The following is a 144,179-nucleotide window of genomic DNA, read 5'->3' as shown; positions in this document are numbered from 1 at the left end:
CACTAGCAGAAATAAAACCTGTAGATACTGAAATAGGGGGAAATATTTTTCATTATTTTAAGAAGAAGCTAAAAGTATTGAGGGAAGTGATTAGGCAAAAAGCAAAAATAAAGGGAACAAACGAGGGAGAAAAACAGGAAAGACGTGTCACTGAAGAAGCTCTACGAATGGCAAATAAGTTCATGAAAAGTTGTTCAACATCATTGGCCATGGGGGAAATGGAAATTGAGACCAATATAAGATATCATTACACACCTACTAGAAGAGCTAAAACTTAAAAATGGTGATAAATACCATATGCGGGCAAAGATGTGGAGAAACTGGGTCTTTCATGTATTGCTGGTAGGAATGTAAAATGGCAGAGCCACTGTGGAAAACAGTTCTTAACAAAAACCAAAAATGCTAAACATATATGTGCCATACAACCCAGCAATTGCATTCCTCAGAATTTATCCCAAAGAAATGAAAATTTATGTTTACACAAAAACCTACAGGCGATTGTTCATAGTAGCTTTATTTGTCATATCCCCAAACCAGAAACAACCAAAATTTCCCTCAATAAGTAGATGGTTAAACAAACTGTGGTACATCATACTGTGGAATACTTTTTATGATAAAAAAAGAGTAAACTATTGATAGATGCAACAACTTGGATGGATCTCTTATGTTAAGTAAAAAAAAAAAAAAAAAGCCAATCTGAAAGGGTCCCATACTGTATGATTCCATTTATAACGTTCAAAAAGGTAAATTGATAAAAATGGAAAACAGATCGGGGGTTACCAGGGTTAGGTGTGATGCAGAGGAGAGGGTTGTGTATGGCTAAGACTGGATAGCATGAGAGATCTTTGTGGTAGTAGAATGATTCTGTCTCTGTGTGATGGTCATTACAGGAATCCACACATTAGATTAAAACGAAGTAGGGGCGCCTGGGTGGCTCAGTCGTTAAGCTTCTGCCTTCGGCTCAGGTCATGATCCCAGTGTCCTGGGATCAAACCCTGCATCGGGCTCCCCGCTCCGCGGGAAGCCTGCTTCTCCCTCTCCCTCTCCCACTCCCCGTGCTTGTGTTATCTCCCTAGCTGTGTCTCTCTCTGTCAAATAAATAAATAAAATCTTAAAAACAAAAAACAAAAACTTCATCTTTAAAAAAAAACGAAGTAGAATTATACATACACGTGTACTCAGGTCCATTTCCTGGTTTTGGTATTATAACATAGTTATATAAAATATAACCACACAGGGAAACTGGGTGAAGTTTACATGGAACCTCTCTGGACTATCTTTTGTAACTTCCTGTGAATTTAAAATTATCTCAAAATAAACGGTTTTAAAAAAGATAATACCAAGAGTCATCAGCCACTTCATACAAGAGGATCTAAAAATGAACAGCATTGTTTAAACATGCCTGTAAATTCTCTAGTCTTGTTATGGAATAGTTTCCAAAAGTGTACAAGACCTGTAGGGCTTGTTAAATCTTCACAAAGCACACCCCTGTAAAGAGCACTCAGGTCAAGAAACAGAATGTTATTTCTTCCCTCCTGCCACTATCCCCCATCCCCACAAGGGACACCACTGTCCTTACTTTTAACAGCATAATTAAGTTTTGACAATTTTTGCATTTTGCATAAATGGACCAATTTATTTTGTTTTTGAGGATCCCAGTTCTTTTCAATGTACTGATTCCATTTTTGCATACCACAGTAAATCTTCCTCCTTGCCCTAAACACATATTTTAAGAAAAGAAGCAAGATGCCTACTCCAGGATTAGGTATTAAGTGATTCAATTGCACTTAATGATGTAAAAGTGATTTTCACCCCTGAATGCATGTCAAATGCATCCTATATATTTCCCTGTGGGCAGTGAGGGGAAGATGGATAGAGGATCAGTCCATGGTGAGATGAAGGAGAGGGAGAATTCTATGAAGCTGGGTTCTAGAAATGACTTTCAACTCAGTGAAATGCTGCTTTTCAAGATAATTAAGTGTGAAGTGTGATTATGTGTGCCTTCACTTTTTCAGTTCAGTGACAGGAAGTGAATCACCAAAGATGTTTTGATTGCCTAAACAAGATTCAATTTCAAGCTCATCTTGGTAATACGTATATGCTAGACGAAGACAGAATTCCTTTTTGAGAATTGACAGCTAATGGAAGTTCTCCAACCTGACAGGAGGGAACGTATCTGTCAAAGGGAAATGGAGGCTAATGGTATAGTCCCTTGTCTAACCTAGAGCCCTGGTCTTGTAAACCCCCTCCCCCACTGAGTTCAGGGACAGCTCATTTTGAAATGAAGGACCCTGTAAGGGTCCTTTTTGTCCTAAAGGCTGCTGCTATTTAACAAAAAAGATCCTTTCCCATGAAGCTAATATTAAATCAGGAAAGGTGTGACTTCATGACCATAAAACATTTCCAAGCAGATGAGAGGTTTTTGTTGATGTCTGCAAATAGCTATTAGTGAAACAGGATGAAGGTTTTGAGAGCTTTTTCTGTCATAGCCTGTAAAAGAGTTATATTTTACACCTACTGTAACTCTCTTCCACATTTGGGCTGCATTTGTTTTACAGGAATAAGGAATAACAGGAAATTGTAATTCGAGGTATACACCCATATGGTATAGTAAAATGCATCAGGGAGATAAGTTTCCAATTGAATCTTAGTCATGAAATCAAAACATCTTTGATGATTCACTTCCTCTCCCTGCCTCCACTGTACTCATGTTATAAATAGACACGTTTGTATATAATAGTGTTGGAAAGGAGTACTCCAATGTCAAATTTATACTCTGATTTTATTTTTAGGTTATCATTTTGGTGTGATATACTCACATAAAATAGTAATTACCGTTTGTAATCTACAGCCTCTTTTAAGATCTTTAACAGCTTAGTATATTTCATTTATTGTACTGAATATAATTTTGCACACTCCTACCCCCCACCCCTCCCAACCTTCCATGTGAAAAATTGTTGTGGCCTTTGAGTGACATACTCTATGCAACTGACAAGCCTAGGTTCCTGTCTTTGCTTTTTCCTTATTTTTCCTCCTTGATGTTTTGAAAGAAGTTGAATGAAAACAGGCAAAAGGAAATCCCACAGCAATGGATTAATTGGTACTAAACTTTCCTCATTATCAGGTAGATAACCAAGAGCACATTAGGAACAACCCTATATAGCACAAAGAAAAATGGTCCTGTAGAATACATTTTTTTCACTGCTTATCAGGGAAAAAATCTATTTTCAAAAAAAGAAAATCAATGTCAGTTCTGCTTTTTTACTGCTGCACTTTAATTGGAGCAATGGCAAATACAAGTTGGCCTTTTAAGACCATTGATTTCATTCCGAAGCATTACTATGTATAATATTAGCCACCTTCCAAATTCCAATAAAAGATGATAGTCAGTGGGATGAGATTTGTGATTCAAAAGGTTTTCCAATCGAGGAAACAGAGTAATAATTGAGAAAACACTAGTAGTCATTATCTTTTTATGATTACTATATGTTTAATCATTGCTTTGTGGGGAAAAAAAACTCCCACACCTTCTCCCGGTTCCTCACAGGGGCTTTCCTATAACAGAGCTCTATGGAAAACTGGGGCCCCTATAAGGAGTAAGCAACCCAGTCAAACAGCCACACAAAATCCAAGACATTTTCAGGATAAATTTTCAATTGAATGCAGCAATAGAAATTCCAAATGCATGACTGATTTGGACCAATAAAGATGTTGATGTTTCAGTTTTGTTTCTGTTCAACAGATTTTGGAGAATATATACTTTGTTCCAATATTTTCAGCCCTGTTAAATAAGTTTGAGTTTCATTTCAGATTCAATTAGTGCACTTTACAACACATTTGGCTGATTTTTTGTTTCATTAAGTATCTGCTTAAAAGTTAAGTTCAATGACCTTTCTAAAAGTTTGCATTTTTATAAACATCCGGAGGAAGAGTTTTATTTTAACCTAGCCATTGCTGAAATGTGTGTGTGTGGGAGAGAAACAAAGAGAGACAGAGACAAACAGAGACAGAGAGTGGCAGAGAGAGACAGAGAGGCAGAGAGAGACAGAGAGAGGCAGAGAGTAAGAAAGAATTTATGTGTATGAAAATTTTTTATCAGTGAGAACTGGGGTATTTTTAGATAATGTCGGAGTTAGGCTTCAGGGCTCCATCTCAAACAAAGTATCATGGTTTCAAATGCTTTATTTTAATCCATTAGATCTCACAGTTTATTTACACTCCTTAAGAACATTTTCTCTTCCTTATGCAAAGCTATGAGAACAAAAGAACCACAATAAAAATAGCTGGATCCAGTGTTGGCTCTTCTTGTGTACAAAGAAGAGAGCCACAACCCTCCCACACAGCCCTGAAAGACTGCTGGGCTTTATACAAAACTGCTGCATTTAGAGGTTTCTCGAAAGCGTTATTCATGTTTCAGTGACTTTTCAACTTTCCTTTCCCTTTTCCCTGCATTTCACTCTTTCTTATTAGGCTTTTCCATTTAGTGACATGAAAAGAAATTGAAGTTGTGAGCTTTGCGATACACAGCTTAGCTTAAAATAGCTCTTCCACTTTTAAACTGTATATAGAGGTTTATCTTATTTTTGACAAGATTTCACAAACATTCTTGCTCCTCTTTGTTTGACATTGGATTTTCAGTCTTTCTTCTGGAGGTTATGTTAGGATAGTACACAATATGTGAAACTGAGCTGAAATTAAGATTTTATGCCCCAGTCTTTTATTATACTATACTAGTGTTCTTAACATTTAAAAGCATTACATAATCTATACTTATTTTGGGGGGCATGCACTATATTTCATCACTAAGTTTATCACCAAAGCTTATGTCAAAATTTTATTATTATTATTTCTTTCTATAGAACTAAAATGTTTCAACTCAAGACATATTCTGCAGATTATGCTAAGTAAGTCAAGCAGGGAGAGACAATTATCATATGGTTTCACTCATATGTGGAACATAAGCAATAGCACAGAGGAAAATAGGGGAAGAGAGGGAAAACTGAAGAGGGGGAAATCAAAGAGGGAGACAAACCATGAGAGACTATGGACTCCAGGAAACAAATTGAGGGTTTCAGAGGGGAGATGGTTGGGGGGAGGGGGTAACAGGGTGATGGGTATTAAAGAGGGCACATGTTGTGATGAGCACTGGGTGTTATACACAACTGTTAAATCATTGAACACTACATCAAAAACTAATGATGTACTATATGGTGCTTAAATGAACAAAAAAAAATATTCTGCTTTTAGATGAAGCAGTTGGGAAGTGGAATATTGACTGTGACTCATTTAATGGAGACAGTTCATTAACTACTTAATAATGCCAATAATTCCTTGTTCATAAGGACCTCCTTTTAAAGAAAAATCAATGGAATGTCTTGTACATAAAAGTGTTATCGTTTAACATTTATTGATTGATAAAACTGAGGATGACTAAGAGATATCATTCAATAAATTCAACAAAAATAATTTGGGTTTACTGATCACAGAAGCATAATTTTGAAGCCTAACTTGCAAGTAGTATTACTTATTCATTTCACAAATGTTTGTGGTACTCAAGTACTCAACTTCTGCAAACACATTCAAATTTTTCTTTTCCCATTTGTCTAGATTCATCCCAGGGTATGACTCTGATATGTTACTCTAGACAGAGACACATTAAAAATGTAATGAGCTACTAAGTGAAGAAGAAACAAGTGATTAAAAATAGAACAACCATATGATCCAGCAATTCTACTTCTGGGTATATATCTGAAGGAACTGGAATCAGTATCTTGAAGGGATACCTGCACTGCTATGTTCAGTCCAACATTGTTCAGAGTAGTCAAGTTATAGAGACAACCTAAATGCCCTTTGACAAATGAAGGGATAAAAAAATGTGATACACACACACACACACACACACACACACACACACACACAATGAAATATTAATTAACCTTAAGGAAGAAGGAAATCCCGGGCGCCTGGGTGGCTCAGATGGTTAAGCGTCTGCCTTCGGCTCAGGTCATGATCCCAGGGTCATGGCATTGAGCCCCACATCGGGCTCCTGGCTCAACGAAGAGCCTGCTTCTCCCTCTGCCTCTCTCCCTGCTCAAGCTTTCTCTCTCTGTATCTCTGTGTCTCAAATGAATAAGTAAAATCTTTAAAAAAAAAAAAAAGGAAGAAGGAAATCCTGCCATTTGTGACAACATGGATGAACTTAGAGGGCACCATGCTAAGTGAAGTAAGCCAGACAGAAAAAGAAACATACTGTTTGGCATCAGTTATATGTGGAATCTTTAAAAAAAAAAGCTCATGTTTATAGAAACATAGAATAGAATGGTGGTTGCCAGGGGCTGGGGAAAAAGGGGAAATGGGGTCATGTAAGTCAAAGGGTACAAATTTTCAGTTATAAGAGGAATAAGTTCTGAGGATCTGATGCACAGCATGGTCACTATAGTTAATCATAGAGTATTATACACTTGAAACTTGCTGAGAGTAAATTGGAAGTATTCTAATCACACACACAAAGAGTTAAGTATGTGAGGTAATGGATGTGATAATTATCTTGATGTTCCACAATGTATATGTTTATTAAACTATCATGTTGTACACTTCAATATATATAATTATATGTGTTAATTATTCTTCAATAAAATTTTTTAAAAAGTGACCTTACCCCACTCTCAGTTCACAAGTCAGAAAAAAAAAAAAAAACAGAAAAACATGCTGGGACCTCAGTCACATGGATAGAGAAAGGGGTGAATCCATTACTTCTTTGTTCCCAAACCCCAGCAAGTTACACAGCTCTCTCAGAGCCTCATAGCACAAATATTTTTGATTTCTAAGGAGCAGTAGTAATAACTAATTACTTATTCATAAGAAATGCAAATCATTAGCTACTGGTTCATTCTTTAGATTTTTAAATGTCAAGTCAGAGGACAAACTGTGTTTACCTGGGTAAATGCTAACCCTGCAGCAGCTATATCTAGACCTTCCCCCACTGAACAAAGCCTTTTATACACACTAACTTTTTAAAGCCAGAGATATAAACAGTATTGGAAGGCAGTCTCCCGAACAGTCTTACAAAAGCATAAGAAGGTCAGATTATCTCTGGTATCTCTTTAGTAGTAAAGACAAAGAAAGTGATTTTTCTAGAAAGCTGAAAAAAAGAATAACTTCTCTTTGGAGAAAGAAGAGACACAAAAACTAAATGCAATCTGTGAACCAGGATTGGATCTTGGCCAGGAAAAATAACTGTATAAAGGACATTATTAATATGATTGAAGATATTTGGATAAAATCTGCTGATTGGATATTAGTAGTCTATCAATATTAAATTTACTGAATTTGATAATGTACTGTCATTAGTGAAGTGAGTGTCCTCATTCTTAGGAAACATACCCTTAAGATTCAGAGGCAAGTGGGCATAACTTCTGTAATTTATCCTTGGCAGTTCAGAAAAAAGCATGTGTGTGTGTTTGTGCTCATGCTGGGGGAGAGAATGAGAGAGAGAAAGATAAAGCAAATGTGGCAAAATATTAATAACTGGTAAATCTGAATGAAGGATACATGGCATTTCTTATACAATTCTTGCAACTTTCTGTAAGTTTGTAATTCTATAAAAATGGTAACATTAAAAAAAGAATACCTCCACTTTTAAAAAACGGCTACAACTCAAAACACCTTCCACATTATATGCTCCTCTACTATTAGTTGTTCCAGTTGTCAAGAGCAGCAATTATTATCTCCAAACTAAAAAAAATAAATAAATAATCCACATATGCATAGTAATTAACTGCTCCCCAGCTGAGGTGCAAGCCTGACCTTTATTCTCACAGTAGGAGATAAAACAGACTATCCACCAAAGCAAAAGGAGGTATGTGAATTGAACAACTCTTGTTCTAGTTACTACTGTTCATGACAAATCACTTTAAAATTTAGTGTTTTAAAACAAGACCAATAAATTTATCATCTCTCATGGTTTCTGTGGACAGGAATTGAGGAAGTACTTATCTGGGTGTTTTTGATTTGGGATCTCTGGGACAGCAAGAGATTGGAGCAGCTGGGGACTACATGGGCTTCTCTCCCTCTCTTAATGTTTCAGGGGCTCTCCATGTGATCTCTCCACAGGGGCTAGACTGGGCTTCCTCACAAGGTAGCCTCGAGGCAGCTGGACAGCTTATATAGTGGTTCAGAATTCTAGAAAACTGTCTAAGAGAACCAAGTGGAAGCTGCAACACTTTTTATTAAACAGCCTGAGCAATCCATGAGCATTCATTCCTTCTGACATAATCACAAGCTTGCCCAGATCAAGGAGAGGAAACACAGACCTCCCTTTTTGATGTTAGGAGTGTCAAGCTCACATTGTAAGAAGAGCATGTGGGATGATTTTATTACGGCCATCTTGAAAACTATACTCCATCATATCTTTTTAACACACACTTGTAAGATCACATGAGTACAGATGAGTTCATAACACTGCTTCTCATAGAAGAGGCCCAGAAAATTATGACCTATTCCTGGATCTGAAGTCCCAGGGCCCACAGACAGACAGATATCTGTCTTTGTATCAGATTGTCAATACCACTGCTTTTCGGTGTGTTTTGTTTCTACAATTTCTAAATTTCTAGTCCAAATATCATAGTCATTCTATTTAAAAGTGAAAATGATACCCTTGAATCACATAAGCTCTTTTAGTAGAACAATACAAGAAAGTAAGAATGGTCAATGACTTAATCAAGAGTTCTCCTGAAAACAGACTGAGGTAGGAGCTTAGGAATAGGTAGTTTACTGGGAGGTTTTCTCAGGTATCAGGAGTGAGGGGAACAGAGAACTTAATATGGATAGGGGGATATTCAATCCAACTGTCCATTATGGAATTGGTCACAGTTGTGGGAAATTGGAGCTTTTTGTAAATGAATACAAATAGAGAGAAATAATGATTCATCACTTTCAGTGGGTATCGATTACCCCCACACTTCTGATTAGGCCAAAAATGGTGCTGAGCATAAATCTAAAGACAAAACAAGTGTCACGAATATAAGTTCTTTATATATTTTGGATATTAATCCCTTATCAGATATATCATTTGTAAATATCTTCTCCCATTCAGTAGGTTGCCTTTTGGTTTTATTGATGGTTTCCTTCACTGTGCAAAACACTAGAAACACAAACAATCTGATTAAAAAATGGGCAGAGGACCTAAACAGACATTTTTCCAAAAACAACATACAGATGGCCAACAAACACATGAAAAGATCCTCAATATCATGCATCATCAGGGAAATGCAAATCAAAACCACAATGAGATTCACCTTATACCTGTCAAAATGATCAAAAATACAAGAAATAACAAGTGTTGGTGAGGATGTGGAGAAAAAGGAATGCTTGTGTACTGCCGGTAGGATTGTAAACCGGTACAGCCACTGTGGACAACAGTGTGGAGGAGGTTCCTCAAAAAATTAAAATAGGGGCATCTGGGTGGCTCAATCGTTAAGCATCTGCCTTCGGCTCAGGTAATGCTCCCAGGGTTCTGGGATTGAGCCCCTCATAGGGCTCCCTGCTCAGCAGGAAGCTGCTTCTCCCTCTCCCACTCCCCCTGCTTGTGTTCCCTCTCTCGCTGTGTCTCTCTGTCAAATAAATAAAATCTTTAAAAAAATAAATAAAATCAGGAACAAGGCAAGAATTCCCACTCCTGCTACTTCTATAAAAAAATTAAAAATAGAAATACCATATGATCCAATAATTCCACTACTGGGAATTATTTTGGGTATTTACCCAAAGATAATGAAAACACTAATTATGCGCCCTTATGTTTACTGTAGCATTATTTATAATAGCCAAGATTTGGAAGCAACCCAAATATCCATTGATTGATGAATGGATAAATAAGATGTGAGATATATATAGAGAGAGATATAGATGGATAAAGATGAGATCTTGTCATTTGTGACAATGTGGATGGACCTAGAGATTATGTTAGTGAAATAAGTCAGACAGAGAAAAACAAATAACATGATTTCACTTATATGTGGAATCTTAAAAACAAAACAAATAAACAGACACACAAAAAGCAGAATCAGACCTATAAATACAGAGAACAAAGTGATGGTTGCCAAACTGAAGAAGGGTAGGGGATGGGCAAAATGAGTGAGGGGGAGTGGGAGATACAGGCTTCCAGTTATGGAATGAATAAGTCATGGGAATAAAAGTTACAACATAGGGAATATAGTCAATGATACTATAACAGCACTGTATGGTGACAGATGGTAGATACACTTGTGGTGAGCATTGCATAATATATAGACACATGGAATCACTATGTTGTACACCTGTAATTAATGTAACATTTTGTGTCAACTACACTCAATTTAAACACACACACACACACACACACACACACACAAAACAAGTGTCCTTAGCTTGATAGCAACAGCTGCATCACAAGTGATTCTAAAGGACGTGAGGTGGCCCAGAGGCATCTAAAACACTTAAAAATGCTAAACAACTCATTCAACACTCTGAGCAACAAAAGGCTGCTTTTTTTTGCGTCAGGAAAATAGTTATAAAATATTAACAATTGTATTAAAAGTATTAACAAGTGTGGGGCACCTGGCTGGCTCAGTGGGTAGAGCATGTGACTCTTGATCCTGGAGTTTTAAGTTCCAGCCCCACACTGGGTGTGGAGATTACCTAAAAATAAAATCTTAAAAAAATATGTTAATCAGTGTGGTGTGCTGGGAGGCTTATTGCTAAATGTTCAGGAATTTTGTGAGACAGTTAAAACCATTATTAAACTTTAATTATATAAACTTATAATTAAATAAGTTATTTCAAAAACAAAGGTTAATAAGCACTCATAATTCATCACTTTCCAATTAGTTTACTACATTTGCTCTTACATATACTCTTGAGATTGTCTTTTGTGTCTATATGATGAAAATACTACCTAATGGTGAACTATTGCCCATCTCTGCCCAAAGTTATGTTCAGTGATGTCACACTGGCAACTTGAAATCAGCCATGGTATGACTACTTACAGGACAACCAGCAAACACTACAAATCAAGGCTTTGTCTTTAAAAACAAACAAACAAACAAAAAAACAGACTGTTAAACATTTACCAGTACCCCAACAATCAAACAATCATTTTTTGCTTGTTTTCATTCCTGCTACTTCCTGTTAACTCCTATCTCCTCCACCTCCATTCCAGCCACATCATATTTATGTTTATTGCCTCAAGGAATGAAAGATACAATAAAAGGAAAGAAACAACAAGTGTTTTCCAGACTTTTGAGTTTTAAAAGATTAGATCCTGTAAGGGAAAAAAAGAGCTTATATGCACAGATAATAAAATAGATTCAGGAGAAGGTAAGATGTACAAAAGCAAAGCTTACAGCTTACCCACTCTTCAAACCAAACAAGGGATTTGAGGGAAAGAAGGAGGAGGGGAAGGTGGTTATCTAAGAAAGGAAAACCATGAGATCTTAGGCTCAACTCTTTGGGACAGGATTAATAAAAACAAAAACAAACAAATAGGATAGATTTGGAGGAGGGAAGTAAGGAAGCAGGTAAACCTCCTTTGGTGAAATCCCAGGTAGTCAGCAAGACCCCAAGATAGAAATAAAAGCAGATTATGTCTAGACAATTGGGTGTCAGCTGAGACCATCCTAGACCAGCCTACTACAAGTCAACCACAACACATGTGAGTGAGCCTTCCTGAGATGAAGTGAGCCTAACCCAGATCCACAGAATTGTTTAGCAGGCATGGAGACTCAGCAGAAAATGTAAATGTTTATTTCTTAATACTGCTTAAGTTTTCGTGGTGGTTTGAAATTGTAGCATTAATGTGTCAAGGGATAACTAGTACACAGATTGAGGATGCTTAGTCAGTCTGCACCTCAAGATGTAGAAGATGAGAAACAAAGCTACAGCCAACATACAAAGGACATCAAGTCTTAACAAGTAAGAAACTATTTTTTATTAGAAGCCACTGATGTTGGGGTCCATTTGGTCCTCAGAACATCCTAGCCCATGCTGACTGATAACACATTCCTAACTGTGCTTGGTTCCTTGACTTCTGATTTATTTTTTCCCACAGGTTTATTTCTCTGCTTTCCATTCCATAGAAATTGGGTTTTTACATATCCACATATCCCCTATGGATATGAACATCCAGGTGTTTCTTTCTTGGGTATTCATCCTGAATTTTTCCTGACTTGGGGTCTTTAGATTCATCCCTTGCCCTTGTATTCCAAGATCTCTGGGCCACAAGACTGGGTTTTACCAAATTGAAAATTTGTGCGCTTTGTTTAGTGATAAGTGTTCACAAGACAAAGGCCAAGGTCATGCTCTCTGAAGTCATCTGTAAATTAACTTTACTATTCATTTACTTTCATTTTATTCACAAGAACATTTAAGGTATAGCACCAACCAACCAACAAAGCATGACTTTTCTTCTACTTTTTAAGTTGCTGGAAAATTGCTAAATCCTACTATGATATTTCAAATAGCTACTGAGCTAAATTCAAAAGAGCCCATTCATCTTCTCTAGAAAAATATAGGTACCATCAGAGCACTGTATAATGCTTATATTTATACGCTTACATTCAACCTATAAAGAGTAGTAGAAAGTTTTGAAAAGAATTGTCACGCTACTATATTTATTAACATGAAGTATCATTATTGCTTTAGAAAATATGCTTTGGCATTAACATTTTCCTCACTAACTGCAGAAATTAGTCTGTCCTCTCCTGAGTTCTCCTACCTCAAATTTCCAAGCTCAGGAGGGAGATAAGATACAAGGTTACCAGGTAACCCCTACTGCTGAGGAGAAAGCCAAGGACAAACACAGGGATGCACCTGGTTAGAAACCATTGCTGACTAAAGCTCCCATGCTGGTGGGAATGGAAATTGGTACAACCACTGTGGAAAACCTGCACTATCAATGGAGGTTCAACCTTTGCACCCCTGTGACTCAGCAACCTTATTCCTAGGTATATACTCAATAGAAAATATACATCTCCTTACCGAAGGACATGTAATGGAAAATTTATATCAGCATTATTCCTAACCATTCCAAGTTGGAAACTATCCAAATTCCCAACAGATGTAAATTGGAAAAAGATAAACTACGGTATATTCATACAACAGACTACTATCCTGCTGTGGGCACCAACATCCTACAACTACAACATCCTGAACTAACGAATTAACAAATACTAGGGGCGCCTGGGTGGCTCAGTTGGTTAAGCGACTGCATTCAGCTCAGGTCATGATCCTGGAGTCCCGGGATGGAGTCCCGCATCGGGCTCCCTGCTCAGTGGGGAGTCTGCTTCTCCCTCTGACCCTCCCCCTCTCATGTGCTCTCTCTCTCTCTCTCTCATTCTCACTCTCTCAAATAAATAAATAAATACAATATTTAAAAAAAATACTAATACCAAGGGGAAAAAACCCTCAAATGCAAAGGAGTATATACCATTATGAGTCCATTTTTTTGAAGTTTAAACAGAAGCAAAACCAATCTATGGGGTTAGAAGCCAGACTTTGTCATTTGTAGAGGATGGTGATTTGGAGGGGGCGTGTGGGGGGCTTCTGTGGTGCTGATAATGTTCTGTTTTCTGATCTGGGTGTTGATAACATGTGTGTTCACTTGTGAAAATTCTTTAAGTTGTACTCTTATGTTTTGTGCATTCCTCTATATGTGTGCCATCTTTCACTAGAAGGTTAAGGGGGAAAAAAAGACAAGAAAGAAAACAAAAATTACTGCAAATTATTTTTGTTCCTCTTGGTGATATTCCATGATCTTCCCACATATCTTTATTATAAAGCCTCCTAATATTGTTGACCTCTCTTTGTTGTATTTGTTCCAGCTGAAGTTTTATATTCATTTATGTGTTAACCTTGTACATGCCAAGGACAGTGCCTGGAACATAGTGGATGTTCAATAAATATTTTTAACTGAATGAATGGATGAATGAATGAATGAATGAATGTCTATGTTCTCATAACAATATTAGTCAAGGATTGTGTCCAGTTTTGCTCACCAATAAAACATGCCTGGAACAATTCCGGGAACATAGTGTGTTCTCAGAATTTTTTTTTTTTATTTTTAAAGGAAGGAGGAGAGGGAGGGAGGAAAAGAGGGAGAGAGAAAAAGTCCAGTTTCCCCAGGGGAGAGGAGACAGTTTGCACCATCTATTTCCACCATCCTGCCCATGAATTTTTCATGGAGAATTTATGATTTTTTTCAATGGTCTGATATTTTAGTCATTACCTCTCAAGTGAAGAAACATGGACTGACCAGATTATTATCAGATTTCTGAATGAGGGGCTCAAGCCAAATGAATTGGATACCTCCCCACACTGCTGCTTGTCCCCCAAAAGATAAGTATGGCCCTTGGGTCTCTGCATAGAGCTCTATAGCATTGACTGTATTGAGTGAGAATAATTATAAATAGCATCAGTATAATGGTAATATTCTGGAGCACCTGTGCCCCAGGCACCATGTTAAACCCTTCACATCTTCATAAAAGCCCCGGCAGATAGTTGCTAGTATCATTCCCATTTCAGAGATAATTTGCCTCTGACCTGAGAGCTAACATGGATTGGAATCTGCCTTTGAATCCAAAGGTCTCAACATACAGAGCATCCCCACCCATTAGAAAATAGCCAGTATTTACCAAGCTAAGTATTTTAATAATGATGGCAGGCAATATTTCTTGAGCATGTACAAGGTGCCAGATCCTGTTCTAAGTGCTTACATATCTTCTATGTCACTATTCACCATTGTACAGATGAGGAAACAGAGACACTTAGTCTCAGGAAATAACCCAAGATGGCCCAAATTGCAGATGGAGAGGCAGCCTGGCTCCAGCACCTACATTCCTAATCACCACACTCTGCCACCTCTGAAATGTTGTAACATTTAATCTGCTGCTTCTCTAACATGAGCCTGCATGGGAATCATGTGGAGGGCTTGGTAAACAGATTCGAGGACCCCATCCATAGAGCTTCTGCTTCAGCAGGTCTGGAATAGAGTCAAGGCTCTAAATTCCTAGCAATTACCCAGGCTTTGCAGATGTTGCTTGTCCAGGGACCACACTTTGAAGGGCAGTCATTTTATCCTTAAAGGACTCCCCCTGAAAGAGATGCTATCACCTCCCTGTTTTCAAGAGAGGCTGAAAGTTACATTATCTATGGCGTTTGACATATGGTAGGTGTCAATCCATGGGTTTTGAATACAGCAATGAAATGACCTGCCCAAGATCACATAGCTTAATGGCACTGTGAGGATTTACCTTTACTCTGTCTTATTTCAGAGACAGAGATTTTAAGGACATTCCAGTTTGCTTTTTAAGAATGTACCTTTTATATACTAAACAAGCAGGCCATCCAGGGAACCAAGGCTCACATATTCTCCATCTCCCAAAACATCTAGCATAGCTTCCTACCTATAAAAAGCACCCAGAAATCATTTGCTAAATTGCACTGTAGTTAGAACATGGTACTCTCCTCCACATTTCTCCCTGGAGTTAAGATTCCAGTAATTATGTTAGATTAGGAAATACTCGTTTGTTGTTTTCTTCAAGAGCCTTAAGTTTCCCTCATCTATCACAATTTAGTTTGCTTGCTACAGTTTCCTCTCATGTATATTTTAATCGTCAACAGTTATTTTTTTCATGTAGACTAATCCTGGAGGCCGGAGAAAATGTGTAATGGCTTCTCATTCATTCCTGTTTAACTTGAACAATATACTAATGTGATCAATATCTAGTTTGATTTTCACTGTTAGTAGAAAAAAAATTGGCATCTGATTATACATTTCCTGCGAGTAAGTGTAAGCTTTAATAATGCTTTGTTTTGATCACCCTCATGTGTGAAAATTAAGGAGACATTTTTTGAAAATGAAATCAATGCATCGAGGTAGGAAACCATTACAGGAGCCTTGAGTTCATACAGTTTACAAAGTTTTTGCACTGTGGCATAACTTGGAAACTGAGCTGAGCCTCTGGGGTTCTAAATAATGGCTTTATGGAAAATATAGTTTTGTACATTCTATGTCCAAAACTGATCCCACCACCTTCTGTTTTTCTCACTTGACCTAATTTTCCTTCCAGATATTTCCATTCTTATTCCTGGTACCAAGGCAAAGAGCTGAGGGTGCCACCCTCACTCCCTTTCCATCTTGCTCACCAGCACATCTCCTCAACCGCCCTGCCTCAAGCTGCACTGTCTCCATAGCTGATGCTGTTGGTGAGTTCCCAGATCCACTGGCTGTCTTTCACCATTTCTCTGTGCCCATTTTATCAGTTCTCAGTACCAGTTTGTGTTGCTTTGCTCCCAATGGTTTATACCTGAGGCCTTCTTTGGAGAGCTGTCCTGTCCTGGAATTCAGTACTCTTGATGCCTGGGAATTTATGTCACCCTAGGGTGGTCTATAGCCAGTGAGCGACTAGTACAGAAATATGAAAGGCTGATCCCCTTGCCTTCAAACAAAACAAACTCTAAGATGGAGTTTATGATCCAGAGTTCCTTGTGGAATAAGGTTGAGTCTAGGACTCACCCTGAAAGCTTACTCTTGCTTAGTCTCTTCTTCCCTGTCCTGCTTCCCTCACCCACTAAATGGTTTCTCCTAAGAGCAATGCCTTGGGAAATCACTTTCCATGGACCCCTTTGCCTCCAAGTCTGCTGCTAAACAACCTGATCAAGAGAGTCTCACTTGGATGACCACCTTTCCATTCTCAAAGCGATTGCTTTAGTTCACTGTTGATAGTAAGCACTTTCAATCACCATCTTAGCTTGTGACTCTTCCCATTTAGCCTACTGTCAGATGACCTCCCAATGTACATCCCTGCTCACGTCATTTCTCTGATCAAAATCCAGCAGTCATTTACTGTAGAATTAAGGATAAACTCCATGCTATACTCCTTGGCATGAAATTTAAAGTCCTCCACATTGTGACTCCAATCTACCAGTCATTGAACCCTGAAGTCATACAGAACTCCCCTCTGACAAACCCCTACCCACTTTCCCTGCTTCCTCCTTTGCTGAGAGCTGTTCCTTCCATCTCTTCCATCTTAAATGTCCTCCCATTTAATCCAAGTAACAAAATCCTGCCTACCAATTAAGTCCATGTCAAGTGTCTTTTCTGTTATGAATACTTTATTGATCCTCTTTTTATTAGTTTCCTATTGCTACCATAACAAACTACCACCACAAACTAATGGCTTTAAACAACAGACAGTTTATCTCACAGTCCTATAAGTTAGAAATCCAGGCAGCCTCGCTTGGGTCTTCTGCTGAGTATTCACAAGGAAAAATTCAAGGTGTTGACCAGCTGGACTCTTGCCAGAAAGCTTGGGAAAAATCTACTTTAAAGCTCCTTTGGGTTTGTTGGCAGAATTCAATTCTTCATGGTTGGAGTACTGAGGTCCCTGGTCCCCTCTATTGTCAAAGGCAGTTCTTCTAGAGCTTTGCTTCTCTTGGATGTCCCCTTCTGTCACATCTCTGCTATCTCTGGAGGAAGTTCTACACTCCTAAGGAATCATATGATTAGACTGAGCCCACCCAGATAATCCAGTTTAACTCCCCATCTCAAGGTCCATAACCTTAATTATGTTTGCAGTCTGTTTTGCCATGTAACATAACGTATTCATAGGTTACATGGTTTAAAGTAGGGACATCTTTTCTGCTAACCACAGTCCCCCCCCCCCCAATAAAAACAGTTTCTTCCTACTCTGAACTCCTATAGCCCTTTATATCTCCCTTACAGTAATTTTCCTCACATATAAAGTTGGAGTAGCTAACTTACTTCAGCTGTGCTTGCTACGTGCCAGGCACTCTCCTAAGCACTTTACATATATTGACTCATTAATCTTCATAACAAGCCTTTGAGGTCAGTACTATTACTATCTCCATTTCACAAATGAGTAAACTGAGATAAATTATAGACTAATAAATTATAAACTAATATATATGTGTGTATATATATATATATATATATATGAACTAATAAATTATGAAGTCAGGTAAAGAAAAGATGATGCTGTGTGTTTGTTAAACTGTTTAATTTTCCTTCCAGTGCCACAGGAAGACTGCCCTGCACCAAGGGCCATGTGACTGATCCGAGCCTGTGGAAAGTGATCAAAAGGGATAACAGTCACATTTCCTGCCTGGCCCCCTGCAATGTATAGCATGGTTTTCCATGCTCACTCTCTCTCTTTGGCTAGAAGCAAATGATATCAAAATGGCAGAACCATACCGTAAAAAGAACCTGGACCTCTGAGTCACCTCTTGCAGAAGAGAAGCCCAGTAGGTCCTCCTGACTCACACTGGACAGGGGCATGTGAGTTAAGTGACATTGTGTTAAATCACTGGGATTTCAGGGATCTTTGTTACAGCGGCTAGTATCACTTACTTTGATGAATACCCTAAATTTCAAACCTAGGAAATCTGGCTCCGGAGTTTGTGCCCTTAACTGCACTGTTATCCCTTCTTCCTTTCTTTTCTGAATAATAATGCTTATAAGATTGTTGGGTGAATCTAACATTCATGGAGATAACATAAGTGTGGTTTAATGAATTCATAGCATATCTTATATTGTGGTGATTTGAACACTTGTATTCTGTCTGGGAGTCTGCAGTCTGATGTCACTTCCCTTTCTACCCCCTGCCATACTTATGCACTGTTTAACATACAGATGATAGATTTGCTGAATTAAATTTAGAAAATGAGATTTTCTAAGTAAATTATTTCTATAAAATATATTTCAAAGAAAATATTCAGTGTACTTGAAAAAGTCACTGTCAAACATTAAGAAAGCATCCTGCTGACACAGAATCTGTACAAGTTAAAGGGCTCTTACCGTTTGTTTATACCTGCCAGGTGACACCTTCTCCTAATAAGTTTATCAGGAAGAAACTTACATTACATTGGAAATATCCAAATACAGTAAAGACTGTGATAAAATGTTTTACTTAATGATAGATGTGGTTATGTATTACAAATTCAGTGTCTTCCCCAAGCAGTGAAATAAAGAAGGTCTCTTTCCCTAATACTCAAGGGCATAAGATAGAACCCTTTTCTCTCCACCAGGAGAGCATTCAAATAAAACATTTATACACATTTCACTTTGGACTTTCTGTCATTTTACATATAATCTGGTGAGATTCATTTGGCAGGAAAACTAGCACAAAAGAAGGAGATGACTGAACTAATCCCACTATAATCCCCCTGCTTAACACAACAGACTCGAAGGAGGACCACGAAGTGGACTTCAAACCAAAGAAACAAAAATACAAACTGCTTGTTGCAATACCAAATGTTGGAAGTCTGCATAAATATATCCTGGAAGTGGCCTCAAAGTAATATGCTTCTAAAAAGCTTCTAAATGATTCTAAGGCCTCTAAATTTCATAAATCCCATCTTTTGTTCCATCTATCTGGCCTTCACCCATTTGCTGCCATCTTAGAATGTAAAGCCCTTTTCCATTTATATTCATGAAATATAGGTTTGCATATAAACACATACTTATATCTAGAAATACATTTATATTTTATTTTATTTTTTAAGAGATTTTTTTAATCTTTGTTTTTAGATTATTTATTTATTTGACAGAGAGAGAGAGAGAGATAGCGAGAGCAGGAACACAAGCAGGGGGAGTGGGAGAGGGAGAAGCAGGCTTCCTGCTGAGCAGGGAGCCTGATGTGGGACTCGATCCCAGGACCCTGTGATCATGACCTGAGCCGAAGGCAGACGCTTAATGACTGAGCCACCCAGGCGCCCAATACATTTATATTTTAAACGTTTGCAAACGTATACGTTATCACGGGTTGCCAAATTATAAATGTTTGCACAAATGTTTGTTTATCTGTAATGATGATGATGAATGCTCTGCCTCTAGGCCTCCCCTCTTCTCTGAGTTTCAGAACCAAATTTTGACTGCGCAGTAGGCCTCTCCCCAAGTATCCTATAGTATATGACTCTAATAGCCTAAAACCAACTTCATCATTTTCTCCCCAAAGTGCACTCTTCTGAAGACAATCCTAATCTAGCTGATACTCCTGTCATCCACCTCATAGCATGCTTTTATTTTTTTATTTTTATTTTTTTAAAGACTGTATTTATTTGACAGAGAGAGACGCAGTGAGAGAAGGAACACAAGCAGTGGGAATGGGAGAGGGAGAAGCAGGCTTCCCATGGAGCAGGGAGCCCGATGCGGGGCTGGATCCCAGGACTCTGGGTTCATGACCTGAGCTGAAGGCAGACGCTTAATGACTGAGCCACTCATAGCCTGCTTTTAAAAAGAAATCTAGGGAGTTAGCCTCCATCCCTCCACTTATCCATTCTCTCACACTTAAAAAGTTGCCACAGCCTTTAGAATCAACCTCAGAAATGTCCCTCTAAACTTTTCATTCATCCCTGCAAAAACTGCTCATTGAGTGTCAACTAGGTCCCTGCTCTTGTCTTACATGCAGATTACATTGTAGTGAGAGAAGTCAGAAAGTAAGCTAGAGTAGAGGAGAGAGAGAGAAAGACAGAAAAAGAGAAGGGAGGAAAGGAAATAAATGCTATGAAGGAAATGAAACAGTCATGTGATGGAACGTGGTGAGTAAGGTAGGTGCTACCTTGGGAAGGAGAGAAGAAAGACCTCTCCGAACACATGCGTGTCTGAACTGAGACCAGAGGATGGAAGAGAGACAGCCCTGGGACAGCCAGTAGAAGAGCTCTGGGCTAGGGGAACAGTCAGCACAAAGCTCAGAGGAGGACACTGCTTGGTGAGTTCAGGAAACAGGAAAACCAGAGTGGATGAAGGATGATGACTAAGGGGGACAGGAGTGTAGAATGACATCAGGGAGGTAGGCAGAGTCAGCTCATGGACAGCCTTCCATTTTATGTCTATCACCAGGGGAATCTATTAGAGAACTTTAAGCAGGGTGCCATATGGTCTAAATTATGTTTTTTCAAGAATGACTTGGGCTGCTCTCTGGATAAAACCACCTCTAATCTACCCTTTATTTCTATTGATTTGCCTTACTTGGGAAATAAATGTGAGAACAGGAGAAAGTTAGAGCCTATTACCATCATTAAGGCTAGGAATGGTATTGGCTTAGCCTAGGGTTTCTGCAGCAGATGTAGTGAAACACTGCTTGATTTGGAACATTTCTGCATAGAGAACTCAGAGTACTTGCTAATGGAATTGCTTTCTGTGTGTGTGCTTGGTTAGGTAGGTGAGGGGACAGAGAGAGAAAAGGGAGAATTGGGGATGATGCCTTCATTTGGGGCCTGAGTAAATAAATGCCCTCCCCCCACCCCACCCTGCCATGACCCCTGCTTAAGTTCAGATTCTCTATAACTCAAGCCTGGACAAAATTGCAGTAATGTCTCCATTTTTTTTCCAGTGGCCCATTCTCCCCACCCAATCCTCTTCAAAACATCCTCTATGTTATCCTGTAAATCTCAGAATCATTTCCCTTAAAATTTGGATCAGTCAAGATATGGTTAGGAAAAAAGAATCCACACTAAGTATTGTCCGAGAGGATTTAATAAAGACAACTTTTTACTCAGATCACAAAGGGGACATTGTCATTTCTAGGGTTGGGGCAATCTAGATCATTCATATCTGAAAAATGCAGTTGCTACCCTGAAGGCTGGGATACATAGAAGGAAAAGAGAGTACCCCACAACCTAGTAGTTTGGAGAGGCTCCTAATATTCTAGGTTCCAGCCCTAATATTCCCTAAAGCCATCAGGTTTTTTAGAACCTAGTCACCTTTGCATGTGTCACTAACTCTATTTGGAATTTCATTCCCCCTACACAGGAACAGCAGAAAGTCACCCTCAATTTCTCCAACCTGAGTGCATCATTGTCTTCTTTGACAGCCTTGTGATTCCATAGCTCAGTATCAACATGGATCATACTGGATTACCATGCATCTATGTACAGCTATCTCACCCACAGGACTACAGATTTCTTGCAGATAAGAATTATGTCTTGAAGATGGGGTGTCTGGGTGGCTCAGCCATTTAAGTGTCTGCCTTCAGCTCAGGTCATGATCCCAGGGTCCTGGGATCAAGCCCTGCATTGGGCTCAGCAGGAAGCCTGCTTCTCCCTTTCCCACTCCCCTTGTGTTCCCTCTCTCACTGTCTCTCTCTCTCTCTGTCAAATAAATAAATAAAATCTTTAAAAAAAAGAATTATGTCTTGAAGAGTTCTTAGCACCCCTCCAGAGATGTTTGTTAAATTGATAGTAGCACAGACAAGCTCGAGGATCCACACTGATTTAGACAGCTTTTTGAAGTTCCAATTGGAACTTCAAATTCTATGCACCTCACCACAAAAGGATACAGAATAAATGGGGGGTCATTTTACATGTATGACGTCTATATCAGTTCATTTTACGCCATTACCTCCTAAACTTTGTGGTTAGCTCAGCATTCTGTGGGTTGACAGTTTTGGCTGAGCTCAGCTGGGTGGTTCTTCTGGTCTCACTAGGCTCACCCACACATCTCTGGTCAGCTCTGGGTGGGCGAGGGGCTAGCTAGTCTAGGATAGCTTGTGTCTGCTCTGTATGGCACCTTCCTCCAGCAGGCTAGACCAGGCATGGTTACTAGACCAGTTCACTCTCACTTCTGCTGCAATCTCTTATCTCAAGGAAATCACAAGGGTAGACAAAACTCAAGAAGTGAGGAAATTACCCCATCTTTTGGTGGGAGGAGATTCAGTCCTGATTATGGTGAGCCAGTTCTAAGCCTTAGCCTCAAGAAGCCTTGAACACTCCTGCTCACTATCTCTGTTGAGACCCTGCCACCACCATGAGAGAAAGCCTCATGGCTTTCCAGTTGTTCCTACTGAGACCATCCTAGACGAGTCCACATCTGCCCACTCTCAAACTGCAGCAAAGACCAAGGCCAGAAGTGTAATAATAAATTCTTATGATTTTTAGCCACTGAGTTTTGAGGTGGTTTGTTATATATCGATAGCAAACTGATAGAGAACTTACTACCAACCTGCCATGACACTGACCCGTATGCGGCTCCAAAAGTAATCTTTTAGTTGTTGTTTTATTTATTGTCGAAGATCTTTCCTTGAGTTACTCATTTATACACACAGTCTCTCTCTTTCGTTCTCAGCTTTCCAATATCCAATTCCGTTTTTGTTTTCATGCTTTTTGAAAGGGAATATAGCTTAAAGCTAGGGTCAGCTATGTTACCTATTCTCATCACCATCAATGAGCAGAGCACAGCCTCCGCAGCCAGAGGTTGAAGGTTGGTTCTGACACTGACTAGTAGTATATCTTTGGGCGAGTTTATCTGTACAATGAAGATAATGATGCAAACCTAGCATGCCCACATAAAGCTGTCCAGGTTGTGTACTGCACAATTCCAACTGCCACCAACTGTTGTTCTCCAGTACATAAGCTTCATGGCTGGACATGGCAGCCATAGGTTGTTTGGGGTAAATACATACACAGTAGGCATTTATTAAGGGTTAGCTTTCCTTCCTTCTGTCTCCTCACTTCCAGACATAACATTAAAACCTGAAACAACTGGCACTCCATGTTCTAACCCAGGGATTAGCAAACTATGGTCCACGGGCCAAATCTGGCCCATTGTGTCTTTTTGTAAATAAAATTTTACTGGAACACACCCACACTCATGTCAATGGCTGCTTCCATTTTACAGTGGCAGAGATGGGAGGAATTATAACAGCTCATACAACCCATAAAGCCTAAAGTATTTATAATCTGGCCCTTAGAAATAACCTCTTTATACCTCAAATCTTTATTGCACATAAAAAGCAGTTGGAACTCGTGTTTACAACACAGATTTTTTGGTCCCACTTGCCAGAGATTCTGACCCCATAGATCTGACTGAGGCCCGAGTAGCTGCATTTCTAACAAGCACCCAAGTGGGGCTGCTACTGCCAGTTTAGGCACCACACTTTACAGAGCGCTGCCCTAACCATCTGAGCTAATGGAATTGTACTAAATTCTTATTCTTAATATGGCAAGGTACTAATAAATTTAAAACATAGACAAAAACTGAACCCATTTTGTGGGGTGCCTTAGGTATTGACCAATTAATAACCGTAAGCCATTTTAAGTACAAGTTTCCATACAGATAATTCATGTATATTCACAGGAGGAAAAAGTTAATCTGGGCCAAAGACAGTAACCAACCACCAGCCAAAGTCAGAAATTAAAACACACGCACAAAAATAAAGAATACATATTAGGCTGTAATTATTAGCCGTGTACAAAATGAAAAATCCATCTTGAGGTTTTCCTAAATTAGAAGGTTTCCTCCTCCTAATTGTGCCATTTGTCCAATTCTCTCGAAAATATCTAATAATGGTGTGCTAAGTAACAACCACATACTCCACAGCTCAAAATAATTTATATTTTTCCCGACTAATAACAGATTGCTGATGCTCTTCTGGCAGTCCTCAAGCGTTCAGACTGATCACTAACGAAGCAGCTTACTTAAGATATGCCAGGTCAGATCTGTTGTGATCCAATGAATGATATTTGAAAATCATCCTACAATGAGCCTTTATAAATTATTATAATTAAGCTGGTTGTTATTAGCCTGCCCTTCTTTGCTCTCTAATTTAATTTCCTTCAATGATTTCTTTCTTCTACCCATCTTTCTACTTCAGTGCTTAAAATTAAAAGAGCAAATCACTTCCTTTGAAAATTGCATAATGTACCTTCTTCATTTTATCTTGATCATTGAGATCATATTCCTTTTATTGGTAGAAAAGTGATCCAAATATTATTTCGAGTCTATTTTAAATATGGAATCAGCCTCAAAGAGCAAGAGATTCTTAAATGACTGTGGGAGAATTTACAGTCACTTAGGTTTCCAGTTCAAAGGTATAAAGTTAAAAGTAAATGCTAGCTTCCGTAACGTGGGACCTTAGAGGAAAGACTGGAACAAAAATCCCACACACTCCATGTGCAGATTCAAAGATTTATGAGCTCTTACAACTAAACACACACCCACACACTCCAATGGAATTGTCCTTAGATCTCAAAATGTGTTCCTGAAATAAATCCCTTATACCAACTGGAGTATTACAATAAAAAAGTGCTTTGGATGGAGAAAAATCTGGTTTACCTCCTGGTTCTACCTCTGTCCTTTCTTTCTTTCTTCCCTCCTTCCCTTCTTCCTTTTGTTTTGCTGCAGTTCCTTGAGTAGTTTTCCTAATTTACTGGAGTCATAGGTCTTTCAGCTTTAAAACAGAGACTGAAAATTCCTACCTCAATAAATTTCATAAGTTCTGCTGGGATCAGGGGTTTGGACTGAACCAGTTGTCTGCAATTTTACTTTTCCCTTTCTGCTTTTACAGATTTTCCAAATTTTCTACCGTGGACAAACATTTCTAGAATAAATTTGAGAGGCAATATATAGCATAGGATTTAGGAGCATGGACTTCTTCAGAGTGTCTGGGTTCAAATTTTGTTCCACTGTTTACTAGTTGTGTGACATTAGGCAGCTAAGTAATCTATTCATGCCTTGGTTTGTCATTCTGAAAAATGGGACTACAATAAGCATCCCACCTCATTGGATTTTTTGAGAATGAAATTTAGTGAAAAGTGTATGGAAAATGCTCAAGAAGTGTTAATCAACATCATTACCATCATCATTTTGTTACCTTGGTGATTATAAAATAGAGTGTTATTAATTTAATCTTCTGGGTTGTTGGCATATATCTTACTATAATGTAGAACCCAATTCCTATTGACTACGTTCTCTACCTCTGGGACATTCACATTTACATTCTTTTCATAATGCAAAAAGAGTTTGATTGTATGAATGATCCAGCTTTCTGGGGCCACCTCCCAAACAATTGCTTGTTTTTGAATCCTTGTCTCAGGGTCTGTTTCTGGGAGTTCTCAGACTAAGACATATACTTAATGCTGAGAATGCTAAACCTAAAATTCATAGCAGACTACCTAGCAAATAGAGAAGAGTCCAGTGGAATGAAACAAGTATTACTTAACTCTGAAAAGCAGGACTTGAAAGCAAAAATGACTTGTTCAATAAGTCCCTGTGTGCAAAGAAAGGTGGGGGTGGTGTCAATTTTGATTTTACCAGTGGTTCTAAGATGTAAACTAACCACCAGAGATCACAATGAGTGGAAATATCATAAGGACTTTGCTTGGAGCACTTGGTACTACTGTCCAGTTAAAAAAGCAGATGTGAATAGGAAATTCACAAAAGTAGAAAGAGATGGGTTATCTGTGGAAGCCATGAAAAACACATAAATTTATCATGAATTTAAATTCCTCTAAAAACAAATGCCTGATTTTTCTTCTGGCAGTATTGAAATTTATAAAACCAGACTGACCTTCTTTCTGAAAACAATTTAAAATGCTAGCTAAAACATAAATAAAATATTTTTAAATGTAAGCATGAGTGGGAGAGAAAGTGTGGAATTCTCAGGGGCTAAACACTGAGAGCAGAAATCCAGACAGGCCAGCAAAGACTCAAGGCCAGCTTCATGCTAAAGGCATTTGCAAGTCCAATAGAACTTGAGAGTAGGTGGCTTTCACAGCCTGTTTTGGGACAAGGTTGGCTGGGATCAGGAGATGCCAGAGCTCACCCATGTAAAACGGGGTCCACAAAGGACTACTCTCAGAGTAAAGATAAATGAAGAAAAACCTGTCCCTGCTGCCTAACCCCTCCCAACCCTCTCATGCTTCACGCCACATGAATCAGCAAGGAAAGTTGATTATCTTGGACCTTGGCATTGGGTAAGAAAGAGAAAACATCACCTGAGAGATTATAGTCAGAAAACATTCCTCTGAAAGGTTTGCAATCCAACTCACATTAACTGAATAGTCTGAAAAACCTCAAGGCTGAGAATTTAAAAGCTTACAGTTTTACTTTTAGGGTAAGATTAACTGCTTTAATAAATAAACCTTGAAATATGAATGGCTCACCCACTTCATTACTTATTTATATCATGTTCAATTGCCAGAGAATGAGGGCTGGAGACGAGGAGCTCTCCAACAGAGGTGACTCTGTCTTCACTACATGTCTTATAAAGGCTTCCTGAGCATCTGCATCTACCTGTCAGGGAAGAGGGAGATGATTCTGTGTGGGGATGTTCAGAGTAGAATATTAAAAATGGCCTCCAGTGAATCAGGTCTCCCTTTGCCTTTGCCCCTTCACATTGTGACTTTGGAGCTCCTCGCATGTAAAGTTGGAATCTACTTTTTCACCCTTGAATAAGAATTGACTTATTAAGACATGTGTTAACGAACAAAATGTAGTGGAAGCAACATTCTGGGGCTTCTGAGCTCAAGCCTTAAGAGGGCTGGCAGTATCCACATTTTCCTCTTGATAGACCAATTGCCATGTCCAGACAATCCTGCTGTAAAGAAAGGCTGCATAAAGGCCATGAGAAGTGGGACTTCACATGGAGAGACAGGCCACAAAGGGTAGAATCATGGCACCCCAGCTCGTAGTGAGTGACCAGGCCTCTGATGTATGATAGAGACCATCCTGGGCTTTCCAGCCCAAGTAAGTTCACAGCTTAATGTAGCCACATAACTGAACTAGTAAAAAAACTGCCTAGTCAACAGACAAACTCATAAGAAATAATAAAAGTGTTTCTTGTTTTATGGCACTAGTCTTGGGAGTTATTTGTGACATAGCAATAGGTAATTAAAATGGGTGTTCATTCAGTGGCAAGATGTTTATTGGCCAAATTTGGAAAGGGATGCCTCACTCCACCCACATTCCACTGTCAAAAATTCAGGATCAAGGCCTTACCCAACTCCAAGGACAGCTGAGAAATAGAATCTAGGTACATACTTAGGATGAGAAAGAAAATGTTCTGGTGAACAACTAGCTTGTTTCTACCACAGAAATGGTCCCTGTTCCATAGTTCCCAAGCACATAGCATAGGCAGAAATAGTGTCTGAAGGAATTTACCTTTATTTTAGACTTCGAAGAATTAGAACAAAGTTCAAAATAAGCCTAAAGACAAGAAGAAGACACAGCTCTGGCTATTACAGCTTTTTAATAAGAACGTAAGAAAATGTTATGTCCAAAAATCTAAAAATAAAATAATTCCCCAAATAATGATGTAGCAACACTGACTCAAAAGTAATAGGAAATGTGAGTGGCCTATAACCAATAAAGATAAGGAATCAGCACTTAAACGCTTCTCGACAAAGAAATTCCCAAATACTGACAGATTAGTGGGCAAGTTCTAACAAACATTTGAAGAAATGATAATTCAAATATTAGTCATACTCTTCTAGAGAATAGCAAAAGGAAGAATATTCCCTAACATTTCATGAGGTGAGTATAATCATGTTACAGAAACCAAACAAGAAGCTCAGGGAATGGAAATAAAAAAAAAAAAAAAAGATTTTATTTATTTGGCAGAGGGAGAGAGACAGCACAAACAGGGATAGCAGCAGTTAGAGGGAGAGGGAGAAGCAGGCTTTCCACCAAGCAGGGAGTCCAATGTGCTCAATCATGACCAGAGCCAAAGGCAGATGCTTAACCGACTGAGCCACCCAGGTGCCCCAGGGAATGGCAATTTATAAGCACATTTTCACTCATGAACATATGTATAAGAATCGAAAGAAAATTTTAGCAAGCTGTTGAGCAGAGTAAAGAAAAGATAATATATCATGACGAAGTTGGATTTATCCCATAAATTTGGGATTGGTTTAAAAAATAAATGTATTGGGGCACCTGGGTGGCTGAGTTGGTTAGGCATCTGACTCTTGATTTTGGTTCAGATCATGAACTCAGGGTGGTAAGACAGAACCCTCTGTCAGGCTCTGCACTGGGCGTGGAGCCTACTTAAGATTCTCTCTCTCCCTCTTCCTATGCCTGCCCCCCAACAACTCATGCATGAGTGTTCTCTCTCTCTAAAAGAAAAAAAAAATTATTTGTTTACTACATTGACAGACTGAGAGAGTCTAGTTTCCAGGTTGGCATGTAAGGAGCTTGAAAGTCATCACTTTGTCCTAACAATAAGTAAAAAGTTGAACAAACTGAAAATCAACAACTCTTCTTAGATCCATCAGAGAATTGAGGTCACAGGGCAAAGTGCTGCCCTAAATACTGAAGACAGAGACAAGGCAGGTGGAAAGAATCACAACATACAGCAGCAGAAACCTCCTCTAGAACCAGTTCAGGGGTAGGAAAACCTCAACTGCAATTGATGAATTGTTAGAGACTCAGTGTGGATAAAACTGAGAGTTAAGACCTCCAGGGACACAGGTGTTTTTTGGGAGGCAGGGTGGGGTACCACACTTCTGTGAGTTTTACCTCCTAGAGCCCTACCAGGTTCTCATAGTGAAGATAGGAAAAAAATCCCCTGGGGCTTCCAGTAGCGGAAGGGAAAAGTAGCCATTTTGAAATACACCAGATCATCCTGTTCTGGCCCAGGAAAAACTATTCAACCAGAGCCTAATCTTTTGGATTTCATCAGAGCCTAACTGGCCTGGAGGAAGGGAAATACCGATCTCCAATCCACTCTAGCCATTCTGTCCCATGGAAGTGGGGCAAAAAGTACTGAGAGGCACTTGTGAAGTTCACAGCTCAGGGCACAAGCTCATCAAAAGACAGACCTATCATAGAATTACAGAACATTCTCCTCCCCCTCACCTTACCATCAAATCACAAAGGCCAGTTTACTGCAGTTCCTTTACCCAGTACATCATGTCCAGCTTTCACCAAAAAATAACAAGACATAATAATGGGGGGAAAAAGGCACAGTTTGAAGAGACAGAGAAAGTTTCAGAACCAGAGTCAGATGTTGTGGTTAGGATGTTGGAATTACCAGAGTAGCAATTTAAAATAACTATGACTAATATGTAAATGGCTTTAATACAAAAAGTTAGCAACATGTAAGAATGGATGCATAATGTAGGCAGAAAGATGGAAATTGTAAGAATCAAAAAATGTTAGGGATGAAAACACTTCAACAAATGAAGAATGCCTTTGATGGGCTCATTAGCAGAGTGGACATGGCTGAGATAATCTGAGCTTGAGGATATGTGAATAGAAACTGAAAAGCAAAGATTAAAAAAAAAAAAGTCAAAAAGAACAGAATATCCAAGAATGGTGGGACAACCACAAAAGTAATAATATACCCATGATGGAAACACCAGAAGGAGAAGAGAGAAAGGAACAGAAGAAATATGTGAAGCAATAATGACTGAGAATTTCCCCCAAATTCATGTCAGACATCCAACCATAGATTCAGGAAGCTCAGAGAACATCAAACAGGAAAAACACCAAAAACCAAACAAATAACAAAAATGCTACCCTGGGCATATCATATACAAACTGCAAAAAAATCAAAGATAAAGTCATGCTAGAAGCCAGAGGAAAATGCCTGCTCCTTACCTATAAAGGAGCAAAAAAAATAGTAATACCAACTTCTGAGAAACCACGTAAGCAAGTAAAGACTGGAGCAAAAGATTTAAAGTGGTAAAAAAAAGACCACATCAACCTACAATTCTGTATTATGCAAATTTGTCCTTCAGAAATAAAAGAGAAATTCTTTCTCAGGCAAACAAACATTGAGGAAATTGGTTGCCAGCAGAACGGCCTTGCAAGAAAGATAATAAAAAGTTCTTCAGAGAGAAGGAAAATAACATAGATCAGAAACTCAAATTTACATAAAGAAAGAAGAGCATCAGAGAAGAAAGAAGGTCAAAAAAGGAAATAAAGAAAAATATGAAAGTAATCTCAATAGATTTAGAAAGGATGGTGCATGAAATTATGTTTATTATATTTGTTTAAAACATTTCTGGACAGAAGCATCTGGGTGGCTCAGTCGAGTGTCCAACTCTTGATTTTGGCTAAGGTCATGAGACAGAGCCCTGCATTGGGCTCCACGTGGGTGTGGAGCCTGCTTGAGATTCTCTCTCTCCCCTTGCCTCTGCCCCTCCCCTGCTTGCACTCACTCTCTCAAAAAAAAAAAAAAAAAAAAAAAGCCTGCCATCACCACTTCTGTTGAATGTTATCCAGAGAAGAAAATCAAGAACGAACTATAAAGCTAAGAATCGGAAGCAAAGAAATTAAGTTGTCATAATTCAGAGCCGATGTGATTATCTATAGAGACCCCTGCAAATCTACAGGTATATTATCATAATGAATAAGGGACTTCAGCAAGTTTGCTGGAACAAAACCAATATGGAGTATTTAATTGTATTTCTATAAACCATTAAGAATAGTTAGAAATCATGATTAGCCAAAAAAACATTTAAAAAATTTATTACTAGGCCATGACTTTCCACAAAACAGATAACTACAATATTGATTGAATTTATTTTGTTTTTTTTTAATTTTTTTATTATGTTAATCACCATATATTACATAATTTGTTTTGGTGTAGTGTTCCATGATTCATTGTTTGTTCATAACACCCAGTGCTCCATGCAGAATGTGCCCTCCTCAATACCCATCACCAGGCTAACCCATCCCCCCACCCTCCTCCCCTCTAGAAACCTCAGTTTGTTTTTCAGAGTCCATCATCTCTCCTGGTTCGTCCTCCTCTCTGACTTACTCCCCTTCATTCTTCCTCTCCTGCTATCTTCTTCTTCTTTTTTTTTTCTCAAAATATGTTGCGTTGTTTCAGAAGTACAGATCTGTGATTCAACAGTCTTACACAATGATTGAATTTATTTTGAATCTATACATCTATTTAGGAAGAACTGACACCTTACCATTATTGAGTCTTCTGATCCTTAAAAATTGTATATCCCTTCTTTTATTTAGGTCTTTTCTAATTTCCCTCAGCAACGTTTAGAGATCTCATCATAAAGGTCTATTACATGTTATCTTATAAAAGTTACCCTTAAGTTTTTCATATTTTTATGCTATTTTTTATGACACACTTCCATTTAATTTTCCAGTCCATCACTGTAATTCCTAGTCATCACTAAATTAATTCACTTATTTGCAATAGCTTTTGTTCTGTTTATTACAGAGATAACATTATATATCAGCAGAGAAAGGTAAACATGTTAGCAATTATCCTTATGAAAAAATGAAATTAAATCCTTTACCACACACACACAGACACACACACACTCAATTCTCCACGATTAAAAACTTTAGCGTGAGAAGCAAAACTGTAAAATGCTGAAGAAATGTCCAAAAAACCGTATCTGTGATATTGAGATTATAGCGAAACTTCACTGAGGAAGAAATGTAATGAATTTGGATATATTAAAATTAAATTTTCCTGATGATCATAGAGAAGCAGCATATAGAATAGGGGTTGGGATCTCACACTCTAGAGACTAATGCCCAGAGTCTGAATACTGGCTCTGCTATAGACTACCAGTGTGAATAGGGGGAAATTACTTGTACTCACCACCTCTCTTTCCTTAAAAGGTTAGGTTAGTAATAGTACCAATATCAAAGAATTGATAAGATTAAATGACTTACAAGAGAATTGTGTCATATACCTATGTAAATGTTCATAAAATAAATTTTATAAAAAGAAATCAGTGAGAATGAACACTCAGTTTGAAAATTTGGAGAAGATATTTGCAACAAATACAACTGACCCAAAGTGTTAGAATGTCTACTACCCAACCATCCATCCGTATATCCTCTTCACACAAATCCAACTTAAAAAGACAGTAAGCAAGGGACATAACAGGCACTTCACACAAAAGGAAACAAATACTTTAAGGACAATTTGTCATTGTTAAGGCAAGTTGAAGATGCTCATAACTTGTAACCCAGTAAGTTCACTCTTAGGAATACACCCTGGAGGAACCATTATACCTGCACTTCAGGAGAGCTATATAATAATGTTTACAGCACTGCTAAACAACACAAAAGACAAATTTCTACCCATAGTAATTGGATAAAAAGTTGTGTAATTCAATTTTTAGTAAAACTGAACAGTTAAATATTATCTGGATGAATCTCAAAAATAAAATGGTGAGCCAAAAAAAGCAAGTCACAGAAAAATACATTTAGTTTGAATCCACTGATACAAAGTTAAAGACATGCAATATAAAACATGTTGTTTGGGCACACAAACATATGTGGTAAAATAAAGAAAAACAGAAAAATGATACACCATTTCCGCGAATCACCTGTGATAGAAATGGCAGGAATGGGATTAGAATGGTGCAAGAGGCACTTCAATTTTAATAGAAATGTTCTGTCATGTCAGGTGACTGGTACACAAGGCTGTCATTGCATTATTATTCTTTATCTTCTCATGTTTTATACCATTTTCTTTTTGCTTGATTAAAAAAACAAATACTGAAGTCATCACTTGTAGAATTATGATGTACAATTTTTAAGTGACCATAGGAAGAAATAAGGAACAAATAAATTTCAGATCAACATAAAGGGCAAGAAAGAGAAAACAGAGAAATCCAAAAACACCCAAAGTCGTCAAAATAGAAAGTGGTGCAGCAGGGTTGCAGGGTTATCTCATAGTCAAAGAAAGACGAAAAACGAATCTCATAGAAAAAGGATGAAGTGAAGTGAAAGTTTATTAAGATCAGAACATAAAAGAAAAGCTTAGAACCAGAGGAGTCCTGAATAGGTTGCCACTGAGGGCTTTTATAGTCGGTTTTTCATAGAAAACTGATGGGGAAACTTGATAAATTTCTTGTCAATATCATGGTGGATTTGTGAATATCACATCTATATTTAGAACAAACATTGTGGGCTTGTAAGTATCATGAGCGCAAACAAGGTGTTCTTGTAAATATCATGTCTATTTCTCCACAGCTGGTATTTCTGCGAGCCTGGTTATGTAGCTCCCTGCATCAGTCTATAGTCACATCACCCCTATTTGTCTCTCCCTACCTAGCCCTGCCTGTCCCTTACTCAGTGGCACAAATAAAATTAACCAAAATAATCATAATAACTATTTTTAGTTAAATTTGTTTATTTGAAGACAATGATTCTCAGATTGTTTCAAGAAATAAAACAAAATTCAACAATATGGAGAGGTATATTCCACAATATAAAAACAAAAATGAAAAATGTTTTTTTTAATATACAGTAGCCAAAATAAAAATTTGAGACAAAGTTTTAATTTGGACAAAGGGGTTTATTCTATTTTCCAAAATTACAAAAAGCTCATTGAGAATAATATAGTCATGAATCAATAATCTCACAATATACAATTGTTCCCAATTATTCGGATATTTGTGAGTTTGCTTACTTGTTAAATTTTATTTGTAACCCTAAAATCAATACCCATGGCAATTTTGCAGTTATTTACAGACATGTACCAAGTGGCAAAAGATTTGAGTTACTGATGTGCAGTTAGCAGAGATCAATCAAGGCAAAGCTCTGCCTTTGTATTTTAGCTCTCATACTGTAAACAAGTGTCCTTTTCATGGACTATTCAGGGGCATGTTTTTCACATTTTTTATGCTTTTTGTTGGCGATTTCACTGTTTAAAATAGTCCCCAAGCTGAGTGCTGAAGTGCCACTAGAGTTTCTAAGTACAAGAAGGCTGAATGTCCTTTATGGACAAAATATGTGTGTTAGATAAGTTTCATTAAGACCTGAGTTACTGTGCTGTTGCCCATGCACTCGATGTTCATGAATCCACAATATGTATTAAATAAGGTGTCTTTAAACAGAAACACATATAAAACAAGATTATATATTGATTGATGAAAATATTGTGACCAGAAGCTTGAAGGAACCTAACTTAACATGTCCCCTAAGAGCAATGTCTCAGCATTTGCTAATTCAGTCTTCAAGCTGACTTTTAGAATAGAACTACCACAGATAATGAGAATCAACTGTATAGAGCACAAAATCACAATCACATTTGGAGAACGTGTCTCTGAGAATTCAACAGATCATTTAGACTACATTTAATTAAAATACAGAGAATCTGAATAATGCATACAATAAGCGTATTTTGGCTGCTAGCTATCCTCTCTGCCCAAAGTCCTACAGCAATGTCCACAGCAATGAACTTCTCAACACTCCAGACCCCTAGATCCTTACCCCTTTATCGCAATGCCTTCTTCCACCCAATCCAACTTAGTCACCTGCTCCCCTGGCCCCATCTTGGAAATTGTTATCACCAAAAACTGCACTATCTCTAAAATCTTGAGTTTAAACATCCTATGGGATCTACCACCTTTGTTCCATCTCTCTCAGTAACTCACAACTCCCCTCCCCCCCCTGCAATTCTTTAGTTCTTTGGGGACCTCCAAAATACTCCCAAACTATCTCATAGCCTATTTATTCCTCCCTTCCTTGTCCAAACCTATGCCCATGACTTCTCATTATAATCATGCCTTTCCAAGAACCCCTTGTTTCCTTGTTTTTCTCCCATCCCCTCTCCAAAGAATGCTCTCCCTCCAAATCTTTACTTGGCCAGCAGCTTATAATCCTTTAGGATTCTGCCTGAGTATTAGGTCCTCTGGCTGGCCTTTCCTGATCAGCCTATCTGATCTGAGTGCAGCCAGCTAACTCTGTCTCAGTTGAGCTATATAATAATGTTTACAGCACTGCTAAACATCTCTCCATCAGGAAAGAGATCCTATCTTGTTCTCCCTACATTCCCTATAACTAATGTGATTCCTTATACATATTAGAAATTCATTAAGTCCTTGCCATACAAAGGAATGGTTATCAAATTTTCTACCCTATAAACCATACACATTTTCAAAAGTCAGTCTGTGGCATGATTATAAAAATTAACCACATGTAAAGAGGCACTGGGGTGGCACAACTGGTTAAACGTCGAACTCTTGGTTTTGGCTTGGGTCATGATCTCAGGGTCATGAGATCGAGCCCCACCTCAGGCTCTGCATTCAGCATGGAGTCTGCCAAAGTTTCTCTGTCCCTCCTCCTCTGCCCCTCCCCCACTCTCAAATAAAATAAATCTTAAAAAAAATTAATCACATGTAAGGAGATAAATACAATCTTAATTCTATACTGTGGAAATTATACTACCTAAATTCTTTCACAGAGTATAATAAAACCAAAAATTTAATAAGGAAAAAAGTAACCAAATTGTACCTTAACTAGTTGGAAATCTAAAACCTCTATTTTTCAAGACTTGAGGAGAAAAAATTAAAGGTTATAATTACAGCTACATATTTACAGTAACTATGGTGGTCCACAAGGCTCTGGCTTGTTCTACCTTAGACTTAAGCCATACACTCACAGTTTTAATGACTACCTAAAAGCAAAAGCCTTATAGGCAGTTCACTAGCTTGGGTCATCTCTCTGACCCCCAGACCTGAATATGCAAGCAACTTCCTCCCTGTTGTGTCTACTTGGATATCTCCAAATCCCCTCAAACTCTAAAGTCTTTGAGAATATTGTCTTAGTCAAGTCACTTATAAATCAAATTATATATACTAAAAGTAGAAGTGCCTAGCACTTCTTAAAAGTGCGTTAAAATTTGCCTACAAAACATTTCATATGCTGCCAGGCAGATGGCACACCAGCAATCCTACAGAAAAGTAAACTGATATTAGTGGGATTCATAAATTAACATTAGCAGATTATTTGGAAACAAAGCAGATCCCACTGACTTCAAGTTTGGGAAAAAAGCTCTATAAGGAGCAAGGAAAGGACAATGGGAATCTATGCAACCCTCTCACTCCCCATGTTTTATCCATCACCAAGTTCTAGAGCTTGTTCTACTTCCATTGGCTCGTTGCTCCTCAAATCTCCAGCCCATAAACTCACTTCTTTGAGGAACAAAGTGGAAGGACCCTGAAATACTCTTTTGAGTTCCCACCTTATCAACAAATCTAGAAGCAAAGGAGCCCATGTATCTTGCGTTCCTTTCTGTTAATTACGGATGACGTTTCTCCTGCTCCCATCCAAGGTAAACCCTCTGCTTGTTCACTGGGTGCCCATGATTTTCACTCTCTGCCATATATCCTTTCTCCCCTTCTCTCTATTGAATCATTCTCTTCAGCATTCAAACGTGTAATTTCTCCCACTTTAAAAACTTTTTCTCAGCCCTATTTCTCCCTCCAGGTAGCACCTCAGTTTTGTTCCCTTTTACAGTAAAACTTTGTGGAAAAATTGTTTACTCTTTCTTTACACTGTCTCCAACTTCTTTGTCACTTGAACGATCCCTCTAGGGCAAAATCTGGGAAGCAGAACAATACCCAGCAAAGAATGAAAAGGACTTGCCAATGAAGTGGGAGGGGAACCAGGCCTGTGTGCTGTCCTAGAAACTAAGGAAAGTAATTCAAAAGGAAGAAAATAATGGCTTGATCCAAAAGCCACTGAGAGGTAGAAATGACCTTTGGTGCCTGTGCAACCAGTGGATCCCATGGAGATGCTAAGGGAAACCTTAATGGAGGGGGTTCAAAAGAGAATGAGAAGTGAGGACAGTGACAGAGAGTACTCAAGACCACCCAGGGTTTGACAGTTTGCTGGGAGAACTCACAGAATTCACATCTGAGTCGTTGCAGTAAAGATACAAAACAGAATCAGCAAAGGGAAAAGGTGCAAGGGGTAAGTCTGGGAGAAACCAGGCACAAGTTTCCAAGCGTCCTCTCCCAGTGGAGTTACACAGAATACGTTAAATACCCACAACCTGAGTAAAGCTGTGCCAACCAGAGAAGCTCATGAGAGACTCAAAACCCAAGGTTTTTACTGAAGGCTGGTCATGTAGGCAGGCTCTGCCTGCCATATACCAAACTTCCAGACTCCCAGAGTAAAAACAGCTGTTGAGCATAAACCACGTTGTTGATGCCAACGGTTTAGACATAGTCAGCAACTTTTTTACCCCCCAGTAAATTAAATTTAATCATTAATCAACCTGTGTATCACAACCCAGATTTTTAAATTTTAAACGAATATCTCAATTTTTTCTTGTTAACATCTCTCTTAACTTAAAACATGATCTCCAGATCTGATATTACATTTTATCTTTACGGTTCCTGAGTCAGCCACTCTTATAATTAGTGATGGTAGAACCCTCCCAAAATTCAAGTTCCCTTGTAAGCGGGCCTTTTAAAAGCAGACCTGCTACATTGATTCTTCTCTGCACAAGGAGAGAAAGTCAGCAAGTAGAGACTATTCCTTCCATGAACTTTGCTTTAAAGAGGATAAGAGAAATCAGATGGCAATTGAAGGGAACATACAATGGCAAAGGGTTTATTTTATCTTATTTTTAACAGATGAAAACAGGATGTTTGAATGATAAAGGGAATTAATCCAGTGAGGAGAGAAAATGTGATGATGCAGGAGAGAAAGTATACTTAAGTGGAAAAGAATAACAATTGAAATATCAGCCTTATAAATGCAACATGGGAAATTCACCCATCATATGAGAGATCATGACTGTTGATTGACATAATAAATATACGTCTGTCCTACTTCTAAATTTTATTGACAAGAGAGTTCAGTATGATGACAACTTAAATGATTAAATATATAAAATCAATAGCTGTCCTATTTCAAAAATCTAGTGAGGAAGAAAGACTTTCATTCACAGTACTATTTGGAAAAATACATCTAGACAGAAATAGACACAATATATGAAGGACTTTTATGAAAAACACTATAAAATGTTACTAAATGGTATAAAAGTAGACAAGAATAAATGGAGAGACATCAATCCATATTCTTGGAAAGAAACACTAAATATTGTAATAAACTGTTTTCTCCTGAAATTAATAAAATTATTCAAATGAAAACCAAGAGAGAAGAAATATGAAAGAATATTTTTTAAACTTCTTATTAGCTGAACTATCCTCAAGTTACCTGAATCAAATTAATTTTGATTCACATCAAAACCTAACTGGATTTTACAGGAGTAAAAATTATTACGTTTTTTCTCAATAATGTTTACTTTTGTGTTTTATAAATAATATCTATTAATTGCAGGAAAATTTAGAATATACATAAGGACTTTTTTTGAATAAAACAAAACCATCTGCAAATATAATACCCAGAGACCACCATTCATTCTTAACATTTTGTTGCATTGGGGCGCCTGGGTGGCTCAAGTCAGTTAAGCAACTACCTTCGGCTCAGGTCATGATCCCAGGGTCCTGGGATCGAGCCCCGCATCGGGCTCCCTGCTCCGCGGGAAGCCTGCTTCTCCCTCTCCCACTCCCCCTGCTTGTGTTCCCTCTCTCGCTGTCTCTCTCTGTCAAATAAATAAATAAAATCTTTAAAAAAAAAAACAAACATTTTGTTGCATTCTCCTCATGCTTTTTTAATGTAGTCCTTGATTTGCTTCGTGCTGATAGGTAAAACTCTGTTACCATGGTTCAGTTATAACTCAGTGCCCAACAAAATGGTTCAAATGTCAGTCTCTATGCCATACTAACTGTAATTATATAAAGCACAAGCTTTGTTCCTAGCTCTTTAGTCCACCAGTCACTTCACAAATAACAGATACACATCATGATTGGTAACCAATAGCATTACTTCTTTCAAAGTCTGTCTGTGATTGATCATTGCACATAGTTATTCTATTCACACACAGACAACAAAACGTGGAGCTGTGTTACCTCTTTGTTTTCTAGGAATAAACCCGTGTGATATTTTAGAAAAATGAACAATTGAAATTGGCCAACAAAATGAAAGTTCAGCAAAAAAAAAATTCCAAAAAGTGTTAACATTAAAAGTGAAATTCAAACAGAATATAAATGGAGTTATAAAAGAAATTGCTGATATTCAGTACATTGACACTGTCACTATTGGAGAGGAACTTAGTGAAGGCAAACTTACAGACATGAATAAGGAACATAGTTGTGACAAAAGGATGAAGATGTGCCAGGGGCAGTGATGCTGGCAAAAATCTTTCCATTAAAAAATCTCTCAAAGATATTTGAGGACTTAATAGTGCAAAGGAGAAAGTGTTGGAAGAGGACTCAAACTTAAAAAGGAGTATGACAGGGGCGCCTGGGTGGCTCAGTTGGTTAAGCATCTGTCTTCGGCTCAGGTCATGATCTCGAGGTCCTGGGATTGAGCCCCACATCAGGTTCCCTGCTCAGCAGGAAGCCTGATTTCCCCTCTCCTCCCTCTGCCCCACCCATCCATAGGCATGCTTTCTCTCTCAAATAAATAAGAAATAAAATCTTTTTTAAAAATTTAAAAAAGGAGTATGACAATTGACCAAGGCATAGAGATGTCGGCTCCGTAAGTTATAGGACAAGAAGTCAAGGCCTAATATTTAAACTACTCTTGATAATTTTTTATTAAGAAATAAAACTGCTTAAATCCAATACATCTGTTTTATATTAGTGTATTACATATTAATTTTACTATTTTCATTTTTGTAGACACATTAACAGAGAGTAAGAGCTTGCACTGTTGGTTGTAGAGTTCCACACCACCACGTAAGGCAAGGGCCGCCTATATCTCCCTCATTTATTCATTCTTTCTCTTTCTTCTCTGTCTCTGTTTCGTATCAGTACATGTACTGTAACAAAAATGGTACCATAACGGAAATGTTTTGAATCCTAATTTTTGCATCACATATATTATTTCTATGTCAACACATAGAAATATATACCATTTCGCATTTAGTGAACGCAAAATATCCCACTGAGTGGCTGTTTCACCATTCATACAATGATTCTCCTATTAAAAAACATATAAATTGTTGCTTTTGCTTTAGGATTATGAGGAGTGTACAGTGTGCTTTCTGAAAGTAGAATTGCTACATCAAAGTAAGGGTAGTGTTTGTATTTTTTAATTTGGTAACATTACTGAACTGAGTTTCCGAAAGTTACACCAATTTATCCATCCTCTTGGAGTGACAGACAACTCATACTCAGCCTCCACATCAGAAGTGGGTATTTTTAATCTTTCTAATCTTTGCTAATCCAGTAAGTAAAATACTCTTTTGCATTCTTTTTTCTTACTGAATTGTTGAACTACATTAAATTTGTACTGGAGCAAAATAAGAGATCGTGGCAAATTTCTATCTTACATTAGGAAGTACAAGTTTTTATACTTAATTTATGCTAAATAACTTTTTAGGTCAGATAATTTAAAGATAGCCATATTCAAAGAGGCTTTTTTATAGTTCTTTAAAAACTTTAACTGTTGCATAACAATCAATGTTACCTCCGTCTTCAAACACTAGAAAACAGAGATTGCAAGACAGAATACAAGTTTTAGAGTCTGCTTATTGCTCTTTTCACTGGTGTTTGGCTACAGGTGTTTAGATGTTTATAGTGGTCTTTTTATGGACATCTTTGCATGCTAGAGATGCTTCTAACATTGGAACCCCCAGAAAACAGAGCAGGGATTAACAAATATTGGTTAAAGGATAGGTTTTATATCGGGAATATAAACATAACACTGAGAGTGAACAGACGTGAGAAAAAATCAGCATAAGTTAAAACTAAGCAAGAAATCAAACTTCTGCTTTTTTTTTTTTAAGATTTTATTTTTAAGTAATCACACCCAATGTGGGCCTTGAACCCACAACCCCAAGATCAAGAGTCACAGCCTCCACCAACTGAGCCAGCCGGGTGCCCCTCAAACTTATTTCTATATCAAAACATTAAATTATAAACTTTAATATAATAATAACTGCAAAGTTAAGCAGTAAGTTCATAGTTTATTCTGTTGTGAAATGATGTCCCTGCTACCTATGAGGTTTGGTATGAGCATAGTAATTTTTAATAATTGACAAAACTTTAATACTGGAAGTGTTCAAATTTCCGATTTTTTTCTGAAACCTCAGAGAAGGCCTGATAACATGAGACCTCTCATTCCCACACGGCAACTATAGAAAGGGCTGAAAAGTAGCAGGTTCCTTTACAAAGGGGCAAATTTCAGTCACTAGCTCACGTTCTTTATTCATTTATATTGCCTGCCTACCTTTTGCTCAAGAAAGTAAATCAATCTTGAATTTCCTTATAAATTTATATTACTAGAGGAAAGAAATGAAAATTTATTATGGATTCAGATTAGCATATCCATTATACTTGAAAGGGACAGCAAATAATTTTATCATTCTTTTCAGACATTTTATTTCAGGGAATGATTTTTTTCTCTAATATTGTTCTGTTAAGTTCTTTTGGACTACCTGGCCATATACATAACCTAATGCTGAAACACTGTGAGTTAATGCACCATTTAGGGGTTACATAGATTTCCACTGAATTTTCCACGGTCCTAATGGAAGCACTTATCAGACTTGGTGCTGGTGTGATCTGCTTTGTAGTTGAGAAACCTAGTCCTTTCATTTATCATCTCCACTAATTCCAGTCCACTTTTCTCTAAAATAAGTGTATAATCTGTCTGAAGTCACTCTCAATATTTTGTGGGCAAATTTCAATGTCCTCTGAGAAGGGTTATATTCTTCTACTCTAACTATAAATGATTTGCTTCCTAATTGACTTGGCTAACAATAAAATTCTCAAAATATATGTTTTAGATAAGTAAGTACTTACTTACATCTCCTTCAAAACAACCATCACCTAGCAAAGATGGGCACTATGCTGGCTCAGCTGCTTCTGTAAAGATTCTAGAAGAACTGTACTTTTGAGTCTAATTCATTTTCAAACATTAGAAAGAGAGAATGAAAGGCCTTTAGCTGGTTTTCCATTAAAGGAATAGAATCTATTATGGCAAAGAATAGAGACATGAACAATTCAAGCTTAGAATGATACTTACCAGCTCCTTAAAAGAAAAGCTGACTAATCAGGGTCATTCATCCTTATCTTGAGGGTATCACAGTACATTGATCCTTGATAAAAGCTTTTTTTTTTTTTAATTCTGTGACTTACTACAGCTACTTGTTCACTAACTGTCAGATGTCTGTATCTTCCTCATCTTTATAGATGTACCACAGTGACTAGTTCCTTCATCTGTCCAAAGTGCGTGCTCAGTAAATGTCAATCTACTGACTGACTCACACAGAGCCTGACTGAATACTCTTCATGCTCCTACTGTGGGTGGGTATATCCCTTTCATCCATCAAGTCAATCACAAGATCCCATTAGCATTAGTGACCTTCTGTCATAACAATTCTTCTCTCTTTATCCTTCCCTCTATGGCCCAGGATCAGGAAATGGTCTCTCACTTGGACCCCGATAGTCCCCCCTGCCACTGTGGTCTTTCTAATTATTAAATTCTGAACATACTACTCTCCTTTAAATTCTTCAGTGCCCTCCCCTCCCTACAAAATGATAATCCTTGGGATAATATAAAAGGTCCTCTAGGAATGCTCTAACACCTGCCTACCTGTCTAGCTTCATTTCCCATTCCACCTATGATCCGATTATAAAGTCCAGTATTACTGGACAATGTCCAAACATGCTATCTCTTCAGACCCTTTTCTTATATAAGCTGTATCTTTGGCCTGGAATGTGTACTTCTGCCTGTGGGCCTGGGTAACTCCCACTCATTCCTCTCAGCTCCAAAGAGCGTTCTCTGAAACCGACCCTCACTTCTCTAAAAGGACTTCACTTCGTGGCGCATACCTCCAATAGAGTATTCCTCACATTGTAATAAAACTTGTTTGGAAGTGTTTCTCACTCCTAGACTGTGAATTCCTCCAAGGGAGACAGCTGTGTCTATTCTTTGCACCCCTGGCACTTGTTACTGACAAGTTAAGGGAGGTGTGCACAGGGAAGGCATTCAATTCATTTTGACTGAATGGAAGAACAGACAAGGCTGACTAGTCATTTCCTTGAAAACTTCATTCGTTCATTCATATATTTATCCATTCATTGGGTGCTTCCTAAAAATGAGTAGACTATTGTAATGGAAGCCCCTGGGAGACTTAACAAAAATGAGGCCACTTCATTTGTCAGGGCCAGAGGCACCGAAACCCAAGTTAACCCACTTCAGAATTCTGCTTAGGGCCAACATATGACAATTATTAGGGCCACTATGTAAATATAATAAAGAGAATAATGTACACAATAATTATGGTATTTCACACGTATATATCACTGAATAGTTTATGAAGCACTCAGGTGTTTGCAAGCTATTTATCACATCTTAAATCATTAGAAATATTTGAGAGGAGGGTTGGGTTCTGGATTATGATCATCTCCAACTGACAACAGAACTGAGGCTTGGAAAGATTGACTTGTTATAGTATACTTTGTGTGACAGACTGCAAACATAGCTCAGTTCCTTCCTGTACCCAGGTGTTCAGCTACCAAACTTTGCAGTACCTTCCACATGGACTCTGGCTCTAGCCACGTGACTTGCTTTGGCCAATGGGATGTCAGCAAGCATAACGTGGGCTTAAAAAGTCCATGCACAATTGGGCTTTTCTGCTCTTGCTCTCTGCTCCATGGAAAGCACCTGCCCAGGCTAGCCTGTTGGTCCCAGAGGAAGGAGGAAAAACACCTGGAGCAAAGAACAGTCGCTTCAGTCATCTAAAACATGGCTACATATTCAGCTAACAATTTAGGCACATGAGTGAACCCAGTCAAGGCTAAACTGCCCAGTTCAGCCCACACCAATTTACAACCCTCAGACTCATGAATTAACTGTATGCTTATTGTTTTAAGCCACTGGATTTGGAAGTGGTTTTGTATAAAGCATTATTGTGATAATTCACCCAGTTAATAAGATAAAAACTAGCATTAGATAAGATAATAAAAAAAATATTGTTATTGTAGTCACTCTTTACAGATATTGGCAACCCTGTAAGACATTAGGGGCTTAGGTATTGAAGGTTGAACATATCCAACTTAAAGAGTCTAGAATTCTCTTCATTTCCTAGGTGTTATCCACCCTGAGTAGTTCTGTAACTTATCGGTGAGAATTTAGAGATACTTCTTTATGTCATGAATGGCTCATGATTTTCTGACTTCCAAAGTATTCTTCTTAGGAGAAAAAAATTATTTTTTAACTAGAAAAGTATTTTTGTAAGATTTATTTATTTTAGAGAGAGAGAAAGAACACGAGCAGAAGGGGAGAGAGAATCTCAAGCCAACTCTGCACTGAGTGTGGAGCCCAATGTGGGGCTCAATCTCACGGCCCTGAGATCACGACCTGAGTTGAAACCAAGAGTAGGGCATTTAACCAACCATGCCACCCAGGTGCCCCAAGAGAAAATACTTTTATAGCATATTATCCCAAGCTAAACTAAACGATGATTTGAAGACCAGTTGTGACTGGTGAACTGTTACATGAGGGCACCCACTCATGGGAGGCAGGGGTATGTTAGATAGAAACTATATAAAGCTTCTGGGTCAGAAATGGGAGGGATGAAGGGGTCACTAGAGGTCAGTGGGGGATGTTTTTTCCAAGCTCTCTCTGGCAATCAAGTATAATAACCCCAGACAGAGAGAGAGGAAGGTCATGAGACACAAGCAGGAATATGGGATTTGGATGGGGTTTGGCCAGTTGGATCAAGGCAAAGGGATAGAAGGAGAGGCAGAGACAACGCTTTGAAGCCCAGATAACAAAGACTTTTATAGTGGAACACAGAATAGGATTCTCGTGTAGGGAAAACAGAATGCAACATACCATATGCTCTTCAGTTGCCCTGGATTTTGGTAGCATCTGAAGTACTGGGCAAAATCCCTCTTGGTAGAGACACAGTACTTACTTAAAGGGCTTGGCGTCCATGGTACTGATTAAACCACCTGCCACACACCTCGTGGGCACCAAACACTAATGAATGGTCAGAGACAAAAATCTAGAAGAAAGTCCCTCTGAGCTAAATGGACAATTGGAAATAATTACATGGCTTTGAAGAGGGTATTAAGGCCCCGCATTTATGTAGTTGGAGACAAGGGACAACAAAACAAATTTCAGTGTTAAAATCAGTGTTTAACCTACAGGCTAGTGATACCAAGAGGTTTAGTTCCAATTATTAGTATCTCCATGATATGAACCAGCACCTAAAAGAATGACTATCATGAAAAAGACAGATAATGTGATGTTTTGGCAAGATTAAGAAATAACAAGAACTCTCAAATGATGCTGGTGGAAGTATAAATTTGCACAACCACTGTTGGGTGATATGTCCTAGAGCTGAGTATATGTATATGCAAATCCTCTGACCCAGCAATCCTACATATAGGTGTAAGTTCAAAAGAAACATGTACCTATGTTCATCAAAAGACATGTGTAAGAAATTCATAGCACCACTACTTTAATAGGAAAAAAAACAGAAATGACCAAATGACCAACAATGATCATATGAATGATTAAACTTTGAAATATTCACACACAGGATATAATACAATGATGAGGATGAACAACCTACAACCATACTTCATAATCTGGATGGAGCTCAAAAACTTGATATTGAGCAAAAAGAGACACTAAAGATACACACCATATGATTCTGTTTATATAAAGTTCAAAACAGGCAAAATAAATGAATGTTGTCAGAACAAAAGACAGTGTTACCCTGGGGGAAATGGGCAGTAGTGTTCATAAGATGTATGAAGTAGGCTTTTGGGATGAGGGTTTGAGTGATGGTTACATGGATATTTTTAAGTTGGGAAAATTCACTGAGTTTCATACTAATGATTTGTATGCTTTTTTACATGTATTAGTTTGATAAAAAAATTTTAAATCTTGATATTAAACATCAAGTCAAAGTAATATGATGTGATAAAAATTTAGTGGTTTTGTTTTTTGGGTTTTTTTTTTTGTTTTATTTTTTTACAAATAGTGGATACTCTGTCTCCATAGCTGAATCAGTAAATTACCATCTCTGAGTTTTAGCTTCCTCATTTATAAATGGGGAAAATGGTATCTGTTCTGTTCATAAGGTTGATTTGAAAATCAAGTGAGTTAGCAGGCATGAAAAGAAACTTTGTAAACTGTGAAAATGTGCACACATGGAAGATATTCTTATTGGAACAAAGCAAAAGGGGGTTTTAATTCTAATTTTTAAATGATTTTACACTGTTAAAGAATAACTCCCTTTGACAAATGATAGTAATTTTAAGTGTTTTGGATCAAGTTTTAAAAAGCAGGTTTGTCAATTATATAATGGTCTTTAATGTACCAAGATTGTTGCTTTTGTTTCAGAAAACAGAAAATTACATGATAGCTTGTAAATGGCACATTCAATTTCACACACTTGAGAACGTTTGAAAAGGGAAAGGTCCACATATAAATCAGGAACTCAAATTTAATGACATCAAATGACACATAATTTGATTCGTTCAACCACATTTCCAGAAATTAAATCACTGAGTGTCAGTATCTTTCCGTCCTTCATGACTTGGTTTGTCAAAAGAAAACTGCCCTTTTTGCCATAGCACTACTAATCAGTAATAGTTGGTTCTCTGGATTTAGCATTTCAATCCTGCACTCAGCATCTGGAAACATTTTAAAAGGTCAGATTGCTACTCCCTTATTCAATTTAGTAAAGTTTCACCAAACAAAATGAGCTTCCTTTCTGTGCCTCCCAACATGTTTAGCAACACCTTTAGAAATCACTGGAAACTTTGTCAGAGTAAAACTTGGGAGTAAAGATTAGAAGAGGCAATTGGAAGGCATGATCTATAGCTTCCTTACCCCCACTGATATTTCTCTAGATCAGAGTGTCTGAACAGGGTCACAACTTAATTTTTAGGATGGCTAATTCTTTGTGGGGTGGAAGGGTATTTTTCTGTATGTTGTAAGATGTTCAGCAGCATCCCTGACCTCTAACCACTTGATGCCAACAGTTCCCTCCCTCCCCCACATTGGTGACAAACAAAAACGTCTCCAGCCACTGCCAAATATCTCCAAGGAGGGAAGGGGGGGGTAAATTTTCCTCCAGTGTGCTTCTGATGGATAGCTGCTAACACTTTAGTCTTTAGGTCTTCTCCAAGATGCCTACATCTTTGTACAAGTTCTTCCAAACTTTCTAGAAACAATCCGGATGTAAAGTGGCCTGCACCAAGGGTGTATAAGTAGCCCGGTGGTTTGGCAAGCCCAAGCTGTCCCGTGGGCATAGTGGGTTACTGTCTGGTATGTAGATTTTTTTTTTTTTTTTAATTTATTTACTTAAGAGGAAGAGGGAGAGATTCTCCAGCAGACTCCCTGCTGAGTCCCGGTGGCTCACGACCTTGAGATCATGACCTGAGCCGAAACCAAGAGTCAGATGCTCAACCAACTGAGCCACCCAGGCTCCCCTAGTAGGTGTATCTTTAGAGCATACCTTTATTGAGAGTATTGAATTCTGAGAGCATCAGAGAGGACAAGAAAATAGAAAACACGGGAAAAGAGGCATTAAAAGAGATGAAGATAATACTAAGGTCTGCCTGGGAAGGGACTGCAATGATGCCACTTTGCGTCCCTCTGTACCTGGTGCTACACTGCTCTTATTTCCTTACACCTACTGGTGCAAGATGCCTGGCTTACAATTGCCAGCAACTGATATTCTTTTGACTTTTTTTGTGGCCACAGAAACACCTTGTTTATGAGCAAGGGCTAAATCAAAGTGCAGGGAATAGTTTCCCTTGGAGCAGCCCTTCATCTCTGATAGACTAGATGGGTGGGTAATGATTCCATCTCTCTTGTCCCTTGATGAATGGTAGTTAGTGGATAATGATCCCAGTTCCCTGGGCCCTTGACTGGAATATCCCTGAGGCATGTGTTCTGTGCTGGCTCCCAGAGTTTTCCTTGCATGATTGAACTCCAGCCTGTAACTTGGCTGCTTCCCCTTTATTGTTTTACTTTCCCACTTCACCACCAGTGTTTCCTTGGATCACCTCCAAATAAACTACTTGCACTTGAACCCTGTTTGGAGGTCTGGTTCTAAGAAAAATCAGAGCGGGGGGGAGGGGCGTCTAGGGTCATATTAGGTTCCAGAATATTCCAAATCCACAAAGCTAACCTTGGGAGAATTAGAATCTATAGGGCTCCCCCTGGTCCAAGTTACTTTACCAGAAAGAATATGTTCTCCAGCTTTATGAGGAGTTACACAGTAATAACCGTTTTAAAAAGGGCAAACAGCGTAACGTAAGTATGGGGTGTTTTCTTAGTCTATTTTATGTCATTTATTCATGTAGGCACAAAATGTTGCATGGTAATTCAAAGCTCTGTGAACTGTAATTTACTCTTATAAGGTTATAATCTAGTAACAAACAATTTATAATGCCTGTTTACAGGGAAAAAGAAAAAAGGTTTCCATAGGACTCTGAATCTCCACCAAATAAGCAAACCCAGAGATGGAAATGTACTTGTTCTTAGTTCTTAAAACATAGCTTAGTCACATACCCAACTAATGAAATATGATGGCTTTTATTTAATGTCTGGGTTTATGAATCTCTCCATATATAACCCTTCAGCATATTTTCCTCAAAATTCAACCAGAAATGGTTTTATATGATGAACTGGGGAATGGTTTTACATGATAAATTGAGCCATCCATTGTAAAGAAATGCAGTGAAAAATGCACATGTGAACTACAAATGTTAAGTGGACATTGGACAAGCAGGAAGTATTCATCAATATTATATGCATATGAACATTTATTTAATCTTTCCAAAATCTGGTTTAGAATTCTGACAAAATATGCAGCATTTAATACCTTTTTTGAACTCAAGATAATGTATAAAGTCTTTTAAACACATTGTATCTGTTTACTGATTATTTAGTTGATCAAAAATCGTATTTATTTTCATTTATCCATACAATCAAATTTAAAAAGAGGCTTTAAAAGTGTAAAAATGACTAAACCACAAAGAAGTTGTAAACAACAGATACTAATAAAACTTAAAGATTACAACAGATAGAAATATTCAACCCTGCAGCTAAGATAAATTAAAAAAATCATTGCAGAGTAAGAACAACTGGAAATGAACAGAATAGAACATGATAGGACTAATCAAATAAAACACTAAACATGGCAGATTGAATGCCCGAATGTCTGCATCCACACCTTTTGGGAATGCCCTCCTGCCCTGACTCTGGGCTTGCCCATGTGGCTTGCTCTGGCCAGTAACACAGTGTCAACTTGATACAATTAGGGGCTTGAAAATCTGTTTGTGTATTTTTACACCATCTCTGCAGGGCCACCACTGCTCTGAGAACAAACCTGCACTAGCCTGCTAGCTAAGATAAGGGACCACAAAAAGCAGAGCTGAGTTGTTCTAGTTGAGACCATCCTAGACCAAGCAGCCTTCAGGCACCCCATCAGCTAAACGTGGATGCTTGAGAGAGCTCGGACAATATAAGCCAAGCCTGGCCCAGACACAGAACGGCATAGCAGATCCGTAGACTTGATGGAAGAAACAACGGTTGTTGTTTTAAAGCCACTAAGTCTTAGAGTGTTTTGACACTGAGAAATATTAGCTATACCCAATACATTAGGTACAGATGGTCAATAATTGCCAAAAAAGAAAACAAGATGGGAAATATTTGTCATGAATGTAGGTTAGCTATTATACTTGCAATAGGATATGGGACACAAGAGTTAAACATATCAAATAAATGTAGGCATCATAGAAAGGTTTTATGATCCCATTGTCAGAGGTGACTTCTCTTTTAGGACATTTGCTAAATAAACACAAAGTAAAAAATCCAGAGAACATATACAGCAGTGCCACTGAAACCTAGGCTGTCCCACTAACATAGAAAATAAGGTATAGAAATAATTATTTTAATATTCACATGACTTTACAATACCTTGCTTAATGTATGCGTTTACATTCTACAAAACTGGATATAATGCTCTGCAGGAGGTTCGTTTTTAAAGGAAAAAACCCTCTGTAACCCAATACTGGATTTGTTGCACTGTTTTTACCACTGATTATACAAAACAATTTATATGCATTTAATTTTTATGATTATACTCAATTTTAATATTTTAAATGTCATTCCGATATAGTTTAATATTCAAAAATAAAGGTATAATTAAAATGTGTAAAAGTCAGCTAATTGGAAAGTTCTGTCAATCACATTTTGTCAGTGGAAGAAAATATTAGAAGGAGGTAAAGCCTGCAAAGAATAACCAATATTGTATCATGTTATTAAATTTTGATTTTTCATGATCAAATATACTTACAGGAAGAAACATTTATACTGCCATTCTCTCTACTGGGTGATCAACATTCTACTTTTGATACTGAGCAAATTGAACTCATTTGAATAGCATTACTAAAAAAAATCATGGAGAGCGCTACATATGAATAGCGTAGAGCTAATTGTGTTTTAAGTCTAATTTTAAACGATTTAATGCTAGCACACTGGTTAAATTTTCAAGGCAACATTCCAGGGTTTGTAATTTAAAAAAAAAAATCTGGCCCAGGATGTATTTTAACTTATTTCACATCTCCTATTATCATCATTATTATTCATCAGATGATAATTAACATCCATGGCTGGAGGCCATTCCTTTTTATTTTTATTAAAACTCTTCCTTTTCTAGTATAGGGTTTTCTTTAATCCCAGATTAATTTATTTCCCATTCACCATGGCAAAGCTTCTGAAATGAATATATTCACAAATTCTCAAAATAAAATATCCTGAGTATTTAACAGTTACTAAAATGCTAGGTATTTCCCCCAAATCACTTGCTTCTGTAAATCCTGGAGTTGGTTCACCGTCATCCATGGTGGAATATTTTGTTCTCAGCCAAAAGGAAAAAGGAGGTCACATTATGACAGCACTGATTACAGGACAAACATAATGGTCATCTTTGTCCACCTGTTAATGGTTTCCAACTCAATCATTCCTTGTCTTTTTATAAACCCAAACCCCCACCTTTTGTTATTTTCATTTTAGTTTTTATGTATTTTCCTCATAAATCTCCATTAGATCAGGGAAAATTTATCTCAGTTTTTTTTTTTTTAACTCTAAAGTTACATTCTCCTTTACACAAAACAACAGCCATGACAATAAAGAGAAAACAGGAGCTTTTACATCTGAATGAATAGTAAATGTCTCTCCTACCCTGCCATCTCTGACTTCATCCTATAAGCTCAGAAGTGAGTCAATGGAATGTTATTTTATTTAATATTTATCAACTTTGCTCAAAACAGTTTTAAAAGATGCTTGCTGCTCTACCCCTTTGGTTCACACCATACCAAACTGCAAAGCTGGGGGCCACAATGCAGACAGGTTTAGGAGAGTGAGCCCCCAGCATCAAGTTCCTGAACGAAATGTAACTGGCCCAATCATTCACATCTCCCCAAAGGAACTTGCCACACCCTACCTTAAATTATAGTTATGATTATTCTTTTTTTTCTAGGCTCTTTGATAAATTCCCTAAGGGTAGGGATATTGCCTAGTACATAATAAGTGGCAATATTTGTAAATTTAATGGAATATTTTATCCATTTTTGCATGCTCCCAATAGCTATGTGCCCGCCCCAGAAGGAATTCAATAAACACACTGAATTCTGTATCATGTACCTACTCTGAGGCTGGGAATTATTTCAAAAGTAACCTCTTCTTAAGTTTCTCCTTCCAAGTAGCAAGTAGAGAGAATTGAACTGATTCTTTAGTTGGAATAAAATGTTCAGATGTGAATTCATATCTCTGCTTTGAATGTTTGGTGTTTTAGAAGTACAGCTAAGGGGTACCTGTGTGGCTCAGTCAGTGAAGCATCTGACTCTTGATTTCGGCTCAGGTCATTATCCCAGGGTCCTGAGATTGAGCCTGGGTTGGGCTCTGAGCTGGGCATGGAGCCTGCTTAAGATTTTCTCTTTTCTTTTTTTTTTTTTATTTTATTTATTTTTATTTTTTTTTAAAGATTTTATTTATTTTTTGAGAGAGAGAGAATGAGAGAGAGAGCACGAGAGGGAAGAGGGTCAGAGGGAGAAGCAGACTCCCTGCCTAGCAGGGAGCCCGATGTGGGACTCGATCCCGGGACTCCAGGATCATGACCTGAGCCGAAGGCAGTCGCTCAACCAACTGAGCCACCCAGGTGCCCAAGATTTTCTCTTTTCTGTTCCCCTCCCCTCCATACTTGCACATGTGTGTGCGCATGTGCATGCAGATGTGCAGGCACTCTCCCTCTCTCAAATAAAGTAAAAATATACACCTAAAGTCTATTTTTACTCAATAGGTCATTTGGCATTTATTTGCAAACAATTAAAATGTTCATATGTATCACCTTTTAGCATGTCTGAGTTAGGAAGACCAGAATTTTCTTACCTCTTAAATTTATTAAATTTAATATTATTACCCAGTGAACTGAGAAAATGCTTTCCAGTGCCAATATCCACCTTTTCTCCTCTTTTGCTTTGCCTCTGCTATTCATTCACAAGTAATAGTAGTTACCACTTATTCAGAACCTAATACATGCTGCCTGTTTACCTACTTTAATTTTTCATAACCTCACAAGTTAAAGATTAGAATCTCCATTTTTCAGATTCAGATGGTAATTAACTTGTTATTTTCATAAACTTGCAAGGTATATTAGTCAGGGTCCTCCAGAAAACAGAACCAATATCTATCTACCTACCTACCTAGCAAAAGAGAGAAAGAGAGAGACTTATTTAAGGAATTGACTCACATTATTGTGGAGGCTGGCAAGTCCAAAATCTGGAGGGTAGGCCAGCTCGCTGGAGACACAAAGAAAGAATTGCAGTCTGCTGGCAGAATTTCTTCTTACTCGGGGGATATCAGTATTTTTCTATTAGGGCCTTCAACTGATTGTATGAGGCCTACCCACATTATGGAGGGCAATCTGCTTCAATCAAAGTCCACTGATTTAAAAGTTAATCTTACCTTGAGAAAATACCTTCATGGAAATATCTAGAATATGTTTGATGAAATATCTTAGTGCTATGGCATAGCCAAATTGACACATTAAAATTAACCATCATGATTCCATTTTACAGATGAGCACAGTAAGACTCAGAGATATTAGTCATTTGCACAACATTGGACAGTTTGTGATGGAACATTTGGGCTTTATAAAAGGGTTTGTTTCCCAAAGCCCATGTGTCTATACATACCCCCCCCCCCCACACACACACATACAGTATCTCAAATTTAAGTTTTTCAATTGAGAAGTGAGTTCTACCAGGGCCTGATTCTAGTTAGATGAAACATTTAGTGACTGTAGCTATATATTTCGGAGGTCTAATTTATCCACTAATAAATACTTGCCAAAGATGACCTAATCTAATGAAGTTGGTATCTGTTATCATAAACAGCTCTGTACACCCCAAAAGGCAGTGACAAAAGCTAAGGAATTCTCCTGTCCTTCACAATCTTTGAAAACTATTCCATGCTTTCGATTCCTGGTGCCAACAATGGAATTTAGGACCCTACCACTTCTTACCAGGATATATACATTGTATGTCTCTAGTCTTTATATTTCTAAATTCTGCATTTAATCAGACCTTACCTCCCATCTCCCCCCATCTTTAACATTTTTCAATTACCCACTGAAAAAAGGTAAAATTTTGAGGTTAAGCATTAAAAATAATTTCCAGATGAGCTTCAACTACCTTTTCAGCCACCGTTTTTGTCCTTCACTATGAACAATACACTCATGTTAAACTTGTCCCAGTAGGGTTCGTGTGTGTATTTTTTTTTTTTTTTTTTTTGGCAACTCATTCCTTTGTGTTCACCTTTCTCTCCCGGTGAACTTCTGACGCCAGTTCTTACTCTTCCAGGTTTCTCAATGAAGTTTCCGGCATCACCCCAATCCAGCAGCAACTCTCCTTCCCCAAACCGCTTAAGAGTGTACTGCACTCCCCTTATCTGTTCAAAGGAAAGGACGCATCAGTGCAGGGAAAGGAATCTCAACCCAATGGTTCCCCATTATTGGAAAACTCCCTGTATCCTGAACAAAAGCTCTGCCAAAGTAGGTGCTCAATAAATGTTGAACACATTAGTTGAAGAAACCAGAGAAAAAAACCCTGCAGTTTGTGGGACAAGGGTGAACTTGCCTCTCAGGGAGGAGGAATCCTAGCCCTCTTCCACTTTGTTCCCATTCACTGGTCCAGGGTCACCGCCCTCTCCGCAACCGGACCCTAGGAAGAGACAGGCAGTGCGCATGCCCCTTATCCAAGGCTGCCTCCGGGCGCGCGGCCTGCTTGGCCCCGCCCCCTCCCGGCGCCCGGGCGCGCGCTCCCTGTCCCGCGAAGCGTGCCCTGCGTGCGGGTGCCCGCGAAGCCCGCCGGGCGCCGGATCCCCGAGTCCCCCGGCCGGGGCCTGAGGAGTGGGCACCGGGCCGGGGCGTCCAGCGGCGAGCAACGCAGGCGGCGGCTACGCCGGAGGTGACGAAGAGCGCGGACGGTGAGTGAGGGCGCCGTGGGCGAGCTGGCGGGCGCCTCCGCGCGTGCGCAGCACCGGACCGCCCGGCCAGGGGCGCGCTCCCGACCCCGGGCCGAAGGTGCCGAGCGCTGCTGGGCCAGGACGGGGCGGCGGGCAGGCGCCGGGCCGGGAAATATGGGGGCGCCCGGATTCCCCGCCTTGGCGGGAGAGACGCTGGCTGCACGGGCGGGCTTCCCGAGGGGTTCTAGGCGGGACGGTGCCGGGCCAGCGCGCGGGGGTCCTGGCGCCGTGGCCCGAGGGGCAGGGCCAGCTGCAGCCAGGGGGTGCCGGGGAGGGGCGAAGCGAGCCCACCCGGGCTCCAGCCGGTCACACGGCCGCCCGCAGAGTGCGCGACTAGCGAAGGTGGCTGAGGTCCAGGGAGGGGGCGCGGCCGGTGAGCGTTGGCGCCGAGCAGGTGGCGGGGGCCGCGCCCCTGGGCCAGGGAGGCGCATGGTTGAAAACGCGAGCAAACTTCCCTGAGTAACTTTATTGAGGCGCTGCCCACGGGGCCCGCATTGGGGGCTCCAGGAACCCACACCCCGGCCTTTCCCAGTCGCTTCACAACCCCGTCGAATGATGGTGGGTCTACCGGGGTTCTATTTCTCTCTGGTCTTGGAGCTCGTCCTTCTAAGTTCTGAGAGGCATTCGTGGCGCATTCGCTCTTAAAATAGGTGTATTAAGTTTGGTGTTTGGGTAGGAAGGATGTTTGCTATCTTGGGAAGAAAAAGGTTTATACTGCCTAGTCTTTTTATCTCAAAGAAAGTACTGTTAGAGCATGCTGGGGATTCCTATTTGTCAGGAAACCTATTGTCCTGTGTGTACTTGGAGAAAGCCAGCTAATTCTATTAGCCTTAAAAAGACAAAGGGAGATAATTGTGCCTTTTCTTTTTCTGTTTTTAAACACTCTACCACTTCGCCAAATCACGGACTACAGTAGTACCCAAAATTGGCCGCAGAAGAGAACCACTGGAGAGTTTTAAAACTCTAAGCTTAAATAACACCCCAGACCAATTAAAACAATGTATATTTTAAAGATTTCCTAGGCGTTTCCAATTTGCAGCAGAGTTTGGGAACCGCTGATTTAATAAAAGAAAGTCAACATTTCAATTTTACGAAGTAACATTCAGTTTGTAATTGAGATAAAAGTCTAGCTTCATTTTCCATAGACAGGAACAACAAAGGGTAGTTTGTTTCCCACCCGGGAGGGAGGTAAGTGTCTAATGGTTCAAACTTAACTATAATGTGACTCTAGCGTCCAGGTCATTGTTTTCATTGATGTTCTGAGTTTCCTTTGGGGTTAGTCAGCCCTCCTCCTCTGACCCCTGCCACAGCCAAGGAGTTTCATTGTCTTTTAACCTCTCAACCCCCCTTTCTTTACCCTCTCCGCCTTCCCTTCTTTTAACCATCCCCCAACCTCTGGGAGAATCTCCCTCCCCCAGACTGTGCTGGCTCTGAGGGGTTACTGCGGGTTCCTATAGCAACGAGTCCTCCAGGGGAGGTGGGCGGGTCCTCCTACCTTTGGATTTCAGAATAGGACTCTTCCTTTTCCGAAGAATTTGAATCACCTTTTTCAGTTCTTGGCCTCAGCTCAGGTAAGGGTGAGCTCATACAGTTCCAGTTTTTCTAAGTAATTACAGAATTATTAATGTTGTATGGGGTGATACTGCTCGCAGCTATGAGGAATATTCATTCTTCCCAGTCTTTGCACTGAGAACTTGTTTAACAAAGTTCCAAAATATGGTGGAAACGATGTTTTTTTTAAGCAGTTTTCCTTTGGGGACACAGAAGCCTAAGAATTGTATATATCATTTCTCCAAAGTCCTAAGACCTCTTATATTTCAGAAATTTTAAAAGTGAAATATAATCTTACAGCCATGCAAAAATCTTCTGGTAATTTGTGGCTCCTCCCCCCAAAAAAGAAAAAATCATTATCAGCCTTTAACTTTTGTTCCTAGAAAGGGCTTTGCCTTGATTTCTTTACAAAAAGTTAAACTACTTGTAGTATTATACTTTAACAAAGGACATAGTTTGTCTACAAATTCACCCACTCCTTCCCTTCCCCAACATACACACATCCAAAGATAATTTTTGAAAATTTTTACTGTTATGCTCAAAACGGGTGTTCTGTAGGCATCTAATTCCAGTTTGCTTTGCAAATTGAACAAAGTAGTTCTGAACAAAGTAGTAGAGAAATATGTCATTTACATGTCTTAGGCTTTTTGCTTTTTGAAACCTTTAAAACTTTACTATGTAAATCATTCAATCCATCAATTCCAAAATGTTTTTTAGTAGGCCAGTGATTTTGAGCATGCATTGGGAGTTGAACGGGTTTTCTCTTGCAACTATCTCCTGTCTTATGTGCTAATTAAATATCCATTAACTGGACTGTCAAGCAAATTCTGAAAGGATTTTTTTTTTCCCATTTTACTCTGAGAAAATAATGATGGAAATCCCTCTCATTTGACGTACCTTGTAGTTCAGCAGTAATGCTCTGCCACTAAGATAGTAACTTCTCACCTAATCTTTCCCTTTTTCATCACGTTTCAAAATAGAGGCCTTCAAAGCCCCTACATTTGAGTGGATCTGTTATTTCTATGGCTTCTAAACATTTTAAAATAAGAAATTGTCCCTGTTGTGGACATTTAGGGAATTACCCCCCAAAATTAAAATTAAAATCACAATCACATTATCAGAAATAAACAACTGTTCATGAGATGGTACGCTTCCACTTGTCCCTTGGTATTTTGTCTGAATATTTTAAAATTGGCAATTTTAATTTCATCTGCAGTTTCACATACTGCCCTTTTACTTAATATACCATACACATTTTCCATGCCTTCAAATCTTTGAACGTAGGATTTTTAATGATGGGTATGTCAAAGTTTAAGTAGTTTTCTGTTGTCTGACATATTTCCATTTTTTAGTGGTTGAAAAGTTAGTATTAAATGCTGGTTGCAAATCCTACCTTGGCCACTTCAGATGTAAGTGGCCTTTATTCATTACCCAATTCTTTGATTGCATTTGCTTTATCTGTGGAATCAGTAATAAGGGTTCCTGCAACATAGAGTTTTGGAGAGAGAGAATGAACCAAATAGATGAAGGCCTTCAACAGAATCTGGCAAAGGAGGTAGTAGGCTCACAGAGTAGGAGCAGACTCACAAGCGGAGCTGGGATAAATGCCTATGTCTGAAAGTCTTGGTATCTTAGACTTGCTTGGGCTAGATTTATAGCAGAATTCTGGGGCAGAGGTGAACTCTTTAGGACTCTTGAGGCCCATTGCCAGACTGTGTATGCTGAGACACATTGATTCCCTTAGGCACCTAATGGTTTCCCCACTCTGTCAGCATTCGTGTTTAATCTTTCCTAATTTTCTATAAAAATGTAATCTTATTATAACTTATATTCTTTGGTAACTAGTGAAATTAGTGATTTGCTTCTTGTTTTACCTTTTGAAAGGTGTTTGTTCCGGTACTTTGCCCCCTTTTCTCTTAATTGATGATTTTTAAGAAATGATTTTAAATATCTCTTTCATATAAAGAGTATTCTGCCTTTATCATATTTGCAGTGATTTTTTTCCCCCACAGCTCATTATTTGTCTTTTAGCTTACGGTGTTTTCCAAACAGCAAAATAGCTTTATGCAGTCGAGTTCTATCTTATTCTTTATGAGTTTTCCTTGTAAACATTTGTTTGAAAAGTATAGAGGTAAATGTAACAAGTTTTGGAAATATATTAGATTTTTACGTTAAATTTTGTATTAATTTATGGATATGAATTGTCTTATACCATCCTCACCAGCTAGTCAGATCTACCAATACCATTTGTTAAATAGTCCATCCTTTCCTCATTGGTTGTGGTCTTTCCTTTATTATATGTTAAGATCTTGACTAGCTGTGGGTTTGCTTCTGTTTTAGGTCTTACTCATCTGTGTGTTGATCTCTAAACTTAATGCCAAGTCTTTTAAATTGTAGATTTAGAATATGTAGAAATATCTGGTAGAGCAGGTCACGATATTCATTAGAAAATCAGAATTATATTCATCTGTCTTTTCAGGTAAAGATTATCTTACTATCTTTAAACTAATACATGCACATAGTTTAAGTTGAACAGGACTAAAAGGTTTATTGTAAAATAAATGGTCCCCTTGCTCCTCTTTCCCCTACCACTCCCCCATTCCCCTGAGTCTCCCCTCCCCAGTGGCAGCCTTTTGGCTGTTCACAGTTTCTTCCGAGTTGTTCACTGGGGCCTTTTGTAGAGTCTTTCCTCTTGGGCTGGTCAGAGTGTGTAGTCTTCCAGCATCCTGAGCTGTGGAAAGGATCTAGATGCCAGTGTTCCCGGAGGCATCTGGCAGGAGTCTCAGCATCCTCTTTGTATAAAGTCTCTCTGGGGAAGGTTCCTGTGCTCTCACAGCCCAGAGACTTAACTGTTTTATCTACTCTCTTATGAATCAGTCTCCAGTCTTGCTGAGCTCTGGGGCTGTAGGCCAGACCTTTGCAGCAAGTTAAGTTGGAAGGGCATCCTGGGATGCAGGGCTTCGTAAACAGCCTTTACTTACCTTATTTTAGCCTGCCATTCTTTCTCCAGTTTGTGAGTAAACTGGAGTACTTCTCAATCTTCCTCACTTAAGGTGTAGCATTTCACTCTTTTAGGTGGACTAAGTTGCTACTTGGCTATCTGCTTTCCCCTATCCTGATTTTGTTGAAGTTGTCCACTAGAGTTATGTGCATTCTTGTTCTTTGGCAAAGACTGTCATCTACATGTAGTCACTGTCTTAAGGAACATGAAAAGTTATCCAGACCTCTTGGCTCTCCTAGAAGAGGTTTGTTTTGTTTTGTTTCATTTACATGCTAATATATCCTGTTAGGATTCTTTTTTCTTTTTTTTTCTTCTTCTTTCTTTTTTCTGCTTCTTTCTTTCTTCTTCTTCTTCTTCTTCTTCTTCTTCTTCTCCATATATGTGTTTGTTGCTGTTGTGATGGGTTCCTCAAATTGGCTACTGTTAGTATAAGACAGTCCTTGATTTTTGTATATTTATTTTATAGCTGGCTTTTACTCTAAGAGCAGTTTATTCTCTTGGGTTTCCTAGTTATATAATCAGTTGCCAGATGACGACACTTATTTCTACCTCTTTCTAATAATTACACCTTTCATTTTGGTTTTATGGCATGCTGCACTAATGTTAACATTCTAGAACATTATAAAATGATTTTGGAACATTATCAAATAGTAATGGTGGTAATGTGCAAACTTGTGTTGTTTATTTTACTAGGAAAAACAGTGCGATATTGGCTTTTGGTTTGCCATAATTCCTCATTAGGACAAAATCTGTATTTTATTTCCAATTTGCCTAGAGGTTTTGTTTTGTTAAGGGATAGAAATTGAATATTAACAAATTACTGTTATAATTTATAGTTTATCATTTTCTTAAGGATATTTCTTAACAGATCAACTGATTTGAGTCCCAAATATTAAATTGGAGTAAATCCTTCCTTTTGGATAATTCTTTAGAAAAACATTCAGTTCATATGCAAATTGAATGATAACCTCCAATTCGATCCATAATTGTGTTCTGGGGTGAGGTGGGCTACAGTCACTAGGACTTTTTCTAAAGAAGATATTCCAAGTGCTAAATCCAACAGTCATTTCTCATCTTTACCTCTTGGCAGCATTGATATAATTGGTCATTCCCTTTTTTGACATGTCACTTGATTTCTAGGACACCACATGCTGCTGCTTTTCCTCCTATGCTACTAGACCACTGGTTTCACTTTTTCAGTCATTTTTTAAATTTTGCATTGGTTTTTTCTCACCAACCTATTAATTTGGAATGCTTCAGGGCTCAGTTCCTGTAGGACTCTTGTCACAGTTATAAGACTTTAATAAAATACCACGTACCTGCATAAGACTCCCAAAATGTAGATTTCCAGCTGGGGTGGTGCTCTGAAACTTCTGAAGCACGTGTCAACTGTTTTTTTGACTTCTGAACTTGAATACGTAAAAGATACCTCAATTTTAACAGGATTAAAACTGAATTTTTTATTTTTCTCTACAAACCTGCTCTCCCTGCAGCCTGCCCGTTTTGGTGGGTGGTAGGTCCATTTCTCAAGTTTTTCAAGCTAAACCTTTGGAATCATCCTTACTCTTTTCTCTTCACATCAAGGCTATCAGCAAATCCTGCTCCTGTACCTTCAAAATGTATCCAGAATCCTGTTATCCACATAAATCAAGGAGCGCAGCCTCTTTCCCCACCACTCTCTATTCCTCACACCCTTGTCCAAGTTTCCAGCACCTCTTGACTAGATTATTACAGTGGCCCCTTTTCTCCTTCCTTGGCTTCCTTATAATATGTTATCAGCATAACCAGAGTGATCTTTTTAAAACAGGAGTCAGGTTACGTTAAAACTGTCCAATGGCTTTCCATCTTACTTAGAATGAAAGTCTGATTCCTCATGGTGATTCACAAAGCCCAATACAAATCTGTCTACACTAACTGCCCTTTCCCCACTTCTCTCCCTCTCCTGCCCTCCATTCCAATCATCTTTATCTCCGTTTTGATCCAGAAATACATTAGGCACATTCCCACTTTCAGGTCTTTGTGTTGGGTTTTCCCTCTGCCTGTAATAATATTTTCTCCCCAGGTGTATTCATGGCCAGTTTCCTCACCTCCTTCCAGACTTCACTAAAATATCTACCTTGTCAGGGAGGTCTGCTCTATTTGTAACTGCAGGTTAAGCTCTGTATCCCTCTTGCAGAGCTCTGCATTTTCTTTTTCTGTAGCATCTATTACCTTGTAAAATACTACCTGGCTGATTGGTTAATTGATTGATGGTGAATTGTCTCCTGCTAGGCTGTAAGTTCTGTGTGGGCAAATATTTTATGCCTGTTCATTAATGTGTCCCACGTGTCTGGTACATAGAAGGTGTTCAGTAAATATCTTTTGAATGAATGAATGCAGTCTGCCGTCTCTGTGTTGTTTTTTGTTGTTGTTGTTTTTCAATGAATTTCTTATAAAGCAGCATAGACCTTGGCATCAGTGGGTCCAACATTAATGATTTAACATCCCACCATCAAGGGAGAGGTTCCAGAACATGTATGATTTACAGTGGATATAATAATACATAGACTGGTTATGAGGATTAAGTCAGAGACTATAAAGTGCTGAATTGTGCCATTGTGTAAGGACAAGTTGCTTAACTGTCAGAAAAGTCTTTAAAAAAGAAAGAAGGAAGGGAGGGAGGGAGGAAGGAAAGAAGGAAAGAAAAGCCTAGCCAACTGCCTTGATTCACATTTGAACGATATGAATTATGTTCTAGAACCTGCTCTCTGGATTTCGGCTTTTAACCAAAGGGGGACAGTGGCCTTACTTTGGGAACTTTTCAAAATACATGTCTGAGCTCCCTGGTAAATATCAGTGGTACATTGTTACTATATTTGTTTTTTAACCACTCCCTTAAAGTGGAATGTAACCATTTATTTTCTCCTTTTGTGCTTTCTTGCTGTTAAGGGTATCTCTCCATCTCTTATGTCCCCTTTAAATTTTTTTCCTCTGAGGTTGAAATAAGTTCTTTTATAAAGTGATTTAGAAACCACTCAGAGCCACAGAAAAGCACATAATTGAACATGGTTCTAAATCCACAAAATCCAAGCATCTCAGTCCTTTACCTTCAGCTTCCCAGACTGCAGTCTGTTGCAGTCATTCCTACAGCAATCATAGCAGTCATTTTAGAGTTTTGCTTACAGTGTTTCTAGAGTCTCCTCTTGTGTCCTTCAAATCCAGAGTATCAAAAACATCAGACTCCCTTCCCTTCTCTTTTGATAGAGTAAGAGCTATTTGTATGGTTTGTCCTGTTGTAGTTGCTGTGCAAATAAGTGATGTCATGTGCAAGAAAAAGATGATTTGTTAGAGATCATAGAAGCAACCGAATAGACAATAAACCAAAATGTATGTAATTCTAGAAATGCATGAAGTCAATAGCTGTTACCTAAACATAAAATCTGTGAAATTTTTCTTCAGTTTCTACTTTCCTTTCCTCTAAGTATGTCTAGTTCCTTATTTTTTACCTCCTGAATTTTTCTGTAGTAGTATATGAGCCAGAGTGATCCCCATATACAGTTAGAGAGTGTAAATATTTTAGATGTGATTACTGTACACATCAGAAGTAGAATTTCTGAATGCACCTGCCTGATAAATTATCTTTGCCTTTGAAACTCAGGTTAGCATTATATCTGGGTTTTGTTATTGTGAAGATTCATTCTTTTGCAAATATCACTGTTAAAATTTATTTTATTTTGAATCCCACAGTCTAATTGGCCAAGTTTTAATGGAAAGCATTGACCTTTCTGCTGCTGAATCACAAAATAACACTTAGTTTAGGCTATTTATTAATTGATAGCCCAGTTGGAAAATATACCTTGTTTTTGTAGTTCTACACTTGGTTTAGGGACGTATGTAGTATTTGTTTTCTTTGTAAAGATTTTTTTTTTAATTGCCACCTCTTTTTATATTCATCCAGTGTTTTTGGAAGTGGTGATCTTGCCTACCCAGCACCAGCAAAGATACCTATACTATAGTGAGGCACTAATTTTGGCCTTCAGGCATTATTATACTTTAGGTCTCTAAACAGACAAGGGATTACCAAGGTCCCACCTGTTTTCATATCTTTGTTCATGAAAAAATGTAAAAAATCGAGTGTAGTAGTCAAACTACATTTAGATGTGTTACTGAGGGGCTTATTGGAGAATGATCTATGTTCTAGAAAGTTGAGAAAATGGTAAAATTTTTAATTAGGGTTACGGCAGGCTTCTCTTCCCAAAGTAGTATCATTGTCATCATTAAAAATGGTGGGAAGCTACCCAGAAGCATTTCCTGCTCAAGATGTTAAGTTCAGGCTTCAAACAGCTTTTGCTAGCTGTTGCTTTCTCTTGTATAGCCCCATCCCCTCCCTTCCCATGGTTTCTTGTCTCTCCCTTTCCTGGGGCCTTAGGAGATAGGATAAGTAAGTGCTGGAAGCTGGCACCGTTTGTTGGAGAGTGGGCAGTCAGAGTGGAGGTAAGTGTGTGGTGCAGTCACTTCTGGTCCCTGCTGGTCATTCTCTCAGCGGACTCCCACCCCGCCCCCAGATAGTTTCAGCACACCTTTCGGTAAATGTTGTAGAATTTTCTTTTGTGAATTAGTTGACTTTCTAGTTAATTTAATACTACTCAACAGTATTTCTGTGGGACCTACAGGGTCAGCCCATGTTTACCTGAAATTCTGGGTTACTTTATTATCTACTTTATCTTGTCAATGTCACGAAAGTCTCCTTAAAATGCCAAAGTTGATCCTGAACTCTTGCTAGCATACAGCTGCTGACAAGTACTCAGAATCATCATGAGGCAGTGATATACTCTACGAAGTGGGTGTTGGTTGGGGATGTCAGTATATAATGGTGTCTGGCTGGAGTCATAGGAAAATCAGATGCTCAAGTTTGGGACAACCTGTGTTTTGATTTTATTGTCTCTGTAATAACATAATTATTGGGTATAAAGTAGTTATGAGGATTACAGTTCTACCAACATACATGATCTCTAAAATCCTTTTATGAGTGAAGCTAAGAAAGTGTTTGAACACCAGGTCTTTAGTAAAAGGCTTTTCTTTTTTTTAAGATTTTATTTTTAAGTAATCTCCACACCCAACGTAAGGGCTCAAACTCACAACCCTGACATCATGCATGCTCCACCAACTGAGCTAGCCAGGTGCCCCAGTCAAGGCTATTTTTAAATGAAAAATTATTGCTGGTAGATGAGTATTTCCTTTGGACTTAAGCAAAGTCCTAACCTGAACTTTATTTCCAACAAACTATTTTCTACTACTTAATATGTTACAAAGATTTTGGTATTCTGTAAAACCGAATACTGTACTATGTATACATAATACATGGGTATTAAATTAGTGTGAGAGAGGCAGGTTTTAACCAAATGTGTCTTTATTTATTTATTTATTTATTTTTAAAGATTTTATTTTTATTTGAAAGAGAGAGAATGAGAGATAGAGAGCATGAGAGGGAAGACGTTCAGAGGGAGAAGCAGACTCCTTGCTCAGCAGGGAGCCTGACGTGGGACTCGATCCCGGAACTCCAGGATCATGACCTGAGCCGAAGGCAGTCGCTTAACCAACTGAGCCACCCGGGCGCCCCAAATGTGTCTGTCTTTAAATGAAGGGAGAAAGTGAACAGCAAATTTTCTTCACGTTGGCAGCCATGCTTACCTTGGGGGGGACAGCAGAGGCTGCTACTTCTAATTCTCCTAAGAAAATGTGCTATAGGAGAAAGCAGATTATCAGGGAGACACATCTGCATCTTTCTTACTGCTAAAATTAAGTGAAGCTTCTAAGGACAGTTGTCAAATTCCATTTAATTTTTTCTCTTAAAGTCTTCCAAGAAGGTATCAGTTGATAAATCTTGTACCTCATGCTCTGTGAATTTTGTGAGGTTGGGGCAAAGCTAATAGGGTGCCAAACAGGGTCATAGAACAAATAGAATATTAGTTTTTTGCTGTTAATTTTTGTGGCAGAGATTGCTTTGTTTCTCTTGTGTTTTCTACCTACCTAATGTGCAAAAAAATTTTTTTGGAATGAGTAGTTGAGAATTATGCTCTAGGAATTACTGTTTTCTAGAAGAATAAAACCAAAAGGCTGCTATGTTAAAAAAAACCTTTGTTAAAAACCTCTGAGGGCTGACCACCAATCATTCTTACAATAAAATCCAAACTCCTTATGATGTTAGGCGGGTGCCAGTGGTTCTCATACTTTTTGGTCTCAGGATTCTTATACTCTTATTTAGAGAAGCCCAGAGAAATTTTGTTTACAGGGGTTATATCTCTTGTTATTTATTGGAGTAGAAATGAAAGCAAAGAAAAATCTTATGTATTGTGTTTAAAAATAAGTAAATGTGGGACGCCTGGGTGGCTCAATCGATTAAGCATCTGCCTTCAGCATGATCATGATCATGTCTTGATCCCAGGGTCCTGGGATCGAGTCCCACATTGGGCTCTTTGCTCAGCAGGGAGCCTGTTTTTACCCTGGCTTGTGTGCGCTCTCTCTCTCTGACAAATAAATTAAATCTTTAAAAAATGAATGAATGAATGTATGTATGTATGTTTTGGGTCGAATCATATGACAAGAATCTCTTCTCCCAGATAGGTAGATGGGAAAGGAAGGAGTTTTTTTTTTTTTTTTTTTTTTTAGGAAGGAGATTTTAATAGCCTTTTCATATAATTGTGAATATTCTTTGATACCTTGTCAAAATTTGAATGGTAGTTTTTTTAAAGGTTAATTGCCATGTGAAATCTAAAACCATCAGTGAACTTGCTGTACTCCTGTTACACTGAATTCCATTGGTCTGTCTTGTACTTCAAATGGAGCATTTTTTCCCCTGTGCATGATTTTGTAATGTAATTGCATTGTCATTAGAAAACAGTTCAATGAGTTATGCAAATCTTTCAAATGTTATGTTTCATTATACAGTATTTTAAAATTACATTCATTTAATATCCTCACCAATCTTCTCAGAAACAGTCTTTGAGTGTTGGGAGCTATCAAACTCAAACTCATGGTGGTATAATCAAGATTCCTGAAATTTTCGTTTTTGCTTGAATGTTTGAATTTTATCATTGGCGATGGTTTTGTTTTTTTGTTTGAAGTGACACTCTCACTTCATTTTGAGAAGATGTCAGCTATTTAAGTGTCATAAAGCATATTTGGCAAATTTTGTCAAGTACAGTGGTATTCCATGAAAAAAGTGGCTCGTTCAGCTCTAACACAATTGCATGAGTATTTTTTTCTCAAGGCAACCATTCTCTGTTTCACTAGAAATTCTTTAGGGGTACTTCCCATTTCATCACACAGAATATTAAAAAGATACGTGCTCAAGGGTCAGGGTTTAATTAAATCAACAGTTTTTACTGCTACATCTCCCAGAGATTCCCCCATGAAACAGTACATTGATTATGGCAAAGGAATGCACAATAGCTAATCTGCATTCACGGAAGCTGTTTTACCACTGTTCCTAAATCCTCCCATTCCCCACATAAATCCTCCCATTCCCCAGGTGTGGGCCGGGAGGAATGGGGAAAGAAAGGCGATTTGACTGGTCCTTCATTGCATGTTCCCTTTGGCTGTTGAGGATCCCCTGGAGTGATCTTCATTCACTTCAGGTGGCTTGGGAACCAGCAGCATCAATAGTGAAAAGAGTCACAGATCCAGGCTATGGACCAGTTCTTTTGGAGCTTCTGGAGTGAACCCTCCCTTTTCTATTTGGGGAGATGGCTCCTCTCATGAGGGTTTTGGTTATGCATCGCTACTACCAGGTGTTAGTAGGAGGTTTCTGAAGGCTGCAGTCACTTCTACTTACTTCAGATACTTTTTGACTGGTGCATTTCAAAACTGCTTAAGATGCCTCATACCTTAAATTCATGCATACTTTCAACAACAGGCACAAAACAATATATTTGCCTTATCCCACCTTCTAAAAAAATACATTTTTATAGCCATTTTATTTGGAAATTCAAGTTATTTTTTATTTTTTTGCCAGCACACAATTCAAACCATTGCTTTATAAGTTTGTTAACATCATCAACACTACTAATGATTTTTAAAATCATTGCTGGTGGTAAAAGTTTCCTTTATTAACATGCAAGAGACTTTGCAAGCCAGGGAGAAGATATTCAGCTATTGCACTATTGATGTTACCATTTTCCTTTATTCTTACTCCAATGTAAGAGAATATATAGACAGAAGTTGAGAATTCTTTATTTTGGGGAAAAAATCAAACACCTTTTTGGTTCTTAGTAAAGGATGACATGGAAATGGACACATGTAAAAAGTGCACTTTTCCACTTGTGCTCACGCTCTGTAGTGACATTGCTCATCCCTGGCACTGTGGTTTGTTTGCCATGTAGGCGTGAGTTTCCAGACTGTTCATACACTGTGCCCTGTACACACAGGCCTGTTTTATTACTTTGAAGATGGGGTGTGTCTAATGTAGTGGAAATTTATCCTTTCAGTGTTAAGTACAGACAAAATGCATTTCAAAGCAAAAGTCTCTTTAATTACCTATTTTTTTAGATTATTCATATGACTGCTTTCTTCCTTTCATGTGAATTGCTGAGAATTTATTATCCTTTCCAGTTCATTAAATCACTAAAATTCTCTACTGGTGCTATAATAAATACGCCAGACCATGAATTGAGACTAGTTGATAAAGGCAGCTTTGTCCTAGTAACTGGGTCTTGCTTGTGGTTAACCCACACTTCGAATATGTGAATGTCTACTACAGTAAGTTTTAGACTTCTAGTGAAGCAAAGCCTTGCTTTAAACACATGTGGGGACTTGTTTTAAGTGGAGCTTTAGCATTGTCAGTTGGCCTAGCTGCAAGATGAATGCAATATTACAGAACCACATTTGTGCTTAGACACGTTCAGGAGAGCCTCAGGACACATTTAATAGATGTCTAGGTTCTTTACCACTGTACCTCACATAAATCTGCAGTTCAGGCAGCTAGAAACATCATAGGCCTCAGTTTCAGACCATTTTAAACCCAGGAACAGTTGCACTCCATAAATGCACTCTAGGGTTCTAGATGGACTTGGACGTGTTGGACTCGATCCTTCCTGTTAACATAAGGATTGAAAGCCAGGTGTGGGTGTGGTGCTGTTAGCTCTTACTAGGAGATGCGAAGATGCAGCCCTCAGAAAACTCAGTCTCATCAGGCCACGTAAGGCAGGAGGAAATGTGAGAAGGTGCTGCATGGAGAGTCTCTAAGCACAGGAAATCTTCCTTGTTGAGGTGTCTTTGGGCTGCATTATGAAGAATGGATAGGCTTCCGGTAGGTAAATTTGTAGGGAAGAAAGAGCAGTGAGGATGGCAAGAGGCTCATTTGCAGTATGGGAATAGTCTTGTTTGCTAGGTGAGCACATGAAGAGGACAAGATTGAGAGCTCACAGCCAGGTCATGGCAATTCAAAATGCATTGCAAACCATGTGACTCCTCTCTCTGAGAAAGGTGAGACAGAATTTCTTCCTTTCTCCCTGGATAGACCCTTGGTTTGCAGTCCTGACATACTGGTGGAGCAGAAGAGACTGACCCATCCTTGTTTCACATGGTACTTCATTAGGAAGAGCAGCACAGAGTGGTTGGTTAAAACTTGGCCACACACCACCTAGTAAATATTTCTTTTTGTTTCCTTTTTGGTGCTTTATTTTAAATTTTATGAGAAATACATCAAGTCTCCTCTACTGAACTCTTAGTGGATCATGGCATCCCTATAGCTGTCTAGTAAAATGCTTATGCAGATATCTAACTCCTGTAAATTTTGATCACCATCTTCAGAGACTGCTTTTCCTTTGGTTCATCATCATCATCACCATAGACCTTGTATGGGTCCATGTAGCTCTGAACTGTGGTGAAATGGTGTTATGTTATTTAAAAAACAAAAAAGTAACAGTTGAATTGCCACACGTTGATATATTTGGATTTGAATGTTCATTAATCTTTAATCTCTTTATAGTTAAGATACACAGGTAAATACTGTCTGCCTGTTTTGTGATGCAGAGTAGGGAAACCCGAATTTAAAAACATTCTTATAAATACTTCTGACTTTCTAAGTGAGACTCATTTGAGCATTATTTTATGAGCAATTAAATTATTTTATTCTGTACCTCTGGGCAGTTCAAGTACTGACCTACTTATATAGTAGTTCTTAATTAAAAAAAGAAATGCTTGCTGAATATATATTAGAATTGAATTTTTGTTTGAAATACCTTATTTTCTTAGTTCTGGCACATGCAGTGAAACTAAGTACAGAACCTTCTCAACTTTTATTACGATGACAACAGCATGAGGGATGGAAACAACAAGGGAGTACTTCATCAGTGCCAAATAATTATTTTCTGCAGCAAATGGAAGCCATCTCTGAATGTTACTTGGTGTTGATATAGTTAAGGTTTTGCCAACCTTTATAAGACAGTGTGCCTTTATATTGTGTCCTTCACAACAGTCTTGGGGAATTGTATACTTTAAAGGTAATTAAAAGTAGCATAAAACCTAATTTTTTAAATTTGGATTTAGAACAGACTTTACTTTGAGTTTATGCCAGAAGTTGGTTTCTATAATAATCCTCTGTCACAAAGGCTTCTGATTCTACTTGAATTTTTTGTTAGGAAGAATTTTTGTGACTTAGTTTAGAAATATATGTGCCTTTTTCATTTTCATTTGGTGGTCTCTGCTCCAGAAAAGATAAGTTAGAAATTGGGTGTGCAGATGCATTGTATAACTTCACATGAATTTGTATTTTCCCATAGCACAATTTGTCTCAGTGGAGCAGATTTCTTATTTTTAGATCTTGCACTGTTTGCTTAATATAACTATATTTTATTCTAGTCACATACATTGTAAAAGTGAAAGAAGGCATTTCATTATTTGAGCCCTTGTGTGGATGTGTTTATTATGAGGACCAAATCGTCCAATTGGTAACTGGTTTTTTTTTCTACGTGAATTTTGTTAAAATAAGAAATAAAAGCCCCTCCCACCTCCCCCAGCCTTGCCTTTACCAAACCTATCCTGTTCACTTCACAGTGATAAAAATTTTAAACCTAAGATAATGCATATCATTACTTCAAGTGTTTCAGGAGGTAGTTGGTGCATTGATTGGAAAGCAGTATTCATTTGTAAGCACTCTATCGTGATGAAGGGCACAACACATATTTAGATGACTTGTATTTGGTTATCTTTTTTTTTTTAATCTTGTAGAGCTTTTTTAACTAATATGTGGATGTTGGGGAAATTGGTCTGTGATATTTATGTCACTAATTACCAGTATTGATATACAGTATCTGGTGGTTTGAGCATTGTCCCATTCCATGTCCTTATTGGAAAAGAATGACTTTCCTAATAGAGCAAGGAATTCTTTAGTTAAGTTTAGTTAACCCTTAATGAAGAGCTTTGGGTTTTTTCTTAATGATCTGATGGTGGAAATGTTTTTGGTTATTCCTAATATCGGGAAAAAATAGCACCCGCTAAAGTAAAAAAAAAAAAATAATCTGTGAAAAAATGTTTTTCTTTGACTAGCACACAGTTTTTTCTGTCAGCTGAAGCCAACAACCAACCTGGAGAGGCAACAGCAAAGTTACTCCATTCTAGCATTTCCAGTAGGATTAATGTCCCCTGTTGGATCAGTAGTCTCCCTTCTGGCCTGCTCAGAAGAGACTTTCTAAAGCCTGATTTTACTTTTCTTTGGATAAATTGTTTTTAAGTACCTAGGTGAAAGTCATACATATAATGGGATCATTGTATTATGGTAATAATATTTCTGCCTCTTAAACTAACATTTTAATATAGATCTATTTGTTTGAAAATAATTTCTAAGGAGTCCTTTAGCTCCAGGTTTAATGTGTATATAGTGTTGTTATTAGTTAATCTTTGATTGACTGATAAAATATCAGTATAAAATACTACCCAGAGAATTAATAGGCTTTTGTTAGTTGTGCATCATGAGAAAATGTTAGAAATACTTGTATTAAAAAAAAAAAAAGAAATGCATTGTATTAACGCTGGAACACTTACCAATGGAGATTCTCATTTTGGAATTTCCATTTAGACTTTCTACCATATCACCGGTTGTCATAGTAGCAGTTTCATTTGAGAATTGTGATTGTATACTTTATCAAATGACTATTTAATGAAAACTCAGTTATTCTAATGTAGTTGAGCCAGAATTCTAAGCTGCCATCTTGCCTGGTTAGGGGAATAATTAACCTAAAGAAGAGAGACCTTTCTGTTGAATTATATATTTTTTATCTTATTTCACTGACCATAAGGTGCCATCAGTTGTAAGATATGCTATTATTTTACCAAGAAGAAAGGGAAGAAAAAGTCCTAGTACTTGTACTCATGAGATGCCATCAATTATAAGATAAACCTAATTTCAGAGATGTTAAAATGGGGGAGAGGTTAGTAATCAATAAAATATGGCACATATGTATGTACATAGTTTTTGTTGGGTATTGGTTATAATCATAACATTAAAATATAAAGAAAACCATATTAAATAAATCAGTATTCCTGCCAAACATACAGATTTCTTAATCCTAGAAAACTATAGAATTGGAAAAAATAAGAGATTATGTAATCAACACTTTTACACAAGAGGAAATTTACTAGGAGATCATCTAGAGTATACAAAAATTAGGAATTGATTACCTTGTTTACCAAAATATCTTAAACTTTACAAAAGAATTCATAGTAGTCCTTTAAATAGCTATCTTTAGAGTATCTCATGGTAAATTTTATATACTGTTCCTTCTCAAGATCACCTCATTTAACATATGATAGAGAATGACTTGGGATTTAGATGAGGTGTTTAGTATCCCAAACAAGTGCCTCTGACACAGCTTATAAGCATCAAATATCATGTTAAATACCATACAGGATTTTTAAAAGACTCCTTGCTCCTGCCTTCAAGGAATAGTCACATTCTACCTTTGGGCATATTTTCCCATTTTAAAGTACAATTTAAGATTAACGGGAGCTCTGTGTGATGAAAAGGAAATGACTTCGTGAAACTGTCCATGAGCCTCGTCCTTCCAGCCAGCAGTGAGGTATGCCAGGCCCAAATACTTGTCTTAGTTATCACCCTTGGTGCCACAGTTAAAACTCGGTCATTGTTGAGAGAAGCCAAGTTGAGTTGCTAGTCTAGACATTACTACATGCTCCACAGATGGACGGCTTGCAGCTTTGGGCTCTCCGAAAGTGGGTACAGCAGAGCATCTGCCAGGAGGTGCTCTCACAGGTTCGAAGTCAGGCGGACAGCCAGCCTAGAGTAGGGGTTTCAGGTGCAGAATTGCACATCAGGTGGGGACCTGATCACAGGGTACAACACACATCTTACAACAACACACTGAACCTCACCTGCAAAATACCAGCAAGATCCTCAGCAACCTAGGCCCTTCTTGGCCTGTGAGTGAGGCCAGAGCAAGCCTGCAGATGGGGTGAAATGTCAGTAGTTGTGAAGCCTGGAAGATTATAAAGGTAGGGAGTGCCAGGTTAATCTTTGGGTTTTTGTTGTTTTGGAAGATTACATCATAAATGTTCCTGCTTTGGGTACAATTGTTACTAATAGTGAAAGCTTATCTTTGCAAAGTGTTTTCAACTTTTATCAAAATGCTTTCACAAACGTGTAATCTTGCCTTCACAGTGAACCTGAGAGGGTTGAATGGGTATAATTATCCCATTTGGCAGATGAAAAAAACAAGGCTCGTGGATATTAAATAACCTTAAGGTCACTTTTTGTTGGCTCTTGCTTTTTTTCACTATACCGTGCTGCCAATGCTTGACTCCATATTTATTTCTAAATTTAGAAAGCATATAGTCTTTTCCAGCAGCTCTTGCTATTTTAAGGACTGCCAACATTTTGTTGCTTATCTTTTTTATCTCCTAAATCACAAGCGTAACTTTTGTTCACTGCTGAAAAGTAAGCAAAAACAAAACACTATTCCATCGTGACTTCTCAGGTTAAATTAAAATTACTCTCCTCTGTGATGGTCTGTCAGTAATTTTTGGAAGTGATACTCATTTCCACAGTCTACCCTACCTTGTTTAAACCTCAGTTAACCTCGCTCTGCAACTGTTTAGGTATCTTGTGGTAAACTATATACAAGTCCAGACAAGAAGTTCAGAATTAGAGCAAGTTAAACAAGATTTGCCATCATTGTTAGTTGTTGACATAGGATTTGTTGGTATAAATCATGAGTCCCTGGGTTTTCCAGCTTTTACCTGGCCAAGCCTCTTCTGTTTTTGAGCAACTTCTTCATGGCTGCTAGGCATCTTTGTTCCTTCCTGTTACAGTTCCTCTCCATATCTCTCCAGAAAGTGTCCTAGAATTCTTCCTGCAGGGTGCGGAGCATATATGTTCATGGTTTTCATATCTGTAAGTTTTGCATATGTTTTTTTTTTCTTTTAAAGTAGATCAGGGGCGCCTGGGTGGCTCAGTCGGTTAAGCGGCTGCCTTCGGCTCAGGTCATGATCCTGGAGTCCCTGGATCGAGTCCCGCATCGGGCTCCCTGCTCAGCGGGGAGTCTGCTTCTCCCTCTGACCCTCTTCCCTCTCGTGCTCTCTATCTCTCATTCTCTCTCTCTCAAATAAATAAAATCTTAAAATAAATAAATAAATAAATAAATAAGTAGATCAGAAGTATGAAGATAAAGCATTGTGTAAAAATGTGGGGTAATTAACTGTGGATGGAAATTAGAATGAGTGGAACAGCCAAAATTAGGCAACCAGTCTGGAAATCTGCATTCTAGTCCAGACACTGCTCCACTGCTTAACCATTCACAAGTCCCTTCTGGACACCTAGTCACCTTATCTGTGCAGAGTTGTATTAAATAATTTCTAGAGTCCCTTTCAACTCCAAACCTCATTCAAGTCCCCACACTGAATGTACAGGATTCTGCTAAATAAAGAGGGATGTCTGGCAGACCTTCCAGTGGTGAAGAAGATGATCGAAGTGAGCTTAAATTCTGCTGATAATTTTGTTATTATTGGAAATTTAATGAATAGAGATAAAGATGGTTGAAATTTCTGACAATTTTAAAAATCATCTGAAACCCACTGTGACTAGCTAACCTCTTAAGGTTGGTTCCTAATCTTGCTCACTATTGTATGCCAATCACCTGACACGCTGCAAGATCAGCGTGTTGAATTTTAAGTACAGGTTTCCCCTGCTATCCAAAAGTACAGTGTACCTGTGAAATCTTTTTTAAGTCAAAATGGCATAAAGAAGCAATTACCATTACTTTATTTGGAAAAAGTTTTGAGTGTTCCCAGACCCAAAAAATAACCTCTTTTTGGCTTTTCTGATATTTTAGGACACATCTTGCTAATGGATGCACAAAATAAATCAAGATAAAGCATAGATGCTATGGCAAAGCTATGGCATCCTGATGCTGAGTGTAGTTCCCGGGGAAGGAGCTTGGTGGTGCCACTTTTCTCGGGATGTGTGCTGCCTCTAATGGCTCACTGCAAAACATGCTGAATGCTATTTTTCCTTTTTTCATAAAAGCAAAAATTCTTTGGATTTCCTTTAGCTGGTGAAAACAGTATTAATGTAGGTCTTTCATAAAAGCAAAGTGCATAACATGAACTTTCAGAAAGTGAGGGATACATATGTACTTCATAAAAGATAAATGGGCTTCTTGATCAATTTACTTTATTAGGGCAGATTAACATGTCTCATAACAGCTTTAAAATTCAGGAGGTATAAGAACAAATGATACAATGCCAGTTGAAAAGAAATTTTAGAGTGAAATATGAAAATACATTTCGGGCTGGAATCCTTTATTTATCTACCCTTCAGCCTAGTGGGGAATGTTTTTGGGTTGCAGATTCAATAAATGGAGTTTTAACTCTTTATGTTTAATTTCAGTGGGGGAAAGAAGCCATAGTTTGTGTGTTAATGAAATAGACTATAGATATGAAAGCAGAGGGGGAAAGTGATAGAAATATCTTGCATATTCAAATCAATCTTAAATTTTCATAATATTTATTGTGCTCTGGGTCATGGATTACCCTGAAAGACAGATAATAACTGTGGCTCCTCTTCTCAGGAAAATAAATGCACACTTCCAGTTGTGTAAGCCATTTGTTGATGCAGCCATTGCCTTCTTCCGCTTAGTCCAAGTTCTTGATAGAAAACTACCCTGGAATGTTAAACCTTGAAAGCTATTAGAAATCATCTAGACCAGTATTACTTAAACTGTGCTTATGAAATCAGTGGAATGAATCAAGACCAACATTAAAAAGAAAAGAGAAAAATAAGATAGAAAATATCTGTATTATCATAACATGCTAAGAGTTTTTGTTTTGTGAACATTTCCATTTGTGGGTGGGTGGGTGTGTGTGTGCGTGCTAGTACTGAGTCTGAATATAAAATACATTTCTTACTGAGGATTCAAGGTAAAGATTGAGAAACATTCATCTATTCTAGAGAACCTCTTCATATTGTAGCTGAGGAACTTGATGCCCTTAAAAGCTAAATGATTTGTCAGACTCCCCTTCAACACACACACACACACAATCAATTTTTTGTGGCTGAGCCAGGACTGAACCACATTACTTGATTGCTAGTTTTGCTGTGCCGCAATACTAATTTTTTGAAATAGAATTGTGAAGTAGATTATTTCAAAAAATATATTAAGTGGTTCATCTGTTTCACACTTGGCATTCTTTAATCCTTTACTTTTCCCACTAAAATGATCTCTGTTGTTTTCCTATGAAGTAATCTGAGCTTGGCGTGCCTGGGTGGCTCAGTTGTTAAGTGTCTGCCTTCTGCTCAGGTCATGATCCCAGGGTCCTGGGATCGAGCCCCGTGTCGGGCTCCCTGCTGTGCAGGAAGCCTGATGCCCTCTCTCCCTCTGCTTCTCCCGCCCTGCTCCTATTCTCTCTCTCTGTATCTCTGGGCCTGAATGAATAAATAAAAATATCTTTAAAAAAATAATAATTTGAGCTTGAGCTTCTTTTTCAAAAAATATTTTGAGGCCTCTTGGTTGGCTGTCCACACACCTGAATCCTAGAATTTTGACATTTAGGGCCTGATTGGAAGAATTTCAGAGTAAGACATCAAGGTTAAGTTTTATGACCAAACCAAATTAATTATTTTGAATTATTTCTTCATTCACTTGATAACTGAATGCGAAACGTGGCTCCAGATGTTGATACTGGATCACTGGGAGACCGGGTAACCTTCTTTATTTTAATCTTACGTGAGACTTTCCCAAACTTGAATGTCATACAGATTGCCTAGAGGGTCTTGTTAAGATGCACTTCTGATCCAGACTCTGGGTGAGTTTCTGGACTTCTAGCAGGTTCCTGGGTGGTGCCGCTGCTGCTGGGCCAAGGGCCACACTCTCAGTCGCAAGGGCTTTATGTTACCTGTCTTTTAAAACCATGGTAGGAAAACGAAGCTCTCAGGAAGTTTTCCATGTCTTGGTTTTATTAACATTTTCATGCTTTTCAAATTGGCTACAAAAATTAAAATTCAAATGCCATTTAAATTTTTTTAATTGGATTACTTTTTGTATTTTAGAACATATCTTTAAAACAGCCAGACTCCTGAGTCCCCACATTTCCCGAGTGACAGTGCCCCTCTTTGCAGCGTTGTTCTAGGGGATTCAGAATGAGCAGTGCTTCATGTAACTGGTATATTCAAGCTTTTCCACAGAACTTAATTTTCCAAATACCTAAAACCTTTGATTTCAGAAAAAACATGTTCTAAAACATATATTTTTTTTTTCTTAAGCTATTGCGTGCACTTGTTATTAATTAGTGGTATAGGAACAGTGTTTGTTCGAGGCTTTCTTGGTAAAAGGTGTTGAACTGCATGTGAAATGAATAAAAGCCACAAAGCCTTCTAAGTTCTTGCATCTACTTTTTGTGCTTTTAGTATTTTATCTGTCCATTTGACAATTATTAGTATGTCTGTCTCAAAGCAGCTCATTTCCGTTTCCAGTCTAATTGATCGCTGTCTGACCTGAAATGTATGAGACTAATCCTCGTCAGAAGGACCTCCCTGTCATGGGGGTTTTCCTAGGAGGTTGGTGTCAGGAAGTTGAGTAGCACACATGTGTTCCTCTTTCATACTTTTCACCACATACTCTTAAAAACTATTCTGTCTCTCTCTATCATTGTGTGATTTGAAAGGGTGTGTGTGTGTGTGTGTATGGTAGCCCTGTGATTGGGAACACACAATATTTGTAACCAATAAGCAGCACTTCAGGGTCCATCTAAAACAAGGATGAATAGCCTTGTGGTAAAGACCGTTGGTTCTCTTCTATATATATAGCCTGTCTTGTACTGGCTTTGCAGTTTTAAGAGTAATGATGACAATAAAGAGGATATTCCTTGGCTGTCTCATGATTTAGGGTCCCAGGGATTCAAAGTTTGATTTCAGTGTGTTCTCCTCAGTAGATTGTTAGTTATAATAACCAGCATAGTGCATTTGTTGAGTCCTCGCTCTGTCGGGTGCTCATTATTCAGATGAATGCTGTGTCACAAGCAGGGCTGTGGCCATGAAGGCTGCATTAGGTCTGGGGGACGGGGGCGGGCGGGGGGAGCAAATGGGTGCTGCACTTGGAACCAATGAGAGGAATCCAGATAGATAGATAGGGGTGAGATTAAATCTCCTCATTAGTCCCTCTTTAGAAATAAATAAGCATGTGTGGAGCCTGTAGCAGGTGTTTTGTTTTTTCTTGCTCAACAAAGCTAGAAATTGTTGGGAGATCCATGAAAACCACATACGTAGTAGTGGATAGTCTGATTCAAAGCAGAGAGAACCTGTTTGCATTTTAACTAAGCAGCATCAGACCATTTATCATGAATAGCCTTATTACTGGTTTTGTGTTAGAAGTTGTGGATTATATTCTTTAAAATTATGACAAGTTAGGGGCGCCTGGGTGGCTCAGTTAGTTAAGTGACTGCCTTCGGCTCAGGTCATGATCCCGGAGTCCCGGGATCGAGTCCCACATCGGGCTCCCTGCTGAGCAGGGAGTCTGCTTCTCCCTCTGACCCTCTTCCCTCTCGTGCTCTCTCATTCTTTCTCTCTCAAATAAATAAAATCTTTAAAATAAAATATATGACAAGTTAAATGTAGCCATAACATTTAGGTTGGATTTTGAGATCCTGAGCAGGGCCCATCTGACATATTTTCAGGGAATTATAACCTTTAAATACAGATTTGTCTAATTTGAATCTTATTTTTTATATCTAAAATTTGCTTCAGTGCAGCTAAACCTACTGGTATAATCTTAGTCTAATTGAAAAGTATTTTCTGATCTGGGACTCCTGTCAAAGATCATCATAGGAACTAGATAATGTGGGGAGGTAAAATGAACACATGACCTCATCTCTCTTCTTTTGCACTAGACTATATAATGTGCATTCAAAGAGCTGGAAAAAGAAAAACAGCATTCCTTTCCATTAAGCTGTAATAAGTGTGTTGTTTAGTATGGTTTAGCTATTAATAATCCCTTTTAGCGGGAAGAAAGGAGGATTTTGTTTGAAGTATTTGAAACTAAATGCTGCCGGGATAAAGATTTTACTAGAAATACAGAGTAGATATCAGTCTCTACCCTTTGTTAATTGGTCCTGCTTGTTTAACTGGGGAAATAAAAATGTACATCTACTGAAGAGAAATTTGTGAGCACAAACTGTTCCTTTCCTGTTTGCAGATCTATTTCATAGGTTGTTTATCTTATTTTAATATGCAGTAATACTGGAGACAACAGAATGCCACTGCTGTTCCTTTAATATCAGAGCTCTGCATGTTACAATAGGTGTCACTGTTTTGCTTGGTCCAATCATGATTGGTGACTTCAGCTATTGGCTCTGAGCACTGGCTGTCTGACTCCATCTGCAGGGCTGTAATACCTACTCTCCTCCCATCCATTCACCACACAACTTCAGCCGGCTGAACAGACTCGCTCGGCTCCAGCACATCTTGCTAACCTAATTCAGAAAACAAGTGCGACAGCTCGCTGCCTGTCATCTTCGCTCAGTGTAGCATTTTCAGGTGATCTAGGAAACTGGGTTATCTTTATGAGCAAATAAGAGAAATAGGAATCATGATGGAGATGTATTTAGCAGACCCAGTACTGGATAAAACTTAAAGCCAGTTTCTATTCAACATAGTGAAAAGGTCACCTTGTCCGGCTGAGAAAAGAAGCAAAATAGCAGCTTGTTGGTTTCTGTTAACATCTTGGCTCGTGCCAGCCTCTTTTCCTTGATGTTTGCACCAATTTGGGCTATCTAGCTATAAAGAGAGACATACTGTACTCATGGTAGATGACAAGGAAAAGAACATGAAATGTCTCACCTTCTTCTTGATGCTTCCAGAGACAGTAAAAAATAGGTCCAAGAAAAGCTCGAAGAAGACAAATACCAGCAGCAGCAGCAGCGGCAGCAAGTTGCCCCCAGTTTGTTATGAAATAATCACCTTGAAGACTAAAAAGAAGAAGAAGATGGCTGCTGATATATTCCCGCGTAAAAAACCAGCCAACTCCAGCAGCACCACTGTCCAGCAGTACCACCAGCAGAATCTCAGTAACAACAACCTTATTCCGGCCCCAAACTGGCAGGGTCTCTACCCCACCATTCGAGAAAGGTAAGTGCCCAGCAAGCATATTTGCTTTAAAAGTTTTCCTGTGTTGAAGTTTCTGCTTTTGTACAACCTGTAATGTATTTTAACATAAGTCTGTGTTTCCTCTTTTCCCAGAAGCTTTATCGGTAATGGAAAACTGCCTTGTATCTTTTCCAAAATAGTACAGCTGTTTTCCTCTTAGATAAAAATGTTTTTGCAAGCTGTGACATTTAAGTGACAGGCTTGTGTCTACTGACCATGGAAGGTTTGGAGATAGAAACCTTCTATTTGTCCTTAATCTAGTGAAAAGTTTCAGTAACTTTTTCATTGGGTTTTTTTTAACTTTAGTTACTTCCCATGTGTTTGCAATGATCACAAATAGTTGTTTAGTTGGAATCTTGATTTGTAGTTTTACCCTGAAGTTACTAAACTTGCTTAGCTTGTGAATCTTTTGTGGGTTTTGTATGTTGGGGAGGGGGTGTTAAAACTGCTGGCTGCTGTGCATTAATGAATTGCCTCTGTTTATAGAAATGCAGTGATGTTCAATAATGATTTGATGGCAGATGTACATTTTGTGGTTGGGCCACCAGGTGGGACTCAGCGGTTGCCAGGACACAAAGTAAGCAACAGCTGCATTACTGGTTTAATGCTGAGCTTTACAAAGAGGGACCCTCTCCATAAGCCTGAAAGTTGGTTGGGGTGGGCAGCTTGCCGATGGCAGGCAGTGCGCGTTTCACCCATCACAGAGAAGGCACAGCCTCTCCAAAGAGTCTTGGCCACGCTTATTTTTTTTTTTTCCTTTGTTTCTTTCTATCCTGCTTTACGTCCCACACAAAAACATGCCCTCCTAACTCTCCAGTCATGGGAAGTTGTTGCGACAGGTTAGAAAAGTCATGTTTACCCTTCCCCTAGAAATTGGTTAGATAAGCTTTTATTTTATTTATTTATTTTGTAATGAGGGAACTTAGACATTAATCTCTTAAAGCCTTGAGGTAGTTAGCAGCATAAAGACTGACTTGCGTGAACATCTATCTTCTCTTTTCACGGCAAGATAAACACTGTCCCTTGGCTTTGAAGAAAGCGCAGGTGTAGGTGCTCCACGTCCACTAAACCCTGATTGCTTAGAGTTGTTTTTCTGGACTGATTTACCGAAAATGCTTTCAGTTTAGTGTATGAAATAAGATTTCCCTTTCTCCACAGTATGTTTTAGCTGTTGGGAGCTCTGTGTTCCATGCAATGTTTTACGGAGAACTTGCTGAGGACAAAGATGAAATCCGTATACCAGATGTCGAACCTGCTGCTTTTCTCGCTATGCTGAAGTAAGCATCGTTTGTTTGTTTGGAAAGAGTTTATGCTGTGTTTGTGCTCTGCTGGTTTCTCAGTTAAATACAAGAAAGGGAGACTGATGAAGAAAGAGGGTGCTGCTTACCTTGTAAATGGTTTTTGGAGAAAACTACTGTGCATCTTTCCGGGGGGAAAGTATGTGGAATGGTGCAGGCGTTTATCATACACCTTGGCATGGTATTTGGGAGCAAGTGGCATGGATAGTGATTTGATTTTTAACGACTCACAATCAAAGAGAAACAACTTTCTCATGCAGGATTATTTAATAGTGCATGTTCTCTCTGACAGCATTGTGTATGAAGGAGTCTCTAAAGACACAAATTATATTTTTGTTTCACAATTCCAGAAATAATATACCTTGATTAAGTACCACTAGTTAAGAGATTTCTCGGTTTTCTAGAAGTTACTGTTTCCTGTCAGCAAACGTAAAACTTGCTGTGTTAAAATAATCTGATATTTGCCCATACGTACATGTGCATACTCTTACATAAAATCAGATACCATTTCTCAAAAATAAAGAAGCATTTGCTTTTTGATAGTAGAGGAGACATTTTTGAGATGAATAGTTTTCTATAGTTTTATATGTATTTTTATAGGAAAACTTTAATTGGTAGTATAAAAATGCAAAGCTGTAAGACATATACTTATTTAAAAAATAGTTTTCTATCTCATAGGTCTTTTTCAGAATCCAGTACATGTTGACCAGCTAAATAGAATCCGCTTCTCTGATGTGCACTGCTGCCGGACAGTGTGATAGTGTACCCTGTGATTAACATGCAGTGATTATTTCAAATAATGTTTTACGATTTTTGTTCAATCCTTCTTCTAGCACACCGGGTATATCCAGAGTCCAAGGTTATCTACTGCTGTAGGGATTTTGGTTCCCTAGAATAAATGTTTGTTAAAAAAATTATTGTGTCAACAGGTTGGACGATAATCCCACAAATGGTTAAAAGGTTGCGAGATATTTATTGACTGCTCCTACTGAAAATTAAGTACTGCAGTTAATTGTAGAACTTAAAAGTATTCTTTATTTATGTTGTAGTTTTGAAATCTAATTGCATCTGGCTGAAACTTTCACAGTGGGAAATAGGGAAATTAAAGATAAGTGAGCATGTGAAGTACCAAAAGGTAAACTAATTCACCACTTCGAAATAACCAACATTTAGTGACCTTTCTAATCTTTTAGAGATACATGTACAGAAACCAGTTTTACCTGGGAAGGTTTTTGTTTTGTTTTGTTTTCCAGTCAAGTGAGCTTTGTACGTTTGACATTGTCTCTCGCAGAGGAGAATGCGAACACTGGTTCAGCATTTTGACTGCACTGCAGTCCAGCAGAGTGTTGTGTTGTTTCAGCCAGAGAGATACGTAATTAAGGAACACGAGTAGAATTACAGAATTACATTTCACCCAAGTCATTCCATTTGCATCTTTTCTTAAAAATGTATTACCTAGAATCTATCTCAATACAGCTTTTTAAAATTATACATGCAGTCCACCAAAAGTGGTAAGAATCAGAAATGTAGTAGGGTGCCGTTTACCGTTGGGCCATAGTTGATCAGGACTGCACTGTCGCCACCGATAGTGGAGGCCAGTTTTTCCAGACAACTGCGTTGTATGGCTGAGTAGCCAGTATTCCTAGAAAGGGAATTGTCGAGAAAAAGGGAAGAGCGCTCACTTGACAGTTCCAGGGTAAGAGCCACAAGGTGCTGACCTTGTTCCAGATTCTTTGCCATCGTCCTGGTTCTCAGGTCAGAGCATCACTGAGCTGCTGGTATCATGTGAGTCAGTCTTGGCCAGTGGTATATGGCTTAGCCTATCAGAAGAGAAAGAGCTTCCTGGGAGCAAAAATGAGGGTTCATTTGTGATTGTAGACATTTTTCTTATCATCACTGGGGTTTTTTACTCTCTTTGCAGAAGCCATTACTAATCTTTTCTTATATGTGTTTCACTGAGTTAAAATAGAGTAACTAAAGGAAAACTTCACAGCAAGTAGCTAAACACCTTAGCTTTAACTGGAAAAAATTAAAAGTTAAGTGTTATCAGAATGTATTTTTCACCTATATGTAGTTCTCACTGACTCTTTCTTGTACTCATCCATGGCAATCTAAAAGAAGCAGATGATTTTTGCTTTTACATACCATATTGGGAGACTGCCACAATCCCCCCAAATTACCAAGAAGTGTTTTATCTCCTGACATAGGGATACTTTATAGAATCATAAAAATAGTGCATATTTGGGCTTTCTTGGTTTTGTCTTTTATTTAAATATATCCAGAAATAATAGCATTCTTTAATTCTGAAGGTAGAAGAAATGTGGAGAGGAGAGAAGAAAGAATTTAGAGTTTAAAAAGAAAAAAAAGCCAGATACAAAGCCTATGTTGGATTCTATGTAAAGGCAACTGGAAGATAATTTTGAAATCCATAGATGATAATCTGTTGAACTTAGAACTACTTGAAAAATATCTTTCTTAATCTCAGGTTTTATTTTGTGTTTAGCGAAAATTCAAGTCATACTTAGTTAAAAGAATTAAGGTGTAATCATTGCCAACATAGTATTAAAGGCATTTGTTTCTATCTGAATGTACAGAAAATTTTAAAATAAAACTATATATATATATAGAGAGAGAGAGAGAGAGCACTTCTGAAATATAAGGAGATTATTTTTTTTAAGAGTTTATTTTATTTATTTGAATGAGAGAGAGAGAACACAAGGGGGTGTGGAGAGGGACAGGCTCCCCGCAGAGCAGGGAGCCAGACAGGACACGGGGCCCTCTGGACTCGATCCCAGAACCCCTGGATCATGACCTGAGCCGAAGGCAGATGCTTAACTGACTGAGCCACACAGGCGCTCAGAGATGATTATTTGATTAAATAAAATATGGTGTATTTAACAGAAATTTTTCCCCTTTTTTTTTGTTAATACTAACTGTGATACACAGTTTTTTTTTCAAACAGTTCTAGTATCTTCTGTTTTTTTGAGAAGACATTGAATGCAGGTTTTATAAAATAGAGGCTAGAATGGTAACACAAAGTTAATGTCTTTAATTATACAGACTTACTGCTGAGTTGAAATATTAATAGTTTATGAACATATTTCAGATGTTTCTTTACTCCCTAATCATTTTTGTAATAACTGTCACATAAGATGATTTTCTTGGAACTAACTTGAAAGTAGTTGCATCTTTTCTTGCTGGACACGCTCGTTTTGTGAAAATTCCATTTATATGCTGTGTGCTGTCTTTCAGATATATCTATTGTGATGAAATTGACTTGGCTGCTGACACAGTGCTGGCCACTCTTTATGCTGCCAAAAAGTACATCGTCCCTCACCTCGCCCGCGCCTGCGTTAATTTCCTGGAGACCAGCCTGAGCGCCAAGAATGCCTGTGTGCTTCTTTCCCAGAGCTGCCTGTTTGAGGAGCCGGACCTGACCCAGCGTTGCTGGGAGGTGATCGATGCCCAGGCTGAGTTAGCTCTCAAGTCTGAGGGATTCTGCGATATCGACTTCCAGACTCTAGAAAGTATCCTCCGCAGGGAAACTCTGAATGCCAAAGAAATTGTGGTTTTTGAGGCAGCTCTCAACTGGGCTGAAGTGGAATGCCAGCGGCAGGATCTAGCTTTGAGCATTGAAAATAAACGCAAGGTCCTCGGAAAGGCACTTTACTTGATCCGCATCCCCACGATGGCCCTAGACGATTTTGCAAACGGTGCTGCCCAGTCTGGAGTTTTAACTCTCAATGAGACCAATGACATTTTCCTCTGGTACACTGCAGCCAAGAAACCCGAGTTGCAGTTTGTGAGTAAAGCCCGCAAAGGCCTCGTCCCCCAGCGCTGTCACCGCTTCCAGTCATGTGCCTACCGGAGCAACCAGTGGCGCTACCGGGGCCGCTGTGACAGCATCCAGTTTGCAGTTGATAAGAGAGTGTTCATCGCTGGCTTTGGGCTGTATGGCTCCAGCTGTGGCTCTGCGGAGTACAGCGCCAAGATTGAACTCAAGCGGCAGGGCGTTGTTCTAGGGCAGAACTTGAGCAAGTACTTCTCAGATGGCTCCAGCAATACCTTCCCCGTGTGGTTTGAGTACCCAGTGCAGATTGAGCCAGACACCTTCTACACAGCCAGCGTGGTACTGGATGGCAATGAACTCAGCTACTTCGGACAGGAAGGCATGACGGAAGTTCAGTGTGGCAAGGTGACTGTCCAGTTCCAGTGCTCCTCGGATAGCACCAATGGCACTGGGGTGCAGGGTGGGCAGATCCCGGAACTCATATTCTATGCTTGAAAACCCCTCCCGAAGCAGTGTGAGCTCTGAGGTGCACATCTGGTTCCCACTCGCTTGATGCTTAGCTCATCTGCAGATACGTGATCAGCGCAGGTAATTCGTAATGAACGAAGCTGTAGGCAGTTTCTGATTTCTTTCAGCCTTTTAATTATGTACAGGCAAAAATGCAGCATTCAGCTTTTAACTTATATGCTTAAAAGAGCCAAGTTCTTATTAAGGCTTTGTGGTTTTTAGAGTTGCGTCTATACACCTGGGAAGAATTTGTGCTCTTTTCCAACTGTGCCACTGACCTCCCAGTTTTGTCCCTTTTAAAATTTTCAGGATCACCCTGAATTTCCTTTAGGGCTTTATTTTGACATAGAAATAAATACTCTAAAATAATGATAAGAGTTATTTTTAAAGAGAACCCCCACCCCAAATTACAGGTAAACCTCAGTGTACAATTTTGAAAGAAGTTTTGCTTCATAAGTAATAATTTAGAAAGTAGGCAGTAGTTATGTTTAGCTCTTATTTCATTTTTACTCTGGGCATTATTTTTTCTTCAATCCTAAATTCATAAGATTGTTAAATGTTAAACACTGCAAAGTATCCTTGTAAAATAGGAAAACAGGAAATGGGATGTTCGCTTAGGCCATGACCTACTACAAGCAGGTCTTTATTCTTTTAGTTTAGAAGACAAACTATTGCAATACAGATGCTTCTTTTAGAACTAACTAAATTACACATTTTTATTGTCAATAGGGAAAAATCACAGGCCTATTAATTTAAACTAAAACAGCTTATAAAGGAGACCTTAAAAAGTCCCATTCTACAAATAGTTTATTTCATGGCATAATAGAATACACCGTTTGAAAAAGCCAGTCTTCTCCACACTTTGCTTCTGATCCCCACTGTTTGCTTGTTTTTGTAAGTTATACTGTATAGAATTCTTACTCCCTTTTTCCCATGAAAAGAGGACCAAACAGTTCTTCAGATGTATGGAGTAACAATTAACTTTGTAGCACTACATGTTAATGTAATAAGATACTTTTATTCATTGATTTTTCTTTTTTTTAATCAAAAATACACTTCATCTGATCTACTTTGACCACATACTATCTTCTTCGTTAATTATAATTATGTCCTGTTCCTAGACTGCTAGAATTTGGCCTTTGGCCATCCTTGAAGTGCCAATAAACGCCTGCAGGGTTTTAAGAAAAAAAGGTCTGGAGCGATATACTTGATTGTACCTAATATTCACTGCATCAGCATCACATCCAGCCCTCTTATTTGTACATGGTTAATGTAAACAAAGGAGGGAAAAGCTCATCCCAAAATTCTCCTTCAGTGATGGCTTGTGATGGTTTTGTGCCTGTGACCCTGGTAGTGTCCAGTGTGTTCACTTCCAGTTGAAGCATCCATGTGTTTCTGGGCAGCTTTTCTGCTCAGCATGATCCTGAGATGGCTTCCCCCACCACCCAGAGTGTGGTCCCTGGCCGCCTCCTTCTCCTGCTCTGCGAGTCCCAAGCTGGCTTGTCTGGAGCCAGGGGTTAGTCCTGGGGTGGGTGGGTGTGTGCGCGTCGTGGGCGTCCGTGCACGTCCATGTGCATGCAAGTGTGTTTGCCGACTCAGGAATTGTCTCCTCCCTGCCTGGCCAGTAAGAGGTGGGACAGAAATGGTCCCCCTGCTGGCCTTAGCAAGGCCCCAGGAAGTGACTACCCTTATCTTATTCACTGTGCTTCTGGGCCACCTTTTCCCCCCCGTAGATGTGGGTTTGTTGCTTTTGGCTGGCTTCCCTGGTGGAGGAGAACACTGGATTATGGGAAATGTTTTAATCATGTTTGCCATTACCTATGCCTGTTAGCATAGATGATCAAAAGCTGTTACTGGTGATTGTTGATGAGTACTCCCAGGACAACTTTCCAAAATTATCTAACAATTATTTCTTATTAGGAAGATGACAGTAGTTTTGGCAAAGTATCTATGAAATAAAGGTATGTTTTCAATTTAAAAAACACTGCTATAAAGGATTTTGCTTTTAAATTATGATGAAACATTTCAGTAACTCATAGCTACCATGCAAATTGGTAGGCTGTATACCTGATTAGAAGGCACTCATTTTTAAGCCAGAGGAGAAGAAACTTGATTTAGCACTAATGTCATCATCTCAGATTGTTGAGGTGGGTGTGATAACCTTAGAGTGAAGATTGTTCATTCAGTAACGCTCACTGTCAGTGCTCCTGTTAGCAAGATGCCCTCCACATGAGTAGGGAACTGCTGGGGGAAAGCCGAGAGAGATCCTGTACACTGGGGGTATGAGAGCTTGGTTTTATGTTAATCACCATTAGCTAAAAAAGAGAAGACATGTCCACCACCCGGTTGGCTGGTGTCGAGAGCTGTGGGTTAAATTTGAAAATTGTATTTAGAATAAGAAATTTTGTATTTTAAATCCTGTTCTCCCTTTTTGCATTTTCAACAACATGGAGTGAAAGCTAACGTGCTTGCTTTATTTTCTTTGGTAATCTCGAATTTTGTAGCTTTTAAAACTAGAAACCATTGTTCTGACAAGGCAGGCAACTCTAGTGTATAAACACAACTTTATTAAACAGAATACTCTGTAGATGCTTTTCCCAATATACCTGGCAGTCTTTGTTGTTGTTCATACTGGGGATAAAGGGGAACTAGGCTAGCCGTTCTAATGTAACATTCTTTAAGCATATCTTAATATAGTATTTAAGTAAATGGTCTAATTTCTACATAATTATTGCACTGAACTGTCTTTTTGTTTTTTAAGGTGTTTAAATAAGCTCGGCTGATTCAAGACACTAGCACTTGTGCATCAGAGTGCTTGAATTTAGTAGCTTACAGCATTATTTATGAAGGAAAAATATATAAATATGAAGTACCTCATGTTGAATGTTATTGTACTGTATTTTTAATGTAACAGTGCAGATCTTGTTAGACACATGAATGTGTATAATCATGTTAAATGCAAATAAAAATAAAACTGGTTCATAGATTTGTTTTCCTTAGCATTTTTGTAGGTCCCTTGAAACAATAAAAAATCCATTCTGGCCCTTTTGGTGCCACTGCATTTTACAGAGATGGTTTTGCAGGAGCATTTGTTTGCTAAGTATTCAGATAATCTTTGATCCCTAAAGATGTAAAAATTTGAGGCAAAAGCATAGGAGAACAATGAATATGTTAATCAATCGCATTGTTCAAAGCCTGACTGTGAAGTTAATGAGAGGAAGTGAATGGGTGCATTTATATTCCCTATATGGAACTCATGCTTTGCTGGCATTCTGATGCTATAGTCGCTCACATATCTGTGGATATGGCTGTACTAAGGGGGTGTGGATACTGAATCACATCTAGCTTTAGATGTAACCAGTGCTGCTTGTTCCTGCTTTGTTATACTAGCTTAAGTCTCTGAATGAAAAAAATAAATGTCATATGAGAATTTTGAATATAATTTTTATGTGCTCAGCTACTTTTCCATTATATTTGTCCATATCAAGTAATACATATACACACACGCACACACATTCATACATAATTATATATACACGGGCATATATTTGTTTAATCACTTCATCTGTTCAGCCTCTGTAGCATACCTGCTCAGAGGATTTTTGGAATTATTCCAGAGAATAAACTGGAAATACTCATTCTAATCAGCTTAATTACAGATACAACCTAAATTGCAAAGGTCTTTAATCCAGGAAAGTCAGCTGTTTTCTCAGTTGCTATTTAAACTTAATCCACATGTGGTTGTTTTCAGTATCCCAAAACAATTGGAAATGATCCTCCTTTGTTGGCACCCAGGATCAACCTGTTACGGAAATTATACCCTTCTCCCTGTGGACTCGATGCCTTGCCTACAAAAGCCATGAACTTAAACTTGGGAAAAAATAGAAAGGAGGAAAGTACTCTTGAGGAACTAAATCGTATGAAACGTAGAGGCCGAAACAAGCAAGTGGCCCTGGAAACCTGTGGTTACCCTAAGTATTCATTAGAGTAGGACTCTGGGCACTTTTGAGATGTGTCGATGGAAGTTGACTACACTTTCGATTTCGAATTAATACATTTCAACATCTTTTTCTGAGCCATTTACATTTATTGACCAACTACTCCCTTTGCTCAACACTTCATGTCATTCTCCACCTTTTAAAATATATCATCTAGCAAAACAAAAAACTGGGGAAATTTTTCAAAAATAGAATTCCCTCAGTTATTTCATAATATAACCACCTTAAGCACTGGTGAAAAGACCTCAATCAAGATACTGCCCTGTGGGTGAGATGGAAGTATTGGTGAGGAAGAGTTGGAAGACATGGTTGACCTGGTCCCACACCAAGCAGCATAAGCCACTAGCAGCATAGATCAGTTGCTGAAGAACCTTTGGTTGCATCTCTAACTTGGGCATCTCCCCTCTCTGCTCCCTCTCTTAAGCCTTTTTAGAGGGAGCATGGCAGGGGAGATGTAATTCCCATCAACGCCAACTCTAATCTTACGACCCTTGTTTTCTGTTTGCCCATTCATGTTGATGACCATCGGACAGCAGTTTTACTAGCAGATGCAATTTTATATTCTGCCATCTATAAAGTCCTTAACCTCAAGATAAATAGTTAAACAAAACACCTGCTCTTTACTTTGTCTAACCTTTTGTGTACTGGATGTGATTCAAGTGATCTATTCAACTATCAGCACTTTGGTGTTAGTTTGCTCCAACTGATTTCTCTTTAAGCTGGTTTTGGTAGTAACCAGTCTAACTGCTACGAAGGCAGGAGAGGCTTTGTGTCAGACCTGAAGAATGGTATCCTTTTTCCCTTTGTGGAACAACAGTGCCAGAAATTATTTCAAAATTCAGGCACTTTTTTTGTTGTTGTTTATGACGTTGGTGAGCAGTTTATATTTAACAGACTATGTCTTAGATCAGTTTGTTTTAGAGGAGTGAAATTATACCTGAAAAAAGTTGAAAAACAAGTCCTGCTAGTAGCTTTCTTAATTTTAGCATAAAGTGCTGCAAGAAAGCTTTCCAAGCAGCAGATAGCATAAAGACTGTTGTGAGAAACCAGAGAACCTGAGATATTTTGATATGGAGCAGTCTTTACCGTGGCTGTACAATTTGCATTTTCCTTCCTAAACTATATTCAAAAAATAGTCAAAAGAAAGACAATTTAAGGAAAGCTGCAAATCTTTCAGAGCTTGAAGCAGAGGGTACCACCTGCTGTACAGTAGAATACATAAAAATGTACTTTTGAGAGACACTGTGCATTTTTGTGCTTTTCTTGATCAGCCCTAAACTTTAAATTATTTCATTGCCCCTAAGAATAGTGCCAAAATGCCCTAGCCAATTCAAAATTAAAGACAAATTCCAATTCTTAAGAATATTTGGAGGCGTTGATGGAATACTCCATGTTTCCTAGATAAAAGACGTAAGGTTTAATGAATCAAAAGATTAACCCAATGTTCATTCACCCATTGACCATTTATTGATCCTTTGCTTTATCCCAGTCAGTAAGAGAGATCCTGGGGAGTCAGAGACCCAGTAAGATGTGGTATGTGCTCTCAAAAGGTCCAGGGCTGTGCTGCTTCACCCTCAGCATGCAGAAGAATCATGAATTGTGAGGCTCTATCCCCAGAAATTCTGATTGGGTAGGTCTGAGTTGAGGCCTGAGAAACTGCCCATCAGCAAGCTTCCATATGCTGCCGCCGCCATCTGTCATTCACATTTTGAGGGGCCCCTACAGGGTAGGAGAGAAATACCTTGGCTCCTCCTGGAGCACTGCAAAGGGCATCCAGATCAGTGGGAGAAGAGATAACGCTTGAGCTGGGGTGTTGAAGGATGCGTTAGAATTATCGAGTGAAGGCTGGTGATGTCAGTTGGAGGGGGCAGGGAAGAGTGAAGGGAATTCTAGAAGAGAAACAGCAGAGCAGAAAGGCAACAGATCAGCGTGTTGAGCTGAGCTTAGGGACATGTGGAGGAACGAGGCCACCTACTGTGTGCCAAGTGTGGAGCCAGCTAAAGAACTGGACCTGAACACGAAGCACATTAGCTAGGCTAATTTACCTGGCTTTTATCACAGAATGAAACCGTGGCATTGAGGACATTAGAGATAGACCAGAAAACAGCTTTACGTTTTAGAAACATCTTTCTAAAAGATGTTTAGAAACATCTTTCTGAACTCTGGGAATAATAAACTGGGTTAGACCAAAGACAGAAGTACTTAGGGCTGGGCTGGGAGTAATGCAAATGAAGACCGAAGGGCACCAGGGAATGGAGAGAATGATGAAGATTCTAGAAACATGGAAGGGTGATCCCCAGCATGCAGTGGTGTAGCATTCAGTTAAAAGAGGGCTTGGTGAAGAAGGAATGCCTTGCCTTACATTTATCAAAGGAGAAAAGTTTGCTTTGTTTTGCTCTACCATCCTCTGTAGAGAATTGGTCTATAGATAACCCACCCTTGATTCTAAGATTCTTTTAGGAAGAAGGGAAAAACAGTCAACATAGTGTACTGGTTCATAACACTCCAGAACTAGGCTACAGGGCTCTGGCTGCATGTGACTCCAGGCAAGTCACTTAACCTCTCTGAACCTCAGTTTGCTCAAGAAAGATGGCAATAATAATAGGGCCTTCCTCAGAGGGTTATGATGATGAGAGAAATTAAAATTTTGAAAGCACTTACAACAGTACCTGGCAAACAGTGCCATATAAGTGTTAAGTAAAACAAAATGTGAAAGGCCACAAATTAAACGTATGCATCTTTCTCCTATGTGCCCTTATGAGAACTAGTTTACTTAACCGTTTACACACACTTAACAAGTTGTCAGTGCAGACAATTCAAAAGCCAAAAGCATCATTTTGTTGCTGTTCTTTTAAGTCGCTGGTCAATAGCTAAGGAGTATGTAAAGCTTACAGGACAGTTGTATTGTTCTGTACTGTTGAGGAATTCTCTCCTAGTTTCACCAAATTTCTTACAAGTATTTCAATTTGGTCATGTTAACGAGAGAGAAATGATGTGGGTGGGTTCTAGCACCTTTGATAGGATTCTTCAGAAAACTACTCTGTAAAAGCTGACTATGAGTACATAACAAGTGTATGAGAGACCCTTTGAAGACATTTTCCAAGAGGAGTCTATTTGCAGGAAAGAAAAAAAAAAAAAAAAATATATATATATATACATATATCCCCTATACAGGTTCTGTTAGAATCAAAAATAAGCTCTTTATTCTTGGCTTACAATCTTAGACAATTTTGGATATCACCCCTTCTCCAGATATTTGGGGATTAAAATCCGTTTTAGTATTGAAATTATTTGTTGTATGTTGAAAGCAGGTTTGACCTTTATTTTGAGTGATGTGAACATCACAGGGGGCAATTGAATGGCTAATTGTCTGTTCAAGTAAACACAGGTGTGCCCCAAGTACTGGCAACTCTGAGTTTGCCTGCTCTTGCTGGCTGTTTGTCTCCCTTCTACTGCCTTCCCCGCAAACGTCCCCCCATCTGCAGACTCACCTCCTGAGCCAGTGCTAGGGCCTTATGTGACAAGGGCCCTGACATCAGCTAATTTCCGGCCCCTTGTTCAGGACTGGATTCTCTGTTTTGCACAATAAGTCTTTAGGAACCTCACTCCCCAGAGATTCTCATTCTGGGGCCACTTTTATCTGAAGCTCAGGGCAGGTGTAGGGATCCTGATGCACATGAAAGGTTGGGAACCCCTGGTATAGACAAGCCTCCTGGAAACCTTTCCTCACATCCGCATGGACATCTAGCTTCAGCACCTTGCTCCTTGCTGGTGATCCTGGGAACATACACTGTCAGAAATCAGTCTTGTGCTTATGCCCTGAACCCGTGAAGCTTGGAACTGGCCCCAAGCAAAACCATAGTCAGCATTAGTGGATGAAATAAACAAAGGGAATCAGAAGACCTAGCTTCTGACTCTCTAACTTCTTGACCCTGACCTCTGCTTGTTATTCTTGCTCTGGCCAGTCTTCCTGTATCCCCCAGTCCTCCATCTGAACCTCAAAAGCCCAGAGATCCAGTTTGTTCAGTGGTGCCCTGGTCCCAGCTCTAATCTAGTTGACCATGTCACCTGCCGAAGTTCTGATCACCATTTTTAACTGGTTTTGGTGCCTTCCCATGTTTGGGACCCCGGTTCTGAGCTCCATCTCTGTAACCATTCCACTTCCTTCAGACATGTGCTGGCCTATGCATTCAACCTGCAGGGTCTCCTCTCCCAGGCAGATACTCCTGGCCACTGGTCCTGACAGAGCCCCCTGCCCAGCTCTTCGATTGCCCCCACTCTCCGTTCTTTTCTTTTTACATTTGTGGCAGCTTCCCATTGCTCAGGTAATGCCTAACAAACACAAAATCTCAGGAGCACACAGCAATACATTTATGCTGTGGTGCCTAAGAACAGCTGTGGGTTGTCTTGGCAGTTCTACATACTTGATTGGGCTCACTCACGTGTGGGTGTTGGCTGCCTTTGACTGTGGCAGCTTTGCTCTGATGGTCTCTCATCCTCCTGCAAGCTAGTCGGGGCATGGTTTCGTGGCAGTGGCCAGGGCACAGGAAAATCACCCGCAATGGGAAGAACCATGCCTGGCCTCTTGAGGCTTGGGTTCAGAACTTGTGTACCATCATTTCTGCATTCTGTTGGCCAGAAGCAGTCCCAAGGCCACCCAGAAGCAAGAGGTGGTGAATTAGATTCTACCTTTTTACTGAGAAGAACTACAAAGTCATGTAGGAAGGGCTGTGGATAAAAAGAAAAATATCGTATTGGGCCATTTATGCCATCAGTGTTGAAGGTGCCTACGTGTAGACCCTGTGCTCCTTTCTAACCTGGACCCCGGGGTCAATGCCACTTGAAGTTGCCCACAGAGAATCTACAAGCCCCAAAAGCATTAGTTATCATGAAGATTTTATAGGGGAGAGGAGGAGGAATCTTTCTCTTACACATAAACTTCCCAAATATCCATTTGGCAAATATCCTCACCACGTAGTTGGTTGGTTCTGCTAACAAGTTGCCTCTTGGTCCCAATCCCCCAGGCACAACTATATCTTCTCATCAGATCACATCTCACCCCCCAGCTTTAGCTCCTCAAACCGGAGCCTTCACTTGGAGTAGTAGACGCCTCGTTAGTTGTGATATTGTCACTTAAATCACTTCCATTCTCATACACTTCCCCATTAGCATTGCTGTACAACTTAACTCAGAAAACCAATCCCCTAGTAAAGCAAGAAAAGATGGTGGAGGTGGATAGGAAGGAGCATTTCCCTGTGTGTTTCTTCATTATCATTAACAGCAACACCCCTAGGAAATTTTACCTGGTCCATGGGCTTCTTCCAAGTGCAGGAAGATGGGGAGAGACTGCCGGCCCTCAGAGGGTCAGGAAGGAAAGAGGAAGTTGTAGGTTGATAGAACAGCTCAGCCATCCCTTGGGGCCAGGAGGGACTGGAGAAAGAAGGTTGGCTGGAACAGGGAGAAAGAATGAGGTCTCAGGTAAGCAAGAAGTCTCCACACAGCTTTTCTACCTGGAGCCTCTCTCCCATTTCTCATACGTTGGGAATTCCTGACCTGGGACCTACCCACAGTGTTTGATCTGGGGAAGTTCAGCAGGTAGGACAGTTTAGGGCGAGTCCACCAGCCAGAAGTTTGGGCATATCACTTACACTCTTCTAAGGTCTGTTTGCCAAGGGCTTGCTTAATCTGCTGTGCACATTGTGACCATATCACCAAGACCTCATCAATGGAACAGGTTGCTTATATGACCTTTCCAGCAATGGTTTGTCACTTCACATGCACATTTGTAAGTCAGCTGTTTACTGCTACTGGCCTTGGAATATGACCAATGCCCCTGATCCTGCTTCTGTTCCTTTCTTCTCTGAAGAACCCCTCCCTCACTAGTGCTCCTGGAGGAAAGCCTTGGACACTTTGTCTCTGTTTCTGTTCCACAGTACAAAAAGTTTTAACTACTGGAGTGTCCCAGATCCTTCCATACTGAGGCAGCGTACTTGGTTACCACTAGTAACCAGTCAGAATCTTGACTGCTGAAAGATTTGCTAAATCTGCCCACTCCTTCCCCAAATTTCAGATTTACTTGCCAAATAGGTTTATCAGAATTCCAAACAAATTCCATTTGTTTAGCCTTCCAACATTTACTTACCTTAAATAAAGAATTGCTGAAATAGAACAATTGTGATAGACTTTAAATATTTTCATATTCACCCATAACAGGTGTTGTTACCCCTTATAAAAATTCCATGACTGTAGGCATAATTTGGACTAGAGGTAACATTCAGTATGAATGGGAGTCATGTCACATGGTGGCTTCCCAGAGATTAACCCCAGTTACAGAACTGTGACTGAATTTGAGCACCTCTTGGGACAAACCTCTTCATGTTAAAACTTCTCAACCCCCTCTCCTCCCTCCTTGACTACATTCAGGAAGAATGTACCTCCCAAGAGAGTACAATCCAGCAGAGTGAACGAGATCCATTTCTAGTAAGATTCCAGTGTTCAGACTGAATTGATGTGCAAGAACACTCTGTTTGGGGGTGTTTTGTGGATGTTCATGGTGGGTATTATTGCAGTTCTTCAATGTTTCATTTATTCAGAGTTCAGAAGACAAGTGGAAAATGAGCTAAGCTCTTCCCTGTAACTGCAAAGAAATACCTACCTACTTTTTCAGGTAAACAGCTATGGGATTGATAACACCAAATCCTCTGTATATTAAGTCACCTTGGCCTCCAAGAAAGCTTCAGAAACGAGCATGGGTGTGACTAGAAACAGGATAGTGCAGGGGCTGGAGTGGGGGGTGAGGGTAAGAGAAAGGAGCCTGGTGCCTCCCCATTTCCTCTGAGATGCAAAGTCCTTGGATGAAGTAGGAAAGGAGTCCTCTGGGTAGAGTGAGTGAGTGATGTCCATTGGTGGCAGGTGACCAGGGGAAGAGAACATGGCTCTGTTAGACCTCCCTGGTCTGCCACCCACACTCTGTAAGGAGCCTTTGTAGGTTTGCCAAGCTTTCTGTGGGAGCCCCATGAATGACTTTCTTAGGGGCTTTTCAGCTTCTAGGCCTCCAAATAGAGCCTAGAGTGCAGGCCAGACCCACCAGCCATTCAGAGTTGAGGAGTAAGGCCAGAAACCAGGCCATCCCTAACTCCTCTCCATCAAGTACTACCCCTGGGCCATGCCACAGCTGCAAAGATGTACAAGCTTTTTCCTTCACCAGGAAGAACCAAGTCTAGCTCCTGGCAGCTTCAGACATATCTGGAGTCCAGAGGATGGCACTGGAATTTCCTTACTGCTCTGCTACGCCCACCCCACAGGAGGTTGGGTGAAGTCTACCCCAGGTGGGGAGGCAGAGGTTCCCTTGGCTTGCATGCATTCCTCCTTTTTCTGCCATTCTTGCCTCGATGGCCTCATTCCTCTGCTTCTCACGGGATTCTGGCTATAGCTTTTGAACGTCAACAATCCATCCCATTTCCTGCCCATCATCCCCACATTCGTTGGTGAAGATGTTAAAAGGTAAGGGAGATTTTCTCTTCCAGAACTGTGTTCACCTTTCACAGCTAAAAGACCACTTCACAAGAGGTGGGAGAATAAGGAGGGACAAAGCAGGTGGAAGAGCCCAGAGGTGCCATGTTGTCACACTAATGATGTTGGGTGGGAACAAAGAGGTGAACGTCACCAGACACCTGACCCCTGACACGTGGACAAGACAAGTGGCTTCTTACAGCCTAAATAAAATGTGCCAGTTGTCGGGCTTTGCCATATGACTGCCATTTACACAAGGGCTGTGCGGTCTTCCCAAACTCCCGCTGAGATGTCCTGGTTAGAAAAACAAATTACTGCATGCGTCCAGAATGCAGTCTTTCATAGGTCATTATCAGAGCGGGTCTCTTGTCAATACCATGCCTGATTGGGAGCAGCTCTCAGAATCATTTAGTTTCTCTTGTCGGGGGAAGCTTTTTAACTGCTTCCTGCTGTCCTGTCATTTTGTGCTAACCCCAAAAGGCAGTGTTAAATTGATGTCATCTTTCCAATTTCTTCCCAGAAGCATTTTCCTTTCTGGTTAACAATGGAAACATTTGCGCAATAATCAAGGGAGAAAAGCGGCCAAACACGAATGCTATGAAAACCCTTAAATGGGATGAATGCCTGTATTTATCTGCGCATCCCATCGTTCTGGATGACAGAAAGAAGGATGAATCTCATTCAGGTAGTAAGATAAGTAAAGAAAAATAAAGAAGTAAAGTAAAAGCGAGTCCAAACCAAGAAGAAACCCATTACCTTCAGTCAAGAAAAGGATTCAATTTGAGGCTCTTATAGAATTCCCACCAAACAAAAAATTGAAGAGAATGTTGATAATCATTGAGCTGGGTGAGAAATACATGGCTTTCATTGTACAATCTATGTTCGTGTATGTTTGAAAATTCCCACAATAAAAAATTATTTTAATTGTGGTAGGAATTGGATAAATGAGCTCAGACATGTCAGGCAGGTCCTAGGCAGAGGCCATTTCCGCCCTATCTTTACATTTGCAAAGCTAGTGGGGCCCATTCCAATAACTTATAGCTGAAAGCATGTTTGAAAGTAAACTTTGTTTTAGACATACACGTGGGCAAAGGGTTCTCTGTGATCGACTCACCTCTGGATTTATATGAACATAGAAAACTAAGACCAAATGAACATAGAAAACTAAGGTTTTCACAAATGCTGGACATCTGAATTTTAGAGCTTAAATTATGCGTCTTCTTAAATGCAGGGACTGACAAGTATGCTTAGTTGCTTAAATGAAGACTCCTACTTCATAAGATTCCTAATTAAATGGGAAAGGCATTCTAAATTTTTGATCTTTGTTAATCATATCTGGGAGAACTTGGAAGTTTAGATCATGATTTAATTAGGGCATTCTTATAGTTCCCCTGGTGGCAACATAATCTAATTTTAGCAAATTTTAATTGCAAGTGCAAAAAGGGTTTATGTGGATTGGAGCTGAGTCTGAGATATTCTAGCTTCTGGAAGTAGCACCACCATCCCCTCCACCTCAGACCCTCCATTTAGCCATGCCTCACCCTAACAGTTTAGGGCCTAGGGCAATGGTACAAATGGTGACCTATATATTATATGTCTAAATTTTAGAAGTTATGTATCAAGCTAACAAATACTAAATAAACTGTGTTCTAGCATTTTTTTTTTTTTTAAGAGAGAGAGAGTCGGGGGGTGGGAGGGAGAAGGAAAGAGAGAATCTTAAGTAGGCTCAACGCCCAGCATGAAGCCTGACATGGGGTCAGTCTCAGAACCCTAAGATTGTGACCTGAGCTGAAATCAAGAGTCGGACATTTAAACAACTGAGCCACCCAGGTGCCCCTCTAGCATTGTATCTTGACAAATATGACTCATAGAGACCTGGAAGGCCAGATTCAGGTTTCAAACTCTTGGCTCCTCAGAGTTCTGTACTGGGGAATGTTGGTGATTGAGAGGACTCTAGCTTGTGGGTCCCTACCCATAGTTCATACCCTTTCCTTGACTTTATGTCTCCTCAGCCCATACATTCAACTTTATTCATCCCAGTCCAACAGCAAAGAGCTACACCTTGGCCACCCTTGGGGCCTACAGGTACACACACTGGTGGTATGTCTGTCCTCATGAGGAAGTGTGGCCTCGAGGCCATGAGAACAGAGAATTCCAGGATCCCAGATACTGCATGATGCAGAGATTGAGGCACTGGTTCTAGATAAGCATGTCCCCTTGCCTGATTTGCAAAGGTTAATGAAATCCATGGGAAAGAACTTTGCTTCTCCTCCATCGGGTGCTAAATGTTGGCTCAGTAATCTTTCCTTACACCCAGGGCTCAGTAATCTTTCCTCTCATACTTTCTTCCTGAGTGATCTCATTGGTTCCATTGGCTTTATATCCCTCATTCATTCATCCAAGAAATATGCGTATTTTTAGGTACTAGTGATACAATAGTATACAAAACAGAAGACAAAAAATCTGTGTCACAGAGCCCTTCCTTCCATAAGGAAGATACGGCAGTTTTAATCATGATCCTAAATTCTTTGGTATTCTAGCTAATGCAAGGTGGAGTCAAAGTCTACTCTCTTGAGCTTGGGTGGTGCATAGAGCCTGGTGAAAGTGATGCTGTGTGACTTCTAAGGCTAGGTCATCAAAGGCCATGACCTCGGTCCCTGGAAATGCTCACTTCTGAGCTCTGCATGGTCACATAAGGAAAAACACCCTGAGACCACCATGCTGGAGAGGACACGTGTTGGTATTCTGGTCGGCATTCCCAGCTGAGTCAGTCCGTCAGCCCAGGCATGAGATGGGAGTGGGAAGCACTTGGAAGTGAATCCTCCCGGCCCAGTTGTTCTAGTCTCAGCCATTTACGTCACTCCCAACTGAGGCCCCAGACGTTAGAGAACAGGAAGGTTCTGTCCTCACTGTGCATTTTCCGATACTGATCCATGATATCTGTGAACAGAATAAAGTGGTTATTGTTCACTCCACTAAGCTTTGGGTCAAGATGTACAGTGACTTCTAAATGTATGTCTCCAGCCCAGACCTGAGTTCCAGGTTTGTATGTTCAGCTGTCTTCTCACAACTCCACTTGGATTTCTAAGTGTGTGTCTGAAAATGTCCACTTCCAAAATGAAAGTCTTGATTACCACCACTGCCTCCCAACAACAAACAAAAACAACTCATTCATCTTCCCAATCTTAGTAAAAGTCACAACCTCCAATCCAAATGCTTAAGATACAGTCGTCCTGGATTCTTTTTCCATCATTTCCCAATTCTAATCCGTTAGCAAATCCTGCTGCTTTGACATTGAAAACAGATCTCTCATCTGTCTATTTCCCCTCAACTCCACTGCCTATATGCTAGCCCTAATCACCATTGTCTCTCACCGGAAACAGCCTCCTACCACATTCCCAGCGTCCAAACCTAGCCACTCTAGTCTGTTTTCCAAGCAACGGCCAGGGGGATCTTTCAAAAACATGAATCAGGATTTCCAGGCCAGGATGGTGCAGTGAGTGAAGGCTTCAGGGCTTCCTAACCACCACCCCTCACCCCCACCACCCAATTCTCTAAACAGATAATAATGAGAACGTCATATATTACAAGTGAAAAACGGAAACAACAAAACTGGGATTAATCACAGAATAAACAAGTCCAGGAAAAGGAAATGGAATGACACACACACTCACCCACATGCACACATGCATACATGCACACACACACAGACATAAACACACACACAGTGAATGGGATGGAAGCTCCAGCCTTGTAGTCTTCAGGTCTCAAAGCAAGCAGGAGGTCCTGGAAGGGCACATGTGCTCCATGAGATATTTCTTCTGAGGAGACCCCTGCTTGGAGTAGAGGCTGGGCGTGGTCTTCCAAAGTCCTAAAATGAGGTGGAAAAAGACCACCCCACTATTGCCTCTGATTATAGCTCCTGGCAAGCAAAGCATGGGGAAGTGGATGACACAGACACGTCCCTGAGATCAAGAGCCGAGCCAAGCTACCACTGGCTCTGCACCACCATCTGGTTCTGACCCGCGGGAGTGGAGGTCCAGGTGGAGGCAACTGTAACAGTATTAGACAGTGAGAGATACACACAAAAGGATAGAGGTGTGTATTGAGGGAGGATCTCCCATTTGAAATAAGCCTGTACACTAAAAGTCCCATATACATGAAATAATCCAGGGCTAAGAAGGACAATAAAATAAGACATCGGAATATAAATTCTCTCTTAGGAGATCTGTGTGTCAGTTTAGTTATTGCTATGTAAAAAAAATCACCCCAAAACTCAGTTGCTTTAAACAATTTTATAAAATATTCCAACAAAAACTTTCAGTATCAAGATCTATCAAATAGATAGATCTACTTGCACTAGAAAGAGAATAAGAATTTATGAACCACAATCAAGTTTCAAACATAGAGAGATACATTTAATAGGCCTGAAGGGTGGGCCACTTGAAGTCAGATTGCAGGAAGTGGCCCTGGGGTCAAGAGGGAAAACAAAATCACCATAAGTAAGGAAGGTTGCTGTTCATTCTCAGTAATGGGAATGGGCTGGGACAGGAGACAAGAAGTGTAAGGTTAGCAGGAAAGCTCCAACTGGTGAGGGCTCCTCTACACCACAGTAGGGAGGGAGATGTAGCCTAAAATGGGAAAATACATTTCACTGAGGGACTGAACATCTTTTTCGACACGCAAGCACAGACTCACACATGCATGCGTGCACACATGCAAACAGAAGGAGAGTTCCTTCCAATCAGCTGGAGAGGTGAACACCCAAGTTCATGGAGTGCCTGGTGCCTCTGTGAACCTGACCCTCTGGAAGGCTCTTCAACACCAGGGCATCTGGGGAGAGAGTTTCAGATGCGGTGATAGCAACAGCAGTAGTATGAGAGAGGAAAGTGCCCAGGAGAGTTTCCTGCAGAAATAACTTTGTGGACTAGTGAAGTAGGAGAGGCAAAGTTATAGGTAATGGAAGCGGAGCTTACAACGAGTTAAACATGAGACAAATAAAACCAGCCTCTGCCAACTCTGGTGACTGCTAGAGAGATACAAGGAAGGGGGTGGGCTGAGATACTGCCATTTGGTTGTGGTAGTCAATGAAGCTATGAACGTTAGGAGAAACAATTGAAGTAGCATCCCCTGGGAACGGCAAGCTGGGAGGCAAGAGGAAATTCAGTTAATATAAGAGAAGGATCTGGAAAAAAATATACAGTTCTTTGAGCACTAACTTGTAGATCTAAATCTGCAAAATTATTTGTGGCAGTCAGCCTCCAAGATGGATTGATGGATTGGATTGATCCCCATGTCCTGGTATTCACACCACTGTGGGGTTCTGCACACATTGACTAGGTTGCCCTGTGAAACCAATAGACTGTCACACAAATAATGGTGTGTGATCTTAGCTGCTGGGTCATAAAATACATCATAGCTTCTGGGATACAGTTTTGGGTCATTCACGCTATGCGCAGCCCGTGGTCATGTGGTAAGGACACTCAAGCCATCCTGTGGAGAGTTCCAAGTGGTGTGGAATTGAAGTGTCTTGACAATAGCCTTGTGAATGTGCCATCTTGGAAGCAGATCCTCCAGCCTCAGTCAAGCTTTTAGCTGACTGCAGCCTCAACTTTTCCTTAAGTTTTAACGAATGGTTTCTTAAATGTGCACAAAATTTTCAGTGTTAAAGCTTCCCCAGTGTATCCCGCCAGTTTTCACACCAAAATCTCTTGGAGTTACCTTCTTTCATGGGTTGCCAGAGGCTTCTCCTAAGCTTTGATATCCTATCTAGTAATAAAAACCTGACTGCTTATAAATAATATTTTTTAAGTGTCATTAAAATTAGGGTTTTTAAGAACTGTAGATCACATCACCCGGTACATACATTCCTTGGCTCTTTTTCTTACAAAAGCTGAACCAAGATTAAAAAAAAAAAAAAAAATGCAGGGACGCCTGGGTGGCTCAGTTGGTTAAGTGTCTGCCTTCAGCTCTGGTCATGACCCCAGGGTCCTGGGATCAAGCCCCATGTCGGGCTCCCTGCTTGGCGGAGAGTCTGCTTCTCCCTCTCCCTTCCCCCACCCCCGCTTGTGCTCTCTCTTTCTCTCTCTCAAATAAATAATAATTTAAAAAAAAGCAGAGCATGGGGGGCACCTGGATGGCTTAGTGGGTTAAGTGTCTGCCTTCAGCGCTCAGGTCATGATCCCAGGACCCTGGGATTGAGCTCCCCGTCTGGCTCTCTGCTCAACAGAGAGCCTGCTTCTCCCTCTCCCTCTGCTCCACAACCCCTGCTCGTGTTCTCTCAAATAAATAAATAAAATCTTAAAAAAAAAAGAAAGAAAGAAAGAAAATGCAGAGCATGAGATGTTTGTTAGCAGAAACCCGTGATTATCTTTACCTGATTGAAAGGAAACATTACTCCCTTTCCCTTAGTAGTAGCTTTTTGAAGTCTAACTGCCATTACTGATTTTATATTTGATGGTTCTTTTGCAGTATTTCTACCTGTTGGTTAGTATGCTTCTATTGCATATGGTTTTTCTTATTCTTTTTTTTTTAAAGGATGGTTTTCATCCCTTTCCCGTTGCATTTCAAAAAGACTTTAGAACATGAAATTTTAAAAACATTTTTAAGCAAAACTTGGTGTACTAACTTATCTCCAAACAGAGTTACAAAGTGATTTCATTACACTCTATGTATTGCAGGAGGAATCCCTTGTGGCAGAAAGCACCTGGAGAAAAAGCTGGATGAGTTATGTGCCTACAGTGGATACTCGTGGGAAAATGTGCCCTACTTAGTGCTGTCAGCAATCTTCTTTGAAGGCTTTCTGAGCTTAAAAGCATGGGATTTGATCTATTAACATATTTTATATGGAGTGCGAGAGACCATTAGTACTTAAAACATTGACTTTTGTGGATTTGACATTGTGGTTTTAAGAATTTTAAGGAAATTTCAAGGAAGTTAGTAATTTGTAATTTTGCTGAGGCAGGACATTTAATCTGCCTGTGAAGGCTAAGAGGCTCAACCCAGTGGGGCCACCTCATCATGCTCATCTCATTCCATCATCACCCACCTGGGAATTCTTTTGCACTGATGGTAGCAGATATGTTGTTTGCTCATAATGCGTTCATCCCCACCTTTCTCCTCTCCACTTCCTAATAATTCGTATGTTCTTTCAAGTTTCCCCTTCTCCTTCTCCATTATAGCTCAGTGTGGGCCTGGATTGGATTAGATCCAACCATTGTCATTGGTTTAGGAGTGACCATGTGGCTTAAAATACTGTAATCAAGGCAACCTTAGAAAATCTGGGTACCATTTAGCCATTGCTATGTAACACCTCCACCCCAACTCAGAGATGCTTTAAACAATAAGCATTTGCCATAGCTCTACAAGTCAGCTGTGTGGTTTTTCTGATCTCAGTTGGGCTTATCTATGTGTCTGTAGTCAGCTTCCGGTCAGCACATGGCTCTGCTGCTCCAGGTTGGGCTCTGTCATGCATATGGAGTTAGGCTGGCTGGAGATTAGTCTAGGTTGGGCTCAACCGAGATAGCTTGTTTCTGCTTCATGTGGTCTTTCATTGCCCATCAGGGTAGCCAAAGTTTGTTCTTAGAGTGGAGGCAGGATTCCAAGTGAGAGTGAAAATATGCTATTCTTTTGAGGCCCAGGCCCTGAACTGGCACCTTGTTACTTCCACCTTATTCTATTGGCAAAAGATCCATGAGGCCAGCCCACATTCAGGGGGTGGAGACACAGATTCCACTTCATGATGAGGGGAACTTACAAGCTCACAGTTGCCAAAGGCATGGTTTCTGGGAGGAGGTGGAGGTGGAGAACTGGGGCCATTTTTACCATCTGTCTGCAAGGGTCAGAGTGAAATGTCAAGACCAAGACTCTCTTTGTCTCACTTCTGGATATGAACAAGGAAGTGGATGGAAGCCCCTAGAGTTGTTTGCAGGCTTCTTGCTCTCATGAGGGAAGCCAGCATGAGGACAAGGACAGCATACAAGGGAAGACAGAACGAAAAGAATTGCAGAAGAGATGTGTCACAGCTCTCATGATCCTGTGGACACCTGGATCAAGCCACCACCCCTGGACTTTAGAGAGGCATAAGCCAGTAAATGCTGATGCCATTCCAGCCTGTGTGATTGGAATTTTCTCTTTGGGGAAATTCAATTGCAATTCAACAGGACAATGCTTTGCTTCTCCTTTAAAATTGTACCTCCTCCCCAAAATTCAGTTGCTAGTGCTTCTATGAAAAGAATGCATAGATGTGTAGGGGACAGTTCTTAGTCAGAAAGTCAAAGTTAACTATAAATTAAAGAGTAAAATATCTTACTCAACAGAAGTTCACATCTGTAACTTTAATCCTATATTTATGGAATATTCAGGAGTCTGAATGGGTCACTTAAAATTTTCAGTTATAATTTACACTCTCTTATGGAAAAAATTACATGTTTTAGTAGACACTCGGACTGTTTTTTTCTTTTTTAAAATTATGTCTTTCGAAACGCTCTCTCAGTTTATTTTCTATTTCTGCCACAGTTTTATTGACCTTTGTGTTCTATGGCTTTTGTTAAAAATACTATTGGTATGTTGAATATGCTTTTCTTTTTTTTAATAATTTTTTAATTGTTATGTTAATCACCATACATCACATCATTAGTTTTTGATGTAGTGTTCCATGACTCATTGTTCGTGCATAACACCCAGTGCTCCACGCAGTATGTGCCCTCTTTAATACTATTCACCAGGCTAACCCATTCCCCCACCCCCCTCCCCTCTAGAGCCCTCAGTTTGTTTTTCTGAATATGCTTTTCTTAAACTAAACACAATCCTTCATGATTCCAGCAAAAATTTTTAAAGGGCATTGAACTCACATCCTCCTTAGCCAGTTTGAGAATTATAGCTTTAATAGCATTTGAAGATTGGTAGATTCATGAAAGGCCTTGGGACATAGCTTGCCCAAATATTGAATGTCTACTCTATTTACCATTCATTTGAACAGTAAGTAGTTATATAAAGCTTAGTGTAGTCACTACTGGCTAGATGATCTATTAATTTAGTTATAATTAAGTTTCAGGGGAAAGAACCCTGAAAAGAAGCCCAGCGATAGAGCTTCTAGACCCAGTTGTGCTCCTGAATGTCCATAAAACCTTAGGCAAGTCACATAAGGACTTCCTAGGACAGATCCCTTGTTGATTAAATCAGAAGAACTCCTCACCTTCATCTACAGGTCATATACAGACTTCAGCGAGTTCAAGTAAAGAATAAGAAGGAGCATATTTGATTGACTTGAACTCAAGACGCAACAAGTTTAGAGTACGGCATTAATATCCACAGAAGCGTGAAATCCTGTGATCCAACTTGGAAGGTGCAGGATGTCATTTTCATTCCACTGTGATGCGAAATCAAACATGGATGGAAATACTCTCAAAGAGCATGGTAAATCATACAGAAACTCAGATTGGCCCCAATTCTCAGGAGGAAAAATTAGTTTGATCGAAAAACTATCCCAAATGTTGCATCAAGTTTGTGTTAAGCATAGTCAAGAGAAAGTTGCCAATATTTCAAAGACAAAAACTAAGAACAAAGGAAGTCTGATAATTTCCACATTAGCTTAGTAATTTACAAGTTTCCACCTAAGCAGGGTGACCATGTACAGCTGTGTAGCTTGTAAACTGCACAACATCAAAGATCACTGTTCACATAGTCTATGGTATGAATGGCTCTCTCTGGCCCTATGCAGGCACAATATACACCTTTATATGTGGCATCCCTTCACTCAAGTCCTTTGTGTCATTTGTTAATTGGGTTGATACAAGTCTTATCCAATTTCAGAAGCTGTGTATCTACTTTCTCAGGCTGTTTAGTCTTCCAGTGTAAACTTTTCCTTATTAAGGAAAAAGTGGTCCTGGAATATCATTACCCCTTAGTTGCCCCTAAGCCTGAGGGAGGACCCAATCCCTGAGGTCTTTTTCCACTGAGCTTCTCCTGGGGGCATGACAATAAAAAGGGAAGGAGCAGCATCTGTCTCAGATCAACCAGTCAGGCTTTCCTTCCCTAGGCTGTCATCAGCCAAATGCATGTGACTCCTCTCCTTCCTGAAAGTGTCTCTTCATCCCAGTAAAGACTGTTGGCTTAAATAGTCATCAAGTTCTTTTCTCTGTCAATGAATCAGCTCCATTAATACCTGTCATTGCTAATGAGGTCTCCTTGCCCCACTCTTTTTTCATTCTATCCACTCTTTTTTTTTAAGATTTTATTTATTTATTTGAGAGAGAGTGAAAGCAAGAGAGATCGCAGAGGGAGAGGGAGAAGCAGACTTGCTGCTGAGCCGAGAACCCGATGCGGGACTCAATCTCAGGACTCTGGGATCATGACCTGAGCTGAAGGCAGATGTTTAACCAACTGAGCCACCCAGGCGCCCCCATTCCATTAACTCTTAAGAAATACTTGTGTTGTCTTCCCAGATAATAATAATAGGAAATACAATCACTTACTGAGCACTTACCGAGTGCCTGCCATTGTGCTTTTCTTCCCTTTTTTAAATACGAGGGACTTGAACTTGAAGACACGAAGTAGGTCAGGTCAGGGCTGGCATAGGATCCAGGGTTTGTCATCTCCAAAGCTTTTGCTCTCACTGGGAATTTCATAACTCTGGCCTGGGCAGAGGACAGCCAGCTCTGGACCAAGACATGTGGGCACTGGGGTCGGCTCTTAATGTCTTCCCTTCAATGTGATATTCTGCAAATATGGGGTCACCACTGATTTAAAAGAGAATTCGTTTAAGGAGGAAGGGCGAGTGGGAACCCACTGGTGAAGGTTCTTAATCTCTTCTTGGTTGTCATAAGTTATTCACTATAAGCCCCAGCTGCCTCCCCACTCAACAAAATGAAAGCCCTGTGGCTAACAAGTCCTACTGCCTTAGGGGGCAGGTCAGTGGCAGGAGTATCTTGCTTACCGTAAGTGCCCACACTGGCTCTGCTCTCAGCCATGTGCTCTGCTTTGGCCAAGGGAATGGTAGCACATGAGACCAAGCAGGGCCTTGAAAAGCACGTGTATATTTCTACTCCTGTCCTTAATCCCTGCTACTGCTTAGACCAGTCCAGACTAACCTGCTGGAGATATCTGAGAAATAAGTGGAACAGAGGCAAGTCATTCCAGCTGAGGCCATCCTAGAGCAGCCAGCTCCCAGTGGACCAGTTAGTAGACAGTGGACACATGAGGAAGCCATTCTAAGATAAGCCAAGCCCAGCCCAGATCAACAAATCCACTCATAAACTTGTGAAAAATAATAAACAGCTATTTTAACCCACAAGTTTTCAGGTTGGCTATATAGCACCAGATAATTGATACAGTGGGTTGCTACTGGACTATGGGCATCATAGTATCTTCCCCAAGTAGCCCTTGGATGCACAGATATTCTCCTGGAACAAGCTACATATAACTTTCATCATCCACCTAAGGCCATCCAGGCAACCCTACCTTTGTTGAGGCTTTTCCTCGATAAGTCCAGGATAGTATTTCCTTCTTAGGCCCCTGACAGTTGGCTGGTCCTTGCTGTGCACTTGGCATATGATTAAGGTTGTGCCTTCAAGCAAAGGTCAGCACCCTTGCTGGGGCACTCACTTTTGCTCACTGCCTTGCCTCCAAGAATATATCTGCTCACTGACGGACAAAGCCTCCGCGAAGGTGAAGTCTTGTGAGGCTGGAACTTTTGGCTTAAAGCCACCTGCCTGGATCATAGCACTTAGGGCCCAATCACAGAATAGTAAAACCAAACCTCGGAGCTAACATAAGCATCTGTAATTTGCTGCGTTCACCATCCCATGCTTGTGTCGAAAACCCATCCTAAGCGTCTCCATTTGTTACTGTGACCCCCCAATTACATTCTCTCAACATGCCTCCAGGTTCCTGGGCCAGTTTTCCAGTTGCTGCAGGTTTTTGGGTGGTGGTGGGGTGGGGGGGGGGCAGGAATAAAGAGAAGCTCCCCTTCCCACCTACTTCCGAACTAACTGAGAAGTTAAGAGTTAATAAATGTCAGATGGAGGTAGATGTTCTAAAATAATATTGGTGATGGAGACTTTGGCTTATATCTATGGGAAGGTGAGTTTCTGAACACCGAGGCTCAAATTTAGGCAGATTTGGTGCTCCTGACGTGGTAGAATGCACTGGGTGGGCTCCCTACTCAGGGGGCTGGACAGAATGCTTATATTTCCTCAGGCTGTTGTGTCTGGAAGGCATTTCCCCCATACTGTTGTATGGATGGCTTTCTTGTCACTTCTATCTTAGGCCAAAACTGACCTTCTGTGAGTGGTCTTCTCTGACTCCTTGGTCACTATCATGAGTTTTATGACATGTCTACAAATTCTTTGACATTCCTCTCATCTGAGATGGGGCTTAAGTCCCCACCCCTTGAATCTGGGCCAACCTCCAAGACTCTGTTAAAACCAACAGGATGTAGCAGAAATGACACTGCATAATTCAGGGAACTTCTGAGGGGTCAAGTGATTAAAGGTGATAAGAGTTTCCACAACGTCTGCTGGGACACTTGCTTTTGGAGCTCTGAGCCAGCAGGAATGAAGGGCAGCTACCCTGAGGCTGCCGCGCTGGGAGGCCACATAGAAAGGCTATGGGCCAGTGCTCCAGTTGGCACTCACAGCCCTTGTCCCAGGTGACAACCAGCATTAGCCACCAGCCATTCACATGAGAAGCCTTCAGAGGATGTCAGCCTGCAGCAGCCAAGCATCCCAGTCTTAGAATCTTCCCAGATGAGGTCCTAGATATTGTGACAGAAACAATCTATCTGCATTGTGTCCTGTTAAATTCCTGAACTACCGGATCCCTGAGCATAATCAAATGGGTCATCGATTGCCATTCACTTTGGGGGTGGTTTGTTTGGATGCAGTAGTAATTGAAACACCCTGTTTTGTATCTTTTTCATAACAGTACTTACTATGGTCAGATATTACATTTTTTATTTACAGATTTATTTATCGACAGCCTATTATTCCTACAGAGATGTAGGTTAGCTCTGCTAGTCAGGGACTTGTCTGTCTTAGACCTAGAACAACATTGGCCCATAGCAGGCAGTCAATAAATATTTGTTGAGTGAATGAATGAATAAATATATTTTCCCTTTTAGAGGAGAAATAAGAGTTTCTGGGAGAGCGTTTCAATCCTTTTATTCTTCATCTCCAGGCCCTAGGCAACAAAACCGCGGCTGTTTGCGTAAAATACAAAGTAGACTGTTCTTTATATAATATCCAGGCAAACTGTCCTGTCAAACATTCAATTATTCATTCAATGCTATGAGCTGAGCACCTGCCCTCGCCCCACAAGCCAGCCACTATAATTCTCACGGGGGACAGTGAGGTAGATAAAACTTGGGCAATCTTCAAGGGGTCATTGTCTAGGAAGGTGTGGACAAATTAAAGGATGGAGAAGTGTCCTTAGCAGAACAGCCTCAGTGGCAAGGCCCTTAAAAGTCAGGGGCAGTGACTGTCACCTACACACCACCATATCCCCAGAGCCCCGCTCAGAGCCTGGCATATAAGAGCTGCTCAGAAATATTTGTTGACTGCTGAGTGGAGGAAACAGAGATTGTTCTGAGCCAGGCCCAAAGTAAAGGCGTGCATCAGAAGGGAAGGATAAGTCACTATGGGAAAAGGAGCTCTTGTTAAATGTCGAAGGAACATTTGGTTCTTAACTGGCGTGTTCTGCCATCATAAAGTGTCATTACAGAAGCCAATTTAAAATACCAAGGACCCTGGCACAAACATGCCGCTGTTTTCTTAAAGCAAGTCTATTAAGATGACATGAAGAAATAATGGCATCTGCCTCGAGTTTCTGCTTGGAGATGGATTCATGCAATCTCAGCATTTTATCTTGAGCAGCTCCCCTGAGAAGATGCACTGGGGAAGCAATTTGTATCTCTTATTAACTAAGACAGAAGCCTTGAAGTCTGTGGGTTGTCCACTTCTGTAAGACTCCAATCCAATTGCGGGGAAAGGTGTCAGATCTGAAAAATCTCGTGTGCTATTAACTGCATGAGGTTCTTTTCCCCCTGGTATTTACATCTAAGGCAATGCAAAGCCTTCAATTTTATGCCAAGTTAGGATGCAGAGAATATTCCTGAGTATAATGTGCCTGAAATTAATTAAGAGATGCAGAAAATTTGGGCACATCACCAGGAACAGAGCAAATACTGAATTATTATTTGTTGAATGAATGAATGAGGATAACTCATAAGATAGCTTTATGCTATCTATGGTTTTACACACATCAAATGCAGTCTCATCCAGCCAGGCTCCACCAAGTTTGTCAGAAAGTTCTATGTTCCCAGACTTTGTAAGCCTCAGGTAATTCATTTATAAGTCAGGGATTATCACACCTATAATGTAGTCAGTGTGAGGATCACATGTTATAATGTCTGTAATGTAACTTACATATTGTCTGCCACATAGTAAGGCAAACAAACGGTGGTAGCCTGTCCTTATTTTTAAGCCAGAGTATAAAATCCTTGAAGGCAGAAAGCTGGCACAGTGCCTTACATATGAGAAGATTTTATGAATATTTATTGAATGAGTGAATGCATGAATAACCATGGGATGAAACAGTGTATTAATCAGGGTAACTCTAGCAGCAGAAATAAATATATTTCAGTGGCTTATCAGAATAGAATGTTACTGCTTACTCACCTAAGACTCCAATTTGTGGGTTCCAATCAGTAAATGGCTTTCTACCACGTATTGATTCATGGACCCAGGTTCTGTTGAGCTGACATGCTTGAGCCTTGGAGTCTTTGTAGATCACCTCCAACTGCTTCTTAACCCCAGGCCTGGAAGGGAAGAGACACTCACCAGCTTCTGTTCACATTCACCTGGAGAGATGTGGTCATATGGCCACACTTGGACCCCAAGGGAGGCCAGGAAGTAAGATCCCTCATTAGGCATGGTGTGACTTTCAACTACACACTGCATGAAGGGGCCAACTGTTACTGTCAAAATAGTTAAAAAAGAAAAAAAGAAGCCAGAAATTTAGAGATGAGTGAACACATAACAATAATATGAGTAAAAGGTATTCCCATAACATGCTTTACAAGAGATAATAATTTAATAACTGTTAAATAATATTAATCATAATTGGCCACATTGGCAGGTGCCTATAGGAAACTGGCAACTAATGAGTCAAGGGTAGGACAACAGTATAAGGGGGGAACTGTGGCAAACTGGGGAGTCCTTAACTCTCTCAGGCTTGCAAAGCAGGGAGTTAAACTCAACCTCTTCCACTGTTGTAGGCCTAGACTGAACAACAGCCCTATTTTACCTTATTTCACTTTTTAAAAATATTTTTATTGTTATGTTAATCACCATACATTACATCATTAGTTTTTGATGTAGTGTTCCATGATTCATTGTTTGTGCATAACACCCAGTGCTCCACGCAGAATGTGCCCTCTTTAATACCCATCACCAGGCTAACCCATCCCCCTACCCCCCTCCCCTCTAGAACACTCAGTTTGTTTTTCAGAGTCCATCGTCTCTCATGGTTCGTCTCCCCCTCCGACTACTCCCCTTCATTCTTCCCCTCCTGCTATCTTATTTCACTTTTTAAAAAAAGATTTTATTTATTTATTTGAGAGAGAGAGAGAACATGAGCAGGGGAAGGGGCAGAGGGAGAGAGAGAGAGAATCTCAAGCAGACCCTGAATTGAGCATGAAGCCCGACTCGGGGCTCCATGTCACAACCCTGAGATCACGACCTGAGCCGAAACTAAGAGTTGGACACTTAACCGACTGAGGCACCCAGGTACCTCTTTATTTTGACTTTTAATTAAAGTGTAATATATCTACAGAAAAGACTAATATCTAAGTGTACGGCTTGATATGTTCTTATAAACCAAACAGCTGCAGTGCAACCAGCACCCGGATCAAGAAACAGAACGTCCTCAGCATTCCAGAAGGCCTCCTCATGCTCTCTTCCAGTCTGCTCTTCTAATATTTCAAAATAAGCCAGAAGTCTGAAATTTATTTATTCTTTTTAAAGATTTTATTTATTTATTTATTTGACAGAGAGAGCCAAAGAGCACAAGCAGGGGGAGCGGCAGTGGGAGAGGGAGAAGCAGGCTTCCAGCCGAGCAGGGAGCCGGATGCAGGGCTCGATCCCAGGACCCTGGGATCATGACCTGAGCCGAAGGCAGACGCTTAACTGAGTGAGCAACCCAGGCGCCCCAGAAGTCTGAAATTTAAAGTAAAATTTCCTGTGGGTTTTAATGTATTGTGTGGTGACATGTAAGAGATATTTGCACACTGGACCTGGTTGAAAGTAAGCAGGCCACCCCAAACATTCTTCCTCCTCTCAGTGTGGGTGTCTGTTATCCACTGAATCTAACAAACCACCCCACAATGTACTGCCTTAACACAACAGACATGCATTATTTCTCACAAGTCTGGCTAGGCTCCCACAAGCATTTGCAGACATCTGGAATGTCATCTGGAGGCTAACTGGTCCTGGGTGACGTTGGGTGGGATAGCTCATCTCCACTCCATGTGGCGTTCCACCCTCCAGCAGGCTAGCCCGGGATTGTTCACGTGGTAGCAGGGCAGAGCTCAAACACAAAAAGTGAAGTGGGAGGGAGGCGGAAGAGTCTGACTCAGAGGAGATGGGGTGATAGAAGCAGAGATCGGATTGCTATGGCCATGAACCAAGGGATATGGGCAGCTTCTAGAATCTGGAAAAGGCAAGGAATGGATTCTCCCCTAGAGCCTCCAGGAAGGACACAGCCTTTGCCTTTAGCCCCCTAAGACCCATTTCAGACTTGAAACCTCCAGAACTATCGTATAAATTTGTGTTGCTTTAAGCTGCTAAGTCTGTGGTAAAATTTGTTATAGCAGCAATAGCAAACTGAGACACCAAGCTTTTGCCATGCTGTCGACTCTGCCTTTCATAAGTCCCTGGATGACTGTGGATGTTCTTGTATGGCCAAGAACATTATCACTCAAGAGCCAGACAACCAGGCCCTGCTGTGGACCCTGCACTTCAGAGACAGCCCATCTCTGGCCCCCCTCCAGCTGTGCCCAGCCCCACGGAGCCAGGCATCTTGCAGGCCCGCACTACCCCAATTGGGTCTGCATGACAGCAGTGGTGGCCTCATGTAGGTATCTGTTAAGTGTGCCAGTTCATGAGTCTCACCCCAGACCTACTGGACCAGAAGCCCTGGGAGTGAGGCCCAGCAATTTGTGTTTTAACAAGGCCTCCAGGGATTCTGAAGTAGGCTTATGATTGAGAACCGTGGCTACCCAGGGTGTGTGTGTTGGGGGGGGTGGGGGGGGGCGGTCTTTTCCCAGGGTCTGTCCTTCTCAGGGTGGACCATGCTAGAATGTATGCATCCTGGGGCCCAGGAGATGGCAGTTTGGAAGACGGTTGAGAGGCTGAGTTTTATGGTCTGAGGTACCTGTATTATGGCATAGGAGGTCCTGGTTTTGCTGGAAGTAGCCAGGGGAGGGAAGAGGGAATAGACCGGAATTCTTATTTAATCTCTTGTTCCCAGGAGCATCTGGTCATAACAATGAACCGAAAACAGGGAAGAAGCAAAGTGCTTTGAAAAGTGCTGATTTGTGTATACTTAGAGAAATGATGAGCATCACCTTGTATAGGATCAAAGTCATTTTTTAGGGTATAAATGTGTTAATAAAACTAGTAACAATAACAGTAAAAAGAAACAACGACGTAGTTTTGGAATGTTGGTGAGGTCCTGAGCTGATGGCCAGAAAGGATTCTCGAGATGTCTTTGGTGCAAAAAGGTGATTGTATTAAAGCACAGGACAGGACCCGTGGGCAGAAAGAGCTGCTGCCCTGGGGGTTGTGAGGGGTGACTGTTTATATACTTGGGAGTCCGGGAGGTACGGACAAAGGGCTTTCATATGCTAAGGAAGACTCTCAGGATACTGGAGGACTAGCTACTGTCAAACTGAGGTCATTTTCCCTCTAGCAAAGCATTAACATTAGGATAGTTGGGAGTTTCCTGGAGGAATGTTATACTCTGCCTGCCTGAAATATTTGTCAATGGGATACACGTTATCAGGAAATTTTATTTTATTTTATTTACATTCCCTTCTGCCTCTGTTTCCCACATCACAGTAGAGGGGAGGGTGATGTTAGGCCTCCAGGAAATTGAGTTCTGGGTCTCTGAAAGTGAGGCTATTGATAAGAACTCCTTTGCCTTGTACATCACTAAGACATTGGTAACTTGATTGGAGACTCATGTCTTGCAGGACTGTGATCTCTATTAGTTTTCCCTTCCCTTAGCTTTAAGGCAGCCAGGAGTTCCTGAGGAACGTCACACATAACCCATGGTGGGGGTGGGAGGCGTGAGTTGTGTCAGCTTATGCTTTGTTCTCAGCCTGCTTTCTACTCCCTCATCAAATAATAATAATAATAATAATAAATAATAAATAATAATAATAGTTGCTATCTGAGGTCCGATTCCCGGGAAGCAGAGCCTGAAGGGATTCATGTGCAAGTGATTTATTGGGGAAATGCTCTCAGGAGGAAGCTAGGAGTCAGGAAGCCAGACAGAAAAGGGGAAGAAGCCAAGCAAGACAAAGCCCCAGGCTCAACCTGATCCCGAGGGTAGCTCTGGAGTGTGAGTTACAACTCTTTGTCTATCTGCCCAAAGGCAAGGGAACTGGGCTCTCTCTCTGACTGTGGCTCCCGGAGTAACTATCTGCTTGGGGTAACACCTGGCAGGGAGACTCCCTGCTCCTGCAGGTAAGGTGGCTCCAGTAGCCCAGGGGCAGGCCTCCAAAGAAGGTCTCAGGTGCAAGCTGTTTGCAGCAAAACCTATAGGATCTCGTTGGGGGCGGGGCGGGGGGGGCACAGAACCAGTAGCTGGGTCTCTGAGAACCTGGACAGGGCACTGGCATGTCCACTTCGGTTACCCTGAGCTCTTGCTCCGTGCCAGGCACTGTTCTCAAGGCTTCTCTTGTATTCAGTCATCAAACCCTTACCAGGTAAGAACAGTCGCCATCCTCATTTTACGAATGTGTAACCTGAGGCTCAGGAAGATTAAGTAATTAGACCAAGGATTCACCAGAGGTAGGAGGTGGCTGAACGGGGATTCTGACCCAGGCCGTGAGGTCCCCAAACATCTCTGCTAATGGCGCCCTCTTGATGCTGCTATCCCCTGGGCCCCACCTGCCTGCCCCACCTGCCGCTCCTTAAAGGAACAATACTTCATTGAGGGGCAGCAGGAAGGTGGTTTTCCAACTCTCCTTCATCCAGGAAATCAGAATGAGGCTTGTGAAGAAAAGGGAATTTTTTATCAACCATGAGAGAGAATCTTAATCTATATGCTTAATTAGGTCAGATACCCATTTTCCTCTGAGTCTTTTCTAGTTCTTTGAAGTCAGAGGAAGCCCTGGGCGTTGGAGGGGAAAAAAAGTAGAAAGAGAATTGGGAGGAAACCTCCCACATACACACAGAGGAAAAAAAAAATCAATCGTCAATCTTCTTTAAGGATTGAATGCAGATAAAGTCAGCTATCAACCCTATCAACATGGAAAAAAATGCTTAAAATAAAAACTAGGGCAATCCCCTGAAGGAGGGAAAGCTTGGCATCCGTCTGTAGACTTTTCTACGTTAAGAGCCTCACTCCCCGTCTCTCTCACTAAAATACTGGAATTGCTTGCAGTCAATCCAAGGACTCCTTGAGGGTTTCGATTCTTTGGGTAAAATAGAAGGCTCAAAACATAGATCTGAAATTTTCAGAGGGCACGTGAGGGGTATTTGCTGTGGAGCACTGTGTGTTGGGGGAGTGAGTATAGACGTGGTGTTCAGCTCTGACGCTTGCTACCACAGAGGCTTCCAGGACAGTACCCTCCGGCGTGACCTTCTGTGATTACAGCCATGTTTTGTACCTGTGCTGTCCTAGACAGTGGGCCATGACTCACACATGCCTGTCAGCTTGAAATGTGGCTGGTGCAATTAAAGAACTGACTTTTTATTTTTATTTAATTTCAATGAATTGTTGAAGTTTAAAGAGCCACATGTGGCTAGTGGCTACCCTAATGGACAGCTTAGCCCTAGGCCCTAACCTTTTATGGATTCAGTATTTCAAAAAGCACCTGCAAAAAGAGATCTTTAGGTTCCAGCCTTTTTGTGCATTTGTGCAGATGAAGAAACCAAATACATCAGTTAACTTCTGCTGCTTGAAATAAAAACTGTTTATTTCATGATAACCCTTGGTCACAAATTTGGGATGGGCATAGCTGGGCAGTTTTTATTGTCTACCAGGGCTAAATTTGTGCAGTTGTGGGCAGCCCCCACTCAGCTGAGAACTGGGCTGGTCTAGGATGGCCTCAGCAGGGTGGCTCATTCAGGCTCCAATGTGGTCTCTCATCCCCTTAAAGGCTAGCCTGGGCTTTTGTACATGGTGGCTGGGCAGGGTTCCAAGAAAGGGAGCCATAGTGTGCAAGACCCCTGAGGCTTAGTCTCAGAACTTCTGGGGCCTTCTGTTGGCCAAAGCCCATCACATGACCGGCCCAGAGTAAGAGGCCAGGAAACAGACTCCTCCTCTTGCTGGGAGATAGAGTGGAGTCACACGGAAAGAGCATGGATATGGGGAAGCATGAATAATGGTGGCCATTTTTTTAATCAGCCGTACTGAGGCCCCAAGGGCACAGTGACTGGCCTGAGGTCACAAAGGAAACTTTTAGTGGGGCTGGGATCCAGGCCTGGGACTCTTGACTCTCAGACCAGTGCTAGCCCTAGTTTGGTTCTTGGGATCTCTCGTGTAGCCCTTGCCTCTGTGAGCCTCAATTTCTGCGTCTCCAGAAAGATGGAGAGGCGCAATGGTTTCTCTGACTTCCCTGAGCTCGCAGTTCCCGCGCTGGACTTGGAGGTCGCCCCGGGGTGGGGCCGGGGTGGCGGCAGAAGCGTGGGGGTGGGCAGATCGGGGGGAGCCCCTGTGGAAATCCTGAAGGCTGCCTCTTTTGAAAGGAGCCAGAAATTGTCACACTCGACCAATGTAAAGTATTTACCAATAGGCTCTGCCTTTTGTAAAGAAGTTGGTAAAAAGATGGACTTTGGAAAGGATAGCATTTTTTCCTTCCAGGTTTTTCTCATTTATAATCCACCCATTTCCTTTTCCTTTCATAAATATAATGTACGTGAGTGGAATGATCTAAATGTCTTCCTAGTTCCAGAAGCTTGACAGTATTTTCACATGGATCGCACATTCGATCAATCACGCCCTGCGGATCTGTGAACTGAAAGGCCAGTAAGATGCCTCCGGTGAGAAGGGCGCAGGCGGGAGGGAGCGCTTCGCGTTTGGACCTCGAGTCTCCCGTGGCAGAGCTGCTGACTGCAGCGCCTGGGACCTGCTGTCCCGATTTGTGTGTTGTGCCCAGTCGCTGGCTCACAAGGCTTCACTTGTGAAAACAAACAGAAGTTAGTAGAAGGGAAGTTCTTCGGAGGAAAGGGATGGCCGAGAAGCTAGCAGTGCTCATGAAGATGGTGAGCCAGAGAGAGAGGGAGAGAAGGGCAATGAAGAGGACGAGAAGGGAGCGGGGAGCAGGGCAGGATGGGGGAAGAGGAGGGAGGGGTGGGGAGGAAGAGGGAGGAGGGAGAGGAGGGGAAAGGAGGAGGCAGGAGGAAGGGCCAAAGGCAAGTGAAGAGAAAGAGAGAGGAGGAGGGAGCAAGGATGGGGACTTGGAGAGGCAGAGGTGGAGGGAGGCGGCGTGGGGAGGGGAGATCGCGAGGGCGGGGCCAGTTCTGAAGCCCCAGTTTCCCAGGATGCAGACACCATGGTTCTTTCTTTTTTCTCTCTCTCTCTTTTTTTAATTTTAAAGATGTAATGGCATTATTAAAGGATTCATGAACCAGGCAGCACCCCGTCTCGCTAAGGCGCTCCCATGGCTCATCCCTCTGCACAACTGTCTTCCCTCTCTCAGGGGCCTGGCTCTCCGGGGGGAATCCCGTGGGAGTCCCAAGTTTAGGGACACAAGTGAATGTGACTCAGGTCCAAGGCCCCCTGAATTCGTTCTGTTCTCCCAGGCAGTGTGCCTTCCAATGAGTGGCTTCACTTCTTTGCATGTTTGTCTTTCACCTACAGAAAAGCCTGGGCTGTTTGAGGTGGTTTTTATTTTAAACGCTCTTTGGCTAGGAAACTACCTTCAGGTGACCCTTTGTGAAGAAACCACATACATATCCCTTAGACAAACAGGGCCGCTCTGTGCTCAGTTTAAAGACAGCTGGGTTAGACCAGCTTTCTTAGATTGGGATCTCTGGAAACAGACCCTGAGACAGGCCAATGTTCTCCTAAGGAAGTGCTCCCAGGAGGGGGTTGAGGGTAGGGAAGGGCAGGGAAGAGGGCGGCAAATTCCCAGCCTCCGCCTGATCCTGTGGAGTGTTCCAGAGCATCATTTAGGCCTCAGAGTTTATCCCCATTGAAGTGAGGGAGCGGGGTTTTCATCCTGGGCTGGAGGCCACCGGGAGGATGTAACTCTCAGCAACTCCCAGCTGTCAGTCCTGGTGAGGAAGCTGCAGTAACCCAAGGACAACCCTCTGAAAGGGGTCACAGGGGCCATTCCTCAGCAGCAAAGCACTGCCCAGCTGGGGGACAGGCACAAGGAACCAGCAGAAGGGATCCTAGGAAATTTGGGCAGGGTACCAACACTGTCTATCATGCCATCTTTATGAGTTTCCCCAAAAGCTAGTGGTCCACAGAAAGTGAGGCCATCCTAGACCGGTAAGCCCCTAGACAACCTTCCAGCTGACCACATGATGGAGTCACGTGGTGGTGCCCAGCCTAAATCAACAGAACTGTGGGGTAGGCCCACAGAATTCTTAGCTAACTAAATGGTTGTTGTTTTAAGCCGTTAAGTATTGGCACGCTTTGTATGCAGCAATAGCTATCTGATACAGGCGGAAGGAAATGATCTGAACCCAGAGTCTAAGTTCTATCCCAACACAAACATCTGTAAGTAGAAACTAAAGGTGGGGTCAGTATTGGAGTCAGAATTGGCCTGTATCCAATTTTTTATTTTACTTTCCTTTACAATGGCACTGAACTTCATGAGACACCAGATAGTTTTGCCTGGAAGAAGGCAATACGAATAATGTCTCTCCAGTTATTACTGAATTAATACGAGACAATTGACCCTTTCTTTCAAATCATCCCCAGCCTTTCAAGCTACTCCTGGGTTTTAATCTACTGCCTTATCATCCTGAGGTCACTGCTACAGTGGAATTTGTTCTTGAAAGGTAAGTCAGCTTCTTTAAAAAGAAGGCAGCAAATAATATAAAGAAGGAAAGAATAAAATAAGATTACATGGCTAAGCAAAAAAAGAAAAATGAAGGGGAATAAAAGAAGAAGGGAGGAGAAATTAATTGAACAGTGCTTTGAATGATTGGCTTGGTGGCCAGCTTCTTAAACAGTTACGATTACAGTAGGGAGGTTAGGTCAGTATATATTTTTCACACGTCTCCCATGACTTTAATTGAAGTTATTTCTAAGCATCAAAGAACCCAAACACAAAAGCTTGGTCCAACATGACCTTTCTGGAGATTTTGCTGATTGTACCTTAAGGATGTATCTTACTCTGGCTCTAGGGAGGTACCTCTCACTCTGCTTGACATCATTCCTCCCCCAAATCACCACATTTGCATAAAAAATTAATATGAGTAGTGTGGTGAGCCACTAGGCAGATGGAAGCCTTTGACTAATTAGCTGAAAATGGTGACAACTTTAGAGACACGCTTTGGAACCGATTTCACACTGACACTGCTCTGCAGATATGGGAACACAGTGTCACTTTCCTGGGAGTTGGGAGAGGAGGAAGTGCCAGCCTCAGGAAGCCGGGGGTCTTGGCTTTGGAGGAAGAGCGACCTGTCTGTCCAAGGTGACAGTTCTGTTTGCAGAGCTCCCAGGATGCCTTTTCCAATCTTGCCACACACCATCCTTTTCCTCTTCCTCTTCCTGACGGAGAGGGCTGGATACTGTCCCCTCCATCAGCCCCAGAACCTGCCCTTGACTCCTTGCACGTCTGATACTTCTGCTTCTGGACCACTCATATCTTGATTTATAAAAGAATCACCTCTTAGAGGCTTAAACCCAGATATCTGGCTCATACTCCCAGAGATTTGGATTAAGGAATCTGGGATGGGGCCAGAGAGCTTGCATTCTCAGCCAGTTCCCAGGTGCCGTTGGTGTCGCTGGTGCGGGGACAACCCTTGGAGTGGTTCTCCCTTAAGGAAATGACATATCGATCTAAGCACAATGTCGCAAACTAGCCTCCTGCAGACCAAGTTCAAGCCCAATGTATCAGTTTTCCCTCATAATAAAGGGAAATTACCCCAAAATAGCTAGATGTTTTGCCTTCTTTGGTAAACTGAAAACATCTGCTGCTGTCACTGGACTTGATGTTAGTAGCAGCGTCTCCATTTAGAGGGGACATGGACTCCCCAATTTGCTACAGTCCTCACCATCCTTGCTTACATGACACCAGGCTCACTCCATCATTTCCTTCGTGTGGCTGGTCTCTATTGGCCCCTAAATTTGCGTCCCATAGCTTAAGTTTGCGTAATACAAATTAATTCATATTAACCTTTACAGGTAACATACCTGCATTTTTGCAAGGGCTTTCTGGCCATGGTGCCTTAATTCAGAGGTGTGATACTGATGGTGAAAATCTCAGGCTTTTGGAGAACTAGGGGGTCAGCTTTGTGGAGAACTAGGGGGCTTCTCCAAGGACCTGACAGAACAGTCTCCTCGCACGTCTCCGGGAGAAGACTGAACCTGGTTTCCCAAAAGTTGCTGTGTAATGATTTGGCAATAGATGAGAAAAGACGATGCATGCCCTCTTAGAAAGGAAGAGCCTTTATAAAATGGGAGTTTTACTACAATGAAGCTGGGGTAATACAGGCTTAAGTTCAGAGATGCAAAACATTTACTAGGGTTCTGCTTATGAGAAACCCCATTCTCTCCTTCTATTTCTCCTTAATCAGTTTCTTGAAAGGTGCCATGTATAGCTAACCACAGTTTCTGGAGCATTGGCTCTGTTCAAATTCTGGCCTAGCCATTTACTTTCTGTATTACCTTGGTTAAATTACTGAGCACTGGACTGCCTTGGCTTCCCCATGCATAAATCACACCTCTTTTTCAAGGCTATATGTGATGGTTAAACGAGATAAGGCACATGAAGGTCTTAGAACAGCCAATGCCTAGTGAACGGTTGATAAATGTCATTAACACCTGCTTCCTGTTGTAGAAAGTATGTAGGCAGGAGAATCAATCCAATCTAAGCTCAAATTCCTGTCCCACTAGGTATTGGTCATGTGACCTTGAGAAATGTTGCCCTTTCTTTTATTCATTCTTCTGACAGATACTTACTGAGCCTAGATGTCCTCACTAGTAAAATGGAGATAGTAGTATCTACTTCATAGAATTGTTGTAAAGATTAAATGAGACAATTCATATAAAATGGTGCTTGACATGAAAAGTACTTAATAATATTAGGTTGACCCACATGAAATTCCTATTTTTGTAAGTTAAAAATGGTTGAATCCTAACCATTTTCTGCCATTCAAACTCTACAAGTAGTACTATTCTTGCTTTTAATATGTGGTTGTTGTGGTTTTATTCCTACCAACTTTACAGGGGGTGTATGAGAAAAAAACAGCTCAAAACCCAGAGGGATGAAACAATGAACCCTATGAACCCTATTTCTCATGAGTCTCATGAGCCTCTGGATCAGCTGGGTGGTTCTGCTGTTCTGGACCAGACCCGACTGAGCTTGACAGGGCTCGCTCATGAGTCTGTAATCACCCAGTAAAATGGATGTGGCTGGCTGGTCTTGGATGTCCTCACTCACTTGTCTGGGGCAATGAGGATGACTGGGCCAGGTGTCTCATTCTCCAGCAGGCTAGCCTGGGCTTATTCATGATGTGATGGCAATGTGCTAACAAAAGCCTGGGCCTCTTGGGGTACTGCAATAGCATCACTTCTGCTGCAGCCTTATGGCCGAAACAGGTCCTGTGGCCAAGCCCAGAATCAAGAATTGAGGAAATAGACTCCACCTTTTGGTGGGAAGGACTGAAAAGTCACATCGCCCCAAGGGCAAGCATTTAGGGAGGGGAGGAGAATTCAGGCTTTTTTTTTTTTTTTTTAACCAATCAATCTAGGACACAAGGTATAAATAGTACTTGTATTCCTTTGTCTCATCACTTGTATTATTTCATTAACTTGAAGAATGATTTTTGCCAAGCAGTAAAATATCCCCTTGCCTCTGATGATTAAGTATTTTTATCTTCCCCTCCTTTGGCTTTCCTGGAGTTTTAGGAGGCTCTGCTTGAGACATGCATGGGTGGTCTTCTTTAACACCTTGAAGACTCCATTTCTCTACCTTAAAATACAAGAAACCGAATCACCTCTGCCGGAAAACAGAGTAACTACATAGCAGCTTGGTTGGTTAACTCAGGTTTCTTGCTGATGAAATGCACAGCTGCTCTTGATATTGTTTTTATCCAGCACCTCTCATCAGCAGCGAGGACTTCAAAGACGCTGTTAAATGTACTGTAGTCATATCATAAAGGGCGGAAAAAACTCTGACATTTCCAATTTTTAAGACCTCAGTCACAAAGGACTTTATGAAGGCTTTACAAAGTCTTTATAGATTGAAATAATAAAAGCTAAAATTGCCATGTCACTCTGTATATGCGTTAAACTGTTTTTTTTCCTCCGCTCACTATTCTGATGAAGGTACTATTTTCATGTTACAGATTTAAGAAAGTGGGGGCACAGATCAGTTACAACCTTGCCCAGAGTTACCCGGATAAGAAGTGGGGGAGTCAGGATTTGAACATAGAAACCTGCAGTTGGGACCTACACAATCATGATCAAATGTGCACCAAAGGTTATGATTGTCCTCTCTCTACCCAAATAATATTAAAAATATTAAGTCCCTTGAAAATAGAGCTACCATATGATCCAGCAATTGCAGTCCTGGGTATTTACCACAAAGATGCAAATGTAGGGATCCGAAGGGGTACGTGCACCCCGATGTTTATAGCAGCAATGTCCACTATAGCCAAACTGTGGAAAGAACCAAGATGTCCATCAACAGATGAATAGATAAAGAAGATGTGGTATATATACACAATGGAATATTATGAGGCCATCAAAAGGAATGAGATCTTGCCATTTGCAACGACGTGGATAGAACTGGAGGGTGTTATGCTGAGTGAAATAAGTCAATCAGAGAAAGACATGTATCATATGACCTCACTGATATGAGGAATTCTTAATCTCAGGAAACAAACCGAGGGTTGCTGGAGTGGTGGGGGGGTGGGAGGGATGGGGTGGCTGGGTGATAGACATTGTGGAGGGTATGTGCTACGGTGAGCGCTGTGAATTGTGCAAGACTGTTGAATCACAGACCTGTACCTCTGAAACAAATAATGCAATATATGTTAAGAAGAGAAAAAAAGAAGATAGCAGGAGGGGAAGAATGAAGGGGGGTAAATCGGATGGGGAGACGAACCATAGATGATGGACTCTGAAAAACAAACTGAGGGTTCTAGAGGGGAAGGGGGTGGGGGGATGGGTTAGCCTGGTGATGGGTGTTAAAGAGTGCACGTTCTGCGTGGAGCACTGGGTGTTATGCACAAACAATGAATCATGGAACACTACATCAAAACTAATGATGTAATGTATGGTGATTAACATAACAATAAAAAAATTTAAAGAAAAAAATATTAAGTTCTTTTCAATTCTACTAAAAATCCAAAAACCATGACTAGGTAGATTGTAGCTCAGTATGAAAACAAAAATATCACCTAACTTTTAACAGCTGCCCATCTATAAAGGGCACCATAAGGTACGGGTTCCCAGATACACCGGAACATCACTGATACAAGATCTCAGGGACTCGGGGTGCCTGGGTTGCCTTTGGTCGCCAAGAATGGTGACATAATATATATAAAGTGTCTACCTTCGGCTCAGGTTATGATCATGGGGACATGGGATCGAGCCCCGCATTGGGCTCCCTGCTCAGTGAGGAGTCTGCTTCTCCCTCTGCCTCTCCTTCTTTGCGTGCCCTCTCTCTCTCTCTCTCTCTCCCTCTCTCTCTCTGTCTCTCTCAAATAAATAAATAAAATCTTTAAAAAAAAAAGACCTCAGGGACTGGATTCAAATCCTGGCTCCTCAATTTTTTCTGTGAATGTGTCTAAGGCATCTTAGCCTCAGCATCATCATCTTAAAAAACAAAGTAAACAAAACAAGAGAACAACTATAATTAACCTCATAAGTTATTGTGAAGATAAAGTAATATATTTAAAGCTCATGATTCATTATAGATCACCAGCGAGGATTCATTTCCTTTCTTCTACCATCGTAGGAGTTGCCCAACAGAGCTTCCAAGAGATCTTACAGGACTCGGAGACGTGGGACTACATCTTGCATCAGAAAAAGTGTTAGTCTAGCTACTTGGTTCTAAAAGCATCACCTGGGGGCTTGTTAGATATGCAAATTCATGGGCTCTACCCCAACCTACTGAGTCCAGTCATCTTGGGGGGAGCCCGGCAGTCTGTGCTCCCAGGTGATTCTCACGCTCCACAAAGTTTGCAATGCCCTGGCCCAGGTGACCTCCCTTCCAGCTTTAATTCATGGTTCCAGTTTCTCCCTCCCTCACCACCACCCATGTAGTAATTGCTACCATGTGTTGAATACCTTGTCTGCTCAAACATGTGAGTAAATACTTGGTGTCCATTTATTTAATCCTTGCACTGGTGGGGTTGGTACCATTATCATCCACACCATTCAGATGAGGACACTGAGAAGTTAAGGCTGGCATACTAGGATTCCATCTGAATGTGTTTGGAGCTCTGGCTACTAAGCACTCTGCTAATCTAATCACTGCATAGGGTCTGTCCTAACTCCAAGAAGGACCTAGAGGGGAGCTATTTGTCTTTCAAATCCATTCATCTCATAATGCGATGGAATAAAGAAATCAATCTATCAATCCCAGACAAGCCATAGAGAGGGCCCGTGTGGAAGGTCACTGGCTGATAACCTGAGTTCCCGCAAGACTAGAAAATGTTGGGAGGTCACAGGGCTGTGGAGAAGGGGGTCAGGAGGTTCCTCCCAGGGGTGTGCTCAGCAAGCAGGGACCCAGTCGGTGGGAGTGCTGCCTTAAGTGCCCGGCAACTGAGAAACACAGCTGTAGGTAATTATTTTTTCCTAGCTATAAATAAAATCCTAAGAAGAACAAGGTGGGGGAAGAGCAATTGGGGGAGCTTCACTTAGGCTCTTCCCCCATCAGCTGCTCTGGATGTCAAAGCCATGAGTTGGTTTTAACCACTTCCTGCCACCGGCTGCCTTTTTCTGCGGTGATGTCTGTACAGGGAACAGGCCTTAAAGCAGAATTTATGGTCAGCTGAGCCTGCAGAAGAGGTGGTCCTGCCTGATGCAGAGGAAAGCGGCAGCAGAGATCCAGGTAGGTTGTAGTGTGAAGGAAGGGAGGCCTTGTGTGCTGTCATGCTGGGGCCCTTACCTCCCCTTTGCATCTGCTTCAGCCACACAGATGGCACTGGCCTCATGGCTAGGCACTGCTCATTACAAGTGGGGCGTCAGGATACAAGCAATAGTCAGGATTTCTGATGATTTGAGAAGGATGTTCCGGGCTTAACTCAAACTACCGCAGCTCCAGAATTCCATGAGAATGCCGTCATTCCTTTGGCAAGGTATTCTTAGTTTTCTAAAATGGCAAATACTCCTGAGGATGGAAACACACCAACCCTCCCCTCTCATTTGAACCTTCATGGTCCAAAGTCACTTTCAATGATTAGATTTTGATGTATTTGAGGAGGGAGACTACAGAAGCTCTAGATAGTTGCTATTTGCTGTGTGGTTCTGGGTCAGCAGTGTTGTACTGCCCGGGTGCCTGGTGGAAATGCAGAGTCTCAGGCACTGTCTCAGACCTCCTGAATCAGAATCTGCATTTTAAAACATGTCCGGGTGATTTGTGTGCATATTAGTGTTTGAGAAGCGCTCATCTAGCAGCTGTGGGAGGGGGAGGGGAGAGGACCAGAAGGAGATTGTTTAGTTTGGTGAGCAAAGCATACATATTCTGGAAATGTAGGAAATTCCTTAAAATGTATATGAAGTAGAAAGCAGCTGGATGATGTAGATCTGGTCCCTGACCATGAGTCAACTGTTAGATCAATAGCAATATCTCTTGGTGGTCCTGTGGGTTCGGCACTGTGGACATCCAGTGGACAATAATGACAGTAAGGATCATATTGCCCGGCTGACACCTGCTAAGCAATCTTTTACAACAAAGTGCTGGTTAACAGAAAGCTTCAATCTGTGATGTTCTGACAAATTGTGAGCCATCTACCCAGAGTACATTTTGGTTTGCAGCCCCTGTGAAACGTTGTTCATGAGGAGCTTGCCTTAGGTAGAGTCCACCTGCGAGCTTCCCAGTGCCTTGCTTTGCTGCTTGAGGGTCTGGAGGTCTCCAGGTTTTTGAACCTGAAGGTGAGGAAGGATCACTGCTCTGGGTACCACAGGTGGAGGAGGTATGGGGGCCAGGGCCTGTACTGAGGCCTGGGGACCCTCTGTGAAATTTCTTCTGATTAAGTTCAGTCAAGACTGCCATGAACTCTTGAGAAGGCAGACCACTGACCTTGGGAAATCTATATGGGCCATGTTGCCTCTCTTGTGATGATGAAATGGAGAGAAAAGTTCAAATTAAGTCACATCCTTGTTCCCAAAACATTACTGTAAATCATATTTTAGTAATTTCCATGACTTCTCATAGACTCTGACACCCAGGAGCCTTTATCATGCCCAGTGGACCTTCAGCTGACTTCAGTTCTCAGCTTCCCAGTCAGCAACTTTGCAGCTAGGATCTGAAATGCACGGGGACGGGTGCACGCATCTGTGGGGGATCCACACTGCATTGCACATGTATCCGTACAGGGAGGTGACTCTGCAATCCACATTGCCCTCAGGGTGGCTTGGCGTTCCAGGTTAGGATGTCTCATCTTCCATGAGATGGAACACATCTGTAGGATGATTAGCCTAAATAGAAATGTCGAATCCTAATAAGATGCACAGACTGCCCCAGTACCCATGACATCTTATTGCTAATCTGCACCATGCATTCTACAGAAGATATACATATCTTCCCCACCTTTGATGTAGTCCTCGTGTATTTCATTCTGTTTAAAATTCTCAGAGGTTAATCTCTCATACCCACATAGTGAGATTACTGGGGACTCTGGTTGGAGGGGCAGCAATTTATAAAATGAAAATAGACCAGCTTTACACTAAATAAAATAAATATGAACTATTTACTGAAATGAAATGAGAGAATTCAAATGAGGTAATTATCTGGAGTGCAATTTCATCGGCTCTGGATTTTCAGGGAGAGGCCACTTTGCTTGTTTACAAGCAAGGTTCTTATTGCACAAGGCTTAATTGGGGATGCTAATGTGTGTACCTCTTTCCAGCTGTGAAGTCTCACCCACAACAAACCCAAAGGTTGTATTTGAACCATGAGCACTTTGGAGCCTGTGGAAGGGTCTCTGTCAAAAGGCCTGGACATCTTTCCTTGAATGCCTGCTCTTCACATTACCAGTGAATTAGATCCACCCCAGTGTCTGCATTCCCTCATGCACTCATTTACTCAGGCATTGCTCTAGAGATAGGGCAGAGCCTCCTCTTGATGGATTTACATTCTAGTGGAGCAGATGATCAAAATATATTCAATAAATATACATATAAGTGTGTACGTGAAAATAAAAAAGGGCACCAAGATTGAGTGTAGCTGGGGTAGATGGGCTACCTTTTGGCCATGAGGGTCAGGAAAGGTGAACTCCAGACAGAACAACAAGAGCAAAGGCCCTGAGGTAGCAATGAGCTCACATGTGTGTTTTTCTTTTTAACAGACTTTTATAGCTCTTAGCACATACAAGGAATTAATTTAAGCATTTTGCAAATAATACATCATTTAATTCTCATAGAAACCTCTGAGGTAATGTTGGTCTTATTTGTAAAATACTTCATTTTGCAAATGAGAGTGTTGAAACACAGTTTAAGCAGCTCACTAGCTTTAACTCACATAACTGGTAAATTGTGGAACAAGGATTCAAACCCAGATCTGACCCCAGGGTCTGTGCTTATAACCACTTTGCTGGTAGTTCCCAAATTACTACACATGGGAACATTTAGGGGATCTTTAAAAAACTACTGATGACTGGCTCCCTCCCTCAGCCATTCGGATATAACTGGGATGGGTTGAGAGTTGGACATTGGGGTTCTTGAAAGCTCCCAGATGATAGGGATGTGCAGCCGATTTGGAGACCAAGGGCATTGTGCCATGACACTTAGCATTAGAGTGTTTGAGAGCCTGAAAGAACGCCAGCATGTTTAGGCTTGAACAAAGGAAGGACTGGAATTCCCTCCCCTCTGGTCCCAGTTGGTTCCCATTTGCCTATTTATGCATTTACCAAAATCAACAGCATCCACATACTTTTGAATCAAGAGTACTCTGATCACACGAGTGATACCATTCCCATCAGTAGCACGTACTGAACTCTTCTTCCCTGCAAGGTACACAGCCGCCTTATTGCCTGACTTCAGAAGATCACTCCACAAAGGCCATCAGAGGCCAGTTCTGCTGGGGCAGAAGCAGGTCAGGCTGAACTAACCCCTGAACCCAGTAATACTGGCCCATTATCTTTGAGAGAGCCCATTATATATTTTCTGCATAAGTTGATGCTCAAAGTGGACCCTGGTTCTTGCTCCCCATACTAATGGACTTGTTCACACTTGTGCTATAAATTGCTCTTCCATTTACCAGAAAGTTGGGTGAAACCAGCTAGTGATTGACTCCAAGCTGTAGGGGAAAGTCTACATTGTGTCCTGCATTGGGGTCATAGGTAGCATGGCAAGTTAGGGAGGCACTAGATAATTTATTTTTTCTATAGACACTATGGAACTGGAAAGGGACAAGAATCATGTCATTGATTCCAATATTTGGTTCAGACATATTCCTAGTATCTCACTAAGACAGGAATTTGGACAAATTTTCTGGTGTCAGGGTTCTGCTTGGTAGAACTCAAAGCTGGTTAAGTGGTCACCATGTGCCTTTGGCTTGAGTTTTGATTGGTGTGTGTAAGTTGTTTTGAGCATCTACAACAGGCCTTCCAGAGTATCCCATACCTGAAAGAGGGAAATGACTGCTTTGGAGACTGAGAGGAAATGCCAATTAAACAAGAGAACAGGGAAGTTAAGAGAACTTCCCGACACCACCTTTGGTGAGTTGTTGAACTGGAATTGAAACTGGAATTGGAAATGAGGGTGTTTTTGCCAGGCATGACTGATTAAGCTCCACACCCCTATTCATAGGAGAGGAAGCCTTCCAAAGACTCCTAAGTGGGCAGTGAAGTGATGAGAAGAGATGATTATGGCACAGATGCTAAGAGCAAGCTCCATATTACTGACGATCCTATGGCACATTTTACGTGATTGTAATGTTTCACGAGGGTAGCAAAGGCTGGCTATAAAATGCCCCATCAAAGTCCCTGCTGGCAAGCCAGGGATTATGAAACAAAGCTGCAGGTCAGGAAGTCAGTGTCATCCATATTCTCCATTAATGTTGTGTACAATTAGCATTCACAAGTAATGGCTCAGAGCTCACTCCCAGGGTAAGGATTTATGGGGTTTACTCTAGAGCAGAAAGTCAGATGTGAGACAAAAATGCTTGATTAGAGTCTATCTCTCCAAGAGTCCTAAAAATACAACATATTTAGGACTCCTAACATTGAATACTTTGGACATTTCATGAAAAGCAATATGTATGCTAAGGTAAAGTTTAAAAAATATTGGTGATATGTGATAAGTATTAACTAAGTTAATTAAGTGACAGGCATCTGTGGATCCCAGCATGTGGGTTGTGGAGAAAGGATTATGGTGAAGGGACATGGGAGGACTTATACTCTTGGCAGGATTGGAGAAGTGAGGCATCTAGTAGAGTCTGAAAGTGTGTGTGTGTGTGTATAAAGATTTGCATACAGACTATATATATACATATATTTTTAATTGAATGCAGATGCTAGTCAGTTAAATACGAAGTTTACTTATTTCACACTAGCTTTTTTTTTTTCCATTTTCTATTTTTTTTAATCAGCAAAGACTGGAATGTTAATAATAACTGCCATGGTCCCTTTCCTTGAAGCAATGGGAATTAATTCCTTGGGTTAATGAAGTGGCAGTGACAAAACCAAGCACAGACAATGCAAGAGAATGTATACCTGTCCTCTTTTCCTTCTGGGTGGGAGATTCCTAGGTGGAAGAATTCTAGATCTGCCTCAGGATCCTGGACCGAGTCAAGCCATTGGGCAGAGCGACAGGGCTGACAGGGCCGGATCATGCTGGGCTGACACTGGAGAGAGAGAAAGAGAAAAACTATTGTCATAAGATTTCGGCAGAATGAATCCCGTGAGGGAGAAGTTGGCAATGAAGGGTTGATGTCCAGTGGGTCTGGTCGGATGGGGAATTAGCAGAGTTTTAGGAGAGGCAGGAGAAAGAAGACATTTGGGCAGTTACTTTAGATGTGAAATATTAAAAAGGACAAATAACAGGAAATGGGACTTAAAGTTTTCCTTAAATTTAAACTGAACTAATGGAATCCACTTTTAAAAGATTTCAGGAGGGCGCCTGGGTGGCTCAGATGGTTAAGCGTCTGCCTTCGGCTCAGGTCATGATCCCAGGGTCCTGGGATCGAGTCCCACATCGGGCTCCCTGCTCCTTGGGAGCCTGCTTCTCCCTCTGCTTCTCTCTCTCTCTCTCCCTCTGTCTCTCATGAATAAATAAATAAAATCTTTAAAAAAAAATAAAAAATAAAAGATTTCAGGAAACTCCAACTTCCATTGCAGATACAGTTTGGCTAATAGATCATATTTCTTTGAATATAACACCATACAGGAATGAATTGTAGGGCTGAAACCATGGAAGACCTTATCTTACATAGGTTATAATGGTTCTGCAATATCCATACCTTTTCTCTTTTTCTTGCCTAACTGATACCCTTCTGAGCCTAAGGAGGCCAGAAGCTCTGATATGGCAACTAGATTTGGACCTTTTCATTCTTAACGAATAAATATTAAAAGTCTTGGTGTTAATCAGTGTAATTTGCTGGCAGTAGCCGAGTCATATTTCTAGGTAGTAGATCAACAAAAGCAGTCACGAGAAGAAGAAATTAGGATGTTATATTTGCTGTCCTTTTTGAGCAAGGGGAAGTGTTGACTGGAACTGGGGAGGGAGCAGCTTGCTATTGCAGATGGCCAGCACCATTATCAAGGGGAGCCAAGGGGCAAGAATGACATGAGGCAATCCAGTATTAATTTGGAGTTATGGAAGTCCAATACATACCCGCCAACCATAAGCTCCATGCCATGCTCATCTTCCTGCTAAAGGTGAGTGTGGCCATGAAATACCAAGTGCAAACTAGTGGCTGTGGCCAAGAGGAAGGTAAAGGGTTATGAGGGAAACTTATAATGCTCTGCCTCACCACAGATAAGGCTGAGTTTATATGAAACCAGAGGAAGTCACGCGAAGTGGAAACCCCAAGGGCCCAAGAGACTTGATTAGATTTTTCTCCATTATTTGCTCTCAGAGCATCCTGTAATTTCCATTCCTAGGACTCCTCACAAGTACAAGTAATTATTAAGTAGTTATTTGTTAATGTCTTTCTCTTTAGATTATAAGTTCCATGTGAGCAGGGATAATCTTGTTTATGGATGTGTCCCTAGTGCACAGCATGGTGTCTAGCTCATGGTAGGGGCTTAATGATTATTATCTCATTGAATGAATAAAACTAGTATGATCAAGGGTAGAGCAAGAATGAACACCCATGTCTCGGGGATTGATGGTGGAGGAATGTGATCCAAAGGAGAGAGGTAAGAAGAAAAGGTACACAAGTAGAGTTCTAGGAAAAATATAGTAAGTTCCTCTCATTTAGGGTGAGGCTGGGTCTAGAAGAACCTTGCTAGGTAAGGTGTGGCATGGACCAGAAACATTAGCATCACCTGGGAGCTTGATGGGAATGTAGGATCTTGGCCCCTCCTGCTGAAATAGAATCTGCCTTTAAACAGATGCCCAGGTGATTTGTGTGTACATTAAAGTGTGAGAAGCATTTTTCTATGGCATGAGCAAATATCCTGCTTCCTAGCATAATTTTGAGACTGCTGAGGGCACTCAGAGCAACAGTGGCTAAGGAGAATGGAGGCAAGGGGGGAATGTGCCCCACTGAAACCATGACATAATGGGTGTGATGTTCAATCTTCAGATAGGGAAGTCTCTTGCTATTAGCACAAGGATGAAGATGAAGCAACTTAATGTAGACTTATTATTTGTCAGCCCTGAAGTTGGTCTCTGTGAGGTGACTAAAAGACAGCAAATCATGCAAAGTTCTAGTGCTATAAACATTATTGACTCCCACGGGGAAAAGTCACACCATCCATACAATCCAGACAGGGAAATAGAAGGGTTAAAGTGTAGGGACTGTTTGTCCACCATTTATTCTTACCAATAGACTGAATTTGAGTGACGGGATAGAGAAAATGAGCATGAATGAAGGAGCTCTGGAGATAAACAGTTGGTTATACCAATGGTATAGGTCAGTGACATTTAAACTGCATCTTGTGGAATTTGCACTTCCTCAGGGATCCCTCAGGGGATAACATAAGTGTAAGAAGTTGAGGAGGAGACAGAACAAGAGGCCATATTTCACTAGAGAGCTGTTTTACATATCTGGGTTCTACCAAGTAATGGAGTGATACAATAGAGACATGGATTGGCTTGTATGCCATTTCAGATAGATGACTAAAATAGCATTTGATCAGTGGGAACAGTTTTAGTCTAAACAATTGTAAAAGGTAATGGAGTATTTTCAGACTTTCTTTGTAGGAAAGGAGAGAAAATACAGAGACAGAGGGCATTTCTTTTTTGTAGGTACCTATTATTTAACCCAAATACGTAGCACACATGGCATCATTACAACTTGATCCCAGATTTCTTTCCACCCGAGCCTAGAGTTCCTCTTAGCACAGAACTCTAGGCAGTCATTAACAATTGTTTGGGAATGGTACTAGAGTTGAATTTCTTTTACCAATTTGAGTTCCAGGAAATAGGAAGACATGTCAGTAATTTCTCTAATTGTCTACATTTTAGTAATGTAATGATGATTTTACATGAGACAAGAAGTGAGCATTTGTCAATTTTTCTAGCTACTCAGCACCTTTTGGACACTCTTCCTATTCCTGGGGTATTTCCTATCTTATAAATCACACCTCCCCAAGAATGGAGCCCACAACTCGTTTTTTCCCATCCTCCTTTGCAGATAGACTCCAATAATTATAAGCACCTGTATAAGACCTCTGGTTGGAAGAGAGCAGGAAGATGAAGCTGGCATTTCACAGATTCCATTTTTGGGTGAAGGGGGCGTGAAGGCATCCAACTTTCTAGGATATTAATGATGGATATTGTGGCACCCCGCTACCCACTTTAATGTTGCAAGCTGAGATATCTTAATCCAGCTTCAACAAGAATGGAGTCCTGGCTGGAGCAGGAATACCCTGTGCTTTGAGCAATGTTGTTGCTTTTATATAACCTCTAGAATCTGGCCCTCCTGCAGATTCTTCAGTACCCTTTAATTTGTTTCTTTTCTACTTAAACTAGCTAGAGTGGATCCTGTTGTTTGTGCCCAGAATCCTGAGCTGTGGTTAAAAATAAAATCTCTAATTCTTCATCTTTCCTTGTGTTATTGATTGCTGCATAATGAATTATACCATAACTTAGCAGCTTACAACAGCAATAAAACTGTATTATCTATCACAGTTCCTGTGGGTCAGAAATATTCAGGTTGGTTTTGCATTTGAGATATGGGCTAGGGCAGCAGTCATCTGAAAACTTGACTGGGGCCAGAGGATCCACCTCCATCATGGTGGCAAGTTGGTTCTGGTGGTTGGTAGTTCTTTTCCATATAGACTTCTCTACAGATCTGCTTGACTGTCTTCAGTACAGTGGTTGTCTTTTGTCAGAACAAGAATCCATGAAAGGAGGGAGGGAGGTGAGGGAGGTAGAGAGAGAGAGAAAGTGAGGGAGAGAGAAAGAGAGGGAGAGAACCAGGAAATCTTTTTTATGACCCAGCCAGGGCAGTCACACACCATCTCTTCCACCACATTTTATTCATTAGAAGGGAATCAAAGTCCAGCCCACATTAAGGAGAAGGGAAACAGGCCCTTCCTTTTGAATAGGTCAGTGCCAAAAATTTTGTGGACACCTTTTAAAACCACCAACCATGCTCTTTGCCATATAAATTTGTAGTGCCTTCCTTTAGTAGGTGAGCTAACCTGCCCTGCCCTACCACTCTGAGCTGAGTAATTTGACTTAATTTGGCCAAAGGGATCTTTGGAGACATGATGATGCAAGGAGAGATTTGAAAAGTCCTTGCATGTCTCCTCTCCACTTGTTCTCTTGCATCTCTGCTGTCACCATGAGAATGTATCCAGGGTACCTTATTGAATGATGAGAGCTACATGGTATAGAGTCAAGTATATTAGTTATCTATGACTGCATATCACATTATCACAGAACTTAGCAGCTCAAGACAATAAGCATTTATTATCTTTCAGAGTTTCTGTGGTTTAGGAATTCAGGAGTGCCTTAGCTGGTTGGTTCTCACTCAGGGTTCTGGCTCAAAGGTTGTGGTCATCAGAAGGCTTGGCTGGGACTGACGAGTCCACGTCCAAGGTGGCTCATGCATGTGTCTGGCAAGTTGGTGCTGGATGTTGAGGCCTTGCTTCCTCACCATGTGAATCTCTCCATAGGACTGATTATGTGTCTTCACAATGTGGTCTGGCTTCTACTTAGCTGAGTGGTCCAAATGAGCAAGGCAGAAGCTACAATGTCTTTGGTAACCAAGCCCTGGAATGACTGTCATCTTTGGAGGATCCTACTAGTTACACAGGATGGCTCTATTTTATGTGGGAGGTGACTGCACAAGGGCAAGGATATACGGGGAGGCAAGCCTCACTGGGCACCATCTTGGAGGATCACAAACAATCAAGTTGCCACAGTCATTCCAGTTGAGGCCAACTTCTATCAGCCAATAGCTAGCCTCACCCCAGGCATGGGAACAAGCTGTGGAAGATCAGCAGAGCTGCCTAGGACCCCTCCCTTCCAGCTGACTCCCAAAGTGTGAGCAATAAATGAAGTTTTGTGGTTGTTTGGCAGCATTATTGTGCACAGCCACGAAAATGTGTGATACAAGCACATTAGTGACACTGGGAGACATTTAGAAGATTATGAATTAGAACTGCAGTGAGAATCCCTAGGCTCAGTTTTCCAATTGGCTAGTACTGAGATTCATATATAAATAGGATCTCTGCCTTTGAGGACTTATATTCTAATAATTCATACACTGAAACATTTGAGCCATTGATTTATTTGTTTCTCCTGCAAAATAAAGCACAGGAATAAATGAATGCAGTTGCTTTCATTCTGAATTTGTTCTCAAACTGCTTTTGTGTGCAGAGTAGAATTCTTTTGCCTAAACTCTTTAAACTTTTAAAGAATTGGCTTTATTAGGTATAGTTTACATATAATAAAATTCGCCAACTTTAAGGCTATAGTTTGGTGAGTTTTAATAAATATATATGGTCATATAATCACCATCACAATTGAAATATAGTACATTTCCACCACTCCCCAAAGTTTGCTCATATCATATGCACTTTTAGGTAAACTTTTTATTGCAGTAAAATACAAGCAAGTGCAAGCTTGTTGAATCTTCACAAAGTGTAGCCATCATTCAAATCAAGAAAGAAAACATGACAAACACTCCAGGGGTTCCCACATGTTCTCTTTTTCCAATGGTAACTACTAATCTGGACTTCATCACCATAAATTAGTTGCCGGTTTTTGAATGTTAATGTAGATGGAATCATATAATAAGTATTCCATTGCATCTGGTTTCTTTTGTTAAACACTATGCATGTGAGATTTTCTCCTATTGCTGCATCTAGTTATCGTTTGTTTATTCTCATTGCTAGTATTCCATTGTATGAATATGCCACAATTTATTTATCCATTTTTTCCTGATGAATGTTTGGGTTGTCTCCAGTTTTGGGCTACTATGAATAGACCTGCTATGAACATTCGGTGCATGTTTGCTGGCATTTTTTTTTTTTTTTTGATGGCTTTGCCTGTTTTTAGGGGACAGTAGGAATACAATAGAATCAAAAACTGCCCATTCATTTTAATTAAATCAACTGATTTGGGACACTCACCAAAAAACAACAGACTTTTCAGAGGACATTTTCCCTGATGGAATATTAGGCCTCAGGTTTGTATTTGCTCTGTTTTATGAGAAAAAGAAAATAAAAGAGTGCTTTTTGAAATTTGAGAGGCAGGTACTGAGATGGTCAAATTTTCTTCGAATTCTAGGCTTTCTCTGTACCAACCTGTCTCCCTCTTTCCCATTTTCCTTTCCTTCTTCCCTCCATTCCTCCCTTCCTTCTCTCCCGCATTTTGAATTAGATAGGAATTTCAAAGCAGAGGTGAATTTTCCTCAGACGGGGATTTCTTTTTCTTTTTTTCATGAAAGTGAAGATGAAGTCAAATGATTTTCAATTTGCTCCAAATGGCTTCTTTTTCTGGGAAATAGTTTTGGTCTTTAATAAACATTGAGGCATTTTTGTTGCCTCAAATTTTGTTCTGCTTCTAACGTCCTGCCAGACAAGTCTCAATAAGCCATAATGAAGGCCAGGACAGCGATCGTAACCCGCATCCTCTCCATCACTGAGACCCTGGTAGCTCTGCCATTAGAGGTAGCCTAGCATTTTATCTGCCACTGTTGATGGGCAAGTTTCAATTTGGGCTGGCCAGGCCCTGAAATGATCTACAAATGGCAGGTTGCAGGCTGTTATTTTATAGACTATAGGCTAGTGTGAAAGTCCTGTTCCTTTTAAGGAAGCTCATCTATTCAAAATTGAAATCACTTTTGCACAAGGACTGTTGGAGGACAAGTCCTCCTACGTCCCACATGCCACATGTGCTTTAAGGAAGAAATTGCAAATTCTAGTTGCTTCTAGTTCTTCCACAAACCACCAGTTAATCCATTTTGAGAGGTCTTTCTACCCATGTGGGCATGTAGTAGACAGTGGTTTCAGTGTCCACTCCCCATGGATCCTTTCTCAAGAACGTTTAATGACCCCATCTGGTTGGTCCCTACCCACGACTTCACTCCCCAGAATGATCTCTGGTGGGTTAAGTCAACTGCACTTGAGCCTCTGATTTGGTCATCACTGGCCATACGCTATAAGTCAGACCCTTTGGTCTGAGCTATAAGGACAGCATACTGTCCTATTTTGTAGGATTTGAAACTGGAGGTTGGGGCCCAGGGGTTGCTGGCAGCTGTCTTCCCTGTAAGGCTAGGGCCTCTTGTGAATGGAAGCGACACCAAGGAAGCAGTATTTGCCATGTTTAGGCTCTACCATTTATTCACTCTTCTTAATTAAGCTGGAAAAAAGAGTTGTTCCCTCTCTTCCTCCCAGTTTTAACCATTTCAGTAAACGCAGACCCATTTTTTTTAATTTTTATTGTTATGTTAATCACCATATATTACATCATTTGTTTTGGTGTAGTGTTCCATGAGTCATTGTTTGTTCATAACACCCAGTGCTCCATACAGAATGTGCCCTCTTTAATACCATCATCAGGCTAACCCATCCCCCTACCCTCCTCCCCTCTAGAACCCTCAGTTTGTTTTTCAGGGTCCATCATCTCTCCTGGTTCGTCTCCCCCTCTGACTTACTCCCCTTCATTCTTCCTCTCCTGCTATCTTCTTCTTTTTCTTTTTTCTTAAAATATGTTGCGTTATTTGTTTCAGAAGTACAGATCTGTGATTCAACAGTCTTGCACAATTCACAGCGCTCACCATAGCACATACCCTCCCCAATGTCTATCACCCAGCCACCCCATCCCTCCCACCCCCAACCACTCCGGTAACACTCAGTTTGTTCCTGAGATTAAGAATTCCTCATATCAGTGAGGTCATATGATACATGTCTTTCTCTGATTGACTTATTTCACTAAGCATAACACCCTCCAGTTCCATCCACGTCATTGCAAATGGCAAGATCTCATTCCTTTTGATGGCTGCATAATATTCCATTGTGTATATATACCACCTCTTCTTTATCCATTCATCTGTCGATGGACATCTTGGCTCTTTCCACAGTTTGGCTATTGTGGACATTGCTGCTATAAACATTGGGGTGCACGTACCCCTTCGGGTCCCTACGTTTGTATCTTTGGGGTAAATACCTAGGACTGCAATGGCTGGATCGAATGGTAGCTCTAATTTCAACTGTTTGAGGAACCTCCATACTGTTTTCCAGAGTGGTTGCACCAGCTTGCATTCCCACCAACAGTGTAGGAGGGTTCCCCTTTCTCCACATCCCCGCCAACATCTGTCGTTCCCTGACTTGTTAATTTTAGCCATTCTGACGGGTGTGAGGTGGTATCTCATTGAGGTTTTGATTTGGATTTCCCTGATGCCAAGCGATGTTGAGCACTTTTTCATGTGTCTGTTGGCCATTTGGATGTCTTCTTTGGAAAAAAGTCTGTACATGTCTTCTGCCCATTTCTTGATTGGATTATTTGTTCTTTGGGTGTTGAGTTGGATAAGTTCTTTATAGATTTTGGATACTAGCCCTTTATCTGATATGTCATTTGCAAATATTTTCTCCCATTCTGTCAGTTGTCTTTTGGTTTTGTGGACTGTTTCTTTTGCTGTGCAAAAGCTTTTTATCTTGATGAAATACCAATAGTTCATTTTTGCCCTGGCTTCCCGTGCCTTTGGTGATGTTTCTAGGAAGAAGTTGCTGTGGCTGAGGTCGAAGAGGTTGCTGCCTGTGTTCTCCTTTAGGATTTTGATGGGCTCCTGTCTCACGTTTAGGTCTTTCAACCATTTGGAGTCTATTTTTGTGTGTGGTGTAAGGAAATGGTCCAGTTTCATTCTTCTGCATGTGGCTGTCCAATTTTCCCAACACCATTTGTTGAAGAGACTGTCTTTTTTCCATTGGACATTCTTTCCTGCTTTGTCAAAGATAAGTTGACCATAGAGTTGAGGGTCCATTTCTGGGCTCTCTATTCTGTTCCATTGATCTATGTGTCTGTATTTGTGCCAGTACCATACTGTCTTGATGATGACAGCTTTGTAATAGAGCTGGAAGTCCGGAATTGGGATGCTGCCTGCTTTGCTTTTCTTTTTCAATATTCCTCTGGCTATTTGGGGTCTCTTCTGGTTCCATACAAATTTTAGGATGATTTGTTCCATTTCTTTGAAAAAAGTGGATGGTATTTTGATGGGGATTGCATTGAATGTGTAGATTGCTCTAGGTAGCATTGACATCTTCACAATGTTGGTTCTCCCAATCCATGAGCATGGAACGTTTTTCCATTTCTTTGTGTCTTCTTCAATTTCTTTCATGAGTACTTTATAGTTTTCTGAGTACAGATCCTTTGCCTCTTTGGTTAAATTTATTCCTAGGTATCTTATGATTTTGGGTGCAATTGTGAATGAGATCGACTCCTTGATTTGTCTCTCTTCTGTCTTGTTGTTGGTGTATAGGAATGCCACTGATTTCTGTGCATTGATTTTCTATCCTGCTACTTGACTGAATTCCTGTATGAGTTCTAGCAGTTTTGGGGTGGAGTCTTTTGGGTTTTCCACATAAAGTATCATATCATCTGCAAAGAGTGAGAGTTTGACTTCCTCTTTGCCGATTTGGATGCCTTTGATTTCTTTTTGTTGTCTGATTGCTGTGGCTAGGACTTCCAATACTATGTTGAATAGCAATGGTGAGAGTGGACATCCCTGCCGCGTTCCTGACCTTAGGGGAAAAGCTCTCAGCCTTTCCCCATTGAGAATGATATTCGCTGTAGGTTTTTCATAGATGGCTTTTATGATATTGAGGTATATACCCTCTATCCCTATACTCTGAAGAGTTTTGATCAAGAAAGGATGCTGTACTTTGTCAAATGCTTTTTCTGCGTCTATTGAGAGGATCATATGATTCTTGTTCTTTCTTTCGTTAATGTATTGTATCACGTTGATTGATTTGCAGATGTTGAACCAGCCTTGCAGCCCAGGGATAAATCCCACTTGGTCGTGGTGAATAATCCTTTTAATGTACTGTTGGATCCTATTGGCTAGTATTTTGGTGAGAATTTTTGCATCCATGTTCATCAAGGATATTGGTCTGTAATTCTCCTTTTTGATGGGGTCTTTGAACACAGACCCAGTTTTGCCAATTGTGCTAAGGACCTGTGAGTGGTCCTGAAGCTGACTATGCCTTCATTTAGCGTAACTTCAAACCGAGTCTGCGGAGGAAGCCAAGTAGCCACATGGGCTGGGGTGTGTGTTTCTTCCCCTTCATGCAGATTGGACTTCGAAGTCCACATGGGAGAAGACATTCTGAGGCAGAAAACTCACTCAATAGAAGTCATTTGCATTTCTATTTGAGCAGCCTGGAGACAAATATAGTGAAATGAATAGCCTTTTAATTTAATTGGCTTCCCAGTGCGAATCCAAAAAAAGAAGGCACAATCCATCTTGGAATTACTGTAGAAATCACTGAGATCCAAAGCCCAGCACATAACTCCCCCAGAGTGTAAGCATCTTTCCCATTGATGCCAGACCTCCCACAGAAACTGAGGAAGAGGGCGGGTTAAGTGGGCAGGGGTGGGGGTGCGTCTACTCCCAAAAGGACAATTGTGTCTGTTTATTGGTGATTAGCTGCAATTGTCTTCTCTTCTTCAAATATAAACTATGCATTAAAGGAATAAGAAAAAGAAGTGCTATTACATATTTGTGCACTTTTAAAAATCAAAATAGAGCCAATGAAGAGAAAAAAAATCTAATACATTTGACTTTTTTTTTTAAATGAAAATAGAAGAGGGTATCATAGCATGGCTAGAAGTGAAAGCCTGGTTGAAAGCTGTCAGAAAGCCCTTCTGACAGCTCAATCTTCTGCCTCTTAGAGCTACGATCCTATTGGACAGTCCTGGGGTTAATCTTGCCTTTGGGTTGGAAATGAGGAAAAAAAGGAGAGGTATCTGCTGTCTGGATTACAGGTCAACATTCTAAATTCTTTATACACTTGAAACATATCTAAACAGAATACTGGCACCTCGTGGGTCCCCCACCCCACCCCCCAGAGAGGAATTTGTGTGAGAAGGCACGCAGGAGGCAGTGTCTGATGCAGATGGAAGGAGAAGTTGATGGAGAACATTAACTGCTGAGGAGAACAGGTGTTTTCTCCAAAAGACCTCTCCCATGCTAACTAAAAGAGCCACTTGTGTCTAACTTCTCCAAAATTTCTATTTTTCTCCACTCTCAAATGAAAACATGTGCTTGGATTGAATAACATGTTCTTTGCTAAAACTTTGGTGGAATTCAAATGCTGAAGGGAAAAAAATGATAGAAACACCATCAAAATAAATCCTTTCGTTTATAAGAGAATAAATTGCATGATTGGGTGAACCAGAGGTTCCCAGGAGGAGAATACTAGTGTCCTCTGAGTAGCAGAGAGCTCCCCATTTGATTCAACAACTTTTCTTGCAGTAGGAAATGTAGCAGAGCTCAGCTCTACATCAGGGACCTGCCTGGACCTGTCCTTGGAGTGGAGCGGGAGAAATTTCCACCGTGGAAGGATCGGTTTTTAACCACCCCCCTCCCCACCCCACCAGTCTGAGACCACGTTCCTGGGCAAAACTGTATAGGAGGTTGTAGCAAATTTTGGTGTAGTTGTATACCTTCTGCCCTTCCCAAGATTCTTGGGTGTCTCTCCATCCCCTCAGTCTCTCTTCTGGTTCCTGGCCAGCCTCACCTAACCCTCTACCTGTGTTCACGCCTTTAATGCATCATCTCTTTTAATTCTCAGAACAACCTGATGAGCCAGGTCACACCATGGACCCCATTTTGCAGATGGAGGAAGTGAGCCCCAGAGAAGTCACTGTCCCAAGTTCCCGCAGAGGTTTACATTCTAGTTGGGATTTTCTGAAGGCGGGGCAACCTTTATGCCCCCAAGGATTATATCTCCGGTAGAGAAATTCCAGGGGCTGGGAGAAGCTGTGCACACTGGTGTTCTTGAGGTGAATCACTTAGATCACCCGCCTGTGCATGTTCCTTCTGCACTTGGCATCTCGCGGTGGAGGGGGTGATTCTATTTGCATTGGAGAAGTGGCAGTGAGCTTTGGAACATTAAAATGAAGACTGATTCTTAGGCTTTGCAAACAACGAGTCCCTTTATTTTGGAAAACACTTGTCCTCCGTGATGTCAAGTGTGGCATTGAAAAAGGCAGAGTTAGAGAACAGGATGGCAATAAAAAGAAACGCATTTCATTGCCCAATCATAACTCAAGGCAGGCCGTGCTTTGGGCTTCAGGTTTTTTCCATCTGTGGCATGAGGGTTTTTTATCAGACGATTGCCAAGACCCCTATTTTAGCTAAACATCTGCTTGCTCTTTGAGAAGAGGAATTAATTTCCCATTTAATATGCAACACTTTTTTTTCCACTAGTGCCTTTATCTCTCTCACCTTTGGGATCATTCCTGGCTTCCTTCTTGGGCTGTTAATAATTAATAGCACTGGTGTTTATAAGCTAGTGGTAATATGTTTTGATTTTATCATTTCTTTTCATGAATTATGGATATGAT

At 40.5% G+C, this 144,179-nt stretch overlaps 1 protein-coding gene across 2 annotated transcripts; it reads left to right on the top strand.

Moving 5' to 3' along the window:
* Window positions 1-54,936: 54,936 nt before the first annotated feature.
* On the top strand, window positions 54,937-88,883 carry BTBD3 (BTB domain containing 3). 2 transcript variants are annotated; one of them, XM_027622046.2, is made up of 5 exons: window positions 54,937-55,087; window positions 80,019-80,286; window positions 80,791-80,881; window positions 81,463-81,581; window positions 84,855-88,883. In XM_027622046.2, exons 2-5 carry the CDS (start codon window positions 80,144-80,146, stop codon window positions 85,885-85,887), a joined length of 1,386 nt encoding a protein of 461 aa, XP_027477847.1. In that variant the 5' UTR covers window positions 54,937-55,087; window positions 80,019-80,143; the 3' UTR covers window positions 85,888-88,883. The 2 variants fall into 2 exon arrangements, with proteins under 2 accessions (XP_027477847.1, XP_027477846.1); XM_027622045.2 differs by lacking the exon at window positions 54,937-55,087 and having other exon boundaries at window positions 79,490-80,286.
* Window positions 88,884-144,179: the final 55,296 nt, after the last annotated feature.

The sequence above is a fragment of the Zalophus californianus genome, chromosome 8, assembly GCF_009762305.2.
Source record: "Zalophus californianus isolate mZalCal1 chromosome 8, mZalCal1.pri.v2, whole genome shotgun sequence".
In the NCBI taxonomy this organism is placed as follows: Eukaryota; Metazoa; Chordata; class Mammalia; order Carnivora; family Otariidae; genus Zalophus; species Zalophus californianus.
This window is presented reverse-complemented; position numbering and strand designations above follow the sequence as displayed.

Coding starts and splice junctions, on each gene's coding strand:
- BTBD3 (XM_027622045.2), top strand. CDS start 79,961: ATGGTAGATGACAAGGAAAAGAACATGAAATGTCTCACCTTCTTCTTG. Junction 80,287..80,790: donor TACCCCACCATTCGAGAAAG/GTAAGTGCCCAG, acceptor CTCTGTTTATAG/AAATGCAGTGATGTTCAATA. Junction 81,582..84,854: donor GCTTTTCTCGCTATGCTGAA/GTAAGCATCGTT, acceptor GCTGTCTTTCAG/ATATATCTATTGTGATGAAA.